Source organism: Pseudonaja textilis, chromosome 17 (genome assembly GCF_049901715.1).
Source record: "Pseudonaja textilis isolate UNSWEBS1 chromosome 17, rPseTex1.2, whole genome shotgun sequence".
Lineage (NCBI taxonomy): Eukaryota > Metazoa > Chordata > Lepidosauria > Squamata > Elapidae > Pseudonaja > Pseudonaja textilis.
The window spans coordinates 5,771,202-5,903,371 of NC_142006.1; the positions used below are offsets into that span (position 1 = coordinate 5,771,202).

The window sequence follows — 132,170 nt, forward strand, 5'->3', positions numbered from 1 at the left end:
TTATTTCTTCTTCTTCTTCTTCTTCTTCTTCTTCTTCTTCTTCTTCTTCTTCTTCTTCTTCTTCTTCTTCTTCTTCTTCTTTCTCCTCCTCCTCCTCCTCCTCCTCCTCCTCCTCCTCCTCCTCCTCCTCCTCCTCCTCCTCCTCCTCCTCTTCCTCCTCCTCCTCCTCTTCTCCTTCTCCTTCTCCTTCTCCTTCTCCTTCTCCTTCTCCTTCTCCTTCTCCTTCTTCTCTGCCAGTCTTATCAATCACATGTTTTCACACAACTCTCCACCTATAACATTTCAAACACAAGCTTTTGTTTTTATAACGCCCGTGAAAACAAGATCTCCCTGTTTTTAAACAACGGGAGAAGGAACGTCTGAATCGGATCCAAGTTTCAGCCTTAAAGCTGCTGCCCGGTTAGACAGGGGGGTCTCATTTCAAGCTGCCTTCTCTATCGCTCTCTTGACCATGAAAACTCTCTGGCTGCCATTGCTGTGGTCTCAGTCGTGCCTGAGCTGCCTGGAGGGCATTTGGATGTTCCCTTGGCGTTGGGTGCCTCAGTCTTGCTGCGAAAGGGGAGGAGGGACAAACAGGGAGCACAGGGCAGCTGTCTTTGGCCAACCTTCACCTTGAGGGCAGCGGGAGAAAGCAGCCAGGCTGGCTTTCCTGACTGGACGCCATCCAAAAGCCTCCAGGCTCCTAGGTCGGGCACAGCAATGACCCTTTGTGCCAGTTGACACAATCGCCCTTTGTGCTGGCCGCGATGACCTTTTCCGGCGCCACCGCAGTTCAGAGACGATGCCGGCCATCGGGAGGGGAAGGGATGTCCGAGTGCTATAAAAGCCACTGACCTCCAGGGACAGCTTCTCCAAGGCTTAGCAGGGACCAAGCACCTGGGCAGGATGAAGCTGTTTTGGCTGGCTGCCTTGGGGGTCGCCTTTCTCTGTCTTCCGGCTTTGGCCTCTGAGGAGGTCAAGCAATGCGCCCAAGGGGAGGTAAGTGAGCCAGGCTGCCTCTCCCTGCAAAAGAGCCCCCCGATAAGCTGGGCAGGAGGCAGGACATCTAGATGGGCTGCCCCGATCCCACTTCCCTGGCAACGGCCGCCAACCAAGCTGACCAAGCTTTGTCCCCCCCAGCTCCTAGGGCCGTGGTACGTTCACGGCATAGCCTCCAATTGTGAATGGATGGTGCAGTTTGTGGTTAAGGAGATGATGACCTCCAACATAACCAGCCAGGAGGAAGGAAGCTTCGCAGTCTCTCTCCGCTTCACGACGTAAGTGCCCACTGTGCTGGGCCAAACCTGGACCCATGGGCCCTGCCTTCTGCCCCCTGGCTGGTTGGCTGGGAGGGTGGGCCCTCGTGCCTTGGAGAGGGAGTGCTGGATTCCAGCCGCACCCAGGCCCGCCTGTCCTGGAACGCCTGCCGTGGCCCCAGGAGATCTCAGTGGGGATTTAAAAAGAACCGACCTTTTTTAAGCAGGAGAACAAGGCTGTTCCAAGAAGCAGAGCCCCCTGTCCCCCAGCAGCTCTTGAAGGACTGAAGTGGGGGGAGGGGGGGGGCTGAGTGAGGCCAACCTCTCTTGGGCACAGGGAGGATGCTGTGCCGCCCAGCACTGCTGCCCAGCAGTGCCTGGAGTCTGGTTCTGCAGCACCTAACGGCTCGTTCCGTGGCTTAATTCTACAGGGAGGAATACGGACCCATGGACACAGAGATGATCTACACAAAACAGGACGATGGGAAATACGTGTACAAAAGTGGTTGGTATAAGTCGGAGGGGCTCCTCTGTCGCCGGAGGGGCATCTAGCCTGGTCACTTCCTCTGGAGACCCGTGGTGATCTCCCAACGTGGGTCCTGCTCAGCAGAGCCCAGGACCTGCAGCCCAGCTCCCTTTTAGGGCTTAGAGAATCAGGGAGGGGCCGGGAAAAGCACCCTGGACCATCCTGGGTATCTCTGCTCCAAATGAGCAGAGCTATTCCTCCACCTCCTGGCTTCAGGAGATGATTTCAGGGCCCTTTGTCATGCCTTTGCAAAAGACGTTGAAACTGAGGAACTCCCTTCCACTTGAAACATCTGGGCCTCAGTCTACCCATGCTGAGAGGAGTTAACCTTTCAAGCTGCCCATTGAGGATTGAATCAGCCCAAATGAAACCTTTTTTTTTTTCTTGTTTTGGTACTTGATTTCACATTGAGGTATTGTTTACATGTGTGGCTCCTGTGCTAAATGGAGGTTAATAATAGAACAAACTATCAGAATGTACCCAGGAGGATTTCAGGACAGGACAAACCTGCTTTGGCCAGTGCATTCACTCGGGGGGTGGCCTTCTTCTTTCTCTTTCTGCCAGAATGGGGGGACAAGATCTTAGAAAAGAGGAAGACGGATTGCAAGACCTACATCATGACCAATGTCAAAGATGTGAATGAGACCTTTGACAAATTTTGCAGTTTTGCATCGCTCTACGGTGGGTATCCAGAGCGCCAAGGGTGGGACGGGAGGGTGGGAGAGAAGGAAAATGGCTCAAGACTTATTCCTCCGTTTGCACATCCCTCTTCTGACCAGCGGTGATTCTGGATTGCAAAAGGAGGCGGTCTCTCTGTGAGGCCCCTTGCCCCAAACGAAAAGGACAGGAGGGAAGCCCCACACGTGGTCCTCTTCCATCTCTCCCTTTTGGGTAGCCAGGTGGCCTCCCTAAGATGGACCCGCAAAGGATGCTCACCCTGAACAGTCCAAGGGTTTGAGATCAGTGCAACCAAGGCATAATAAGCCTCTGGAGAGGGGCAGTCCTGCCGGGCGGAGGCTACCCTCCCCTCTGATGGGGAGACAGGGGTGGCCACGGGGTTAGCCACGTCAGCAGCATGGTGATGTCCCCACTTCTGGCTTTGTGTTTCTGGCTCCACCTGCTGCAAGGAATCAACAACCGGCTTCTCTTTCCAGCCTGACCCAACTTTTCCCTGGGCTCAGCTGAACCCCTGGCCCATCACGGGGCCTGCGTCGATCAGGTGTCACTCTGGCACCGCGAAGATCAGGGTGGATTCCATCTTCAGGGCTTTCTTTGGGATGGAAAAGGTGTCCCCGTCTTCATGCCTTTTGGTGTCCATCCTAAATGAAGGGCCTTCTCCCCACGGACATCTGGGAGAGAGATCCAAAAAAACCCGTTCAGGACCGCCTCTTCTTTCCTTTCCGCAGGCAGGACGATGTCTATATCCGACGCCCTGAAGCAGTCCTTCATAGACTTTGCTACGGACTTACAGATAGACAGAGAACAGATATTCCTTTTGCCCAAGAAAGGTAAGATGCCAAGAGGGGCCTCGGTCAAAGGGCTTCTCTCTCTCTCTGAGAAGCCAAGAAAGAAGGACGCCTTCACTCCACGGGGGGCCGGGAAGCTTCTCCGGATCGTCTATAAAATCGCCCACCTGGCAAGCGTCTTTGGCCAGGATCTTTTATGGCCTTCCTTGCTCGGATGTTCCTTGAATTCACTTATTTATTTATTTTTATTTATTTGGTTTGTCAATCGCTTACAAGATAATAGGTATAAGAATAAACATGAGTAAGAATACAGGAAATAGGTACGAATACATGGGGACAATAGGACCAGGGACGGGAGGCACAATGGTGCACTTATGCACGCCCCTTATAGACCTCTTAGGAATGGGTATTCTCTCCCTTCCTTTCTCTCCTCCAACCATTCTTTTCTTTTCTCTCCTTCCTTCCTTCCTTCCTTCCTTCCTTCCTTCCTTCCTTCCTTCCTTCCTTCCTTCCTTCCTTTATTTTTTATTTTATTTATTTATTTGATTTGTCAATCGCTTACAAGATAATAAGTATAAGAATAAACATGAGTAAGAATACAGGAAATAGGTACAAATACATGGGGACAATAAGACAGGGACGGGAGGCACGATGGTGCACTTATGCACGCCCCCTTACATTCCTGTTAGGAATGGAGTGAGGTCAATAGTGGATAGTTTGAGATTAAAGGAGTGGTGGGGTTGCAGGATGTAACAACGGAGTCAGGTAGGACATTCCAGGCATTGACCACTCTGTTGCCGAAGTCGTACTTTCTGCAATCAAGTTTGGAGCGGTTTACCTTGAGTTTGCATCGGTTGTGTGTGCTCTTGTATTGTTGCGGTTGAAGCCGACGTACAGTAGTCATTGCGAGGCGGTTGCTGGGAATGAAAAGCAGGCAATAACTGAGCGATAACTTGGTGTCCACAGATGCCGCTACAAAATCTGACTAGCCAAGTCTCACGGGGAAGACCTTAACGGACCATTTTTCAGGGCAAGCACCCCCGGGCTGGGGACCCCACTCTCCTCGCTCCAGGTCTGGATCCCTCTGTCAGTACGTGGCAATGACAGAGGGGGTGGGGGCGGTCTGGGACACCCAGAAGACCCCTCCAGGGGGATTCCCTTTTGGCTCCTGTGCTACTTTCCCTGGAACGATGAGAGCAGAAACGTCGGAAACTCCACCAGCCGCTCTGTGCAATTTTGCCTTCACTAAAACATAAACATCCCTGATTAAATGCATAATAAAATAAATAAATAAATGCGTCTCTTTTGTGGCATTTTTTTAAAATAAATTTTTAATCAAACAAAAAACAATGAATGTGGTGCATACATCCTGACACACCTACTTCTCTTACAACATTAAGTAATAAATATAAACAATCATACAAATTTACATATATACATAAACTTCAGTCATCTTTGGTACACTTATTCGTTCCTTTTTTCAACCAGTGATAAAACTTCTCCCAAATTTTATAATAATCAGATTTGGTCTTATTTTTTAATTCTTGAGTTAATTTATCTATTTCAGCGCACATTCAAATTTTTCTGAGTACATCCATCTCATCTGGCATTTCATTGCCTTTCCATCTTTGGGCGAAGGCTAACCTTGCAGCAGTGGTGACATGGACTATTTAAGTATGTTACATCTTTATTACAGCCTCCCACATTAATTCCCAGTAAAAAGATTTCAGGTCTAAATTCTATTTTAATTTTACACATCTTTTCTATCCAATTCTTAATTTTCCACTGATATATTTGGGCTTTTTTTTGCAATTCCACCACAAGTGATAATATGTTCCAATTTCTTTATCACACTTCCAACGTTTGGGAGATAGTTTCGGATACATTTTTGTTTTCTGGCATGTTTGTGTGTACATTTAAAAAAAACAACAACCATTGTTGGAAGTTAAAACCCACCCTCTCCTAGAAAAATGAAATATCCTAGGAAATACTTAAAAGGCAGAATATTTACCCTAAAAAGAGAAGTAGAAACTCAGAAGCAGAAGCTCACCCCCTCCTTTGGTCATCGGTGGGCCATTAAGGCCTGGGACAGAATATTTTACATAACAGAGATCTCCAGGTACCGCTATAGGAATTGCCCAAAGGCCTTTTCATTACATCATCATCCAGCAAGGCTCAACTAAGCCTGGAACTCAGGACAACCTACAGAGTTGCCTTTGCATGGCCCCATGGGAGTCTGACAACCAATCAGAATACAAGCTATCTGAAGATTTGGGAAAATGGGATAAATTAAGACTATATAATATATAATAGACTATAAAAGACTATATAATAAGACTATAAATTAAGATAAATTAAAAAATAAATATCCTTCATGGGAAGGATAGCAGCAATAAGGATGAACGTATTACCTAAATTACTATTCGTTTTTCAAAATGCTCCCCCATAAAATTGGGGGGGGGAAGTTTTTTGATAATTTGAATAAAATAACATCAAATTTTATATGGCAAAAGAAAAAACCAAGAGTCAAACTAAAGTTGTGCAAGATAGATGAGAGAGAGAGAGAGAGAGAGAGAGAGAGTGTAGGAGAATGGTATAACTGATGTCACGCATAACTGCAAAAAACATATATAGAACTTGTTTGTTTTTAAGGTGAAATTTAATAAACTTAAAAAAAAGAGAGAAGGGGGAGGACAGGCTTCATTAGGCCTGCCCCATTGGGCTGCTCAAACACCCCCCATCACCAGTGGGACAGAGTTGGCATTAAAACTGAAGGGAGCAAAATTTTCCATTTCTGACCACTCAGCAGGTCAGAAAGAAATGCCAACATCAACATCTCAGATCACGAGCCCAGCTTCGCTTGCTGTCAAGAGCAGGGAACATTGTGCATCCAGTCCACTGCACTCATATTCAGGTGCCAACTCTCACAGGGTGATCTTTTTTAAAAAATATTAAATTGCTTTATTAAATAAATTTATAGGCATGCATTAAAATCAAAACATCCCATTTATTGCAACACAAGCAAACATGGTGTTCACTCTGATTGACAACTCTCTCATTGTATCAAATATTCATTCACTTATTTAGATGTCATGCTAAATTTCATTCAAATTATTTATCACAAGTAAATTTACATATAATTTTATGAATTTCCATCATACCCTTTTATTTGACTTTTTATTCCTTTCTTGTCTATCTTCCAGCCAACTATACCATAAGTTCCAAATTTCATGGTATTCTGACTCCTCTTTGTTTCTGAGTTCCATTGATAACCTGTCCATTTCTGCATATTCCAAGATTTTCTTTATGATCATAAATTTTGGGGTTGTGGAGGTGTTTTTGCATTTCCAATTTTGGGCAAAGGTGAGCCTTGCTGCCATTAATATATGGAGTATTATAATAGCTTTTTTTTAATTAGTTTTTTGATTGGGATTCCTAATAAAAATATCTCTGGTTTCAACTCAATTTTAACTTTTGTGATTTCTTCCAACTAATTTTAAATTTTCCTCCAATAGCTTTTTGCTTTTGGGCAGGTCCACCACATATGACAGTAGCTTCCCTGCTTATAGTCACACTTCCAACAGCTCACCAAATGGTTGAGAAACATTTTTGCAACAGCGAGAATACATTTTGTACAAATTCTCCTTGTACGTTGCTGATAAAAGTTAATTTATAATTTATTGCCCATAGGTTTTCCCAATCTTCCAAATTAATGTTGTATCCAAGGTGATCTTTTGAGCGGCCATCCAGGAAGCGAGCTGGAAGTTGATCATCCTTTTAGATGAGCAGGATCTTTGCCAGGGCAAACAGCTCTTCTGACCTGCGGGGTCGCCAGAGATTATCCTGCAGGGTGCATTTCGGTTGCAACCCTCAAATATGTCAACATGCCTGTTTGTTGCGGTGCCTTCTGGGGAAGCCCAGGTGACAGGGTCCTTCTGAAGTCCTCACTTCATCCTTTTTTTAAAAAAAACAAAATCTTTTGCCTTGGTAATGGGGACACTCCTCCAGCCAGAAAAATAGGGAATTGTGCAAACAACGACTGAAGAGAGACTTGGAGTTGCTTTCAAAGCCTCGACGACTCTGGAGGAGTTCAAAGGCTGCAGAGGCTGCCCTCGATTTATTTATTTGATTTGTCAATCACTTACAAGATAACAGGTATAAGTATAAACATAGTTATGAATACATGAAATGAATACATATAAGGAAAATAAAAAAGAAGCAATAGGACAGGGACGGTAGGCACATTTGTGCGCTTATGCACAAGACCTCTTAGGAAAGGGGTGAGGTCAATAGGAGACAGTCTAAGGTTAAAGTTTTGGGGGTTTGGGGAAGAAACCACAGAGTCAGGTAGAGTATTCCAGACATCGACCACTCTGTTGCTGAAGTCGTATTTCCTGCAATCAGGTTTGGTTCGGTTTTTTACCTTGAGTTTGTATCTATTGTGTGCTCTTGTGTTGTTATAGTTGAAGCTGAAGTATTCATTGACAGGTAGGACATTGCAATGTATGATTTTATATACTATGCTGAGATCGGATCGAAGGCGGCGTAGTTCTAGGTTTTCTAGGTCTAGAATTTCAAGTCTGGTGGCATAAGGTCTTCGGCAACGAGTAGAGGAGTGGAGAACTCTTCTTGTAAAATATTTCTGGACTTTCTCAACTGTGTTAATATCAGATACGTAATGTGGGTTCCAGACTGATGAGCTGTATTCAAGTATTGGTCTAGCAAACGTTTTGTATGCTCTAGTTAGTAGTGTGATATTACCAGAGAAGAAGCTATGTAGGATTAGATTAACGACTCTTAATGCCTTTTTGGCTATGTAGTTATAGTGGGCTCTAGCACTTAGATCATTAGAGATGAGTACTCCAAGAATTTGGGACCAACCAGGCGGGAGCAGAAGGAGGCTTAGGAGATGCTGGACAACCCCTTGGGATTTCCTGCTGTGTCGAAGCCTTTTTCATCCGCAGAAAGGGAGGAAGCAAAGAAAAGTCAAGCCCCTCCCCCCAGGAACATCCCCCACCTCCCACATCCAATATGGCAGCCAAGCCCCTGTCGCTATTCTGGCAGTGCTGACTTTACGTTCAGCCATGGAGGTTGTTAAGGAGACATCGTAGAGTTATTTGTCCGGAATGGTATATGTCCTTTGCCATGGAGTGGCAGAGAGAAAGAGGGCACCATTTGGGCGCCTCCTCCATTTAAGGAGAAACTATGCCCCTTCTTGCCAACACAGCGGAGGCCACCTGGCATGGTTCAGCTGCCCAGTGAAGGAGTGACTAGTTCTGCTCACTCCCCTGAGATCTGCTTGTAAGAAGGGATCCGCCACCTCGTATGGGCTGTAAAATCAGGGGGCTTTTAAGCCAAAGGATCCACGGAGTCCCTCCGGAGAGGTTCAGAGGGGTAAAACAGGGGCCACGGAAAGCTTGCTCACTTGTGTGGGAAGGGTGGCCCTGAGGCCCTGAAGGTGACACTGCCTGTGCCTACCGCCTCCTTGGGGAACCGCCATTCCCTGGAGCGGGTGAGGGGTGACTCTTGGAACAGAACGAAGCAGGGAAGGAGCTTGTCTCCACTCTCCTCTCCCCACAAAGTTTGCTTTGTGCCATGCCACATCGTCCCTTGAGCACCTGAGGACACCATGGCCTCCTGACTCCATCTTCTCCTCTCCACCTGCTTGTTAGTTTTGCATTTTAGCCAAGCCTCCGACCTTTCTCGCCCAGCTCCAAACAAAGAGGGAGCCCTTTCCCGGTGGGCTGCAGGCCAAATGACCACCCGGTCCGGAGCCAATGCAAACGTCCCCTGTTTGGAGAACGTCAATGGGTAAGGTCAGCCTGCCAGCCGGGGCCCTCGTGGCATCGGGGCCCAGCCAAGAAAAACCCCCATTATCTTGATGGTTGAAGAACGTCAGCCTGGCACCAGGGGCCCTCGTGGCATCGGGGTCCAGCCAAGAATAACCCTGTTATCTCAGTGGTTGCACGCCTGGATGGAGGCGATGCAAGCCTCTGTGAGGTTGGAGGGCACGGGGAGCCCTATAAGAGCAGGAACCCCTGCAAACGCCAACCACCTGCCTCTGAGTCTCAGAATATTCTTCGGCTGAGTTGGAGAAAGGACTGAACAAGATGAAATCCTTGCTGTTCGCTTTGGGCCTCGCCCTCTTCTGCGCCGTGCAGGCTGAACGATTTGAGAATGTTGATCATAGTAAGGTGAGTCCGTGTGGCTGGGGGCCCCTCCCTGCCCCCTCCCATCAGGGGAACCCAAGCGTCAGAAGCTGCCCCTCTTCGGGCACGAGGGGAGAGCTGGGGTCTCTGCCTTCTCCCTGCAGTGGAGCCGCCTGGGCTCTTCCTCACTTGGGAGGAGACAGCAATTGAAGAAAACTGGGATATCTTTTTTACGCGCTGTGCAAAAATTCACCCCTAAATATGCACTTGGAGGGAATTTCTCCTAAAGCCGACTCTTTCCAAATGCATCTTTCCAGACAGCACGTTTTATCTGAAATGAAATCCTCAGAGAAGTCATTTGGGGGGCGGTGGGTGTCCCTGAAGGGTCTGCGAGGCTGCTTCCCGGTCAGGTGGATTGCCTCTCTCTCCTGCAGACGGGCAGCCTCCCTGGCACAAACGCTTCCGGGGAGTTGCTCCTTCTGCAAATGCCAGCCGGGTCCCTAACGCTGCCTTTGACCCCCCAGATCAATAGAAACCAGTACGTTACAGCCATGGCAACCAATTGCAAGAAGATGAAAGAAATGCTTCCTCACATGAAGGCCACCCCTGTCACTTTTGAGCCAAAGTCGGCGGACGAAATTAAAACGACCATTGACATGGTCACGTAAGTGCCCCAATTTGCAGCTTGCTCCCGTGATGCCCAAGTGGCCAGGGGTCCAGCGGTGCTGCTCTTGGGAGCCAGACAGGCACCCCAAAGGCCTGGAACTGCCCTGGGGCCATTTTCCTCAGCCCTTCTGAAGTCCAGGGAGATCCCCAAGGGAGGAGGACAGAGGCCCCTTAAGGGCACCTTCTCCTGACCTCTCAGCCTCTGGGAGAATGACCGAGGTTGGACAATGGGTGAGCACCCTCAACCAGAGCCCAGGTGGCCCCTGATGGACTTTTGGCAGGCCAGGGTGGAGCCCCCTCATCCAGAGGTGTGTTGGAGGACTAAAAGAAGGGCCTCCGAGACAAGGCCCCCTTCGATAGACCCCCCCCGGGGTCTTAGGCCATGGGTGAGATCAGCTGGAGACCCTGGGGTGGCCCCCTTATTTGGGACAGAAGGACCATCCGGAAGGGCTGGGGCTTTGCTTATGTGGCCGAGGGGTCTGAGAAGCTTTGGCCTCATTTTGCAGGCAAATGGGATGCAAGACAATTCACCCGGTGCTCAAGAGAGAAAATGGCGTCTTCACCACTACATGCGGTACGTATGGAAGGAGGTGGGCTGGCTTTTAACAACAGGGGTCCTGGTCGGGGGTTGGGATAGGAACGAGGCGGGGGCTGGAACGTCCGCTCTGCCCACCTCAGGCCCAGGATCCAGCCTGCTTGCCCAGAGGAGCTAAGAGAGACGAACCCCTTAAGACCCAAAGGGCCCTGGGCCAGAGAGGGACCGAAGGAAGGGATGTTGGGGGCAACCTCTCATTTCTGGGGTGCAAAGAGTTTAGCCCCATCTCAAGAGAGGTGCATCTTCACCTTCTGAGCCAGCTTCATTGGCACGAGGGGCTTTCTTGAGGTGGGGGGAGGCAGGCAGGTGCCCGTCCGATGCCCTCAATGCTGTCTTCCATCCCAAAGACATCAGGGATGACAAGGAGAGGAGAGCCCCCACATCTCCCACCTGAATCTCAAAGGCTTCCAGCTGGGGATCACCTGCCCCCCGTCTTTCTGCTAAAAAAACCACAAACCATCCACCTGATTTACCGTTGCTTCATGTCCTCCTACAGCGAAAGGCGGCAAGAAGACCATGAACGAAATAGAAATGACTGAGACGTCAGTGTACACCAGCATAACTATTTCCCACCGGGGAGGAGAGTGCAAAATGGTATCACTTTCAGGTGCGTATCTCTCCTGGGGAGGAAAGGAAAGACGGCCCAGACCGAGTTTCCATGTCCCATTAATCCACCTTTTGGTTTGAACCCTTTGGAACAGCTGGAAGTATTGAGGGAAATGGCCCCTAAACCTGGGTTTGCTTTGCAAAACCAACCATCGTCCTGCGCGAGGCTCCATCTGCTGGGCGGTTGGGAAGCCTGCAAGGGAGGACAGAGGGAGGAGCACAACATTAGAGCCCTCCCCCCCCCCCCCCAGTTTCTTCTTCAGCTTCAAAAGCAGGGGAAAGACTCGGACGTGGGGGCTACATTTGAGGGGGGGTCTGGTTTCTGTGGGGACGTCCGTTCCCTTGAGTTGAGCTGTGTCCATAAACTTCCCCCTCCCCTCCCCTTCTGGCGCCACTGCGGTGCCCCTGGCTGGGGCTTGTAAGGAAAGGGAAAACAGTGCATTCCTTAGGTGCCTAAATAATCGCCCTGGCAGCCCAAAGTTGTCGGAGCGCAAGGATATTACCGGAGAGCATGATTGTTGACTCTTGGCTATGGATGTGTCCCATTGGAGAATACACGTCCAGGGAAGACCAGGGTCCAGGGGGAAGTGAATGTTGTATTTTAGTATTGGCTGCATCCAGCTAACGCCAACATGGGCACTTCTAGTAAATCAATTTTCTTTTCCCTGAGAGACGCGGCTAGAGACTTATGATTTGAATGGGGTGGATTGGTTGGAGTCCTGGCAGCCAGCCGATACTAAAATACATCATTCTTTTCCCCCTTGACCCCAGTCCTGACACTGAGCTCAGACTCACGTCTGTGTGTCCTCTGGTTGTCACCCAAAAGCTGACGTTCATCCGGGGCCCCCCGACTCTCAACTCTTGAGGACACCCCTTGGTTCCATTCAATCAAGGGTGGCACTTACAAGCAGGGCTGTGCCCCTCAAGAGGAGCCCCTCCCTTTGGGGGTCCTCTCAGAAGCCTTCTGTGCCTCCCCCAACCCCACCCCCACGGGTGGAAAGAGCCCAGGGGCCCACTGAGCTCTCTCTCTCTGCAGTCAACAATCTGGAGGACACTCCAGGGGCCCTGGATGGTTTCAGAGTCTTTGTTGATAAAGCCGGCCTGGAAAACGAAAATATCCAAGTCCTGTCCACAGAAGGTAGGCATTTGGGAGTGGCTGTGGGGACCCCGGGCCCCTCTTCCACCCGAGAGGGCCATTGGCAGGGCAGGGGCACCCCGACACCTTGGCTTTCCCCGTCATGCCAGGCCAGGAGTAGAGAAGGGGGCTTTGCTTCCCTGCCTTTTTGGGCAGCTGGAGTCCCTGGAGGGGGAGGGGGCAGTGCCCGCTGGGGGCTCCCTTCTCTGCAGAGGCCCAGCTGCGTGGCCAGGGGCCCTGCCCACATTCAACTTGCTCTTTTCCATTTTCCACAGGGATGTGCCCACGTTCCGCATAGGTAGGTTGATTCCGGTTCTTGGAGCTCGTGGTCCTCTTCGGACACTCCCTCCGTTCCACCGACTGCAGGACGCTTTTCCAGAGTGCTGGACCCTGCAAAGGGGGTCCATCTGGAGCAGGATTGGGGTGGGGGCTCCTGGCAGTGTCCAGCAGGTTGCCCGGCTGACCATCGGTGGGTCACTGCCTGTCAGCATGAAAACTGGGGCTGGGGGCGAGCTCGCATAGCTGTCCCCAGATGCCCAGGAGGGTCAGGAGCAACTCCAAGTGTCCAAGCAGATTGGGGAGGGGGGCGCTGGAGGTTGGGAGACGCAGCACCCCCCCGATTCCGCTCAGCCGGCTCCGTTCCTTGCAGGTGACCAGAGTGGAGGCCTCGAAACGGCCGGGAGAAGCGGCTTTTGGGCTTGACTCAAATTCTACATTTCAATAAATAGATTCAGTTCATGCACTTCGGTTTCAATGGGACTTTTTTTCTCCATTGCGCGTGTGCACAGAGCTGCTAGAAGGCGAGAGCAGCTGAAACAAAAGGGGTGACTCAGGAGTAAGGCTGGGCAGTTGCCCCTCCCACAAGGGATGAAAGTCAGACCTCAATGACGAAAAGCTTTGCAGGAAGCAAGTCCTCTTTGAAGCTCTTTGTACTCTGGTTAGTTTTTTTTTCCTCGGGTACTTTGGTTGGGTTCTGTTATACTTCTGTTTTTGGCAACATTCCACAACACTGAAAGGAGTGTGCTTATCTTGGGGAACTGTTTATAATTAGTTCTGGCTGGGAACGCACCTAATTCCCAGCGTTGCAATGAAATAAGGTTTTGCTTTTAAAACAAGTTTGGTATTAATTCTGTTTGACGAAGCCTGGGTCAGAATACCACCATCCCCCCCCCAAGGGAATCTACGGGCTGCAAGGTCCGCCCTGGGAGCCCACCCTGGCCCTCCCTCCCTTTCCAAGAAGGTCGGCAAAGTAAAACCATCTCCAACCCTGGTTTGAAATCAGGCCGTTTCCTTCATGGGGTTCAGAAGGACCTGATCAAACCTTCTCCCTCCCCCTGTTGCTTTTAATCCTTCAGCCATGTTGCTCACATTTCTACAAAACCAGGAATCGGGGATATCACCGTGTGGTTGTTTACTTGGTGCACGTGTGAGCCCAGATTGAAGTGTGGCACAATTTTGGCCATTGGACTCTTGGTTGCAAACTCCGAATTGGAAGTCCGATTCTGCTTACAACCAACCAGCCGAGAAAGAGCGCCACTAGGAAGAGATTCCCTATTCTAGATAGTTGTGTTGATCCAGCTCTCTCTTCCTCCTCTGCCTAATGGCCACAACCTGCAGAGAGGCAGAGAAGTCCACCTGCCCAGGTGAACAGCAGGCAGGTGGACTCTGAGGAGCACAGACAACATCGTCACCCCTTTGGAGACAGGAAATTAAGCTTCAATAAGAGGAAAAAAAAAACCCTGGTTATTCGTTCCAAACCTTCTACCTTTCCAGAAACAAAACTCGTTGTCTAAGGAAGCAATGAATAGAGGCTCATAGGCAGAGACACTGGGGGCTCCTGGATCTGACCTCTTCCAAATCTAGCCCCCTCCCCCTTATCATAAGCATGATGTGAATGAAGAATGCTAGAACTGGCACAAGGTAGCAAGGGGCCCCCTTTCTCCCTGGCACCCCAGCTGTGGAAATTCCCCCTCCCTTGAATGTAGCCATCCGCCCTGGTTTAAGCCTGCCCTGAAGAGGGGGGCTTGTGGGGGGAGGGAAAGCTCACTTGGCCCCCTCTTAATGGGGGAGAGTGACCGCTCGACCCACAGGAGAGGAATGAGGAAACACGCAGAGAACGGTTTAGCTTGCTGAGTTTTATTGATGCTTTATTTGACAAGCAAGGCTTGGCGTTTGCTGTCGTGCTGGCAGGGAGGCATCCACCCACAGAGGCGCCTTTCGGCAGAGGTGGGGTCTTCCTCCTTTCCCAATTGGGGTGGGGGTGGGGGTTAGCTAGTGAGGACCCCTCTCTGCCCTGAATCTTCACCACCTTGAGTCTTGAGCCCTTAGCACATTACTATGGAGGAGAGAAGAGAGAAGAGTTGGTAATTGGAGGAGGAGGAGGAGGAGGAGGAGGAGGAGGAGGAGGAGACTTTCCCTGATGCCCCGGTGATCCCAGAAGTGGTGGTGCCAAGGACTAAAGGGTTACCTCTCTGGGCCACGGGTCTAATCTGTCCTGTGACCCCCACAGAGGCGGCATAATCTCTGAATTTTGTCCTCAGATCTGTTGTCAGGCTGTTCCGTTTGCCTAGAGGCAAGGGTGAAGATTGAGGGGCTCCAGCTTTGCCCCGCCCCCCCAAATCCCCTGGTTAAACTGCAGCGGAGGGATGGAGACAATCGGAGGGGAGAGGCCTAGGAGGGAGGGGCTTCCCTTAGGGCAGAGGTGCTGTGGGAGAGGTAGGAGAGGGGAGGGCACATGCCTCACCAGGAGGCCCCAGCTGGCACCCCAAAGATGGTGGTGGAGGGGGTGAGAAGCAAAGGGAGAGGGTCCCCCCCTTGGAGGCCAGCAACATCGGGAAGGGCGAGACAAGGGGGTCTCCCGACCAACCAACCCCCCCAAAAAACATCCAGGCCTCTTACCAGCAAGCGTGAGGAAGGCATCCATCCCTCGCTCGATGTAAGAGATGCAGTAGGTGCTATAGTCCGTACTTAGTATTTGAACGAAAACGGGGCCTTCCGCGCAAAAGAGAGCTTGTTTAAAATCACCTCCTGGCCTCGGGCAGGAGCCCTGCGAGCGCTGCCCGCTGTCCCTGGAGAAGCTGAGGTGCCCTCCTGATGGGGTAGGTGGGTGGCGGCCCTGATCCTCCAAGGAGGGAGGGGAGGGCAGGGATGGGATCTGAGCGGTATAACTACCGGTTCTGTTGCTCGGGCGTCGTGCACGCCTGAGTCGTGCAAATGCAATTTACGACCCGCTGAGCTGCCCAGGCCACTGAGCAGCACTGCATGCAAGTGCGCAGTGGTTGGAAAAGCCCCCCCCTTTCCCCCCCTGCTTTTTCAACGGCCGCTGTGCCGCGCAAAGCAGCTGCGGTTGAAAAAGCAGGAAACGAAGGACAGGTAAGAGCCCAGGTAGGCCAAAACAGCAGCAGACGTTGGTTCTGTGCCTGCTGCTCTTCAGAGCTACCAGTAGAATCCCACCACCCCCGGGGGAGGGCCGTGAAAACTCGCCACTCAGCAAGTCGGATGAAGGAAGGAGGGAGTTCGCCACTTACTTAAGGTCTTGAATTCGCCTGCTGTTATCTGTTCAACGAACTTGAGCTCTTTTGGAATGCATCTGCCATTACTGAAAAGGGAAGCACACCAACCTTTAGGGAGGGTTGTATTTTTGGAGGGGGAGGAGGGAGCCAGCTTTCAGCTGAAGTGCTGCAGCTGTGAACTGGACCCCAGACCCCTGTGCCGATATGGGATTTCAAAGCATGGAAGGGTTCCCAGTCATAAGCCCTTTTCCTTCCGCCTTTCCCCCACCTGCCCTCAGGGGGGAAGGGAGGCCAGGCCAGCGAGGGTGTTAAGCCCCCCAAAACTTACAGACGGAACTGATAGCTGTATGCCAGACTTCTCCCCGGTACGACCTTTAATGTATATGGTGGGGCCTGATACTCAATCACAATGTTTGCCAGAGGATACCATGTCCCAGCAAGCTAGGAAGAGGAACCGGGAGAGTTTGTTAGGGTTGAAAGTGAGGCGGCTCCAAAGTCCAAATCCTTCCAGGAGCACCAGAAGCGGAGTCAATTAACCAACAAGGCCCTTTGCGGAAGCATTCGTGACCCTGGTCCAAAAGTTTCCCGCTTTCCTCCACAAGAGGGTTCTGAATCCCGGAGAAACAGCAAAGACCCGGGCCAAAAGGAATGGGGTGAAAATCTGGCAGTGGGAAAGACCAGGAGAGAGACAGCAATGGAGGCTTCTCCTCCCAAATGTAGGGCGGTACCCTGAGCCCAGAACCCCATAATCTCCCCAATACCATTTATAACAAGAGCCAACCCTTGCAGGACAGATGATGTTCCCTACTTGGGTTGAGAAATGTCTGCCAGCCAGCCCAGAGAACACCAGGGACTTAAGAGCCCGTCCCTCCCCACCTGGGGCCCTCTTCCACCTAGAGTTGGGAGGAAAAGAACTCCCTTCCAGGATTCCCAGCTCTGACCCTTTCCATATTGAAGTTTGGCATAGCGCGGAAGGTCGTTGCGGTTCCCAGCCAGCAGACCACAACCAAGAGAAGGCTGCCCAGCAGAAGCTTCATGGCTGCAATCCTTATGCCCCTCTGGCTGCTCAGCCTCGCCCCTTGCCCCTTTTATCCTCTGGAGGTTCCTCCATGTGAATCCACCCTTGTCCAGGAAGCTTTCGAAGGAGGACGGCACGGACTGTTGATAGCCGTGAATGGGCCCCAGGTGGCTGCCTTTAAGAACACATCCGCATGGGACATTCCCTGCAGAGAACGCTTGGGAGCTTTGCCTTTCCTCCCAAGCAGCCTGGGTGGGGGTCACAGTCACGCCCGGAAGATTTCCCTTGTGAGACCACCCAGAACCAGAGACGGTCACAGGCTCCAATGCAAAGGTTTGGTCCAGAGGGCACTGTACGGTTTGCCAATTGCACAGGGGCAGATAGGATGGCGCTCATGTCATTGCCCAGAGGATCCTTGGTTGCCCTCTCCCCTCTTTGGAAGAGCTTTATAACTCCCGCTGCCTCAAGAACATTTAAAACATCCTCAAAGATCCATCTCGTCCTGGGCACACCTTTTTTTGAACTATTACCATCTGGCAGACGGTACAGGAGAATAATAAAAACAAGCACAAATAGGCTGAAAAACAGCTTCTATCACAGGGCAGGAGCTCTGTTGAATTCTGCTGTGTAGTGCAGTGTTGGTGTGATGTCAGGGGTTTTCCATTCAATGCGGTGTGAAGGATGTGTGTTTGTCTTTATATTCATGGTCCTGATGTGCCCTGAAGATGGTGTTTGATTTCGTTGTACGAGGTGTGATTACAATAAACTAAACTAAACTAACTAACTAACACAAGAGGTCATGGTTGCAAGGATCCCCTTTGCACTGAGTCTTGTGATTCCCCCGAAGAAGTGCACAGATGATGTTGCTTACTTTGGTAACGAAACGTCTGCGAGGAAACAAGGAAGCTCAGAGAGCACTAAGGGCCTCACAATCTTCTCTCCTGAGCCCCAAAACTGGGAGGAAAGACGGACCTCGGGTGGGGGGAGGATGCATTGCCGTTCCCCTCCCCTTTTCTGCCTCATCCTTGTTTGGCCAGAGAGATCTGAACCTGAACTTGCCTGGCATCTCATCCTTCCCCGCATCCCCTTTGGGGGTCAAAGAATTGAGGTGCTTTTCCAGAGGAAGCAGTCCTGCCCTGCCCCCACGGAGAGGGTAAAAGTCCCGCAGGAACAGCCTGGGGTGGCCCAGTGGGCCAGCTATTCTACTGCCCACCCTCCCATATTTTGCATACCTAACCCCTTTTTAAATTCAGGTCTGCCCCTCATTCCCCGCACGGGATCCTCTCCCACGCTCAGGCCACAAACCAAGATCGCCCCACAGGGCCAAAAGGCAGGAAATAAAAGTCACGCCGGAGAAAGGAGTCGCATTTCCTGGATCTTGTTTATTAAGATTCCTCCCTGGAATTTGAGCCAAGCCCGAAACACCCCCAAGTGCTGCCCCTGGCCGTTTCCAGGCCTCTGCTCTGGTCACCTGCAAGGGAAAGGGGGGCAGTGAGTGAAGTCCCCCCTTTTTTTACCTCCCCCCCTTTTCATGCAAATCGGTAGGATTTAGCGTTGTAAGTGGGGTGACCCATCTTAGAAAACTCACCTATTCTTATTCGCACCTCACTGTGGGGGAGAAAAGGGGGCCATTAATGACGAACAGGATGAAAGAATACAAGATGCGATGCAAGGAATGGTCAATTCTTAGGTCATCTGCCCACCAATATGACTTCCCCCTCCCCTCCTTGCATGTAGACCACCCAACTGCACCCAATTTTTTACAGAAAATATATTCAGAAGAGATTTCAAGAAGTCCGTTCCCATGGATGGACTCTATTTAAATCTATCTATCTATCTGTCTGCCTGCCTGTCCGTCCGTCCAGGTTTGCCAGGAGGGATAGATGGAGACCGGCCCAAAGTCAACCCAATGACTTCTATACTTAAAGCAGGACTAGAACTCAGGCCTCCCACTTTCTAGCCTGGAGGCTTTAACCAAACCTGCTCTCATCTATTTGTTATTTTTCTCCTCTGAATTGCATTACCGGTTGGGTTTAAAACCACAATCTCATCGTCTTTGTAGCCGAGCTTGATGCATTCTTCTTTAAATTTCTGGATTGTCTCTGGATCCCGAACTACAGTCCGACCTGTGGAGACAGAGAGAGAGAAGTGGGGTGTCTGCTGAATGGGGAAGACGGGGAGACTCAAAGGGGGAAGGGGATATTTTTTTCTGAAGGGGAATGGCGGTGGAAGGCTTAATTGGGGGTTTCCCACTGTGTCAGGATTTTCCAGGAGAAATAAATGCCGGGCAGACTCTTAACCCCGAGTCTTAACTTGTAGAGAAATGCACAAGAAGGGTGAGATGATGACTGGGGGGATCCAAAGCCCATGCTCCCCCCCACTCCTTGCAGGGATGATGGACCTTGGGGAACCTACTGTGAAGGGTTGTGGTTTTGAATTCGTTGTTGACCTTGATGGTGGACATGATGAACTCGCCCGAGACTTTCACTGACTCCACAGTCACCTTATCATCACCTGCCAGAAAAGGTGGGGTACATGAGTGCAGGAGGCTCAGGCAGACCCAAATCTAGCCAAGCTGGTGACCTTTTGGAAGCCTGGGCTCATTAGGCAAAACAGTTTATCTGATAAGTGTCCAGGCTGTTTCAGGTATATTGCAGGTAATAGCAATGCGTATCTATCAGGAAAGGATGTTGAATTAATATAAAACCAAACTGCAGAGCTTGCAATTTAAATAGAGGCTAACGGTAATATATCCTTTAGCTTTTATACTGCAGTGACACTAAACTAAACAGGGGATGGATGGACTGGCCCTGCAGTGGCCCTGGGCGCCCGATGCCTTGATGCAAAGTGCGTCCCCCCAAAACAAACGTGCCTGAAGAGAGATGGTCCCAAGAGAGCCGGAAAAACACGCTTAGACTGTGTGTTCCCCCACCGTTCCCCACTTGGAAGAGATGCTATGGGGTTGCCCGCCGGTTCCTTCCCTGCGGGAGCTGAGGGCAAAGCGAGAAGGCCTCCCTGGGGCCCAGTTTTGATAGGGGACTGAATCAAGCAGCTACACATGGCAGCCTTTCACCAGTACAGACCAGAGATAGTGTAATATTTTCCATCTTCTCCTCTTCTGAACTGGTATACTACTTTCTTGCACCCGTCCGGCCTGCAAAAGAAAAGGAGGAGAGAGATCTTCCATTTGGAGTGAAAGGGGTGGGGGGTGCCTGCCCTATAGAACAGTGGCCACCAACCAGTGGGCCAGGGACCACTGGTGGTCCATGAAAAAAATGTGGTGGTCCAAAGAAAAATGTCCCCCCCGCCCCCAAAGCAATGAGTCCAGGCTGTGCAGGAACACAAAGCTGTGCCGCCCACGTGGCCTGCGGGAACACAAGGATTGCGTCGCTTGCATTGAGAACAACACAAGGTAGAGAGGGGAGGGGCGAAAGGACGGAGGGGGGAGGACTTGCCCCACTTGCCCTACGCGCCTGGCTTGGCCACCAGGCTTCTTCCTTCCGCATCTTTCTTCTTCTGCTTTTGGCTGCACGCAAGGAAAGCAGCAGAAGTCTTTCTTTCTCTCCCCCAAACTCCTCCAGAAATGAGTCTTTGGGACCCTGCAAGGCCGCCTGCCCCAAGAGGCAGTGCCAGCAAAGACTCATTTCTGGCGGAGTTTGGGGGAGAGAAAGAAAGACTTCTGCTGCTTCTGCTGCTTTCCTTGCATAAAGCCAAAAGTCTCTCTTTGTCTCTCCCTGAGAACAGAGCTGGAGACAGTATCCTGCGATCCCAAATAAAGAATGATTGATTGGTCAGAAAACGGGGTGGGGGATTGTCATGCAGACTTTTGGGGGGATATTCCCAGGATGTCTGCTGCTTTCTACAGAGACCCTGGGAAAACATCAGCAAGCCACCGCCTGTCAAAATTCATATTAGTGGTCCGTGGGATTTAAAATTATGAGTTTGGTGGTCCCTGAGGTCCAAAAGGTTGGTGACTCCTGCTATAGACAGTCAAAAGTCCCACCGCTGAACATTGACCTGAACTGGTACCTAGTGAGGAAGGTTTTCTACGTTGTCCAACAGATGGGAAGTATGACTAAGCAACGGCCATCTCACTTTCACTCTCCCTGGCTGAGACTTCTTTCCCTAGCAACAAGCCTTTGGGTTAAACAAGGCTTGTTGCTAAGGAAGCCATGTTGGTGAACGTTTCCATCTGCTCCAGGTGAGTCTAGCTGCACAGCCCCAGCCTCTCTTTCTGACATGTTAGCCTTTGGGGGCATCCGCCCACCTGGTGTCCTGCTAATTGGAGGCATTTCAGAGTCACAACTGGATCAAAGTATTCGCGTCAGTGGCTGAAGGAGCTCAACAGATGCCTTCACTTCACTGCTCCTTCAAAGCTAGTCGGGCTTTCTCCGGCACCGCCATGGGGCTCTCCCTTACTTCAAGTTAGCCTCGAGTTCATAGGAAAAGCCCTGTGTGCTCCTCCTTCAAATCTGCCTCAGAAAACCACCCTTCCGGACTGCTGGGCTCTCAGGATGGCCTTGTTGAATGCCCTAGAGTGAGTCCTGAGGGGCTTGGCTTGTGCTAGGGAACTTACATGGGGATGAGGGCTGAAATGATAAACACGTCTTCCTGTGGGCTTGACAGGTCAGCGACAAATGCCGTCATTTCACTTATTTGCCCCAGGTGCTCTGGTGAATCGCACGCAATGACAGAGCTCACCCAGCGACCCATATCCTGAAGCAGAAAGAGGGAAAAGGAACCACATTAAAGTCTTTGGAAGGGAATAGCCTGCTCCGTTTAAGTCTCTCCATTTAAGCTACTCCTGCAGCTTTGCAATTCCAGTTCCGGTCAAGCTGGTCCTGCCAAGTGAAATGCACTTGCTGCTCTCAAAAAATAGAATGGGGGCAACCTACTCAACGAAGCACCCGAAGGAAGGACCAGAAGCAGATGGAAAGTAATCAAGGGGCGAAGTAACCTAGAAGTAAGGAGGAATTTCCTGACAGTGACCACGGCTTCTCTCCAGAAGTTGTAGGTGCCTCATCACTGGCGGTTTTTAACAAGAGACTGGGCCCCCATTTGTCTGAAATGGGGATGGACTAGAATTTAGATGCAGCTTTCTTTGTCTTGTCCCACCAACCAAGGAGAGAACGTGAACACCGCTTCGGTTTGATTCACTGCAGAAAGAGCGTTTACAGGCCCCCACGCAGACCCAAACTAAAGTGTTCTCAGTCACAGGCTGAGGGAGAGATGAACGATGCAACCACTTTCTTCCCCAGTCTGGAGGGTCCTCCTTGAGCTAGGACAGCCCCCCTGGCTGGTCCTTTGGCCTACAGAGAGAAGGTGGAGACCCGTTGCAATTTACCTTCCGTTCTCTGCATCGGTGAATCGCTGTGTTTCACGTCAACTTCCACACTTGTGATTACAGTATTGGGGTCCCCTGATCAATCCACCCCAAGGCAAGCCAGCCCTGCTCCAACCACCTCGGTTTACCTCTTTCCTGCATGTGGTCATTTCTTCCCATTCAGCCTGGACGACACAGCAGAGGGCGAGGCCCAACGCAAACAGCAAGGACTTCATCTCAATCAGTCCTTTCTCCAACTCAGCCGAAGAATATTCTGAGACTTCGGTGCAGGTGACTGGCATTTGCAGGGGCCCCTAATCTTATAGAGTCCCCATGCCCCCCACAAACTCACAGAGGCTTGCATCATCTCCATCCAGGCATGCAACCACCAAGATAATTCAGTTTTTCTTGGCTGGGCCCCGATGCCACGAGGGCCCCGGCTGGCAGGCTGACCTTACCCATTGACGTTCTCCAAACAGGGGATGTTTGCTTTGGCTCCGGACCCGGTGGGCATTTGGCCTGCAGCCCACCAGGAAAGGCCTCCCTCTTTGTTTGGAGCTGGGCGAGAAAGGTCGGAGGCTTGGCCAAAATGCAAAACTAACACGCAGGTGGAGAGAACAGAGGAGAAGATGGAGTCAGGAGGCCGTGGTGTCCTCAGGTGCTCAAGGGGTGATAAGACATCCTGGTCAGGCTCAAATAATGGCAACTTTTGGAAAAATCAAGATTGAAAGGGTATTGATGTTTCCAATTTGTTTTGCTTTTCCACAAGTCCACCATGTGTAGTAAACTGCTCCTCCGTGTTTGCCATATTTCCAACATTAACAAGAAATACCTTGATACGCTTCTGATAATTTCTCTGGTGTCCTACCAAAGGTTCATCTTTTGGTGAAAATTCTCTCTTAAATTAAAACAGGTGTGAATTCAGTCCCTTTTTCCACATTGTCTCCCACTGATCCGTCTTTATGTTATAGCCAAAATTCGCATCCCATTTTATCAGGCAATCTTTACGTCTGTGGAGATTCTCAGCCGTGATTGTCCCAGAAGTGCTTTTTTCAAAAGGCAACTGGACTCTCTTGTTTTCTCTTCGAAGATGTTTTGTTTTTCCTCCAAGAAACTTCTTCACTTTTGACTGAATATAAATCCATCCCTCCCCACCCTTCGGTCAGAACTGAAAAAGTTTCTTGGATGAGAAAGAAAAACGAGGAAAATCTACCTGCCTTTTGAAAAAGTACCTCTGGGACATGCAACCTTTAAACCTTTCTCTTCATTGTGCCTATGAAAACCTTTGAAAACTAAATCCCTCAGTGGTTCATTATTCTCTTGACTTCACCTTGAGCTGTCCATGTGTTCTTGGGGACACAAAATGCCAAAAGCATCAATACCCTTTCGATCTTGATTCTTCCAAAAGTTGCCGTTATTTGAGTCTAACCGCGATGTCTTATCACCCCTTGAGCACCCGAGGACACCACGGCCTCCTGACTCCATCTTCTCCTCTGTTCTCTCCACCTGCTTGTTAGTTTTGCATTTTGGCCAAGCCTCCGACCTTTCTCGCCCAGCTCCAAACAAAGAGGGAGGCCTATCCCAGTGGGCTGCAGGCCAAATGCCCACCGGGTCCGGAGCCAAGGCAAACATCCCCTGTTTGGAGAACGTCAATGGGTAAGGTCAGCCTGCCAGTCGGGGCCCTCGTGGCATCGGGGCCCGGCCAAGAAAAACCCCCATTATCTTGGTGGTTGCATGCCTGGACGAAGATGATGTAAGCCTCTGTGAGGTTGGGGGGGGCATGGGGACTTTATAAGATTAGGGGCCCCTGCAGATGCCAGTCACCTGCACCGAAGTCTCAGAATATTCTTCGGCTGAGTTGGAGAAAGGACTGATTGAGATGAAGTCCTTGCTGTTTGCGTTGGGCCTCGCCCTCTGTTGTGCCATCCAGGCTGAATGGGAAGAAGTCAGCACCTCCAGGAAACAGGTAAACCGAGGTGGTTGGAGCAGGGCTGGCTTGCCTTGGGGTGGATTGATCAGGGGACCCCGATACTGTAATCTCAAGTGTGGAAGTTGACGTGAAACACAGCGATTCACCGATGCAGAGAAGGGAAGGTGAATTGCAACGGGTCTCCACCTTCTCTCTGTAGGCCAAAGGACCAGCCAGGGGGGCTGTCCTAGCTCGAGGGGGACCCTCCAGACTGGGGAAGAAAGTGGTTGCATCGTTCATCTCTCCCTCAACCTGTGACTGAGAACACTTTAGTTTGGGTCTGCGTGGGGGCCTGTAAACGCTCTTTCTGCAGTGAATCAAACCGAAGCGGTGTTCACGTTCTCTCCTTGGTTGGTGGGACAAGACAAAGAAAGCTGCATCTAAATTCTAGTCCATCCCCATTTCAGACAAATGGGGGCCCAGACTCTTGTTAAAAACCGCCAGTGATGAGGCATCTACAGCTTCTGGAGAGAAGCCGTGGTCACTGTCAGGAAATTCCTCCTTACTTCTAGGTTACTTCTCCCCTTGATTACTTTCCACCTGTTGCTTCTGGTCCTTCCTTCGGGTGCTTCGTTGCCCCCATTCTATTTCTTGAGAGCAGCAAGTGCCTTTCACTTGGCAGGACCAGATTGACCGGAACTGGAATTGCAAAGCTGCAGGAGTAGCTTAAATGGAGCGACTTAAATGGAGCAGGCAGTTCCTTTCCAAAGACTTTAATGTGGTTCCTTTTCCCTCTTTCTGCTTCAGGATATGGGTCGCTGGGTGATCTCTGCTGCTGCGATCAATTCATCAGAGCACGTGGAGAGGCTACGTAAATTGTCAGCAATTGTCACTGATGTGTCAAGATCAGAGGAAGGCGTGATTAGCATTACAGCCCACTTCCCCACGTAAGTTCCCTAGCACAAGCCAAGCCCCTGAGGACTCACTCTAGGGCATTCAACAAGGCCATCCCGAGAGCCCAACAGTCCGGAAGGCTGGGTTTCTGAGGCAGATTTGAAGGAGGAGCACACAGGGCTTTTCCTATGAACTCAAGGCTAACTTGAAGTAAGGGAGAGCCCCACGGTGGTGCCGGAGAAAGCTTCCTTAGCAACAAGCCTTGTTTAACCCAAAGGCTTGTTGCTAGGGAAAGAAGTCTCAGCCAGGGAGAGTGAAAGCGAGATGGCCGTTGCTCGGTCATACTTCCCATCTGTTGGACAACGTAGAAAGCCTTCCTCACTAGGTACCAGTTCAGGTCAATGTTCAGCGGTGGGACTTTTGACTGTCTATAGCAGGCATCACCAACATTTTGGACCTCAGGGACCACCAAACTCATAATTTTAAATCCCACGGACCACTAATATGAATTTTGACAGACGGTGGCTTGCTGATGTTTTCCCAGGGTCTCTGTAGAAAGCAGCAGACACACTGGAAATATCCCCCAAAAAGTCTGCACGACAATCCCCCACCCTGTTTTCCGACCAATCAATCATTCTTTATTTGGGATCGCAGGATACCGTCTCCAGCTCTGTTCTCAGGGAGAGACAAAGAGAGACTTTTGGCTCCATGCAAGGAAAGCAGCAGAAGCAGCAGAAGTCTTTCTTTCTCTCCCCCAAACTCTGCCAGAAATGAGTCTTTGCCGGCACAGCCTCTTGGGGCAGGCGGCCTTGCAGGGTCCCAAAGACTCATTTCTGGTGGAGTTTGGGGGAGAGAAAGAAAGACTTTGGCTGCTTTCCTTGCGTGCAGCCAAAAGCAGAAGAAGAAAGAAGCGGAAAGAAGCAGCCTGGTGGCCAAGCCAGGCGTGTAGGGCAAGTGGGCAAGTCCTCCCCACTCCGTCTTTTTCCCCCTCCCCTCTCTACCTCGTGTTATTCGCAGTGCAAGCGACGCAAGCCTTGTGTTCCCGCAGGCCATGTGGGCAGCACAGCTTTGTGTTCCTGCACAGCCTGGACTAATTGCTTTTGTGGGGGGGACATTTCTCTGCAGACCACCACATTTTTTTCATGGACCACCAGTGGTCCCTGGCCCACTGGTTGGTGGCCACTGTTCTATAGGGCAGGCACTCCCCACCCCTTTCACTCCAAATGGAAGATCTCTCTCCTCCTTTTCTTTTGCAGGCCGGAGGGGTGCAAGAACATAACACACCAGCTCAGAAAAGGAGAAGATGGAAAATATCACACTTCCGCTGGTCTGTACTGGTGAAAGGCTGCCGTGTGTAGCTCCTTGATTCAGTCCCCTATCAAAACTGGGCCCCAGGGAGGCCTTCTTGCTTTGCCCTCAGCTCCCGCAGGGAAGGAACCGGCGGGCAACCCCATAGCATCTCTTCCAAGTGGGGAACGGTGGGGGAACACAGAGTCTAAACGTGTTTTTCCGGCTCTCTTGGGACCATCTCTCTTCAGGCACGTTTGTTTTGGGGGGACGCACTTTGCATCAAGGCATCGGGGGCCCAGGGCCACTGCAGGGCCAGTCCATCCATCCCCTGTTTAGTTTAGTGTCACTGCACTTTGTACAACAAAATTAAATGAGGGATTGAGATTAAGATGGTCTCCAGAGGCCGTGGGTGCTCGTCGCTGGAGGTTTTCGAGATTGTACAGGCATTGGTCTAAAATGATGAAGGGTTGGACTAGAAGACCTCCATGGTCCCTTTCCAACTGTGTTATTCTGTCATTCTGAGAGGCTGACCTTCCAAGAACTGCAGCTGTTCCTTCTTAAATATCTTAAAGTATATTCTAAACCTTTTAAAGCCACGTATTATTTCAAAATATAAACCTTTCCTGCCTATCTATCTTTTCCGGGGAAGACACGGACTCCCCTGATTCCTGGAGGGTCCCAGTGCGAGAGAGACACTGAGTGGGGGGTGGGGTGGAGGGAGGAGGAAGAGGTGAAATAACAGCTCAGATTGTTGCCTGTACATGAAATGCAGAGATCCTATTCACCTCCATTCTTGGAGAAGACAAGGAGCCCGAAGGCTGGAAATAAAGGGGGTGTCTTCCCACCAGATCCCAGTTGCAAGTTGCTATTTCTGGGGTTCAGAGGAAAGGTCCAGGGGGGAAAGTTACACTGGGGGGCATTGTCCCTGCTTCCTAGGAGCCCCGCAGAAAATCCACCCTTCATTTCATCAACCGTCTAAAATTACTACAGTATAAAAGCTGAAGGATATATTACTGTTAGCCTCTATTTAAATTGCAAGTTCTGCAGTTTGGTTTTACATTAATTCAACATCCTTTTCTGATAGGTACGCATTGCTATTACCTGTAATATACCTGAAACAGCCTGGAAACATATCAGATAAACTGTTTTGCCAACTGTTTTGCCAACGTTTCCAAAAGGTCACCAGCTTGGCTAGATTTGGGTCTGCCTGAGCTTCCTGCACTCATGTACCCCACCTTTTCTGGCAGATCGTACAGATGTGACTGTGGAGTCAGTGAAAGTCTGGGGCGAGTTCGTCATGTCCACCATCAAGTTCAAAGATTTGAAAGCCACAACCCTTCACGGTAGGTGCCCCAAGGTCCATCATCCCTGCAAGGAGGGGTGGGGGGAGCATGGGCTTTGAATCCCCTTTGTCATCGTCTCAACCCTTCTTGTGCATTTCTCTAAAAGTTAAGACTCGGGGTTAAGAGTCTGCCCAGCATTTATTTCTCTGGCAAAATCCTGACACAGTGGGAAACTCCCAATTAAGCCTGCCACCGCCATTCCCCTTCTGAAAAAAATCTCCCCTTCCCCCTTTGAGTCTCCCCCTCTTCCCCATTCAGCAGACACCCCACCTCTCTCTCTCTGTCTCCACAGGTCGGACTGTAGCTCTGGATCCAGAGATGCTCGAGAAATTTAAAGAAGAATGCATCAAGCTCGGCTACAAAGACGATGAGATTGTGGTTTTAAACCCAAACGGTAATGCAATTCAGAGGAGAAAAGTAACAAATAGATGAGAGCAGGTTTGGTTAAAGCCTCCAGGCTAGAAAGTGGGAGGCCTGAGTTCTAGTCCTGCTTTAAGTATAGAAGTCATTGGGTTGACTTTGGGCCGGTCTCCATCTATCCCTCCCGGCAAACCACAATGAAAAATGTGGCCACAAACACAGCAGGGACTTGTCCAAGAAGTTGATTCAAAGGCAGAAATAAAGAGGGATGGACGGACGGACAGGCAGGCAGACAGACAGATAGATAGATTTAAATAGAATCCATTCATGGGAACAGACTTCCTGAAACCTCTTCTGAATATATCTTATGTAAAAAAAAATGGGTGCAGTTGGGTGGTCTACATGCAAGGAGGGGGGGGAGTCATATTGGTGGACAGATGACCTAAGAATTGACCATTCCTTGCATCGCATCTTATATTCCTTCATCCTGTTCGTCATTAATGGCCCCCTTTTCTCCCCCACAGTGTTGTGCGAATAAGAATAGGTGAGTTTTCTAAGATGGGTCACCCCACTTACAATGCTAAATCCTACCCATTTGCATGAAAAAGGGGGGGGGGGTAAAAAAAGAGGGACTTCACTCACTGCCCCCCTTTCCCTTGCAGGTGACCAGAGCAGAGGCCTGGAAACGGCCAGGGGCAGCAGTTGGGGGTGTTTCGGGCTTGGCTCAAATTCCAGGGAGGAATCTTAATAAAGAAGATTCAGGAAATGCGACTCCTTTCTCCGGCGTGACTTTTATTTCCTGCCTTTTGGCCCTGTGGGGCGATCTTGGTTTGTGGCCTGAGCGTGGGAGAGGATCCCGTGCAGGGAATGAGGGGCAGACCTGAATTTAAAAAGGGGTTAGGTATGCAAAATATGGGAGGGTGGCAGTAGAATAGCTGGCCCACTGGGCCACCCCAGGCTGTTCCTGCGGGACTTTTACCCTCTCCGTGGGGGCAGGGCAGGACTGCTTCCTCTGGAAAATCACCTCAATTCTTTGACCCCAAAGGGGATGCGGGGAAGGATGAGGTGCCAGGCACGGACAGGTTCAGATCTCTCTGGCCAAGGAGCTCTCCGGAGGCTCCAGAACAGACCCCAACCCCAAAGCCCCCTCCCTCCGACAGCTAGTGGCTGTTTCTGCTTGTCCTGGGAAACTGCCCGCAGGCCCTGCCCTGACGGAGGGGACGAGGTGGGCAGTGGATGAGGGTGGCTGGTGAAAAGAGGGGTGAACTGGGAGCCTCTTCTGAGGGGTGGGATCCCAGTCCCCTGAAGGGGAAAAGTTCATGGGATCCAGCCCTTCTCGGGGTCACTCTGCCTGCTGACCCACTCCTCTACTTGGTGCCGAAGACCTTATGCCACCAGACCTGAAATTCTAGACCTAGAAAAGCTAGAACGACGACGCCTTCGGTCCGATCAAAGTATGGTATATAAAATCATACATTGCAATGTCCTACCTGTCAATGAATACTTCAGCTTCAATCACAACAATACAAGAGCACACAATAGATACAAACTCAAGGTAAACCACACCAAACTTGATTGCAGGAAATACGACTTCAGCAACAGAGCGGTCAATGTCTGGAATACTCTACCTGACTCTGGGGTTTCTTCCCCAAACCCCAAAAACTTTAACCTTACACTGTCTACTGTTGACCTCACCCCTTTCCTAAGAGGTCTGTAGGGGGCATGCATAAATGCACCAACGTGCCTACCGTCCCTGTCCTATTGTTCCTTTTTATTTTTCTTATATGTATCCATGTATTCCTAACTATGTCTTTACTTATACCTATTATCTTGTAAGCAATTGACAAACCAAATAAATAAAAACAAAGAGTACAGAATGCTCTCCAACCTGCCCTCGCAAATGAGGAGGAAGGACGTGGAGTTCTCTGAGTCACAGAGCAATTTGGGGCAGCGGGAGGGCGGGAAAACGCCGCCAGAAAATGCCCTCCTGCAAACAAACCTGGGAACTTGGGGCTTCAAAAACCATGCCTGGCCCGGCCCAGGGAGCGTGCTTGGCTCAGTTGGGCAGCACCCCAAACAAGGATGAGGCAGAAAAGGGGAGGGGAACGGCAATGCATCCTCCCCCCACCCGAGGTCCATCTTTCCTCCCAGTGTTGGGGCTCAGGAGAGAAGATTGCGAGGCCTTCGTGCCCTCTGAGCTTCCTTGTTTCCTCGCAGACGTTTCGTTACCAAAGTAAGCAACATCATCTGTGCACTTCTTCGGGGGAATCACAAGACTCAGTGCAAAGGGGATCTTTGCAATCATGACCTCTTGTGTTAGTTAGTTAGTTTAGTTTACTTTATTGTCATCACGCCTCGTACAACGAAATCAAACACCATCTTCAGGGCACATCAGGACCATGATTATAAACACAAACACACATCCTTCACACCGCATTGAATGGAAAAACCCCGACACCACACCAACACTGCACTACACAGCAGAATTCAACAGAGCTATTGCCCTAGGATAGAAGCTGTTTTTCAGCCTGTTTGTCCTTGTTTTTATTATTCTCCTGTACCGTCTGCCAGATGATAATAGTTCAAAAAAGGTGTGCCCAGGATGAGATGGATCTTTGAGGATGTTTTAAATGTTCTTGAGGCAGCGGGAGTTATAAAGCTCTTCCAAAGAGGGGAGAGGGCAACCAAGGATCCTCTGGGCAATGACATGAGCGCCATCCTATCTGCCCCTGCGCAATTGGCAAACCCTACGGTGCCCTCTGGACCAAACCTTTGCATTGGAGCCTGTGACCGTCTCTGGTTCTGGGTGGTCTCACAAGGGAAATCTTCCGGGCGTGACTGTGACCCCCCCACCCAGGCTTCTTGGGAGGGAAGGCGAAGCTCCCAAGCGTTCTCTGCAGGGAACGTCCCATGCGGATGTGTTCTTAAAGGCAGCCACCTGGGGCCCATTCACGGCTATCAACAGTCCGTGCCGTCCTCCTTCGAAAGCTTCCTGGACAAGGGTGGATTCACATGGAGGAACCTCCAGAGGATAAAAGGGGCAAGGGGCGAGGCTGAGCAGCCAGGGGGGCATAAGTGTTGCAGCCATGAAGCTTCTGCTGGGCAGCCTTCTCTTGGCTGGGATCTCCTGGCTGGGAGCCGCATTGGTTATTCCCATCATGCAAAACTTCAGTCCCCGAAGGGTCAGAGCTGGGAATCCTGGAAGGAAATTCTTCTCCTCCCAACTCTAAGTGGACAATCAGCCTGGGTGGGGGCACTCTAGGTCCCTGGTGCTGCCTGGAGCGGCTGGCAGTCATTTCATGACCCAACTAGGGAATATCATCAGTATTTCAAGGGTTGGCTCTCATTACAAACGGTTTAGCCAGGTCTGGCAGGCAGGATTCGGGTCAGAGCCTTCAGCGCTAACGAATTCTCCCGTTCTCTCCTTTTCCTAGATTGCCAAGCTCTGGTATCCTCTTCTCCACCTTCCGACTGGACAGGTGGTTTCTACCCATTTCCATCCATTCAGATTGGAGGCCCAATCAAATGGAGGTCTGAAGTACAGAATTAGATTTCCTGTGTGAGTTTTGGGAGCTAACCCTAAGGACCAGCCTGGCTGCCTTGGCCGAGGGTTCCCTTCCCCCAAAGAGGGTGAGCGGTGGATCCCTCCGAGACCCTCCGACCCAAAAGGTGTATGCGGTTCCCTTTTCTTTCCAGGAATGGTCAGTGCAGGATTGAACAGGCGGCACTGAATGAACGGGGCCAGCCTGGCTACTACGCCAACAGAGGTGAGTGGGGAATTCCCTCCTGCCTCCATCTGGATTTTCTGACTGGGGAGTTTTCACGAGGGGCTGGCGAAGTAGGGACAGTTTCCTGCCTAACTGGCCATCCCAAGTTCCCCCCAGGGCAACCGCTCCACTGGTCACAGCCGGAGCCTGCATCCGCCTGCCCAAGGGAAGCACCCTTCCTCTCCCCGAGGCAGGGAAAGAAGGACCAGTGCTGAGGTCCCCCAGGGTGGACAGCGGCTTCTCCTGGGACAGGCGGTGGGAGGGGGCTTGCAGGGTTCCTGCCCCAAAGAGGACTAACCAGCCTCTCCCCGCTATCTGCAGAGATCCCCTTCACCGTTCAATTTGTTGAAGTCGATTATTGTAGCTACATGATTGCTTACCTTACGCGGGGGTCCAACAACGAAGAGACGTTCCTGGCACTTGCTGGTAAGAAGTGATCCTTGTCCTCGGTCTTCCCAACGTTGCTGGCAGGAAAGCAACCCCCCCACTCCTTTTGCTTCTTGCCCCAAAGAGCCACCTCCACCACCACCCTTGGGGTGTCAGCTGGGACCTCCTTGGCGATCCTCCCTCCCCCTCCTGCCCCCCCAGCATTTCTGCCCCAGGGGAAGCCCCTCCCTCCCGTGCATCTAGTTCCCCGCCTTCCCTCCATCCATCCTAGCAGTTCAACCAGGGAATTTGGGGGTGGGGGAGCCAGAGCAGCCTCCCTTCATCCCTGAGGTCTCCAACCAACCCCCCACCCATCTCCTCCCTGCATGCCTCATCTAGGCGTTCAACCCATCCTAACGCCGGATTTGGAGACGAGGTTCAGGCAAGTTGCCAACTCACTGGGGATAACTGGAGAGTTTGTGCGCCCCATCCTGAAAGGTAACCCTTTGGTCCTTCGCAATCACCCCTTCTGGGTCAGTGGAAGCTCTCCTGGGAAGACCTGGGCAGAAGTTTCTTTCATTTCATGTTTCCATGCTAAGCCCAGATTAAGGGCTCACTGGGACATCAGAGATGGATTCCTCCTTTCCCTCTTCCTCTTCTTCGCTCTCTTCCTCCTCCCGGGATGACCAATTCTTCCCTCTTCTCTCCTCCACAGAAACCTGCTAAGGCCTCAAACTCAAGACGGAAGAGTGAAGACTCTGGGCAGAGACGGGCCCTCACCAGCTAACCCCCCCCACAAGTTGGGAAAGGAGGAAGACCCCATCTCTGCCAATGGGGCCTCTGTGGGTGGCTGCCTTCCTGCCAGCCAGAGGGCAAACGCCAAGCCTTGTTTGTCAAATAAAGTGTAAATAAAACCAGCAAGCTAAACAGTTCTCTGTGCTTTTTGTCATTTCACTCCTGAAGGAGCTGTCCCCGATCCCCAGCTGTGCTGGCCATCTTGCTCTTCCTGGGTTGAGTGGTCCTCCCTCCCTCACAGGTGCTCAGCCTAACACTCCTGGGGGGCACTGTTGGCTCTCTGGGCACCAACCCACCACCCCTCTGGGTGTATCATAATTCACATTCTCCAATGAAACACATCCGTAGCCAAGAGTCATCAATCATGTTCTCCAATCAGATTTTTGCACGGCAGAAACTTCAGTCGCCTGGTTACAATCCCTGAAGAAAATATGAATGGAATGCACTCTCGATTCCAAACAGCTGCACTGCTCTTTCAGATTCCTTTCTGGGCCCCTTCTTTCCGTTGGCAATTATAAAACGGGCGTAGAAAATTTATGTGTTGACGCAGGACCTCTTCAGTCCTCTCTGCCTTTCTAGCAGTAAACCAAAGGGGCTCACAGGCATCTCTCTGCCCACCATTGATCTCAGAATAAATAAAATGTTCTCACAAAGAACATTCACTCCATCCCTGGAAGGGGCTAAATCCAGAAAGACTGATTGAGAAGTAGTGACGTTGCCCGATTGGTTCGTTTAAGGATTAATGAGTGAAATTAGTATAACTGGAACAGATGCACACAGAAACAAATGCACACATAAAAATATGGCGAATCTTGCAATCGGCGTCGCCCTGGTTCCCCCCTTACCTTTGGGTGCAGGGGGTCCAATTTCCCCAGGAATTCCCTGCAAGCCTCACTCACCTGTTGGGCAAAGGCCAAATGAGTTTCCAGGTGGGGGGGGCAGCCCCTCCAGCCCCTCCCTTCAGGGTAGGATTAAGCCAGGGCAGAGGATAAGCTCTGCTAGCTTGCAATAACTTATCCAGGCTTTTTTCTTCTGCCAAATACATTTCACTATTTTTTTCGTTTAAATCCTCCAAAAATTTCCTTCCTAGCTTGACTGCCACTGCTTGAAACAAGTATAATAATTTTGGTAAAACATTTGTTTTTACGGTCACTATCCTCCCCACCAATGAATATGGTATTTTAGCCCAATTGTCTATGTTGGGTATATGGATACTCCAACTGGATTTGGGTGAATAAATATATGAACCTAGGATTAAGTGCTATATAGCTTTAAGCACAAGAAACTGCAATGTCATTGTGGGTGCGGTTGCAGGCAGCCATATAGTTAGGAGGGGAAACGTAATAGCCCCGGCTTCTGGATGCAACTGTCTGAGTCCTGCTTCTGCATGCACCTGGTTACTGTTCCAGGTCTGCTGCCTGCTGTGTTGGTCTATCTGCTTACTTTGGAGGCTACTGTGCCAGATACCAAGCTCAACTGAACACAAGGACTGTTTACTGGTGAGCTGTGGATTCAGCGTTAGTACTTGAGAGAAAGGTAACTTAAGAAGAAGATATACAAGCAGATAAAGACATTGTATTTACTGTTAAAGGACCTGATAACTGGATTGATAAACTGGATTCTGACATATGGACTGAATGACTATTCTTAATCTCTGTATGAATTAAATACCTATTTAAACCACAAACAGTGTATTTGTCTCGAGTGTGTGTATACTCTAGGGCCCAGCCTCACTCTCATTTGGCTGCCTGGCTTGACTGCTGCTGTACACTCTGCTAGGGGGTTTATCCCCAAACACTAACAGTCTAAATCTTTTTGAATTTGGAGTATCGATTTGTCATAATTATCTTCTTTAATTGAAGAACATTTTGCCATGAGCCAAATCCCAAGATATTTCACTTTTTTATCTGCATTCCTAATTCTCTTGAATAAAAAGTTGCCATTATTTGAGCCTAACCGCGATGTCTTATCACCCCTTGAGCACCCGAGGACACCACGGCCTCCTGACTCCATCTTCTCCTCTGTTCTCTCCACCTGCTTGTTAGTTTTGCATTTTAGCCAAGCCTCCGACCTTTCTCGCCCAGCTCCAAACAAAGAGGGAGCCCTTTCCCGGTGGGCTGCAGGCCAAATGACCACCAGGTCTGGAGCCAAGGCAAACGTCCCCTGTTTGGAGAACGTCAATGGGTAAGGTCAGCCTGCCAGTCGGGGCCCTCGTGGCATCGGGGCCCAGCCAAGAAAAACTGCATTATCTTGGTGGTTGAAGAACATCAGCCTGCCAGCCCAGGGCCCTTGTAGCATCGGGGTCCAGCCAAAAAAAAAAAACCCATTATCTTGGTGGTTGCATGCCTGGATGGAGATGATGTAAGCCTCTGTGAGGTTGGGGGGGGGGGGAATGGGGACTCTATAAGATTAGGGGCCCCTGCAAATGCCAGTCACCTGCACCTAAGTCTCAGAATATTCTTCGGCTGAGTTGGAGAAAGGACTGATTGAGATGAAGTCCTTGCTGTTTGCGTTGGGCCTCGCCCTCTGCTGTGTCATCCAGGCTGAATGGGAAGAAGTCAGCACCTCCAGGAAACAGGTAAACCGAGGTGGTTGGAGCAGGGCTGGCTTGCCTTGGGGTGGATTGATCAGGGGACCCCAATACTGTAATCACAAGTGTGGAAGTTGACGTGAAACACAGCGATTCACCGATGCAGAGAACGGAAGGTGAATTGCAACGGGTCTCCACCTTCTCTCTGTAGGCCAAAGGACCAGCCAGGGGGGCTGTCCTAGCTCGAGGAGGACCCTCCAGACTGGGGAAGAAAGTGGTTGCATCGTTCATCTCTCCCTCAGCCTGTGACTGAGAACACTTTAGTTTGGGTCTGCGTGGGGGCCTGTAAACGCTCTTTCTGCAGTGAATCAAACCGAAGCGGTGTTCACGTTCTCTCCTTGGTTGGTGGGACAAGACAAAGAAAGCTGCATCTAAATTCTAGTCCATCCCCATTTCAGACAAATGGGGGCCCAGACTCTTGTTAAAAACCGCCAGTGATGAGGCACCTACAACTTCTGGAGAGAAGCCGTGGTCACTGTCAGGAAATTCCTCCTTACTTCTAGGTTACTTCTCCCCTTGATTACTTTCCATCTGTTGCTTCTGGTCCTTCCTTCGGGTGCTTCGTTGAGTAGGTTGCCCCCATTCTATTTCTTGAGAGCAGCAAGTGCCTTTCACTTGGCAGGACCAGCTTGACCGGAACTGGAATTGCAAAACTGCAGGAGTAGCTTAAATGGAGAGACTTAAATGGAGCAGGCAGTTCCTTTCCAAAGACTTTAATGTGGTTCCTTTTCCCTCTTTCTGCTTCAGGATATGGGTCGCTGGGTGATCTCTGCTGCTGCGATCAATTCATCAGAGCACGTGGAGAAACTACATGAATTGTCAGCAATTGTCGCTGATGTGTCAAGCCCACAGGAAGGCGTGATTAGCATTACAGCCTACTTCCCCACGTAAGTTCCCTAGCACAAGCCAAGCCCCTGAGGACTCACTCTAGGGCATTCAACAAGGCCATCCCAAGAGCCCAGCAGTCCGGAAGGGTGGGTTTCTGAGGCAGATTTGAAGGAGGAGCACACAGGGCTTTTCCTATGAACTCGAGGCTAACTTGAAGTAAGGGAGAGCCCCATGGCAGTGCCGGAGAAAGCCCGACTAGCTTTGAAGGAGCAGTGAAGTGAAGGCATCTGTTGAGCTCCTTCAGCCACTGACGCGGATACGTTGATCCAGTTGTGGCTCTGAAATGCCTCCAATTAGCAGGACACCAGGTGGGCGGATGCCCCCAAAGGCTAACATGTCAGAAAGAGAGGCTGGGGCTGTGCAGCTAGACTCACCTCGAGCAGATGGAAACGTTCACCAACATGGCTTCCTTAGCAACAAGCCTTGTTTAACCCAAAGGCTTGTTGCTAGGGAAAGAAGTCTCAACCAGGGAGAGTGAAAGTGAGATGGCCGTTGCTTAGTCATACTTCCCATCTGTTGGACAACGTAGAAAACCTTCCTCACTAGGTACCAGTTCAGGTCAATGTTCAGCGGTGGGACTTTTGACTGTCTATAGCAGGCGTCACCAACCTTTTGGACCTCAGGGACCACCAAACTCATAATTTTAAATCCCACGGACCACTAGTATGAATTTTGACCGACGGTGGCTTGCTGATGTTTTCCCAGGGTCTCTGTAGAAAGCAGCAGACATCCTGGGAATATCCCCCAAAAAGTCTGCATGACAATCCCCCACCCTGTTTTCCGACCAATCAATCATTCTTTATTTGGGATCGCAGGATACTGTCTCCAGCTCTGTTCTCAGGGAGAGACAAAGAGAGACTTTTGGCTCCAAGCAAGGAAAGCAGAAGCAGGAGAAGCAGCAGAAGTCTTTCTTTCTCTCCCCCAAACTCTGCCAGAAATGAGTCTTTGCCGGCACAGCCTCTTGGGGCAGGAGGCCTTGCAGGATCCCAAAGACTCATTTCTGGTGGAGTTTGGGGGAGAGAAAGAAAGACTTCTGCTGCTTTCCTTGCGTGCAGCCAAAAGCAGAAGAAGAAAGATGCGGAAGGAAGCAGCCTGGTGGCCAAGCCAGGCGCGTAGGGCAAGTGGGGCAAGTCCTCCCCCCTCCGTCCTTTTCCCCCTCCCCTCTCTACCTCGTGTTGTTCGCAATGCAAGCGACGCAATCCTTGTGTTCCCGCAGGCCACGTAGGCAGCACAGCTTTGTGTTCCTGCACAGCCTGGACTCATTGCTTTTGTGGGGGGGGGGGGACATTTCTCTTTGGACCACCACATTTTGGCCCACTGGCCCACTGGTTGGTGGCCACTGTTCTATAGGGCAGGCACCCCCCACCCCTTTCACTCCAAATGGAAGATCTCTCTCCTCCTTTTCTTTTGCAGGCCGGAGGGATGCAAGAACGAAACACACCAGCTCAGAAAAGAAGAAGATGGGAAATATCACACTTCCTCTGGTCTGTACTGGTGAAAGGCTGCCGTGTGTAGCTTCTTGATTCAGTCCCCTATCAAAACTGGGCCCCAGGGAGGCCTTCTCGCTTTGCCCTCAGCTCCCGCAGGGAAGGAACCGGCGGGCAACCCCATAGCATCTCTTCCAAGTGGGGAACGGTGGGGGAACACACAGTCTAAGCGTGTTTTTCCGGCTCTCTTGGGACCATCTCTCTTCAGGCACGTTTGTTTTGAGGGGACGCACTTTGCATCAAGGCATCGGGGGCCCAGGGCCACTGCAGGGCCAGTCCATCCACCCCCTGTTTAGTTTAGTGTCACTGCGTATAAAAGCTAAAGGATATATTACTGTTAGCCTTTATTTAAATTGCAAGCTCTGCAGTTTGGTTTTACATTAATTCAACATCCTTTCCTGATAGGTACACATTGCTTTTACCTGTAATATACCTGAAACAGCCTGGAAACTTATCAGATAAACTGTTTCGCCTAATGAGCCAAGGCTTCCAAAAGGTCACCAGCTTGGCTAGATTTGGGTCTGCCTGAGCCTCCTGCACTCATGTACCCCACCTTTTCTGGCAGGTGATGATAAGGCGACTGTGGAGTCAGTGAAAGTCTCGGGCGAGTTCATCATGTTCACCATCAGGGTCGAAGATTTGAAAGCCACAACCCTTCACGGTAGGTGCCCCAAGGTCCATCATCCCTGAAAGGAGGTGGGGGGGGGAGCATGGGCTTTGGATCCCCCTTGTCATCATCTCACCCTTCTTGTGCATTTCTCTAAAAGTTAAGACTCAGGGTTAAGAGTCTGCCCGGCATTTATTTCTCCGGGAAAATCCTGACACAGTGGGAAACCCCCAATTAAGCCTTCCACCGCCATTCCCCTTCTGAAAAAAATCTCCCCTTCCCCCTTTGAATCTCCCCCTCTTCCCCATTCAGCAGACACCCCACTTCTCTCTCTCTGTCTCCACAGGTCGGACTGTAGCTCTGGATCCAGAGACGCTCGAGAAATTTAAAGAAGAATGCATCAAGCTCGGCTACAAAGACGATGAGATTGTGGTTTTAAAGCCAACCGGTAATGCAATTCAGAGGAGAAAAATAACAAATAGATGAGAGCAGGTTTGGTTAAAGCCTCCAGGCTAGAAAGTGGGAGTCCTGAGTTCTAGTCCTGCTTTAAGTATAGAAGTCATTGGGTTGACTTTGGGCCAGGTCTCCATCTATCCCTCCCGGCAAACCACAATGAAAAATGTGGCCACAAACACAGCAGGGACAGGTCCAAGAAGTTGATTCAAAGGCAGAAATAAAGAGAGATGGACGGATGGACGGATGGACAGGCAGGCAGGCAGGCAGACAGACAGATAGATTTAAATAGAGTCCATTCATGGGAACGGACTTCTTGAAATCTCTTCTGAATATGTCTTATGTTAAAAAAAAGTGGGTGCAGTTGGGTGATCTACATGCAAGGAGGGGGGGTGGCAAGTCGTATTGGTGGACAGATGACCTAAGAATTGACCATTCTTTGCAACGCATCTTGTATTCCTTCATCCTGTTCGTCATTAATGGCCCCCTTTTCTCCCCCACAGTGTTGTGCGAATAAGAATAGGTGAGTTTTCTAAGATGGGTCACCCCACTTACAATGCTAAATCCTACCCATTTGCATGAAAAAAGGGGGGGAGGTAAAAAAAGGGGGGACTTCACTCACTGCCCCCCTTTCCCTTGCAGGTGACCAGAGCAGAGGCCTGGAAACGGCCAGGGGCAGCAGTTGGGGGTGTTTCGGGCTTGGCTCAAATTCCAGGGAGGAATCTTAATAAAGAAGATTCAGGAAATGCGACTCCTTTCTCCGGCGTGACTTTTATTTCCTGCCTTTTGGCCCTGTGGGGCGATCTTGGTTTGTGGCCTGAGCGTGGGAGAGGATCCCGTGCAGGGAATGAGGGGCAGACCTGAATTTAAAAAGGGGTTAGGTATGCAAAATATGGGAGGGTGGCAGTAGAATAGCTGGCCCACTGGGCCACCCCAGGCTGTTCCTGCGGGACTTTTACCCTCTCCGTGGGGGCAGGGCAGGACTGCTTCCTCTGGAAAATCACCTCAATTCTTTGACCCCCAAAGGGGATGCGGGGAAGGATGAGGTGCCAGGCACGGACAGGTTCAGATCTCTCTGGCCAAGGAGCTCTCCAGGGGCTCCGGAACAGACCCCAGCCCCAAAGCCCCCTCCCTCCGACAGCTAGTGGCTGTTTCTGCTTGTCCTGGGAAACTGCCCGCAGGCCCTGCCCTGATGGAGGGGACTAGGTGGGCAGTGGATGAGGGTGGCTGGTGAAAAGAGGGGTGAACTGGGAGCCTCTTCTGAGGGGTGGGATCCCGGTCCCCTGAAGGGGAAAAGTTCATGGGATCCAGCCCTTCTCGGGGTCACTCTGCCTGCTGACCCACTCCTCTACTCGGTGCCGAATACCTTAGGCCACCAGACCTGAAATTCTAGACCTAGAAAATCTAGAACGACGACGCCTTCGGTCCGATCAAAGTATGGCATATAAAATCATACATTGCAATGTCCTACCTGTCAATGAATACTTCAGCTTCAATCACAACAATACAAGAGCACACAATAGATACAAACTCAAGGTAAACCACACCAAACGATTGCAGGAGATACGACTTCAGCAACAGAGCGGTCAGTGTCTGGAATACTCTACCTGACTCTGGGGTTTCTTCCCCAAACCCCCAAAACTTTAACCTTAGACTGTCTACTATTGACCTCACCCCTTTCCTAAGAGGTCTGTAGGGGGCGTGCATAAGCGCACCAACGTGCCCACCGTCCCTATCCTATTGTTCCTTTCTATTTTTCTTACGTGTATCCATGTATTCCTAACTATGTCTTTACTTATACCTATTATCTTGTAAGCAATTGACAAACCAAATAAATAAAAACGAAGAGTACAGAATACTCTCCAACCTGCCCTCGCAAATGAGGAGGAAGGACGTGGAGTTCTCTGAGTCACAGAGCAATTTGGGGCAGCTGGAGGGCGGGAAAACGCCGCCGGAAAATGCCCTCCTGCAAACAAAACTGGGAACTTGGGGGTTCAAAAACCATGCCTGGCCCGGCCCAGGGAGCGTGCTTGGCTCAGTTGGGCAGCATCCCAAACAAGGATGAGGCAGAAAAGGGGAGGGGAACGGCAATGCATCCTCCCCCCAACCGAGGTCCGTCTTTCCTCCCAGTGTTGGGGCTCAGGAGAGAAGATTGTGAGGCCCTTCGTGCTCTCTGAGCTTCCTTGTTTCCTCGCAGACGTTTCGTTACCAAAGTAAGCAACATCATCTGTGCACTTCTTCGGGGGAATCACAAGACTCAGTGCAAAGGGGATCCTTGCAACCATGACCTCTTGTGTTAGTTAGTTAGTTTAGTTTAGTTTATTGTAATCACACCTCGTACAACGAAATCAAACACCATCTTCAGGGCACATCAGGACCATGAATATAAACACAAACACACATCCTTCACACCGCATTGAATGGAAAAACCCCGACACCACACCAACACTGCAACTACACAGCAGAATTCAACAGAGCTCCTGCCCTGGGCTAGAAGCTGTTTTTCAGCCTATTTGTGCTTGTTTTTATTATTCTCCTGTACCGTCTGCCAGATGGTAATAGTTCAAAAACGGTGTGCCCAGGATGAGATGGATCTTTGAGGATGTTTTAAATGTTCTTGAGGCAGCGGGAGTTATAAAGCTCTTCCAAAGAGGGGAGAGGGCAACCAAGGATCCTCTGGGCAATGACATGAGCGCCATCCTATCTGCCCCTGCGCAATTGGCAAACCCTACGGTGCCCTCTGGACCAAACCTTTGCATTGGAGCCTGTGACCGTCTCTGGTTCTGGGTGGTCTCACAAGGGAAATCTTCCGGGCGTGACTGTGACCCCCCCACCCAGGCTGCTTGGGAGGGAAGGCGAAGCTCCCAAGCGTTCTCTGCAGGGAACGTCCCATGCGGATGTGTTCTTAAAGGCAGCCACCTGGGGCCCATTCACGGCTATCAACAGTCCGTGCCGTCCTCCTTCGAAAGCTTCCTGGACAAGGGTGGATTCACATGGAGGAACCTCCAGAGGATAAAAGGGACAAGGGGCGAGGCTGAGCAGCCAGAGGGGCATAAGTGTTGCAGCCATGAAGCTTCTGCTGGGCAGCCTTCTCTTGGTTGGGGTCTCCTGGCTGGGAGCCGCATTGGTTATTCCCATCATGCAAAACTTCAGTCCCCGAAGGGTCAGAGCTGGGAATCCTGGAAGGAAATTCTTCTCCTTCCAACTCTAAGTGGACGATAAACCTGTGTGGGGGGACTCTGGGGTCCCTGGTGCTGCCTGGAGTGGCTGGCAGTCATTTCATGACCCAACTAGGGAATATCATCAGTATTTCAAGGGTTGGCTCTCATTACAAATGGTTTAGCCAGGTCTGGCAGGCAGGATTCGGGTCAGAGCCTTCAGCGCTAACGAATGCTCCCGTTTTCTCCTTTTCCTAGATTTCCAAGCTCTGGTATCCTCTTCTCCACCTTCCGACTGGACAGGTGGTTTCTACCCATTTCCATCCATTCAGATTGGAGGCCCAATCAAATGGAGGTCTGAAGTACAGAATTAGATTTCCTGTGTGAGTTTTGGGAGCTAACCCTAAGGACCAGCCTGGCTGCCTTGGCCGAGGGTTCCCTTCCCCCAAAGAGGGTGAGCGGTGGATCCCTCCGAGACCCTCCGACCCAAAAGGTTTATGCGGTTCCCTTTTCTTTCCAGGAATGGTCAGTGCAGGATTGAACAGGCGGCACTGAATGAACGGGGCCAGCCTGGCTACTACGCCAACAGAGGTGAGTGGGGAATTCCCTCCTGCCTCCATCTGGATTTTCTGACTGGGGAGTTTTCACGAGGGGCTGGCGAAGTAGGGACAGTTTCCTGCCTAACTGGCCATCCCAAGTTCCCCCCAGGGCAACCGCTCCACTGGTCACAGCCGGAGCCTGCATCCGCCTGCCCAAGGGAAGCACCCTTCCTCTCCCCGAGGCAGGGAAAGAAGGACCAGTGCTGAGGTCCCCCAGGGTGGACAGCGGCTTCTCCTGGGACAGGCGGTGGGAGGGGCTTGCAGGGTTCCTGCCCCAAAGAGGACTAACCAGCCTCTCCCCGCTATCTGCAGAGATCCCCTTCACCGTTCAATTTGTTGAAGTCGATTATTGTAGCTACATGATTGCTTACCCTACGCGGGGTCCAACAACGAAGAGACGTTCCTGGCACTTGCTGGTAAGAAGTGATCCTTGTCCTCGGTCTTCCCAACGTTGCTGGCAGGAAAGCAACCCCCCACTCCTTTTGCTTCTTGCCCCAAAGAGCCACCTCCACCACCACCCTTGGGGTGTCAGCTGGGACCTCCTTGGCGATCCTCCCTCCCCCCTCCTGCCCCCAGCATTTCTGCCCCAGGGAAGCCCCTCCCTCCCGTGCATCTAGTTCCCCGCCTTCCCTCCATCCATCCTAGCAGTTCAACCAGGGAATTTGGGGGTGGGGGAGCCAGAGCAGCCTCCCTTCATCCCTGAGGTCTCCAACCAACCCCCACCCATCTCCTCCCTGCATGCCTCATCTAGGCGTTCAACCCATCCTAACGCCGGATTTGGAGACGAGGTTCAGGCAAGTTGCCAACTCACTGGGGATAACTGGAGAGTTTGTGCGCCCCATCCTGAAAGGTAACCCTTTGGTCCTTCGCAATCACCCCTTCTGGGTCAGTGGAAGCTCTCCTGGGAAGACCTGGGCAGAAGTTTCTTTCATTTCATGTTTCCATGCTAAGCCCAGATTAAGGGCTCACTGGGACATCAGAGATGGATTCCTCCTTTCCCTCTTCCTCTTCTTCGCTCTCCTCCTCCTCCCGGGATGACCAATTCTTCCCTCTTCTCTCCTCCACAGAAACCTGCTAAGGCCTCAAACTCAAGACGGAAGAGTGAAGACTCCGGGCAGAGACGGGCCCTCACCAGCTAACCCCCCCCACAAGTTGGGAAAGGAGGAAGACCCCATCTCTGCCAATGGGGCCTCTGTGGGTGGCTGCCTTCCTGCCAGCCAGAGGGCAAACGCCAAGCCTTGTTTGTCAAATAAAGTGTAAATAAAACCAGCAAGCTAAACAGTTCTCTGTGCTTTTTGTCATTTCACTCCTGAAGGAGCTGTCCCCGATCCCCAGCTGTGCTGGCCATCTTGCTCTTCCTGGGTTGAGTGGTCCTCCCTCCCTCACAGGTGCTCAGCCTAACACTCCTGGGGGGCACTGTTGGCTCTCTGGGCACCAACCCACCACCCCTCTGGGTGTATCATAATTCACATTCTCCAATGAAACACATCCGTAGCCAAGAGTCATCAATCATGTTCTCCAATCAGATTTTTGCACGGCAGAAACTTCAGTCGCCTGGTTACAATCCCTGAAGAAAATATGAATGGAATGCACTCTCGATTCCAAACGGCTGCACTGCTTTTTCAAATTCCTTTCTGGGCCCCTTCTTTCCGTTGGCAATTATAAAACGGGCGTAGAAAATGTATGAGTTGACGCAGGACCTCTTCAGTCCTCTCCGCCTTTCTAGCAGTGAACCAAAGGGGCTCACAGGCATCTCTCTGCCCACCATTAATCTCAGAATAAATAAAATGTTCTCACAAAGAACATTCACTCCATCCCTGGAAGGGGCTGAATCCAGAAAGACTGATTGAGAAGTAGTGACGTTGCCCGATTGGTTCGTTTAAGGATTAGTGAGTGAAATTAGTATAACTGGAACAGCGGCACACAGAAACAAATGCACACATAAAAATACGGTGAATCTTGCAATCGGCGTCGCCCTGGTTCCCCCCTTACCTTTGGGTGCAGGGGGTCCAATTTCCCCAGGAATTCCCTGCAAGCCTCACTCACCTGTTGGGCAAAGGCCAAATGAGTTTTCAGGTGGGGGGGCAGCCCCTCCAGCCCCTCTCTTCAAGGCAGGCTTAAGCCAGGGCAGAGGATAAGCTCTGCTAGCTTGCAATAACTTATCCAGGCTTTTTTTCTTCTGCCAAATAAAGTTCACTATTTTTTTCGTTTAAATCCTCCAAAAATTTCCTTCCTAGCTTGACTGCCACTGCTTGAAACAAGTATAATAATTTTGGTAAAACATTTGTTTTTACGGTCACTATCCTCCCCACCAATGAATATGGTATTTTAGCCCAATTGTCTAAATCTTTTTGAATTTGGAGTATTGATTTGTCATAATTATCTTCTTTACTCGAAGAACATTTTGCCGTGAGCCAAATCCCAAGATATTTCACTTTTTTATCTGCATTCCTAATTCTCTTGAGAATTCTTCATTCTGCCTTTTCGTACAGTTTTGGTGTATTATTTTAGTCTTTTTTAAATTAATTTTGAGCCCCGCCAACCTTTCCAAAGTCTTCTATTTCTTGTATTAATATGTTACTTGTCTCTTTTGGGTCTTCTATAATAAATACCATATCATCGGTGAAGACTCGAAGTTAGTGCTCCTCTTTCTTAATAGCCAGTCCTTTAATATCCTTATTTTGCCTTATCTGAATCAACAGCACATCTGCAGATAGTATTTATAGCAACAGGCCTAATGGGCACCTCTGCTTTACTCCTTTATTTATTTTTAGACCGTCTGTGTTTTTATCTTCTTTTATGCTTTCCGCTGACTGGAGGGTTCTTTTACTACCGGTTCGGGTAAACCGGTCCAAACCGGTAGCATACCTCCACGGGAGTGGGTGCAAAGGACCAAGGGTTACTTTGAGGGACACAAGGCTCAATCTGGCCTGTGACCCCCCCCCCCCGAGGCTGCAATCTCCTTGGCCCCCAAATCCCTGGGGATGGTGGGAGAGAACTGAAGGGGAGAAAGCAAGACAAAGAGAGGGAAGGGCTTCCTTCCTTTGGGACCGATGGGCTGAGGGAAGAGAGGAGACTGAAACAGGGCCCTCCCTCTCTTAGCCTTGCTCCTCCCCCTTTGGTTCTCACCCCACCCATCCTCAAAGAGGGATGTTGGGGAGCAAAGGATACAGGTCGGGCAGGGTGCAGTTGGGTTCTTCCAGGCGTGACTGTGACCCCCACCCAGGCTGCTTGGGAAGGAAGGCGATGCTCCCAAGCGTTCTCTGCAGGGAACGTCCCGTCCAGATGTGTTCTGAAGGGCAGCCACCCGGGGCCCATTCGGGACTGTCAACGGTCCGTGCCGTCCTCCTTCGAAAGCTTCCTGGACAAGGGTGGATTCATGTGGAGGAACCTCCAGAGGATAAAAGGGGCAAGGGGCGAGGCTGGGCAGCCAGAGGGGGCCAAAGGGTTGAAGCCATGAAGCTTCTGCTGGGCAGCCTTCTCTTGGCTGGGATCTCCCGGCTGGGAGCCACAGTGGTTGTTCCCATCATGCGAAACTTCAATAGCCAAAAGGTCAGAGCTGGGAATCCTGGAAGGAAATTCTTCTCCACACAACTCTAAGTGGAGGAGGACCCCAGGCAGGCAATCTGGAGTCCCTGGTGCTCTCTGGAGTGGCTGGCAGTCATTTCACGACCCAACTGGGGAACATCATCAGTACTTCAAGGGTTGGCTCTCATTACAAACGGTTTAGCCAGGTCTGGCAGGCAGGATTTGGATCAGTGCCTTCAGCGCTAACGAATTCTCCCGTTTTCCCCTTTTCCTAGATTGCCAAGGCTTGGTATCCTCTTCTCACCATTCCTACTGGAGAGGTGGTTTCTACCCATTTCTATCCATTCAGATTCCTTGCTCAGCCAAATGGAAGTCTGAAGTACAGAATTAGAATCCCTGTGTAAGTTTTGGGAGCGACCATAAGGACCAGCCTGGCTGCCTTGGCTGAGGGTTCCCATCCCCCAAAGAGGGCCAGGATTGGGTCCCTCTGAGACCCTCCCACCTTATGCGGTTCCCTTTTCTTTTCAGGCAAGGCGGATGCGCTACTAAAGATAAGGTACTGACCATACAGGACCAGCCTGGGGACTATGCAAACACCGGTGAGTGGGAAATTCCCTCCTGCCTCCATCCAGACTTCCTGACTCGGGAGTTTTCACGAGAGGATGGTGAAGTAGGGACCGTTTCCTGCCTAACTGGCCACCCCAAGTTCCCCCAGGGGAACCACTCCATTAGGCAGGTCAGGGACGGAGTTTGCCCAAGAGAAGCCCCCTTCCTCTCCCCGAGGCAGGCAAAGAAGCAGGACAAGGGCCGAGGCCTCCCAGGGTGGATGGTGGCTTCTTCTGGGAGAGGCCTGGGGGAGGGGGCTTGTGGGGCTCCTGCTCCAAAGGGGACTAAACAGCCCCTCCCTGCTTTTTGCAGAGGTTCCCTTCACCGTTCGCTTCGTGGAAACAGATTATTGGAGATACTTCATCGCTTACATCACGTGGGGCGCCGACAAGAAGGACAGCTTCCTGGTTTTTGCTGGTGAGAGATCGGGGTGTGGGGCTGATCGGGGTTCATCCTTGTCCTCGCCCTTCCTAATGTTGCTGGCAGCAAAGCAAGGCCCCTCCCTTTGCTTCTTGCCCCAAAGAGCCACCACCTCCATCACCATCCTTAGGGTGCCAGCTGGGACCTCCTTGGTGACCCCTCTCCCCCTCCCGTCCCCCAGAATCTCTGCCCCAGGGGAAGCCCCTCCCTCCTGTGCCTCTAGATCTCCCCCCCTCCTCTTCACCTATCCCAGAAGTTCAACCAGGGAATTTGGGGGGAGCAGGAGCAGCCTCCCTCCATCCCTGAGGTCTCCGGTCAACCCCCCGCCAACCTTCTCCCTGCTTGGCTCATCTAGGCAGAAAATCCGTCTTGAGCGTTTGGGGACAACGTAAAGGAAAGGCTTTGGAGGCGAAGTTCAGGAGAGTTTCCAACTCACTGGGGATAACTGGAGAGATCTTGCCCGCCGTCCTGAAAGGTAACCCTTTGGTCCTTCACAATCACTGGGTCAGTGGAAGCTCTCCTCGGAAGACCTCGACCGAAGTTTCTTTCATTTCAAGTCATGTTTCCGTTGTAAACCCAGACCAAGGGCTCACTGGGACATCAGAGGAGGACTCCTCCTCCTCCTCCTCCTCCTCCTCCTCCTCCTCCTCCTCCTCCTCCTCCTCCCTCTCATGGGATGACTGATTTTCCTCTCTTCTCTCCTCCACAGAAACCTGCTAAGGTCTTAAGACTCAAGGCGGAGGAGTGAAGACTCGAGGCAGAGAGGGGTCCTTGCCCCACCCCAGTTGGGAAAGGAGGAAGACCCCGCTCTCTGCCAACGGGGCCTCGGTGGGTGGCTGCCTCCCTGCCAGCACGACAGCAAACGCCAAGCCTTGTTTGTCAAATAAAGCGTAAATATAACCCAGCAAGCTAAACAGTTCTATGTGTGTTTCCTCATTCCTCTCCTGAAAAAGCTGCCGCCCCCGCCCATTTTGCTCTTCCTGGGTCGAGTGGTCCTTCCTCCCTCACAGGTACTCGGCCTGGCACTCATGGGGGTGTTGGCTCTTTGGGCCCCGGCCCAGCAGAACCTCTTAAGTCCCTCTGCCTTTCTAGCAGTAAACCAAAGGGGCTCACAAGCCCCTCTTAATTTCAAAATAAATAAAACGCTCTCACTCAAGAAATTCAAGAAAACGCACCCTGTTTCATCTCCTTCCCTGGAAGAGGCACCATCTGGAAATACTAGCTGAGAAGTTATTAAATTGTCCGACTGATGACTTGAAGGGTCGACGAGCAAAATCACTTTAATTGCACAAGATCCTGGAGGTCTGAAGGTCAAGCGTCACTTTCCCACTCTGGGTTGTGGTAAAACCGGGGGCCTGACTGGATCCAGGGCCCATAAAGGTGCCAGCCCATCTCAGCCACCGACTGTTGCTCTCCGGCTGCCTGAAGGAAGGTGGAGCGCCTGTCTTTTGAGGAGAATAGAGCCGGAAAAGGGAGCCGCTCCGGAAACGCTGCTTGGAGGGCACCTGATGGCAGGTGAGCTGTTGGGTGTGAAGAGTCAGGCCTTGTGTCCTGCCCGGTTGGGATTTGCAATATGGCTTTGAACGGCTCCAACCTTGCACCGCTCTCACTTTTGGGCTACTTTTGGGGAGGGGGCGGTCTGGAAGTCCCACAAGTCGGCACAGTTCTTCAGCTGCCTCCGGGTCATTGCATAGGTGGGTAAGCCAACCAGAGCTGCAGGAGCCCAAGAAGTGGAAAAGCCGTGCTTGAAATCGCTTTTATTCCCAATTCCCAAGGGGTCAGAGTTGGGGTTGCAAACGCCGGAAGGGGGACTCTTGTGTCTGACGGGACCCCCAGGCTGGCTCAGGGGGCCTCCTGGGGAGTTTTTCATGCTAGATTAACCGAAGGCCAATAAAGCATAGCCCCCTCCTCAATCCCACCCACCCCCAAGGGCGGTGCGGGGGAGAGAGGGGGGGGAATCAGCGTGTTATACCAACCCAGGGAGACGAGCGCGCTCCAGGGGAGGGGAAGGGGCTTCTTGAGGACCGCAAAGGCCACTCCCGTACCTGCAGGGGGAACAAGCAAGAGGCCCAGGCCGGCACCTTCAAGGCAGCGCGGATTAGCCTCCCCGCCCGCTTGCCCTTCTCTGTTTATCCAGGGGCGGCCCAAGGACACCCCCTCCCCCGGGACCCCCAGGGCAGTGAGGGCTTACCCACGGCGAGCACGGCCAGTCCCTTCAGGCGCACGTAAGCCCGGCACAAGGCGTACTCCTGCAGCGGGGAAGAGACGCCGCGCGGGTTAGGATCGCGGCCCACCAGCGGCGCCCCCCACCCCCCCCCTCGCTCGCTCCAGACTTCTGGAGTTGCAGCGTCTCTTGCTCCGTCGCCCTCCCGTCCCACGGCCGAGCCACTCACTCACCGGGTTGGCTTGCGCGTCGGGCGGCATGGCTTCTTCCCTTCGCGGGCGCCCGGCGGCGGCCAGAGCTCCCTCTGCAGGGCCGGCGGAAGCGGCCGGAGCAGCCGCTTCGGCCGGCAGGCGCCGCTGCCAAGCCGGGACTTAGCGGGAGCCCACCCACCGCCCCGCCACAAGCCCTTGGCGCGGGGATCGGGAGCGGCCGCGATGGCGCCGCTGCGCGTGGTGAGCCACGGAGGGCGGCGGTTCCTCTGCTTCTGCGGGGACGGCGGCGCCTCTCCGCGGCTGCAGTAAGTGAGAAAACGGGGGTGTGGGGGGGGAGCTTTGGCGTCGGGACCCCCCTTGCGCTCGGGATCCTCCCGGGGCAACCCCTTCCTCGGCCCTGAGCCTGCCCGCTCCCCGTTCTCAGGCGCTCCCCCTTCTCTGCCACAGTTAGTCTCGGATCTGGATGCTGGCATCTCCTCCCCTGGGAGCGGGAAGAGTCCAGCCTGGGAGCCCCCCCACCCGCCGCCCTCCTCCCCTCCTGTTTCCCTCCGCCGGGGGTCCTGCCACCGAGAAGCCAACCGCCTCCCTCCATCCCTTCCTTCCCTGCCCGCAGGCTGACCGACGCTTGCGACTTCTGGAGCTGCAGCGTCCCTTTGGAGAAGCTGAACGGACAGGTGGGGAGGATCCCCTGTGCTACCTTTATGGGTCTGGGGTCCCCTGCCTTCCCTCCCTGCGCCCGCGCCCGACCGCCAGCCCCAGAGTTGACTGCCGTTTCCCCTTCGCGCAGGAGGAGCCCGGCTCTGCCGCCGACAGCCTCTCCAGACTGCGGTGAGTTGCGTTGCTGGCCATGGTTCTGCTCCCTCCCTCGCTTCCCAGGACGGATCCCGCAAGGCAAGGAGGCCTTGCTCGCCCGCTTTCTCCTTCCCTCCTGGCTAGTTCAGCCGTTGGTGGCTCCCCCACTCGAGGCCGTTGAGCGGGAAGGCAGCTGGAAGGAAGGCAGCTGCAGAGAACTGCCAGGCCTGGCGGAGAGGTGGCGCCCTTTGTTTGTATGCAGGCCGAGTGGCCAGATCTGGAAGAGGATCCACTTCCTTGGCCTCCTCTTTTGGAATCGTTGCAATCCCCTCCCAGTTCTGCCTCCTGGCACTTGCCGGGCACTTCACGGCAGACGCCGGTTCACGCTTCCATTCTTTGCAGGGAAATCTTGCAGGGCCAGACGCCCATCCTCACCTTCCAGGACGGCAGGGCTACGCTTCGGGTCCAGAACGGTGACCAGAGTGTGACCTTCGACCTGGACAAAGCCTCGGTCCCCGAAGCCAAGAGGCAGCTGCAGGACCTCACCTTCGGCCTGGTGGAGCAGCTGCAGGCGCTGGAGAAACGCCTGGAAGGTGCAGCCCGGGGGTCTTGGAGAGGGCCTGGGCAGGGGGCAATGTGCCCATCAGGGAAGCAAAGCCTCTCCACCCCCGCCAAACTATTAAATAAAAACTAGGGAGCCGCAGCCATCAACGCAGAAAGAACTGGGGTTTTTCTTAGGAAAAGGGGCCTGGAGAAGTGCGGGGCTCAGTGGCCGTAAACTGAAGCGCCTGTTTAAATTCTGTAGAAATTGCTGCCCAAGGCAGCTCATCTGAAGGAACATTTTGCCCAGCCCAAAGATGGCCCAGGAGGTTGGGCTTGACCCAAAGGGAAAGGCCCCTTCTGGCCTGGAGGGTTCCTGGGCTCAGGGGGCCACCGGGGCCTCACTGCTTCTCCTCATCTTCCTCCTTCCCCAGAGGTCACAGCCACTGCCACCCCCGTGGCCCTCAGGAGCCCCGAGAAGGCCTCAGCGAGACAGAGACTCTTGGGAGCAGGTAAGATGCGGCATCCAGTCAGGAGAGTGCGCTTCCACCCCTCCCAGTCAAACCAGTCTGGAAGAGAGAGACGAAAAAGATGACGCAAGCTGCCCCCAGCCCCTCCCTTTCAAAAGATCTGGTTTCCCAGGTCAGAAAAACCAGTTGGCAGGAACCCAGTTGCACTCATGCCTGAACCTTCCAAGGGCAAAGGTGGTTTTTCTCAGGGAGAAATGGTCCCTGGGTCAGGTCTTGGCCAGTGTTGGGGGCCACCCTAAGGGGCCTCTCTTCTCCCTCTTTAGATGCCCCAAATGGCTGGAAAAGTAGCAATTCCCCCTGAATAGCCCCCCTAAATCTGGGTTATCCGAGGAAGATGCTACTGTGATTTCTCTGCGCCCCACAGACTTCAGTCCACGGAAGCCCAGAGGAGAGGCTAGTCCAAGCAAGCGGCGCCTGCCTGGCGAATCCCTCATTAACCCTGGATTCAGAAGGTAACGCAGGGGATGGAGTTGACCCATCGTGCACATCTCTGGGAACCTCTCCAGCGAGGGGCACATCTGCCTTCCGTGGTCCATGCCAATTCCGGAAACCACGCTGGCTGTTGTGGTTATCCGATAGCAGGGTGGACGGCTGAGGAGAGCGAGGACTCAGATGAGGGGCCAGGACCATTAGGGAGTGGATTGCTGCTTTCAGAGATTGTAGGGGCTGGCAGCAGCGATGAGGAGGTTCCCGAGGAGCCTGTGCCAAGTGCACGTGCGCGCAGGATTGCTCACAGGGAAGAGCAGCTGCAACAGCACGGGTGACTCGGGAGTAAGGCTGCAAGGTAATGGCCTCTCCTTCAAGAAGATAAAAGCCAGCTGTGGATCGGACGTTTTTTGCAGGAAGCAAAGACGTTTTGAAACTCAGCCTCGTGGACATTGCAGTATCTTAGTTGGTATTTGGAGACTCTTGTGTTGTCAAATATTTCTTATCTGTGATTCTTGGCAGCCCCGCACAGTTTTGGCGAAGCTCGTGCTTATCAAAGTTAATTAGTTTGCAGCAGCCTTTTAACCGGGGATTCGTAAGAATCATTCAAAGCAAAGGTCTCATTCTCGCGGCCTGCGGGCCAATTGCAGACCGCAGGACGATATCCTGTGGCCCCCACCGTGATATGAAAGTATAATATTAGTGTATAATATAAAATATAATATAAAGTATATTATGTGGCCCAGCCTCACCCAGACTCTGCCTCCAGCAGCCCCCAGGTAAATTGTGTTTGAGACCCCTGATTCAAAGGTTTCTGTTCCCCTTTGGTTTGTGGTTGTTTTATTGGGAAAGGGTTTGGGTCAGAACAGGGGCGTTTGAAGGCGGGAAGGATGCTCATACGGGGCTTCTCTTTCGCTCTAGCAAGAAGACCCCGACGGGAGTCGACTTTGAGGATGCCTGAACCGCTTTCTTAATCAAATGGGAAAGAACTGCTTCGTCACGGATGTTTTAAAAAAAAATTATTTAAGCCTTAGAACTATACCCAGTATATATTTTTTATATGTATTATATAGAATGAAGGGCTCTTGTTGACAATAAATGCTTGATTTTACTCACTTTCCGGTTTGTTCTTTCTGGGCCAAATTCTTTGCTCTCTCTCTCTCTCTCTCTCTCTCTCTCTCTCTGTGTGTGTGTGTGTGTGTGTGTGTGTAGAAGAGAAGTTGAGACTGGTGGGAGTAAATTCTACTGGTGTGTAGGGAGTTTAGACAAGAAGGAGAGAATATTTCAATTCTAACCGATTCTCCAGGGAAAGAAATCTGGGGTACAAAAATCGACGGATTTTAAATTCTCTGTTGATATATTAGCGTCTATTTAATTCTGGGGAAAAGACATTTAAAGCGTTGGACATTTGGGGGAGGAGGGTATTGCACTTAAAAAGAGCCATGGATGAAGAGAGGAGGTGGAAATGCAGACATGCTCTGACACACCTACACCCGAGAGCCAGCCAGGGTTTCTCACCGCTTCAGGTGAGCTCAGAAGCCCCCGGACTCACTTCAAGGCCATCATCGCAGGCGTGAAGGGAGCTGACTGTCCTCGCTCAAATCTTCTGGGCTGAGGAAGTGAGTGGAGCCCTCCAGAGAAGAAGAAAGGCAGGTTTGCTAGCCTGGGACCACCACGGCACATTGGCACTGCCAGTGCCGCCCAAGGGTTGGGCCAGGGCCCGGCTCCATTGCGTAGCACCCACTGCTTTGGCGGGAGGGAAGTTATGGTGATGCTGGACCCGCCTAAAGACCGTGCCCATGGGGGTCCCACAGATCTGGACCTGCCCCTGCTTGCTTCCACCTTGAGTGGCTCTGAGAGAGAAAGAAGAGGTGCCCACGGGGATGCCAGGCAGAGCTAGCCAGCCCCTAACTTTAACCCCCAGGGGGCTATTAGGGCTGCCTGACCACGCCGTGGTAGGCCTGGATGACCTCTTGGGGGTTTGGACAGGTGTACTGGTACTCCTTGGTCTCCGTAGCGCACTCCAGGTAGCGCCCGATGCCCCGCAGCTCCCTGGGGATGCCCGCCTGGCGGTAGTGCTGGCATACAACCTGCAGGAGAAATGGGGGGTGGGTGGGACGGACACACACACAGACACAAAATCAGCACCTCCCGGAGCCGAGGGTGGCAATGCCATCCGTCCCTTAATTCCGCTGACTTTTGTTTTCAAGATGAACCCAAACCGGAAGGTCGAGATTCCTGGGATAACAAATTTTGTTTGTGCTGCCGCTTTGGGATAATTATGGCTCCGTGGAGGGTGGGGTGGCGGAAAAGCCTGCCCTTCCTTGAATACGTTAGGTGCTCCCAGAAGAGATGCGGGCGGGGAATTCGGCCCCGGGAAATGCCCCGGGGGTGCCCAGAGTAGCCGCTGGGGAGGGGGGGGGAGGAAGGGGGCTCTCCCGGTCGACTCACATTGACAATGTTGAGTTTAGGGAGCAGGTTGCAGTCGGCCAGGGTCATCTGGTCCCCATCCAGGAACCGCCGGCGGGAGATAACCAGCTCCGGGTCTCGCACCTGCTCATAGGGCAGAGGGTTGTTCAAGTACTGGTCCAGCTTACGCAAGGCCTTGAGGAGGGCATGGAGCAAAGCTGTGGGGGGAAACACCCGAGGGGTTAGCCTCTGGGGCAGACAGATAGACTGCTTCTAAGGTCGGGGCTTGACCTGCTACAGGCCTGAGCTTCTGAAGGTGCCCCCATTCTAACGGGTGGGTCTGTCGCTTGACCCCTGGCTGACATCCTTCTTTGGGGCTCTTTTGCTGGTGGACCCCTCCCTCACCGACCCACCCACCCTCCATTGCCCATCTGGGCTGCCACTCAACTCTCTGACCAAGGGAAGATTTTTGGCCTGGCTCCCCTGCAGGGAAGGGACTTTGTCTTGCCTTGCACTGCCCTCCCCCACTTTGTCCCAAGGTGCAAATTTAAGGGAAGGTAGCGCCCAGCGTCCAGGCCTCAAATGGAACCTCAGTGGCTCCACCAGGGTCCCCCCAAAAGGACTGGGACTCAGCGAAGGGCCTTGGCACGGGCTAGCTAGGGAGGGTGGGGGGTGGGGGGTTGTAGCCCAAAGCCCCTTCCCTCTCACTTTCGTCCTGAGCTGGTATCGGGTTCTTGATGTAGGCGGAGAACCTGTGGAAGATGTCATTCCCGGCTAAGGTGGACTCCTCGTACTTGGGTGCCAAGCTGGGGTACCTGTGGGGGTAAAGTAGAGGAATGCAGACTGCAGCGGCTCCTTGCCTCGGTCTCCCCATCCACACAAGGGGCAGAATCCTGCCTTGCCTTTGAAAAGACCCAAAAGAGAGCAGGCGGGATGCTCTTACTTCTCTTCCCTCCCAAGCCATCCCCAGAAAGACTTGGCTCCAGCCCCTCACCGGTGGGGTGGGGCAAGGGGGGGGCACTGCTTACTCAGGTGGGTTCAGGGTCTCCTCCAGGAACTCTTCGATCTTGATGGTGTCTGTTTTGGGCTCCCCGTCATAGAGCAGGACAGGCAGCTGGGCTCCCGGGGCAAAATCTTTCAGGACATCCGGGGACCTGCCAGGGAGGGGGAATCAAAAAAAGGGGGCTGAGCCTGGGAAATGGAGGCCCCCCCACATCCCTTTCTGTACCCCCACAAGGGACAATCCCAGGAGCTTTCTTTTTTCAGATGCAGCTGCTTAGCAGCCCCCAAACCCAAACACACACACCATGCAGTTTTTCTAGCCCCACAGCCCCAAGGTGGGTGAGGCAACAATCCCCATCACCCACCAGGGGTATATTTTGGGGGGTGGGGGGGAGGAGATCAAAGGGGAACTGCCAGAGGCAGATTCAACAATTGCCCACTCTCAGCAAGCAAGAGGCCGGCCCGTCCTTTGGCCCTTACCTCTTGGTGTCCACGGTGGTCAGCGTGAAGGGGACCCCCTTCAGCAGCAGGACCATGAAAACGCGTTGGCAGAAGGGGCAGTGGCCTATGGTCTCTCCATCAACGCTGGCCTGAGTCAAAGAGGGGGGTCAAGAGTAAGGCAGTTTTGGGAGGAGTAATGAGCTCCTGGGAACCCCAATGCTCTTTCGGGCAGACCAGGGTTAAACCGACATGCCTGGGTTTCCTTACACAGCATCCGCTGAACGTACGGGACTACCAATCCCATCCTCCCAGCCAGGACCGTGCCGGTGAAATAGATCAGCCAGCAGAAAGACGCTTTTGAGCCTTTCGCTCTGCTGTCAAAACTCTCGTTTCAGTCCAGTTTCAACACCGAGCGATTCCCTCTTCGTAGGCCAGTTCTTCTGGGGTCAGGCATTGATGGGATGGGAGGGTGGTTCGGCCGAGAGCCCCCCACCCCCCACCCCCCACCCCACCCGGCCTGGCTCTCGGCTGTGATCGGATCCAAAACCGAGGGGGCAGCGTTTCAGGTTGGCCGAGAGAGGCTCCCTCCGCCAGGGCGCCTGCCTCGGGGCAGGGATTTGCCAGTTTCATTTTGCGAAATGGGATTTGGGCAAAGCCTCCCTCTGAGCACAACTGCACAGCTGTGCGCAGAAAGATCCCTTCGGTCCCAAGTGGGGGGGAAAGGACCGTTGCAGCCTCCCCCACCCCCCGTCTGTGGAAAGAGAAGGTGCGCTCGGGACTGTCCAGCCCCTCCCTGCCAGGTGCACACACACCCCCGCTGGAGGGATTGCAGGTCCCCTCCGGCCAGATGTTGAAGGAAAAACGTAGCCAGGAATGTCCGGATGGCAGCTGGACCCAGAGGAAGCAGGGGCGATAGGCACATGGGAGACCCCATCCAGACACAACCTGCTCCAGGGCCAGAGGCTTCCCTTCAGCTTATGGGCTCTCTGGCAACTCGCTTAGCGACGAGATCGTGTGGGGGCTCTTCCTTTGGGGTCTCCAATTGGGGACGTTGGCCACACCACGGAGCATCCCAACCCAGACAGCAGAGGGAAGGAAAGGTGAGCCTTACCTTGACGAAGAGCTGGATCCTGGAACCCTCCGCCATCCTCTCTCTCGGCCCCAGCAGGTAAAGCTGCCCAGCAGCCGTTCGGATCTGCGTTATAAATCCGACACACCCTCTCGTCAGCTTCACCAGCCACATTCTTTCTCTCTCGCCTCCCAACGCCCTGTTTCCACAGCCACCCAATCCCGGGCACTCCCTAGTTCCTTGGGTGGCAGCATCAGAAGGGCAGAAGTGGAGCCAAGGGTCCCTGGGGAAGGCCCCCCACCCCCCACCTCCCCCATCACGGGGCATCACAGGCCGTGGTCCGCTGAGGTCCTCTGGGTTGAAAGCCGGCCGAAGAATCTGGGCACAACTAGCACTGGCATCAGGAGGGAGGAAGACGCCACCCTGCCTCGTTGGTTTGGTAGATATCGGAGTGGTAGGAAAGGCCGAGTTTTGCAAAGAGTAATTTTTTTAAAAAGGGGGGTGGTAGAAAAGAGATTTTTTTCCCCCCGCTACCACATTGATCCCCAAGGTCCATACTGTATATACTCTTCCCATCCTTCCCAGGGTGGGGTTGAATTTACAGCGAGATCCTGTGTGTGTGTGTGTCCAGGGCAATGGAGGAAGCCTTGCAAACGGCTGGCATGGGTCATTGGGTGGAGACCAGCAGGGACCCCATGTTTCAGTCCCCCCCACCCTTGGCCCAGCCACACCCCTCCCAGTGACATCTCCTAATCCCATCTCCTGGAAACCCCAGGCCTGGGGCAGCCAGAACAAGGCGTGTCTCCTTCTGAAAACAACAACAATGATGACGACCCGAATCCCTTGGCACAGCGCTCGCTGGTTTTTGGATCCTCAGAAGGCAGAAAGAGTGAGGTCCAGTGAGGTTCCGGGAATATAACAATAGCAACTGTTATTTCTGCACAGGAAGACAATTCCCCCGTGAGATTTAGGAGGTATTTCCCAGCGTGGGCGTAATTAAACCCTCGGCTGGATGGCTCTCTTGCAAATGCCAGCCTGCCACGCCCAAGACTGAGGGACGGGGTTCAAACCAACCCACCCATGCTTCCCAGCCAGTCTTGATTAGGGGGGTGGGTGGCTTAAGAAACAAAACACAGCTGAGTGAAAATTGTGGATATTCCAATAAAAGCATACAGCAACACAATGGGCCGAACCAAGACCTCCACCACTTGACAGGAGCGATGCTGGTGTCGCCCAACTCCTGCCAAGGCAAAACTCGTGGCATCCCTTTCCAGGATGGCTTTTGGGGTGGGCTTCGCTCTTTGCTCACCCTTCCAAAGCAAATCCCCCCCGCAAAAAATATATATATATCTGCCGAACAACAATCAGTTATGATCACTTTTTTATTAAAACAATAATTATTTTTCACATTGGGCTTTTCCGATCCTAGCAACATACAGGCTCTTTTGCAAAAAGAGAGCAAGCTGCCCCCAGAAGGGGTGGGTGGGGGGGCTGAGCATCCCCCAGTCAGGGCCGGAGGGGCCTTGCAGACCTCGGCCAAGGGGGCCCCCGGCTCGCCAGAGTCCTCCCCAGCTGGCTCCTCTTTGCAGGCGGCCTGATGTGTCCCTTCGGGCTGGATGTCCGGGGCCCGTTTACAGCCCCATCCTGGGGGGAGCCGGAGAGGCCAAGACCCACAGCTATTGGGGGCAGGGGGGAAAGAGAGAGCCCAGCACCGTCCAATCACACCGCCTAGGCTCACTCTCTCGTCCAGCCCCCTCCCCAGTGCTCCAATAAATTAAAAACAAAACAAAACATTGTGCTTGCTAAGCCGAAAATAAACCGATGCACTCTTTGTCTAAAACCTTCCTCTTTCTCAAAATACAATTTACACTCGTTCTGTGCTAAGAAGCTGCCGAGTTGAGAAGGGAGCCATCCTTGCTCTGGGCCCAAAGGTTCCCCCCCTCCTTCCTTTCGGGCCCCCCCTTCCTCTTCATTTGAGGGAGCCCTACTGGCCTCTTGGCTTTTCTGGAGGCCGGAGCAAACAGGACAACCGGGAGAGGAGGACGAGAGCAAAAGGGGTGCCGTTCCCCACCAGGAAAAGACGGGGTGCACCATGGACCGGGCGTCTGCAGCCCCCGCCTTAGATTTCAGACTACAGCTCCCATCTTCCCAAGCCACCCTCTTGGGGCATCAGGAGGTAGAGTCCCAAACATCTGGGGCCATTCCAGATGCTGCTGGAGAAGACCCTCACGATGCCACCGGATGCTTCCGATTCATGCCATGCCATGTTAGGATGCAAGCGGAGGAGTGGGAAGATCCTGCCCCACAGCCGAAAAGGAGTGGCGGGGCAGGGAGGCTCCTGGGAGCTTTTCAGCCTTTCAGTCCTGTTCCTCGATGCTTTAAAAAGGAGATCTGGTAGCAAAAAGATCCAAGCCTGGTTAGAGGAAGCAGACGCTCTCCTTGGGCTGCTTTTTTTGGGGTGAGGGGATGAGGGGGACACGGATGGACGGGGCTGGCCGCCTTCTGAGCAGGACGCCCAGATGACCAGCCCTGTCCAAGTCTTCATGCAGCTGGCAGGGGGGCTTTGGTCCCTGGGCTGAGTGAGGGAGGGGAAAGAGGAGGGAGGTACGTCCCGCAAGGGATTGACAAAGCCGCCCGACTTGTTCCAGGAGGACCCACTGCCCTTCCTGCTTCCCTTTGGCTGGAGAGGCTGAGGGCGCCCAGTCATCCACCCAGCAAGGCCAGCTGCCCTCCGCAGTCAGATCCAGCACAGCCTGGCAGAAGAGGCCGTGCGGTACGAAACAGCGCAGTCCCTCCGAGGACGAAGGCCCAAAACTCTGGAGGGAGGGGGGCGGGTCAAGCTGCTCTGCTGTATAAGCGCCCTTCCTCGAGTCTTTTCACGCAACCGGACTGCGGCACGCCCGGTCGTTGGCCATCTGCAAGACGCCCCAAGGCCAGCTCCATCCTGCGGGGTGGGGGGGCCCGCCCAGGGCAAGGCCTCTTCTCGCCACCTCTGGGACGTCCCTCGCTGGGCAGAGAGGATGGCAGCCACCAAGCGGGAAGGGGCGAGGGGCTGCCCAGCCAAGGGAGGGGGCTGCCTCCCCTCCGTTTTCAGCAGAGGGTGTCCGTGTTGAAGGAGAGCTGAGCCTGAGGGGGGGAAGCGGGAGAGAAGGAGAAAAAAGCAAAGGTAACGAACGTTGCTTCCCGCCAACCCTCAGGCCTCGGTGCCCCCTGCATGGCCAGCCCCCTCTTCTGCCCTGCCCGGCTCACCCTCTCCTCCTCAAAGCTGATCAGCCCCTCGTCATCCGTTTCCAAGTCCTCGGGCTCCTCAGCCACCATGGCGCGCAGCTCCGTCGGGGTCCCCCGGGGCCGCAGGAGGCTGAGGAGGCGCTGCAGAGGGGACTCGGCGGAGCAAGGCAGGAAGCTCTCCTGTTGCTCCAGGTTGTCGCTCTGCTTCTTGGCAAAATTCACAAACACCTGCAAAGGAGGCCGCAACTAAGGCTGGAGCCCAAGAGTCGCCTCCCTCCCGCCCCCGGCTTGGGATTAGGACAGGAAGGGGAGATCTGGGGCCTTCCAAGATAGACGGACGTTTCCCCACTATCCCCAACTGGCCGATGACGCCAGAGTCCACTCGTCGGACGGAAGAGGGCGGCCAAAGGGAAAGCGGGGACCCCGGTGGCCCCTCACGTTGTCCAGCGTGGTCTGGCTGACCGAGTAGTCCTCAATGCCCAGGACATCCACCACCTGTTCCATCTTGCTGAAGACCTGGGCCAGCGAGATGTGCTCTGACTTCAGCTGGTACTGGACCTTGGTGTGGTGCCTTTCCTGGGGGAGGGGAGGGGAAGGCAGAGAAGGTCAGTGCCTCCTCCTCCTCCTCCTCCTCCAAGATGACACCCCCACCCCACCCCCAACAGTGGTCCAAACCTTGAGGACGGCCTCCGGGAAGTTGCGGCTGAAGAACTGAGCCACCTCCTTCACGTTCAGGCTGGACTTGGTCCTGACGGTGATCATATAGCCATCCCCAAACCTGTCCAGAACAAAGTGGGGGGGAGGGGAGAGAGGGGGAGCCTGCAAGAGCCGCTCTCCTGACCAGCGATGGGGAGGGGAAGTTACAACTGCCATCCGGGATGGGGGGCAGCTAAGCGGGGTGAGAGGCCCCTGCCTCTAAAGGGGCCGGGAGAGCTTTTCCTCCAGGACTGGGACACTCAGGGGGGTCTGCTCCGCATCAGGCCAGGACCGAGAGCTCCGTCAGGCTTGGCCAGTGGGGGAAGCCGCGTGCTCTGCCGCCCACCCGGCGCCCTGGGCTCACCGGTTCTTCAGATGCTGGATGCTGCCCAGACACTTGAGGCGCCCGTTGACCATGATGGCCAGCCGCGTGCAGAGGGCCTCGCACTCTTCCATGCTGGGGGAAAAGATGAGCACAGCTGAAAGGAAGGGCAGCCCCCTCCCCAAATGGCAGAGGTGGGGGTGGGGTGGGGACACAGCTCGCCCATCGGCTTTTAGCCGCCCATCAGCCGCCGCCACCTTACTCACCCACACCCCTGGAGTTCCAACCTCCGGCCCACCTCTCTGTGTCCAGCCTACCTGTGTGACGTCAGAACCACGGAGCGGCCCGTCTTGATGATGTCCAAAATGAGGTTCCAGAGGAAGCGTCGAGCCTTTGGGTCCATGCCGGTGGTGGGCTCATCCTGTTGCAACAGAGGGGAACCGGGGTGAGGATTAGCCCCAGGCTGGCATCAAAGCACCAGGGCGGAAGAAGGACGCGCCACCCGTCACCCTCCAGCCCCACCTTCGCTCCTCACCAGGAAAATGAAGGACGGGTAGCCGATCAGTGCGATGGCGGTGGACAGCTTCCTCTTGTTGCCGCCACTGAAGGTGCTGGCGGGCTTGTTGGCACATTTAGCCAGCTCCAGTTTCTTCAGCGCCCACTTGACCACCTGGGTTGGGAAGGAAGAGGGGTCTCACACCCACAAAGAACAGCCCAGCAGCAGCCACGGGCGGGACCACAGAAGGCCCACCTGACGCAGTCTCTGTCACCGGCCAGGGAGTCCCTGCAGAGGCCATTGCCCTTAGCCCTTTCTGCCTTATCGGGGTGAGTTCCACCGACTCGTGGTCTACACGGAGGCGGTAGCAGTGGCCTTCTCCTCCTTAAGGAAAAGTGCCTGTCCTTCTGCCTCTGCCTCACCCGTTCCTCATCCTTCCACGGGATGCCACGCAGCCGGGTGTAGAGCTCCAGGTGCTCTTGGGCCGTCAGCTCGTCGAAAAGGGCGTCGAACTGTGGACAGTATCCCAGACTCTGCTGGACCTGCAGAAGCTCCTTCAGGATGCTGTGGAAAGCGAGAGCTGGGCTCAGCACAAGGCGAGGCCCCTGGAACCAGAGGTAGAATTCAGACGGTTCTGAGCGGTTTTGGAGAACCGGTTGCGGAAACTGTGAGTAGTTTGGAGAACCGGCCAATCCCGCCTCCGACTGGCCCCGCCAATCCCATCTGTTCTCTGCCTCCTGAGTCCCAGCTGATTGGCTGGGTCTTCTTTGGTTGCCCTGCCCAGGAGAATGGAGCTGCAAAGCAGGTTAGTGGAGTGGGGAGGGAAGGGGGATTTTGCAGTATCCTTCCTCTGCCACGCCCACCATGCCACATCCACAGAACTGGTAGTAAAAACATTTGAATCCCACCACTGCCTGGAACCCACTCCAGAAAGGCTGAGTAAATCAGAACAACACTGCCTGCCCATGGAGGCTCTGTAGGCCTTCATACGTCTTGGGTCTTGCTCCCATTTTAACTCTGGGATGCCAAGTTCCCAAGATATTCCAGGGGAAAAGAAGGGAATAATAATAAAAAACAAACTCAGCTCCGGGTGCAGGAATTGAGGGACCCTCCAGTGCTCACCTCTGGATGCCCAACCCACCTGTGCCCATTAATGAAGGCCTCGCCGTTGGTGGTGGTCTCGTCCCCCGTCAGCATCTTGAAGGTGGTGGTCTTCCCTGCCCCGTTGACGCCCAACAAGCCGAAGCATTCCCCTGGCCGGACGCCCACGCACAGCCGGTCCACGGCCAGGATGCGCCCAATCCTGCGCGATTTGTACACCTGGTGCCCGGGGAGGACAGGAAAACATCCGTCTCAGCCTCCGTGACAAAAAGGGGCACCTGCTCCACCTCGGGGCATTCCCACCTGCACGAGGCACACACATACCCTCCCCCTCAAACTCTCTCCTGTCTCCAAATCTCAGCTGGTTCAGGGTTCAGACCTCGCTCCCTTTAAGCCCCAGCCAAACCTGCCTTGGATAGACCTCTTCCTCCCCCTCTCTCCCTTCTCCCTCCTTCTCTCCCTCCCTCTTTCTCCCCCTCCCTCTCTTTCTCTCCCTCCCCTCTCCCTCTTTCCCTTCTCTCTCTCCCTCCGCTCCCTCTCTCTCTCCCTTCTCCCTCTCTCTCCCTCCTCTTCCTCCCTTCTCTCTTCCTCTGCTCCCTCTCTCCCACCCTCCCTCTCCCCCTCCCTCCCTCCCTCTCTCCCTCCATCCTTCTCCCTCCCTCCCTCCCTCTCCCTCCCTCTCCCTCCCTTCCTCCCTCTCCTTCTCCCTCTCACACGCACACACCTTGGTGAGGTTCTCAATCTTGAGCATGTCGTTGTCGGCGTCCCCACGCAGAACTCGCTGCCGCTCGGCGGCCACGTCCACGTCATCTTCAATGGGTTTAGTGGACATGGGGAAGCGCCTGGATGGGGGGGCGGGGGCAGGATGGTGCAAATAAGTCATTTTTCCAATAGGAGGCTCAGCCCGGTGTCGTCGTGTCCATCTTTCCGTCCCCGGGCACGGGTTTGCAGGACTGCAATTCCCACCTGCCCAGCCAGGAAAATTCTTGCCCTCCCCCCGCCGCAAAAAAAATCTCCCTTCTGGGCACACTTGTTGGCACACTCACTGTGGTTTTCGGAGAAAGTTGTACTGGCACATGATGGTGATGAAGAAACCGACAAAGCCTTCCACCGTCATGGCGACTAAAGCTCGCGTCACGATGTCCCACTCAAAGGGAGACTTAATCTTGTCAAATTGCCCTACAGGAACAGAGGCACAAATGGGGTGAGTGGGCCCAAACCTCCCACCTGTGGGGGCTTCCTTGGTGGCAGGTGGAGTGAGGTGGGGGGAAGAATTCTGCTCGGGCCTTTCTGGGGTCACCAGAGGCTGGTTTCCTGCTTCCCAGAGCTTATTTGTCTAGTCAAACACCGTTCAGAGTTTTGCAGCCTTAATTCAGCGCCAGAAAAAAATAAACACAGATGGCTGATGCTTCATTTAACATCTTCATAAACATAATAAGTAGATTTTACAAACCAGTTTGTAGATTTCTCCAACATGGAGCAATCTCAGACAGAAACATGTTGCAAGTTCAGAGCAGAGCTTCAGTCTTCAGCAACCAAGCAAGTTAGTTTCTCTTTTACTTTAGTTCAGCAGGCAAGCAAAAGAAGCAATTTTATTTTCAACAGACAGACTCGGAGCTCAACATAGCCGCAGAGCTTAATATAGAGCCACGCCTAGGCTACTTCTAGTTTCAGTTTCCAAACAGCCCTCATTGGCTGACAGTTGCTATCCCTATTCATTGGCTGACCTTGTTACCGTACTGTATTCCAGTTAATGAATATACTCTGACCAACACAAAAGCCCCCAACATTTTCCTGCTGAATGCAAAAGAGGCACAGAAGTGGGAATGCCAGATAATTTCCCCTCCTCTCCTCTTGCATCCCTCAGGAAATCTAAGGCGAGCCGTCACTAAGCAAGCCGGGATTGAGAAAACCGCTCGGCACATGTTCTAAAGTTTGCAACAGTACAGGAATAAAATTGCGGCACGGAGAATGGGGAGGAGGAGGCTAAAATCCAGAGGCGAAAACAAAGAGCAAAATTTACTGCCGCTTTGGATAGTGAGGTGGGTATAAATTTAATTCTTAATATTAAAATTTAATTAAAGTAAGATGTTTTTTAAAACAAACAAACCGTATAAATTTAATAACCCAATAAAAAAAACTCTTTACCGATCTTTGCATAGTATTCGTTGATGTACTCGTTGTAAGCCATTTCCATGAGTCCATGGCCCAGGTTGTAGTTGGGGAAAATCAAGAAACAGCTTTTTAAGTAGCTGTTTACCATCTTCAGGTCCTACGGAGAAAGAGGCACTAAGAAAAGGCTCTGCAGCACCATCCCCTTCACCCTGGGTTGAAGGTCCCAGATTTGCGGGCTGCACCGTCTCCGTGGGTGGAACAATTCCAGCACGTTGGTCCAGGTCCATCCGAAGGCAGGGACCACCAGTCACCGGTTGTTGTTGTTGTTTTTAAAAAAAACAACAACCTTATTTTAGCTTCCCGCTCGGGTGACACCCACCTTGTCGTGCTCAAACAGCTGGAGGAGGAAAGTGGCCACGGTGGCTGTGATGCCAATGAAGAGGTTGATGACGATGAGGAAGACGTAGGCTGAGCTGGGCACCTCGAACCAGAAGGAGGCTGGGTACATGATGGGCGTCATGGACCACCTAGGGGAAAGGGGGCAACAGGCTCCAGATTAGAAGCTCTCAAAAGACCTGCCTAAGAAATTTCCCACCCAGCTCCTGGGTTCCTTTATTCTGAACCCAGGAAACATATTAAATATAGTTGTATATACTGAATATACTGAATATATAAAATAATGGTTTCAAGATCCTCCTCTAATACGTAAACATTATGAAGGTTCTAATGATTAAATAATACAGTTATAATCCAATAGCAATAGTAACGTGTTTTACTTATTTATTAATATGTTATCTATAAGAGACAAGGAATACTTGCCAATTATTAGTCATTATTGTTTATGTTGAGGTAATTCCCCGTTAGGAGAATGAGCGCATACAGGGAGACGTGTTTGAGAGTAGTGTTTGAATAATACACACACAGCACAGATACACTGTACAGTAAATGTAGGTTTTTACTTCCAGAAAGGTTTAAGCATAGTTCAAAACAGGCAGTCCTCAAGAAATTCAGAGGTAGACTGCTTCTAAACACAGAGGTTCCATTCCTAGCCCTTACGGTGGCCTCCAGGGCAGATTCCCCATCCACGAGACTCACCAACAGATCATGGAGAGGAAACTGAGCATGCCTCGAGTTGAGACACACGCACACATACCCAGGCCAGGCATGGGAGACTCCCCCCTGTCAAGGGTCCCGATGGCTCCTCTCCCAACCACCACTCACCCGTAGAGTAGGAAGAGGGCGAGTACGGCGGGGAAGTTGGTGGGAGAAGTGTAAGCCGGCAGGTCGAACACGAAGAGAATAATGATGCAGCAAGTGGCTGGCACCAGGTAGTTGAGCTGGAGAGGAGGAGGGGCAAGGGGTAGGTGGGCGAAGGAGAGATTCATCCTGGCATCCCTCTCCCCTGCCCCCAAAGCCACCCGCCCCTCCAACGCCTCCTCCCCGCAGCCAGCCCAGGCCTACCATGTCCCAGACGTAGTTGGCCAGCCAGTAGATGACGGGGTCGCAGCCGCTGACGAATTGAAGGTGCTTGGCTTTGGTGGACTTCTCGGCCACCAGGAAGACGACGAAGCTGGCCGGCACGAAGGACATGGCCACGATAATGAAGATGGCGATGACCACGTCAGTGCCTTGCAGGCTGAGGGGTAGAGGAAGAGGTTGGCCGGAGGGAAAAGTGGGATACACAGGGAACTTTACACACACACACACAAACAACACACACCCGCCACCCCCAAGTCATACAACCATTCTGAAAAGCAGTGCAGAAATAAGTCAACTTCTGTGGAGGAGAAAGGGATTAAGAGGGGAAGGGAGGGAGGGAAAGGAGACCTACAGGTAATCCAGAGAAAGGCTGGCGCTGGTCTTGTTCATGGGATGGTTGGTCAAGGTGATGCCTGGGGGCGCAGAGAGAGAGACAGAGAGTCTGGCATGAGTGCCTGAGATTTTGCCTCCTGCAAATTCCCCCCTAGCCACATGGCCTCTTCCTCTCTCGCCGCATCCTATCTGGCTGCCAACACGCAAGGGCAGAGCCTCTCCATGCCACCCGCAGTGGTGGGATTCCAATAACTGAACAACCACTTCTCTGCCCTAATCATTTCTTCCAATAACCAGTTCACCAAACTGCTCAGAACGCTAACAACCGGTTCTAGTGAACCGGTGCGAACCGGCTGACTCCAACCATTGGCCATCCGGTCGAGTGCTGCCGCTGCCCCAATTCCGCCCAGCATCCTTCCCACCCTCCCTGCTCACCATAGGCTGCAGGGTTTCCCCTGCTGCTGGGCAGGTTGGCACGGAGGATGGCATTGTTGAGGGCGTTGAGGTAGGTGGGCATGCTGTGGTATCCTTTGTTGTTGTAGTACACCTGGGAAGGCAGTGTAGGGAGGGGAGCGTTGGCCCAGGCTGCTCCCCCACAGACAGGGGGCTTGAGGAGGGCAGTGGGCACAGAGGACCCTGGGAGGGACAGGAACTCCCATTCAAACTCATCCAGCTGCTGCTTCTGGGCTGCCCGCCACAGATTGGCAGAGCTATAACTGAGCCCCTACCTGGGCGGTGCTGCGGACGGCAATTTTCCGGAGCATCGGGGGCGCGTTGTCCCCAAAAGAAGCCGGGATGGATCTCTGGATGTTGCCAAAGGTCACCGCTCCATACCTGGGATAGGAAAGCAGCAGCCACATTCACTAACAGGCACCTGCCAGAGCCCCTCCTGGGGGTGAGGGGGTGCCCCCACCCCACCATGCACGCCCACACACACACACACACCTGTGCAGCCGAAAGCGGTCCGAAGTGTACAGCAGATACTCGGAGACGTTGCGCCCCGTGATGTCCACCAGTATGTCTCCCGTCACCACCTTCGTCTGGGAAGGGTGGCCCCCCACTCCGCTGGGGCAGGAGAAGCCCGTGCCCTGCATGGAGCAGGTGCACCTGATGGATTCGTGGACGATGCTGGGCTGGGCCGGGGTGGAGGTGACCGTCTCTGGCAGGGAGAAAAACCGAGAGCGGTTTCAACACCGAGGGAACCCAGCATGGCAGGGAAGCCACCCAGAAAAGCAGTCGAAGGGATGAAAGTGAGCCAGATGTTCAGTCCAGGGGGCTCCCAACCTCCCACAGAGCCCCTCCTAGGCGCCCCTCCCAGCCAGCCAGAGAAGCACCGTTTTCAGATTCTGCCTCTGCGCCTCAAAGGCCGAGGGCCGTCCTTACCTTTAACGGTGGGCGGGAAGGTGGTGAAGTTCCAGGTCCGCAGCAAGTCCTCGTCCAGAGAGAAGGGGTAGTCGGAGGGAGCCGGGGACGGAGGGGGCGGCACGAAGTTGGAGAGGGGCAGGCCCTGGGTGAAGGAGTCCAGGCACATGGCGTCGAAGTACTTGGCCGCCAACATCTTGGATTCGTTGCTGTTGAGGTTCAGGGACTGGACCTGCTGGTCCAGCGTGCTGTTGAAGGTTGACTTGAGCACACAGGTGGCCCCGATGCCGGAGGGCAGGTAGAAGGTGCTGACCAGCTGCTGGGCGCTGGCGTCTGGCGAAGACTGGCTAAAAGGAGGGAGGAGGAAGGGGGATTTTTGCAGCCCAAGGACTCCAGCTTCCCAGTCCCATAGTGGGTGAAGGAGAAATGCAGACATTGGTTCCAACCAAACCCTGGAAGGTGATTCTCAAAGGAACAATCCCCAAGGCAGGTTTTGCCACATCTCTCTCTCTCAAATGCCCTGGGGGTGGGGGTGGGGAAGAGTGAGAAGGGGTGGGGGAATGTCTTACTGGTTGCCACGTTCCTCGTTGGCGTAGGGGATGAAGTTGCCTCTGGGCTGGGTGTAATTGTGGTACTGAGAAGGCGAAAGGATGAGGGGAGGCAGGTCTCCTGAAAAACAAGAGGGAGCCGTAATAACCGGCCGTATAGGAGAACACCCCCATTTCGGCAGCAGAAAAGAAGGGCAAGAAAAAGGTTGAAACGCAGCCCCCCTCCATGGCTCGCTCAAAGCAAAAGTGCCCAATGAGGTTCCAAAACAGAGAAGCCTTCCCAATCCCTCCCCTGCGGAGGGCCAGCCATGGACCCAGGTGGGTGGGCAGGGCAGGGATGACCCCTACCTATTTCTGGGACAGAGAGCGCCACCGTCATGGCCACGCAAACGAAGAAGGCGGGCAGCAGGATCTGGGAGAAGATGGCCTTGCTGTTGCGCTTGGCACAATGGAAGCGCTTGACCAGCAGCCCGTGAAACTGGCGCAGCTTCAGCCAGGAGCCCTCCAGCTTGAAGCTGCCTTGTCCGGCCAGGGATACCTCTTCCAGGTCAGTCTCCGGCTCTGCAGGAAGGGCAGACACGAGGGATGCAGGGAGGGAGGGCAAGGGTCCCTGCCTCTGTTTCTCTTTCTGCTTCTTTCTTCTCCCAAATGCCCGAGCAACAAGACGCAGCAGCCTTCTGCCCTCAACCCGTTGCATACCCAGGGTTTCTGCCGATGGGAAGCTTAGAAGCAGAACTAAACGGCTTCTGAGGACCGGGGGGCGGGGTGGTGTCCCTCACACTCTCTTCCCCTGCCCCCATCAGACTTTTGCCGCGCTACAAACCTTGCAAGCTGGCATTATCGGGGTCTTGTGTGTTGTCAAACAAGGGGGAGTAATCCCCGTAGAACTCCGAATAAGCCCCATTGTCTTCGCCCCGCACGGAGCCGGCTGAGGAGGAGGAGGAGGAGGAATGCAAGGATGCCTGGGACTCAGTCAAGTCCGAGCAGGTCAGGAGGTTCCCCAGGTCCACTTCGGGCTTGGTCGGCTTTGCCATCTTCGGGAGGGGGTGGCCGTTGGCCTGGGGCCTGGGGCCAAGGCGGGGACTGGGCAGCGGGAAAGCATCTTTCTTGGACTCCTTGATATCTGCAAGGGTGGGCAGAGGTGAGAATGGCTGCCGAGGGCCACAGACACACACACACACACCCAGGAGAGGGAGGCTTGACCCCCTGCAGCATACCCGCATCGCTGTTCTCAAGAGACTGGTCTTCTTCGGAGACCTTTAGGAAGACCTCTTCCAGGGTGGTGTCCATCAGGCCAAAGCTGGTCAGGTCCAGCTCTTCCAAACTGTGCTCCAGGTGCTGCAGGAGGGAGCAGGGGGAAGTTAGGGGAAGTCCCACTGCAGCTCCTCCACTTGGGGGTGGGGAGTCAGGCTCCGAGATGGTCTGGCAATTCTCCTCTCTGGAATATCTCTATGCAAATCGTGTCTCGGTCAAGCGACGGCCCTTCCAGGGTGGACCAAAGGCATTTCTTTCCTCCACTCCGGAAGGTGCCTCCAAATGGCGTGGCTTTAAATCAAGTTTTCACAATTCCCGGAGGAGGGGGAGGAGGAGGAGGAAGAAGAGGAAGCTATTGGTGGATATCAACCCTGAACTTCCAAGCTCAGGGGTAGTCTACCTCTGCAACCACACAGGGACGCAGTTATCAGCTCAGCCTGTGCCAATGATGGCACCCTCCAACGTTTCTTCAGGGACTCCTCTGTGAGACCTGAGATGCGTGCCTCGAAGTGAGTGATGTTGAGTTGGCCACGCCCAGCCAATAACATGACCACCAAGCCACGCCCACCACCTAAGCCACGCCCACAAAACCGGTTGTTAAAAAAAATTAGAATCCCACCCCTGGCCTGCGCCCACCTGGAAGAGCCGTTCGAAGCAGCCCTTCTTGGCGGCCTCACTGGGCAGGATGTACGAGAGCTCCGTGTTGGTGTTGGAGATGAGGAGGCAGGAGGCAACGTGCTTCTTGATGAACTGGCTGACTCGCTCTTCGGAGCAGGGGCTGGTGGCGGAGGGGCAGGGCGGGCTGCGGGGGAGCCCCGTCTCTGGGGAGGGAGGAGGGGAAAGTCAGCCAGGCCAAAGGAAAAGAGGGGACTTTTTTTTCCCCCCACGTCGCTCAGAATTTAAAGCAGGGCCACCAGGCAGAGACAAGGGAAAGAGACTGGGCTGCAAAGGGTCGGAACCTCCCTGTTCTGAGGAAGTCTACCTAAGTACAAAAGGCCAAGGGGGACCCGAGGCAGAGCCCCCCCCCCCAAAGGCCTGAGGATTCCTCCCTGCCCTGGACCCAGGAGGGCCGGTGGGAGCCACTGACCGGCGTCGGCCCGGGCGTCCGACTGCTTCTTCACCACCGTCAGCTTGTAGCCGTCCCCGTAGGTGCTTTTCAGGAAGAGGGGTGACCCACAGCACTTCAGCTTCCCATGGGAGATGATGGCGATGCGGTCGCCCAGCAGGTCTGCTTCGTCCATGTGGTGGGTGGAGAGGAGGATGGTCCTTCCTGGGGGTGGGGGCAGAAAAAGGGGGATATGGGCCATGTGGGGGTCATAAGAACCCCCCGAGGTCCAAGGTGGGAAAGGACCAGGAACCTGCCAGGGGCCACGACTGCACTCCCCAAACAGGGCCCCAGCAGACCCACCTTGCTTGTACTTGAGGATGAGGTCCCAGATGGCTCGCCGCGCGTAGGGGTCCACACCGGCCGTGGGCTCATCCAGGATGACGGCCCGCGATCCCCCCACAAAGGCGATGGCGACCGAGAGTTTCCTCTTCATCCCTCCGGACAGCGTCTGTACCAGGAAGTGGCACTTGTGGGTCAGCTCCAGGTCCTCGATCATCCTGTGGGGAAGCGAAGCAAGCGATCTCACTTTGGGATCTCCCCTCTAGGGAGACCTGGGTTCCTTTCCTCCAGCAGATCTGGGTGAGCCTCCGCAGAGAGGCTCACAAAGTGAGACAGAGCAGGAGGAAAGGATACAGTAGGATTGCTCCTGCTGGTTGGGGAGCATGGGAGCTGGGATCCGAGGCTGCTGGGGGAGGGTCAGGGGACACTTACTTGGCCATCTCCTTGCAGATCTCCTCCTTGCCCATGCCCTTCAGCTGCGAGTAGAACCAGAGATGTTCCTCCACCGTCAGCTTGTCAAAGAGGATGTTGTGCTGCGGGCACATGCCCAGGTTCTTCCGGATCTGGTCCATCTCCGTCCGGATGTCATAGCCGTAAATGGTGGCCGAGCCGGAGGTCGGAGGGAAGAGACCGGTCAGGATGGACCTGCCAGGGAGGAAGCAGCCCAGGGATGGGGTCAGACACCCCACTATCACTCCCTGCCTGCCCCCCTACAATCGGCCAGGGGGCACACTCTGCAACACTCACATGGTGGTCGTCTTGCCAGCGCCATTGTGACCCAGGAAGGAGACCACCTGGTTCTCATAGAGGTTGAGGCTCAGCTTGTTCAGGGCCAGCTTTTGGTCGGTCTTGTAGATCTTGGTCAGTTTGTCTACGCAGACCACCAGAGGCAGGTGGGTGGGCTCCTCCTCGATGCCCCGGCTCTCCTCTGCAGGGATCAATGAAGGGTGGGGAGGGGGTTGTCTGTGAGAGGAAAAAGCAGGGCCTCTCCAGACCCTTTCTGACCATTGAGAGTCTTCAAAAGCCATGCGGACAACAGGGAGCCCTTTCTGCGATGCCCCGCAGTGGCTCTGCCCCACCTGCCGCCTTACCCATCCTCCTGTTCTCCATGGCACACGCTTGGTCCTCCTCTGTGATGCTCAGGTGGGTCTTCTTTGACCAAGGCCATGACCAGTCCCAGGCCTCAGTGCGCCCGTTTTCCAACCAGTAGGACTTCTGCAACGGAAAGTACCAAGGCCGAGGGAGCCCGTACATCCCTGGGGAAGAAGCACTGGTTGGCATGGCAGGAACCCCTCCCTGGAGGATCTCAGCCCGGGGGGGCGGCTGCAGCGACCAAGACCCCACCCCAAGCTCCCCCAAATCCCCGTACCTGGGTGCACAGCTTCAATATACCACGTCAGCACCCCATAGACCACGGCGTCCACAATCAACATCATCATGGAAAGCAGGAGGTTGAAGTCATCCCCTTCCACAGGGGACTGGCTGAAAGTGTGCCACTGGATGCCCACGCCAGACATTTCGTAGAGGGCAAAGTACTTTGAGCCCAGCCCAAAGGCCGTGGTGGACATCAGGGACTGGGGAGAAAGGAGAGGGGTGAGGGTGAAAAATGCCTCGAGGGCTGAGAAAAATACAGACTGTGCCAACCGAGAGTAGCCCAGGGCCCACAGCTGCAAGCGGAGCCGTTGCCCCACAGGGACAGATCTTCCCAAGCCTCCTGCTGCCACCTCAACTGCGTTTCTCCCGGGGTACTCACAGCAATGCACTTCTCGAAGGCAGTGATCTTGTCGTGGGCCACTTCCTCCCGGATGGCCACATACATGTAGGGGACGTAGCTGAGGAAGTAGATGATCCCACCGCAGGCCGAGGCCAGCTTGGCCTTCGAATATAGCACGGAGACCAGGAAGCTGCGGGGAAAGAGGGCGAGAGGTCAGGAACAGGCCGCAGTCCTGTGGACAGGGGAAATGAGCTCAGCTAAGCAGGCTGCCCAAGCCCATCACCCTCAAGCTGGTGTTCTGACCCACGCCGTTTTCCAACAAATCAAACACAATCCAAAAGGAACAGAAACCTTGCAATATTTTTACAAAATAATTAGCTGTGATAAGCACAAGCCTTGCCAAACTGTGCGAGACTTGCCAAAAGATAACAGACGAGAAATAATTTGCAATACAAGAATCTTCAAATCCAAACTCAGGATACTGGAATGTCCAGGAGGCTGGAGTTTCAAAACGTCTTTGCTTCCTGCAAAGAACGTTCGCTTCACAGCTGGCTTTTATCTTCTTGAAGGAAGGGCCATTACCTTGCAGCCTTACTCCCGAGTTGCCCATGCTGTTGTAACTGCTCTTTCCTGTGAGCAATCCTGTGCACATGTGCACTGGGCACAGGCTCCTCGGGAACCTCCTCATCACTGCTGCCAGCCCCTACAATCTCTGAAGGCAGCAGTCTACTTCCTAATGGTCCTCACTCTCGTTAGCCATCCGCACCTGCTGCTGGCTAACCACAACAGCCGGGGACTACGTTGAGGGAGCCCCGTGTTCTGCTCGGCAGGGCATCTCCATGGGAGGCAAGAGACCAAACCGCCAACTTTTGCAGAGCACCACAGTGTAGAGGCCCCAGTGCAAGGGCCAACATTCCAGCAGGCCACCTTCCCTCCCTTGGCCCTCACCAGAACATGATGGTAGCCACGGCGTAGACGGCCAGGAAGAGCCAGATGATGAGAACGTCGCTGTGCATGAGGACCTTCCCGTACTTGAGAATGGCGGTCAGGGCAGTGACCGAGATGGACAGCTGGGTGAAGCCTGTGATGAACCAGGCCACCCAGTGGACGGCATTATTCAGCCCCATCATCTTCATCACCTGCAAGGCAAGGCATCGGAGCCGGGATAAGGGCCTCTCTGCCGTTTTGCTGCACAAAAACTCTCATAAACGGCTCCGGTTCTGAAATTCTGAGTCTTCAACCATCAGGAATTGCTGCGGGCAGGAGAGCTTCCCAAGCCAGCATCCTCTCCCTGTCCGCCCGCCTGGACGGAATCTCTCCCTGCAGCTGGCACCTCTGCCAACTCTCCTCTCCCTTGGCAGAGATGTAGCCACCCGCCCAAAGGCAGACCAGCCGGCTGGCTCTCTGCCCGGGCACATCATCATGATCTCATTAAGCAGGAACACGGACACGCCAGCAGCAACGGGAAGGCCCTCCTGGCACAGAGGCAAGGAAGGACCTCTGCAGGGAAGTGCCACGGAAGGGAGGACGCCGGCTTGGGAAGCGCCACGGCTGAAAAGACGGAGACGGGACAGCTGGAGGAGCCCCCCGTCTGGGAACACTTCCAGCCCCGGTTCTAAAAGGTTGTTTTGCCCCTTCGCAGCACCCGTTTCGTTATTCTGCCACCTGCACCCAGAGAGGCCTGCAGGGCCCTGCTTGCAGCCTCCCATTCTGGCTGAGGGTGTGACGTCTACCCAGTGACTGCCCCCCAAATCCCAAACAGCCCCCCATTTCCTCTCATGGTCCCAGCTGCAGCACCCAGCTCAGCCCTGGCTTCCCAGCAAAGCCTCCCTTGGTCAGTTTCCCTGTTCTCCTTCCTTTCCTGCCTCACTGGCCTTGGGACGCTACCTCCGCCTTCCACCCCTCCCGTCCCACAGCCTCACCTCCTTCAAGTGATGCTCCTTCTCCGCGACGATGTGCTGGATCATCATGGCCACCGAGTAAACCCAGGAGATGACCATGCACAGGGGCATCATGTGCTCAATCACAAAGAGGAAGCTGGAGGACGGGAAAGCGGGAGCCTCGTCCACAGCCCAGGAAACCCCCAGCCATCCCCAGGAGGAGGGGACCAGGAGTGAGTCAGGGGCCAGGCCCCCAGCAGCTCCACAACGCAACCCTTCTCCTTGGCCTCCGGCCTGCTAGAGAAGAGCTGTTCTCCCAGGGAGCACCTACTTCCAAGGCAAGAGAAGGGACTCACTCATCACGGGTGTAACATGGGTAGGGAAACATCTGCACGTAATTTCCAGGCTCCACCACATCGCGGCCGACGAAGGTGTTGACAATGGCGCGCTCCATCATGTCTTTGGAAAGAGAGAAGTGCTTAAGTTTATGCTGATGGTTCTCCGGGCATTGATTGTGCCCAAACTGGCCTCCAGAAGCAACCTGCCTTTTTTTGGCAAGCGAAGGGTCAGGAACTGCGACGGAAGCGTGCGCTTCATTAACCTACTGTCAAAGATGAACCACTTTGGCGACATTGGGGCAGGGAAAGGGAGCATCTACCCAGGCTCTGAAGAAGCCAGCTGAGCTCTCACCTTGGATCCAGACAAAGCCATACAGGAAGTAGAAACGGCCCCCGTTGTTTGGCCCGGGTCTCCAATATGCCCGCCGGATCTCATTGGTCTTTTCCGTGAAGCTGGAATTTTGGCGGATCTTGTACATGACGTGGGGAGGGAGGCTGCCATCCTTGTCGGTTTGGAAGATCACACCTTTTCGGAGAAGAGAAGAAATAGTCCACAAGGGAGCGGGGAAAAGTGCCAGCACACCTCTGGCTCGGCCCCAACGTAGGCCAGGTGTTGACCTGTGAGGTTGCATTGAACCAACAACAAATCATCTAGAATAATAGGTGGCCTCTAAGGTAAACATACTCATAAATCCGTATTTCTGTCTCTCTATAGGACCCATTAGCCTTACACAGAGAAAAAGCTCTGGCATGCATAGCTGTGCAACCAGGAAGTCCACCCACCAGTGTTTCCCAACCTTATTATCTTTAAGATGTGTGCACTTCAGTTCCCAGAATTCCCAGCCAGCAGACTCATCCTCCCAGGATTCTGGGAGTTGACACCTGGCCACCTCATACTTGACCAGGTTGACAAACGGCAAATTACAGAATAATTCAGTTTGGAGCTGTCCGCAGTGCTGAAGCCACTAGCACCACTCCTTCCACCAGGAGAAAACATCCCGGGGGAAAAATGGGAGCTGTAGTCCGAAGGCCCCCCTCAAAAAGTCTTCCCCCTTGGCTACACTGAGTGCCAGTCCTGCCCCCAAAGTGCGCCAGCTGGTGGCTCTGCTACTCGGGCGGAAGAGCTGCGAGGGAGGGCAAGGAGAGGGAAGGCAGGCCCGTACTGGCAAAGACCGTGACGTTGTCTTGGTAGGCCTGGTTCAGGGTGTAGTTGACGATGCTCTCCTCGTCTGGAAAGCCCTTGAAGATGTCCACGCTGACCTGGGCGAAAGGAGAACCCCCTTGAGGTGCAAGGGAGACGCTTTGACACCCCAAAATTAAGCTTCCCCTCAGACAGTGTGTAAGAGCTCCAGCAACGCCAACTCAAAGACGGAGGAAACCAACCCCTGCTGGCCCCCCAAGCTCAGCTTCTATAGCTAGCATTTAATCTAGAAGTTTGTGTTTTTAAGCTGTTTAAATCTCAAATCCTTTCTTGCTGTTTTAAATCATGACTTTTTACTGAACGGCACCAAGCCAAAATATATTATATTTTAAAAGCGTATTTTTTAAAGGCCTTGCCGTGCCCTCTCCGGGGGCTCCTTTCTTGACTTCCCAACCCTGAGATCTCCCTGTTTTCTCTGCTCCCAGGAGGATCCCAGCTTGGCTCTTTGCTTTCTGGCCTGAGAAGAGGTCCAGCAAGGCCCACCTTGGACATGAACTGGATCCAGCCACAGGCAGCGTTGTCAATCGTGTCCAGCTGCTGCAGAAGCGTGCTGGTGTTGGAGAGGGACAAATTGCTCTCCATGAAGGTATGGAAGAGGGTGCTGTCAGAGACATTCAGGATCTCGGGGTGCCTGTGAAGATCAGCCGCCATCTGGGGCCCCCAAAAAGAAGTAGGGAGTGAGAGCGGGCAGCGGGAGGAATTCAGGCAGGAGTGGGATTGAAACTTTTTAACAACCGGTTCTGTGGGCGTGGCTTAATTGGTGGGCGTGGCTTGGTGGTCATGTTATTGGCTGGGCATGGCCAACTCAATACCACTCTGAGGCGCGCATCTCCTCACCTGGCCTCTCATGACTGTGGGGATGCTGCAACAATCATAAGTGTGAAAAATGGCCATAAGTCACTTTTTTCAGTGCCATTGTAACTTTGAATGGTCACTTCACACTAGCAAAGTACCAGCAAAGGAGGGGGAAAAAACTCCAGAGAAGTTCCAGAGACAGGAAGTCTAGTCCCACCAAGAGTGTAATAAGGGTTAATGGAGAGGCAGTTTCTGTAAGCAACCCCAGAATGTTTCCTTCCTGCCTTCCTTACAGGATTAGCCTTGTAATTTCTTCTAACAACCAGTTCTCCAAACTGCTTAGAATGTTAACAATTGGTTCTAGCGAATAGGTGCAAACTGGTAGAATCCCACCCTTGAATTCAGGTTCTCTTCCCCACTGCCCTGGGTGGGGGGGCAGGGGTGGGGGGCTCAAGCCAATCCCCCCTCCCCCACAATACCTGCTGGAGCCAGGCAATCCGCTGCTCCAACTTGCCCTCCTCCAGGAAGCTACGAATCTCAGCAGAGATGTTCAACCAGACCTGGGCGTAGCGTGTCACGTTCCCAACGAAGGCAAAGGTCTCGTTGGCCTGTCGTGCGGGGAGGAGGATTAAGGAGGACACCCCAAGGACTGCAGGCAGGGCATTCAAGGGGAATCTGGGGACATTTTCCTTTGGGTGCCGAGAATTGTCCCCCAGGATAAAAATAAACCTCTTGGCAACTCAAGGAAAGGCAGGGCAGCGGCTGGCATCTGAAGCAGACTCCGCTAACGATGATCCTTTTGGTGTTGCTCCTTTTTGGAGTTGGCAGCTGAGCAGCTGCTGCCTCTCCAAAGGCCAACCACCCGACCTGCCGAGGGAGGGAGGCACCCCTGGACACATTGCCCCAGCAAAGCCTCGAGGCCGAAGCCACCTATCTCTGCGCTCTGCCCACCTTCAGGATGACTTTATCCACGTCAGTGCCAACGGGGGAATACAGGATCTTGGGGTTGCTGGTCATGAGGTGCACCAGAAGGCCCAGGTTGCGTTGCTCTTTGCTGGTGAAGCCCAAAGAACTCATGTTCCCTTGCCGGAGTGCCTCGGGTTCAATCGTCCTAAAGGGGACAGATTCTGAAGGTCAGCAGCATACGCCTGCCCTTCAAGGCCGCTCTGGACACGGACCCCAAAGCAAAGCCCAGGCACAGCCGCCCTGGGACCCTCACCGGTTGTTCCCGCAGAGGATGGGCTGCAGGCCGGCCCAGAGCTGCACGAATGCCGAGCACTGCCCTTGCGGGTCCTCGGATGGCGGCTCACTCTTGGCCCTGCCCTCCTCCGAGCTGGAATTGGTCCCAGAGCTGAAATTCCCAGCTGAGCCGGTGCTGTTGGGGGCGGCGGGAGGCGCTTTTGCGGCACAGGCCCCCTTGGGGAGGAGCTTGGCCAGAGCGGAGAGGATGTCCAGGTCCTTCAGCACCTTCTCCATTTCCATCAGGTCCTCCAGCAGGGTGTGGAGGCGGCTTTGGGCCGCCGTGTGGTTCACCTCGTCCAGCTTCAGCTGCAGGATCAGAAATTTGGTTGCAACCAAGGAAATTCTGCTCCTCGGAAGGGTCCAGCGGGGTACGATCGCACTCGGTGCCCGTCCCGGCCAAGGTGAGGCCTGCAGGGCAGGAGGAAGACACCCGAGGGCTGGGGAGGCCACAGAAGAGCCTGCCCCGCCCACCTCACCTGTTCAGCCACCTTCCGAGCTTCCAGCTGGTCCTTCATCTCCACGGCTAGCTGCCTGAAGTAGTCGGACTGCAGGCTGGCGCTCCGGTTGCAGACCGAAGCACGATAGGCCTGCAGGAGCGGCTGCTGGCTCTCCGGGATGACCAGGATGCGCCTCAGCTCGTCCTGGCTCTGGCGGCACGTCAGGCTCTCCAGCACAGAGGGGGTGAAAAGGATGTTCTGGGGGAAGGAGGAAGCAGTTGTGGTCACTGAAGGAAGGGCCAAAGGGCTCGACCACAACGGCAGAGTTATTGGGGCTGGCGGGGGGGAGGTCTGGGATGGGGATGCCCCGTCACTGACTTCCCTTCGCGCGCCCTTCCTGAAGCCCCCTCCCAGTGAGAGAGTTGGCTTCCCCCTGGCCTCCTCACCTCCACATCCCTCACAAAGGTCTGGGGGCTGTCGGAGCCGGGGGGCTCTGCCATGGGGCTGGCCAGGCCCAAAGCGTGGGAGAAGAGCCGGAGGATTGCCTTCCGCTGGGCGCCTTTGGGAGGGCCGCGCAGAGCTTGCCGGACCAGCCCACCTTCCATCATCTTCCCCAGGAAGTTCTTCTTCTTGTTTTTTTTTTAATAATAAATTTTATTAAGTTTCCAAATTTGAAAAACACAAAACTTTATACACGGTTATCAACATCAAGACCTCCTTTGCACCTCCTTAACATTTTTCAATATATGTATTTACTTATCCCTTTACCGTTACATCTTACTCTCGCTATAAATCAATATCTTTTATCCTTACACATCAATCTTCTTCTCTATGGTGTATTTACCTATTTACACATTCCCTCATTCTTTTCCTAATTGCCATTTTATTTTATTTTTCTATTTCTAAACCACTCATACCAGGCCCTGTAGCAAACTGAATCTTCCCAGTCTTATATTTTCGTTAGCCTGTCCGTCTCTATACAATCTATTATATTTTTTTGTAACCATGCCTTGTGGTGGACCCTTTTTTGCTTTCCAGAGTTGCGAATCAGAAAACTGAACTTAATCCGGAAACTTTTTTGTTAGGTAGAATAACACAAAAATACAATAAAACGGATATATCACGTTTCACATATTAACCGCTGCAAGGATTTTGTACGCACTGCCCAGGAGGGAGGGAGAAGAGCGGAGAAGAAGGGATTTCGGGGGAGGGGGAAGAGCGGAGAAGAGACCAGTCCATCCATCAATCCCAGCCATCCCTTTGTCTATTCTCTCTCCTCCCCCCTACCTGCCCTGACCAGCAACATGAGGGTCCAGGAAGCCTCACCTCCGGGTGACGCCACTTGTCCGCTGGGCCGAAGCCATCGGCAGAGCCGGGAGACACGTCAAAGATAAGGCGGTAGACCTGCGGGAAGAACAGTCTTTGACCCTGGTAACTCCCCCCGCTCCCCGTCACCCCTGAACCTGCAGCCGGCTCCCCCCTGCGACACGCCCCACCCCCCCGCCCACCTCTCTCAGGTTGATGCTGGAGCCCGTGAGCAGCTCCACCGACTCGTTGGACAAGGAGAGGTTCTGCACGAGGAAGCGGTGGAGCTCCGTCTTGTCCTTGGCGATGGAGTCCAGGGAGAAGCCGGGGGCTGCCAAGGAAGGAGAGATGGGGAGGGGGAGGTAGGGCGGTGGGCGCCAAGCAGGGAGAGAGCCCCCCACCCCACCCCCTCAGGCGGGCAGCAGCAACAACCTTCCGCAACCCCAGACGAGCCGAGCCGCTGCCTCCTGGCCTGGCCCTTCCCCACAGGGGAGGACCCCCACCCACCTGCGTGGGTGGTGAAATGGGTCTCCACAGGGCTGGGCCTGGTGCTGCTGCCCAGAGACTCCAGGTGGCGCCGGAGAGACTCCAACTCCTCTTCCGGCCCGGCGTGATCCGGGTCAAACAGGTTGCTCTTCTCCACCACCTCGTTCAGCCGTTCCAGCAGCTGCGTCACCCTGCAGGAAAGATTCCCCCCCCAATCCCCACCCCCGGGTGTGTGTGTGAGGCAGGTGTGAATGGGGAGGCCACGCCCTTCTGGCTCCCTTCATCCCTTTTGCACTTGCCAGGGCCGGTGGAGGAAAGAGCCTGAACAGGTCTGCCCACTGTTGGCTCTCTGGAAAGAACAAAAGATCCTCCCAGCTCAGACAGGAGGATACCTTTCACCCTACTTAATTTTATTGGTTTGTCAAAAGCTTACAATAGAACAGAAACAAGAAGAAACCTAAGTTTAAATACAAGAAATAGGAACTTGGAATTGGGGACAATAGGACAGGGACGGTAGGCATGATGGCGCGCTTATGCACGCCCCTTACAGACCTCTTAGGAATGGGGATTCTCTCCCTTCCTTTCCTTCTTTCCTTCCTTCCTCCAGCTCCCTCCCTTCTTTTCTCTCCTTCCTCCCTTTTCTCTCCTTCCTTTCCTTCCTTCCTTCCTTCCTTCCTTCCTTCCTTCCTTCCCCTTCCCTGTTCTCCTTCCTCCCCCCTTCCTTCCTTCCTTCCTTCCTTCCTTCCCCTTCCCTGTTCTCCTTCCTCCCCCCTTCCTTCCTTCCTTTTCTTCCTTCCTTCCTCCCTTCCTTTCTTCCTTCCTTCCTTTCCCTTCCCTGTTCTCCTTCCTCCCTCCTTCCTTCCTTCCTTCCTTCCTTCCCCTTCCCTGTTCTCTTTCCCCCCCTTCCTTCCTTCCTTCTTTCCTTCCTTCCTTCCTTCCTCCCCCCCCCCCCTTCCTTCCTTCCTTCCTTCCTTCTTTCCTTCCTTCCTTTATTTTTTAATTTATTTATTTGATTTGTCAATCGCTTACAAGATAATAGGTATAAGTGTGAATACAGGAAACAGGTACGAATAAACGGGGGACGAGAGGACAGGGACGGTGGGCACAATGGTGCACTTATGCACACCCCCTTACAGGCCTCTTAGGAACGGGGTGAGGTCAATAGTGGATAGTTTGATTCGATGCCAAGGTGTCAGTTCCCCGGGCAGCTCTTCCTGCTCCCCCACCCACCTGGGCCCCCACCTAGTAATAAATGGCTGCAGCCAAAACTTTCTGCTTGCAACTGGAAGGGTGACCGGCGCTTCCTTGAAGGGATCGGGTGGGCTAGGCTGGCCACGGAGGCCCCTTTCCCCTCAGCAGGCTCCTCTTGCCGGTGCCATACCCTCTTTTTCAACAAAATACCAGAAACCGGGCATTTGGGGTGCCGAACCCACCTGGAATTGGAGTACTGCAAGAAGCCGAACTCATCCCGCTGCCCGTCAGGACACAAGGACTGCATGACGGGCAAGATGCCGGCCGAGGTGAGGGGCGCCGCCGTGTAGTAGGCTAGAGAAGGAAGAGCGTGAGAAAAGGGGTGGGTGGAAACCTCACAGGGTATGTAAGAAGACGCACAACACCAGTTCAGAGAGCAGTGTGAAAGTCAGATCAGTTTGCTGTGGTCTCTTCCGATTAGCCAGAGGGACGGTTCAGAGGGTTAAAGGTCAGCGGCCCTTCCATCGAATCCCCCCCTCCAAATTGGCCTTCTCCAAGCTTCAGATGCGCTGGATCATAGGCCCCATGACCCTTGGCAAGGGGTATGGGTACTGTAGTCCAGCACCTCAGGAGCATGGAGAAATCTTTGCCCACAGCCAACCTGGTATCTCGTCCGTTCCCAGGCAGAACTCCAAGCCGCTTGCAGCCTCTTACCAAGTGGAATTTGGAGCCAAAACAAAACTTCTCCCAACGGTACAAGGTTTAACACCCAAACCATCGAGATGAATTTGCTGTAACCCCAATTTTTTAAAAATAAAGAAATATAATTTTGCTTCAAAGCTACGATAACAGCTGCCTTGCGGCAGACATTGAAAAGTTGGGCTTTCGATGCCCGAATTCCCAAAGGTACAGCCTGATCCAATCATTTCCCTCCATGAAAGAACGACTGTTTCCCCAAACAAACACGCACTGAATTATTCTTCTAGGCTTCCGAGGCATTGGAGATTCTGCAAGCGGCTGAGTTGATGACCTGTCCAGAACCTCAGAAGCCAGGGAAACAGTGACCTTTGACTCCCCCAAGGCCAAAGGGCAGATGGCCTTGGCCAACCGGTTAGTCACATCCTAGAGGGCAAGTTAAAAAGAGGAGGAGGAATGGCCTAGGGGCAGGAGAGAATTAAGCCAGGATCCAACCCTGATCAACTGCAGGAAAAAAAAAAAAGCAGGATGGGGGGAAATAACGAGTAAGCTAGATATAAACTCGGGGAAAGGACTGCAATGGTGGCAAATAACCCTCTCTTTATGGCCTTTTCGTTGGTTTGTTTGTTTGGATCGCCCTGGATTTTTCGAGGCTTTTGAAGATTCCCAAAGCTGCGAAGGTTTGCTTTTCGGGAACGGGCCTCAGCTTCTGAATTTGCACAGGACTTTATACCCCTTCACCAACCCCCAGTGGTTACCTGCCACCATAACCGGGAGGGCTACGAATGCGAGGGGAGGCGGGAAAAAGCCGGGATGGAAACATTAGTCAACTGGGGAGGGGAAAAGCCTCGAGACGAGGCCTCAGCCCAAAGGAAACCAACTTACAGACTAGAGGAAACACGGGCGCAAAAGAAGAGAGGAAGAAGTCAGGTCAGGGAAAAGAAAAGAAAAATAAAAGAGTGAAGGAGGAGGGAGAGGGAAGAGAAAAAGAAAAAAACAAACATTTCAGAAACAAACGAAAAACAAGCCTCCAAAGCAAACGGGGAGGATCGTGGCGATGCCTCCGATGGCAGAACTGGCAGCCTGGGCAGCTTCCCATGGGGCCGGGGGAAGCGGGAGATGGGGGTACCAAAGAAAGGGGGGTGGGCCAGGGGGGGCATTGCCATTGCCCCCCCAGCCAGACCCCTTGCCAGCTGCTCTGGGAAGAGGCTGCCCATCTGCACCGGGGGGTGGCGGGGTGGGAATACCTTCCAGGTAGCCCCCGCTCCGAGCTGAGGATGCTTTCTGTACTGAAGCTCAGGATGTCAGCAGGGGTGTTTTGCTAACTGCAGGGCATCCTTCGGCTCTGCCTTCCCGGGGAGGGCTTGGGTCCACTGGGGAACAGGGTTCACCCTGCGGACTTTGTGCCCGTGGCCATCGGGGGAAGGACTCACCGGTTGTCCCCGATTCCTCCTGGCGGCCAGGCGCTTACCTTCCTTCACTGCGATGGTGGGCTTTTTCTGCCTCAGCCCCAGCAGGATAAAGAAGAGCACCAGCGGGATAAAGATTTCGAAGGACAGCACCCACTGCAGAGAGGAGGGGGAGGGGAAGCTCGGATGAGTCCAAGGACCCCTAGGCAAAGCCCGTCGTTCCCCGAGAGCCTGGCTGGGAGGCCAACCGGGGCTCAGACACCCCTGTGCCGAAGGAGCAGGCTGGTGAAAACCCCCGAATGTCAGGGTGGCTTATAGGATCCCCCAAGTCGCGCTCCTCCTCTTGGCTAGCAAGGATCAGGAGACAACCTGGGAATGCCAACCAGACCTCCCGGCTCACTGACCTAGATTGGAAGCACAGGAAGCTCTTCAGGAGGCAACAAACCATGTTTGTTCTGCTCGAATGAGGCCCGGCTAGTGCAAACCCAGAATGTCGGGCAATTGAGCGTTCAAAAGGGAGGGAGCGCTGCTGTGCAAGATCCCCACTAAGATCCTCCCGCCTCGCCAGCATCCCTGCCCACCCCATCTGCCCACCAGGGTGTCCATTTTGCCCTTCCGCCTCCCCTCCGGACCCAACAGAAGTGACCCCTTCCTTCAGAAGGGTCCACCTGCAAAGGTGCCCCACACGCCCCGTGGCCACGATTGACCTGCTGACCCTTCCTCGAAGTTAAGGAAGGCCGAAAGAGGCCTTCCTTAAAATGGGGAGCCGAGGGGGCTTCGGCACCGCAGCCGTGGGTCTTCCTGGGCGGCTGCCTTGGATAGCGGAGGCCACAACTGGGCCACCGAGTCCCAGATTCCCACATTAAAGGAAGCTCCCTGGAAGGATGTGCAAAAAACACCAACGGGGGTAGAGAGAAGATCTCGACATCTTCCCTGGAAGTTACTGAAATTGTCTCTTGAAAATGAAAAGGGGAAAATGCAGGGAAGCGCTCCGGCCAAGCGCCAGTAGAAACCCCGCTCTGCTTGGAGGGGAACTTGGGAAAGCTGGGGGCAGAGACGCATTCGGGCCTCGGATCCAGCAGCTTCTCCTGCCCCAACCCAAGTCAAGCCACCCAGGGCGACTCCTTTGTTTACTCACGGGAAGCTCACAATTGTCACTTTGTCACCAGAAACACCCGCCCCGTTTCACGAGCTGGTTTCTACCAGGCAGCACCAAGCATTTTGGCGTCAGAATGGCTGCCTCGCCTTCCGCCATTAACGTCTTGGAAGGAAGCGGCAGCGCCTGGTGTTTGCCTCGGACGGGGCAGAAGGGCATTGTCGTCCCCCCAAGGGGGCTCAGGGCCATGGGCAACCCACAATGCCCCCAAGGACCGGTCAGGGAGTGCTGAAGCAGACCGAAGAGGGGAACGTCCTGCTTGGCACCGGACAGCTCTTTGCCCAAGGTGGCCAACTTGAAAAGGGCAGGGAAAGAGGTTGGGCGCACAGCCCCCAAGTCGGATGAAACGACTCTCGGGGCCAAACCCCTGCAAGACGAGCCAAACAGCCCAAGGCAGAATATTTATTTCACACACATTATTTCCTTCTTTGCGACTGGAAATTAAGCAAGTCCTCGCCTGTATATTTCCACAGAGATTTCCTTGAGCAAACTTGCAGCAATAACCCTTGCCTCTACAGTTAAAAATGTTAACAGAGAATTTTCCAGTTAACGTGCAACAATCGAACGGGGGGTGGGGGGGATACACAACCCCAGGGCAGAGTGCCCTGCCCAGTCTTCAGAGAGCTGGCTACCTGGGCAGGTGAGGCTCCCAGCTAGCCTTTTATGGGAGCAGGCAGCAAGTGGATCAGGTCAGGTCTTGTCTCTGGGATCCCTCTCCAATTTTTATTTTTTTTTTAAAATAGCCTTATGAAGAAGATCCTCTTTTGCTATGTTTCCATAGCAACCAAATCCGGGTTTGCATTGCAAGCAGGCACACCGTTCTGCCCCCGAGACACCACGCTGGAGTGAATCACCCCCTCGACAGAAACTGGGTTCAGAACCCCGCAAAGAGACTGCTGGCACTCACACACACACACACAGCCAAGTCCACCCCTGTCCACCCACCCCACCCACCCCCAAAATGGGAAGAGAGATGCGCGATGGGGAAGGACTCTCCGCTCATCCACACCCCACACCTGTTCTGGGGTCTCCCAGAAAGAAATTTCTCCTCTCTCCTTGGAAGAGGAGCAGGGTGTCCCCCCCACCCCCGTGAGAAACGGAAAGTGGCACTGAGCAGAGTGGAGGGAAGTATTCCTGCCCAGCTGGGTTACGAGGGAGCGTCTTTTTCTTCCCTTTACACAGCAGCATCGAAAACTTCCTACAACATCCTGTATCCTTTGGCCGGCTACAGGACAGGCCGGTTGGCAGCTGCCTTTTTAATTTTTCTTTTTTTTTTCTTTTGCAGTGATAAAATGGGACAAAGGTCCACCACGCACTCCTCAGCTCAGTGCTTGCTGGCTGAAACTGCCGCCTAGGTGCTCCCAGGAGTGTTTACCAGATTCACTTTTGACCTAAAAGGAAAGGTGCGCGTGTGGCTGTTTAGCAGGAGAAGATCAAACTCACAACACAGCTTGTGATGCAAGTAGAGCTTGTGATCCAGGGCTTGGAGGAAGGAACTAGGGGGAAAAATTGCAGGCATTTCCTCATTTCCTCTTCGGGCTAAACTCACAACTATAACCATGGGCTGAAAACCACCAGCTGGTTAGAGAAATCCACCGACAGATTACTAATCTTGATGCCCAGGGGCAGTCTATCTTAGTGCTTCTCAACTTTGACAAACTTTAAGAGGTGTAGACTCCCAGAATTCCCCAAGCAGATTGCTGGGACGAATGTAAACGCTTCAGACAATTGACTAAACTCTAGAGCCGTGTTTCCCGACCATGAGAAAATCAAGTTGCAGGGAGTTTCTCTCCCAGAATTCCCCAGCCAGCTTGCTGCCTGGGGAATTCTGGGTGTTGAAGTCCACTCATCTTAAAGTCTAGCTGGGAAGGGACTGGAGGCATCCGGTTTATCCTTTGGACCAAAGGCAAAAAGTTCTCACGCTTTCTCCATAAAGAATTGGCACATGGGTGCAAATGGGTTTTTAATGCTCTTTCCTGTTAAGTGTTCTTGCTGGGCGTGAAATGCCATTTATTTGGCCCTTCTCGCACCTCTTGCACTTCCGGACTGATAAATCAAAGAGTTTGAGGTAAATCATGACCTCGCCCAAGGCGAGCAATGCTCAGCAGCGCCCTGGTTTTGCTGCACCTGCAGACAGGTACACAGGCAGAGGCAGGGAGGGGGGCTGGCACTCACTTGGCAAACACACTGGCACTGTGTTTCCCCCGTGGGAATCTGGCCATGCCATCAAGTGCCACCTGCTTTCGCAAGACACGGCAGGTGTGCCTCCCCTCAGAAGGAAAGAGATGTTCTGTTTGGCACTGCCAGGGAAGAAACAATCGGCCAGACGAGAAGACCTGACGAACCAGAACAAAAGGACCGGTTCAAAGTCCACCTAGAATAGGAGTTGTGCTCAGCATAGAGGTTGCTGGGTGCCTCTTATTGTGTCAAAAGCCACCGTGACAAAGGGAAGCAGCCTCGTGGCCTTCAGCTGTGCGAAAGGTCAGGGGCCTGGCCACAAGGGTCCCTGCCTAGAGACCCCACACTGCTTGGGGGAAAGGCAGCCCTTCCCTGTATCGGATCCGAAGCCAGCCCGGCTGCTTCCTCACCAAATCCCGAGGGTTGTATCTGAAAAGATTTCATCCTCGCAGAAGGTCCAGCCACAGAGTTAATTACAAACTTTCTCCAAGTTTTTTTTTCCTTTAAACTTTCAAAGCACATCCTGTAACCAATCCTGTTTCTAAATATATGAATTTTGCATCTCTTCCCTGGGGTTCAAAAGGCATTAAGTGCGATTAAACGGCAGCATTTTTCCCGTTCGCCCCCTCTCCTCTACCTTCAAAGAGAAACAGAAAAGCAGATAAAAAGTGTGCGGAATAACAGGAGGAGGGGAGGAAATTAACCTGTACAGCTCAAGTTATGCGCCTGGTGGAATAACCGCCCTAAGCATGGGTGGGTGGTTGCCTAGCACGACACCCAGTTGCGTGCCTAAAATTAGCAACCTGCCAGAGAGCAAGAAGATAAAGAATATTATAATTTGTGGTTTATTTTATCAATGGCTAGATAAGAAAATAGAGAAGTAAACTATGTTATGGAAAGGAATAGTATAATATGTAAGATAATAGGAGGCAATGATGTTATATAATTGAACCTAAGAAAACGAATTGTATGATCCCAGGTTTGTCAAAATAGAGATTGGCTCGGTGAGAAATATATAAATTTATAGTTGGGTCTACTAACAACACAATAATAACACAATATAACGTAATATAATATATATAGTTGACCTATGTAACATGAATGTATGTTTGGAAGGGAAGACCACTGATATTGTGGCATTGCATGAAAGAAATGTACCAACCGACACGTTGTATTTTGGAAGATGGTTTTATGTTGATGTGTTATGCTTGTGTTGGTTAGTTAATAAAAAATTAATAAAAAAAAAGGCAACCTGCCCCTTTATTCATGCCCTCCAAAAAACAACAACAGCCCTTCCACTCAGAGATTTTTATATGGGCCTTTGCTCTGTCTCCGTCTTCAGCACGTTGTCAAAAGCTGCCAGAGAGTCACCTCTCTTCTCCCGCCCCAAATTTTCATCCCCTAAAGATGAGCAGAGCTGCCCACCCGGTTCCTAGCTTTAGAGCAGGTGAGTGGGTGGGTGGGTGGGAGGGAAGACGGCGGGCAAACACAGGAGATGCTTCCAGCAGCCCTCAAAGGCTTCCCAGAAAGTCGCAGCCGAGGTGGCGTTGACGTCCCAGCGGACAAACCTCCCTTTGTCCAAGCGGGGGAGGTCAGCTCGAGCAAAATCTCTCCATTTGAAACAGGAAGAACAATGGAAAGACCCACAACCGAGCGGAGGCTTGTGTGAAAGCTGCTTACTGAAGGGCTGCCTTCCCCCTCCAGATGTCCCTTCATAGAGGTTCAGCTCTACAAAGTCTCTGTAAACAAACCAGCATATTCAAAAGGCCCATCGGGGTGGATGTGCACCATGGGGTTCGGGCCGCCAGATGGGACCAGACCCGGGAACCCAGGAGAGGAGCCTCACCACGCAGAGGAGACCCAGTCCTGAAACAGGGCAGCCTGTCTACCCTCGTGTGGATCCAAAGCAAGATCCCCGGAGGCCCTTCTGTGTGAGCACACCCCTTCTTTGCTCCTCTGGCCAGACCAGGAGTATAATGGCAGATTCCCTCTTTTGAGGCTGCACCAGCCTCCTGTGGACGCTTCAACCCACCCAGCCTGATTTCCCAAGAGGCGGTGGGCAAAGAAGGGGCTTCAATGCGACCCCCTCCCTTTAGAACAGCGGGTCTCCATCTTGGCAACTCTGAGGATGGATAGGTTTCCCACTCCCAGAATTCTCCAGCCAGCTTTGGGAATCAGGTTCTCTCTCCAAACACAAACTTTGCTCTGCTCTTAATAAATTCAGGGTCGGTCTCTATTTTGCTATGCAAGAGAGGAGGGAGGGAGCACAGGGTTTTTATCTAGCCAGGGCTAAAGAAGGAGCTCTCTGTTGAGACAGGCCCAGCTCAGCTCTGGGGGTCAAGATGGACACATCCCTGCAGGTGTGGTCAGCGTCCAGGCAAAAGCCTCCCCTGCCTTTGGGGGAATGGTTTGGTCTCTGCAAGAGGACCGGCAGCCGGAGATTTCGGAAGGTCCCCCATGCGAGCCCTGGCCAGGGTGCGGCGAGCTTTCCTACCCGGGAAGCCCGAAATCCAGCCTCTCCGCTGGGAAAGAGACCCAAGGCTGCTCTAGGCAGAAGAAGCTCCTGCGGAATTTATGCCCCCTGAAGCTGCCTTGGTGCTGCAGAGGGCTTAGCCAGATCCTCCACGGCTCCTTCATTACAATGGACATAAATTAGCGGTGGGCGGGGGGAGGAACCAAGAGTCCTGGAAGACGCTCTTCTGCAGAGACAAGGAGCCACGGCTGCAAATGAAATTACAATTCCTAGAACGGGCAGATTGTTGGGTTATTCGGAAGGAGGGAAAGCCAGCAGAGGGTCCTGCCGGGACGGAGGAGGAGAAAGAGGAGAGCCCAGGGCAAGGGAAGGAGACACACCGGCTTCCAAGAGAGCTGAGATACAACAGGGCATCTCTTCAATGGCCCTGCCCTGGTGCAGCATAACGGGCCCAGAAAGGCCCCTGGGAAGGCAGAGGGGGTATGGGAAGACCCTCCAGCCCTGGGTGGCAGATGAATGCCTGCACACCCCCTGCTATTCTAGGTAGCCCCAAACCACCTCCGTACGATCGGAGCCCTGGTCCTGAGCTGGGAGGAGGTAAAAAAAAACGAGGCGGCTGCTGATTTCCACAGGTGGAAGAGTCCTCCTCTCCTGGATTATGAACCACAATTCTGGTTTTTCAAGCTCTTGGCTGCATCCCAAGGCAGCCGCGGATGAAGCTGCCCCTTCAAAAGACTGCAGATGATTAATTCTGCAGAGCTCACGTAATAACATCACGGCCTTTGGATAACTTTGGGGAGCTTCTCTGGCACTTCGCCCCCTAAGTCTCTTGGCGAGCTGCCTGCAGGCTTCGGCCTCTTTTCCCCACCGGGAAAAGGGCAGTAGATAAAATGCCGATGGTATAAGGCAGTGGTAGCTAACCTTTTTTGGGCTCCTGTGCCAAAAAAACTAGCCCCCTTTCATCACTTCCTGTTTTTCCAAAAATACCAGAAGCGACGAAACGGGGCTAGTTTTCGGCCTGCAGAAGCCTGCAGAAGCCTTCCTCAAGCTGTTAGGAGGCCGAAAAAGGCCTCAAACCTGCCAAAGATCAGCTGTGAGGGATGCGCATGCCCAGAGAGGTAAGTTTGCCCGCAGCTTGCATGCTGGCACAAATGGCTCTGCGTGCCACCTGTGGCATGCATGCCATAGGTTCACCATCACGGGTTTAAGCCAGATCAGATGAGTTCCCCCAGCAACCATAAAGGGAATTCCCACTCCTCACTGCCCCCTAGACCCCCACCCCTTATAAGGAGGTGAGATGACCCGAGGCGTGGCCCAAACGCAACCCAGTCAAATAAGCAAGAAAAGGCCCTTTATTATCTCCAACTTTGCCCCCAATGTCCAGGTTATCTTCGGCTTGAGAAAAACTCTCCCAGGAACAGCCTTTAAGTGGAGGAAATTCAGTCCAAAACAAGGTGCATACAGACTAACTAAAAATCCACACAAACTATGTTGCAGTAATTAACTTGACAGGGCAGGAGAAGGACTTTCAGACTTGAAAACACCGCAAAACTCACACAGTTGGGAAGACACCAGGAACACAGATAAGCCATGACAATTCACGATTTCCTCCCAACAATTTGCTGCATGCAGCCTCCCTTTTTAAACACTGTGTTCCCAGCTGCAGCTAAGGAAGGGAATCAGGGCCCTTTCCTCCCCTGTAAGCCATGCAACTCACATTGCTCCCTTCTCGCTTCCTCCCTGCATGCCCTAGGATGAAGATGGGGTGGGCCTTGGTCTTCCTCTGAACCCCTTCTCCCTTGTTCTACCTCTCCCCTGCTCTGCCCAGCCAGACTGTGCCCTTCCCCAGTTTCTTCCACAACCAACGGAGCCACACTCCCACTCCCTGTCAGCTGTTCTGCCTCCCCCCTCCAAAATAGATTCTGACAGGGGGCATGACAGGACAATACCCATTGTGTCATAATGGCACAATTCGCTACTGCAGGAAGGACTGTTTTCTCCACAATTAGCACAATTCACACCAGTGCAGGACCTGTGGCCGTGAGTTCCACAGGCCAGGGAGCGCATAGAGCTCCCGAAAGGCAGGGCAAGCAACTGGGAACACAACGCAGGTGGCTTCTTTTCACAACGTGAGAGCCAAACCTTCCCCGGTGTGGCTGGTGTTAACAAAGGATAAATGCCAAGTTTATTTTTAAATAGGGGACCGGAGATAAAACTGTGTCAACAACGAGGGGCGTGCAATAGAGTTTAACTGCTCTTGGCTCGGTTTAGCACAATTTGGGAACTCAGCTGTCTCTGGCTTTGCCTTCCAGGGGAGGCCAGACACCCACCAGGGTACCATTCCAACAACCCTGGCTCAAGGAAAACCTCCCATATGGTCTTGAAACAACACAGAAATTGGGCAGCCGGGGATGGAGGGGCACAGAAGGGACATCCACCTCCTGCTCTCTAGATACGAGGGACTACAACGCCCATGATGCCCAAACACGTTGGCTGTCTCCAAGCGGAGGAAGGCTCAAGATACCCAATCCCGCCCTTGACCTGGAAACCAGAGGGAAGAGCCGCCACAGGCAGGGACAGCTCCCCTTTGGCAGACCGGTGGAGGCAACCTTCACCCGGCCTCTCTGCAGCCACCCCCGCGGGAGAATCAAAGCGGGGGGGGGGTGTGTCTTCTGGGCCCCAGGTTGGCCCTCTCTGCAGGACAGCTGCCCTTCCAGCCAGCGGACGAGGGTCTTCCAAGCAGATTCCCTCCCCCACAGCCAGGTCGGGGTTGGGGGGGAACGCAGAGATTGGCTGCAGATCGGCCTGGGGATGGGTGGGTGGGAGGCCTCGGACTCCCATCCCAGCTGTTCGGGGGGAGCCTTTCCTAAGCCCCCGCCCTTGCAAAAAAATAGTGCAAGAAAACCTCGGCCATCCCCAAGTCCGCCCGGCCTCTGGGAAGCCCCGCCGCCCGAGGAGAAGGGAGGAGCGGGGTGGGGGCGCAAGCCCCCGTCCCCTCCCTTCCCACAAATTCCTCGGACCCTCCACCCGCCCCCCAACCCCGCCGACCGCTACTGACCGGGCTGCGACGCTTCAGCGTCACGTTCTTCCATAGCAGGAGATAAAGTTGGTGCAGGAAACCCATCGCGTCGCCCTTCCCCTGGGCATCAGCTGCAGGGCGGGACGGGGCCGGGGGGAGGAAGGGGCGCAGCGGCAGCGTCCAAGGCCGGAGACCCCCCGCGCCTTCCTCGCCGAAACGGAGCAACAGCCGGTCCTTTCTCCCTGCTGCAGGCGGGCGGAGGGTGGAAGAGGGGGGTGGAGGCGGGCAGAGCCTCGCACACACCCGCCCGGCAGGCAGGGAGGGAGGGAGGGAGGGAGGCAGGGAGGGGCGGCGGGCCTTGGCCCAGCTCCCGCACAGCACCTACTCCCGAAGAGGCGCCGCGGAGCCCCCGGCCGGCCGAGACGCTCCGCTCTCCGCCGCAACGCCGGCGAGCCCAGCGCCGCCTCCAACCTCGGCGGGGCTCGGGCCCGGTTCTTAAAGCGGCAGCCCTCCTTCTTTCTTTCGTTCTTTCCTTCTTTCTTTCCTTCTTTCCTTTTTTCCTTCCTTCTTTCCTTTCTTCTCTTTCCTTCCTTTCCTTCTTTCCTTTCTTCTTCTTTTCCTTCTTCCTTCTTTCCTTTCTTCTTCCCTTCCTTCTTTCCTTCCTTTCCTTTCCTTCCTTTCCTTCTTTCCTTTCTTCTTTCCTTTCTTCTTTCCTTCATTCCCTTTCCTTCCTTCCCTTTCCTTCCTTTCCTTCTTCCTTCTTTCCTTTCTTCTTTCCTTCCTTCCCTTTCCTTCCTGCTTTCCTTCCTGCCTTCTTTCCTTCCTTCCTTCCTTCGCTTCTGCACCCTCAAGTATTTATTTATTTATTGATTTGATTTGTCAATTGTTTACAAGATAATAAGTATAAGTGTATACATAGTTATGAATACATGAAATGGATACATATAAGAGAAATAAAAAGAAATAGGATAGGGACAGTAGGCACATTTGATGTGCTTATGCACGCCCCCTACAGACCTCTTAGGAAAGGGGTGAGGTCAATAGTAGACAGTCTAAGGTTAAAGTTTTTGGGGTTTGGGGAAGAAACCACAGAGTCAGGTAGAGGATTCCAGACATTGACCGCTCTGTTGCTGAAGTTGTATTTCCTGCAATCAAGTTTGGTGCGGTTAACCTTGAGTTTGTATCTATTGTTTGCTCTTGTGTTGTTATGGTTGAAGCTGAAGTATTCATTGACAGGTAGGACATTGCAATGTATGATTTTATATACCATTCTTAAATCAGACCGAAGACGGCGTAATTCAAGGTTTTTATCTTGTTTGTATCTTGTTAAAGGACAAGTTGGCGGATTTGCAGGTGACGGACAGCAACAGGGTGCGTGATCCCGAGGAACTGGGGCCTATTCCACCCAGGACGGTCAAACCAGGGCTCGGTGGTAGGCGCAGAGGCGATCTGCAGAAGGCCGGCACCGCTCATCCCTCCGAAAGCTTCCTGCAAGCTGGAAGCATCTGGCTGCTGCCCGCAGAGCCCCAGGGCGATGCAGGATGAGCGGCCCAGTGCAAAGCAGCTCAGCCACCAGTACAAAATGGTGCCTCCACGTACAGGACACAGGAGACACCCCCATCACTCCCCTATATGGTGCCCAGAGGTTTTCGGTGGGTTGCTGCTGGACTCCAGCTTCCAGATGTTGCAGGGGGTCTATTTTTTTCCCCTGGAAGAAGCCAAAGGGTCTCCTGGCACATTTTCCCCTCCCTCGGGGAGGAGGCCGACGGAGGAGAAGCAGGGGGTGGCGGGCACACGCCCTTCCCGGGGGTTGGGCAGGCTGAGGAGGGAAGATTCGCCAAGGACTTCAGTTCCCACAATTCCGTCTGCCTCCCGTGGGCTGCTGGGAAATGTAGGACAGTCCTCGCCTTTCCCTTCCCCTGCATTTAAAGGGACCTCCTAGCAGCTGAGGGGATTTGGCTAAAGGGGCCGGCTTCAAATCCGAGAGATGGCTTCTCCTTTTCCAAGAGCCGCGGAGGACTCCGTGGCTCCGGTTGTCATTGCCTCCTTCTGCATGCAACAAAAGGGGGCCCTCTGGGACACTGGAGCCGCCTTGCCTGGGCCTTGGCATTGTGGGTTAGCCCGTCACACAAACACACGGAAGAGGCTGGGATACTGAGAGAGCCCAGGAAAGGGGCAAGAGCTCCACCTGGAGAGAAACGTCAGCATTGCAGATGTTGATGATGATTATTGTGGTTTTTATTTTTATCTTTAAAAAAACAAAACTTCTCTTCAATGCTGGCTGGGTTAAAATAAATACTCTGCCGATTCCACACTGTTTCTTTCAGCCCAGAATTTGGCCTCATTGAGATATTTAAAATTTAATAGCTAGACGAGAAGTAAAAAGACAACGGCGGTAGCCAATTGGTGGAGGAGAGCTGGCCGCTGCATGAGCTCTGGTTGGTTGCTGAGTGACAAGGGGGCGTTTCCTTGTTTCCCGCCTTTTTTGCCTCATGGTCTCTGTGACTTACCTCATGAGGTCACTGGTCTGTCGATTCACCTGTTGGCCTCACTTAAATTATTCAATCTTATATAAAAGTGGTTTTGTGTTGGCGTCTCTGAAACAGGCTGTCCAGTTCCCTGACAGGTGTTTTCCTGGGGTTGTGAACCCCAAAGGAGCCCCCCCAGGGGGGATGCAGCTGCTGAGACCATCTGCTGTGCTACACCTGTACCTTAAACCAAGGGTCACCAACCTTTTGGACTTCAGGGACCACCAAACTTATAATTTTAAATCCCGCGGACCAGAGACCCTGGGAAAATCCCCCCCAAAAGTCTGCAGGAAAATTCCCCACCCCGTTTTCCTACCGATCAATCATTCTTTATTTGGGATCGCAAGATACCATCTCCAGCTCCGTTCTCAGGGGAAGAGAGAGAGGGAGAGACTTTTGGCTTCATGCAAGGAAAGCAGCAGAAGCAGCAGAAGTCTTTCTTTCTCTCCCCCAAACTCCGCCAGAAATGAATCTTTGTGAAACTTGTCACACTGGAGCAGGAGGCCTTGTAAGGTCCCAAAGACTCATTTCAGGTGGAGTTTGGGGGAGGGAAAGAAAGACTTTTGCTGCTTTCCTTGCTTGCAGCCAAAAGCAGAAGAAAGAAAGAAGTGGAAAGAAGCAGCCCAGTGCCCGGGCCAGGCACATGGGGTGAGTGGGGCAAGTTCCCCCCCTCCGCCCTTCTCCCCCTCCCCTCACTACCTCATGTTGTTCACAATGCAAGCGACGCAAGCCTTGTGTTCCTGCACAGCCTGGATTAATTACTTTGGGGGTGACATTTCTCTGCGGACCACCAAAATTTTCTCACAGACCATCAGCGGTCCCCGGCCCACTGGTTGGCGACCACTGCCTTAAACCCTTCAGCCGGATTACACCTTCCATTATCCCCACCCAGCATGACAAAAGTTACCCAAATGCGAGATAAAGGCCATTTCAGGCTCTGGTACAGCCCAGCTGAAGTCAAGAAGGGCGAAAAGGGCAGTGGAAATTTAAGACTTTGGTGGAAATAAAACTCTGAGCTGTTGTGGGGGGGACAGCCGGAAAGTTGCCTCCGTGCGCCAGGTGTTGGGTGTCAAAGCCAGACCTGCAGCTGGCACTGAGCTGGGCCACCACTGCCCAGTTCTCCTTTGGCTTTCATGCCCCCGGTCTCTTTCCAGAGGCAAACTAAGTGGCTCCTCATGCCAGGTCTGGTGGCAGGGAGTTGCACGGGAAAACGGGCCCTTTTGAAGAGGAGCTCCGCGGGAGTGTCTGCGTTCACCCAACAGGAGGAGGCCAGGAAACTCAGCTGCATCCTCCCCTCCGGCAGAGTCAGGGGAGGGCACCGCTCAGCCGTTTAGGCAGCTGTCCCAGATGTGGTTTGGGGGAGAGAGAGAGAGAGAGAGAGAGAGAGAGAAACTTCCCGCAATACAGCTGAGTCTGACCAAGGTGTGAAAAGCTTCAGGGACAGCTTTCTTTCAAAAAGTAGCATAGACCACAAGTGCCTCTTTTGCCTTCCGCCTCCGCTCAGATCGATCTTCCAGAGGAAGAGCAGGGCAGAACCAGGGCGGCACCGGTAAGCTCATTTATGCCATGTATGGCCAGGTTGTGCATCTATGCCATTTATGGCGGGCATTGCCAGGGGGGGACCTGAGCAAAGGTGGAACAGAACGAACAGTACTTTAGACAATTATTGGTTGTTGTTTAGAGCAAGGAAAGCATTTCTGTCTTTCTCTCTGTCCTAAGTTCGTGCTAGTTTTCACTCAATTAATAAATCCGTATCACTTGGAATGGAGTTTTAAATGCTCTGATTTATGATAAATAAAATATAGTTACTAAATTTTCATTCATCAGCGATTTCTGATGAAGATAAGTATTGAACCGAAACAAAATGAACGCCTTTTTTTAAAAAGAACTTCCATTGTGTTTCCTCTACCTGTCGTCCTTCCTGCTAACCATTCTGACAAAAATTTTGCTCCTACGCCTCTTCGCCACTTGCTGCTACCACCCGTCCCCAAAACAGACCTTATAAGACTAGATTTCAAATTCAATATTTTTCCAGATGTTTTAGCTGAAGTAGCAACAGTTTCATTTTTTAAATTTTGGAAGGGCTATATAAATATTTTAAAATCCTAATTAGTATTTTAAAAATCTAAAGTTTAACTCTCTGGGCACAGACACGGGTAAATTTCTCTCAATCCAATCCCTTTTATGGTTTAAAATTAAGATTAAAATTAAATTCGTTTTCACTATTTCAAGGATTAACCCCATTTTGCAGTTTTTAGTCTGCATTTCAAAAAGGATGTTCTCTTTGTTGCCCACCATTGATGCAAACTCTTGTCATTTTCTCTTTTTGATTTATTTCCTGAAATACGTTTGATGAAAATAGTTCGTTTGAAGTGCTAGTTAGAAGAGCACTGATTTTAGTTGCTGGAAGGATATGAAAGATCAGCTTCCTTAAACTCAGGGCACTTTCAGAATTACTAGAAGCGGCTACATCGCCTGGTGCCCATAAAATATCTCAAGTGAATCAACCAATCAACCAGCTGGAGGAAGTTAACGAAATGTTCTTATATTAGGAATAAATGAACCATGGTCATTGGGCAGTTGTACCAACTCACCAATTTACTAAAGTTTACTCAGAAGATTCTTTCTGGCTGCCTTGTTCCTGCCACGGTTCGTATCATCTGCTTGCTTCATATTTTCTTCTTATTAATCATGAATTCCTGCCATCATTTCCTGTTTGGGTTTAATCTGACTTTGGAGGTCCACAGCTTTTGTCGGGGGTGGGTGGGGGTGAAGAACCTGTCGGCATCTGAATTCAGGAACGCAGAGACACCATTTTCTTCTCATAACCGCCCATATTTCAACATGCACAGCCCTAGTTCTGGAGCAGCCCTCTCCCTCTCTGTGCCCTCCAGAAAAGGGTCTGCCCCAGAGGACATAGAGGAAGGCCCCTCGAAGGGGGTTGTGATCCTTATGAGCTTTATTCCTGAGGAGGTGGCTTTTTATTGCATTTCGTGTTTTAAGGCACAGAGCCGCTTTGTGTCTGGAGGAGTCGGTGGCATACGCAAATGTGGGTTGGCAACAGCAGCAGAGGAAAAAAACAAACACATTTAGAGATGTTCAGTAGATAGTTCTGCAAGACTTCAAGCAACTGTCTTGAACACCCCCGTGGGAAGTCCCAGTCCAGATGGCTAAAATCTGATTCCTAATCATAGCTGGGTTGGATTGGCACCAGCTTGCCAACTCACTTGCAAAGCTCACCGTTTGTCAGCCTTCAAGATTTCTCTCCCTTTGCTTTGCTTCTTTCGGCTGTCATAAGTAACGGGGGGCTGGGGGAATGATTATGGGAAGTGAGCTGGAGGTGTTACAAACCAGAACTGTATAAACTGAGTGTGTGTGTACATTCTTGCTTAGGCTTCTATCCTATGCTATGCGCAGCTGCCACCCTTTATCAAACTATGTCAAGGTCAACGGACAGAAGCCTCATCACCACCTGGAGATGCCCACATGATGGTATACACAACTTTTAATTGGATGAGCCAATTGAACTATTGGGGGTGGGAACGTTGCCATCACTTTGTATATGTGATTTATATGCGCCCATTTTCTCAGATTCAGAATTCTTTTGCTGCTACCGCTTGATTTCCAGGAAAAGATATCTTTTCTCTGATTAATGGAGTCTAAGTATTTCTTTCTTGGATTTTGAATGGAGCACCAGCTGACGCCGTTGGCTCTCCTCTCCCTCACCGTCCCAGTTTGAAGGAACTGGCCCCTTCCTGTCCCCACCACATTAGGGGAAACCACTGAAAGGCAAGCATTGAGAAGCGACCCATCTGCTCCTGAGTGCCTGCTGCACATTCCAACCAAACCATGAAAGCATTTTTTTTAAACCGGCAAGTCCTTCAAACTGGATTGGAATCACTTTGGCATCCCTGGAAAGAGCCCTTCCCTTCCTCTTCTTCAATCCTTGCTGGGCAAGGGAGCCAGCCTCTGCCACTTTGGGCAGAAACCTCCATTCCTTGCACAGCGATTCATCTTCTTTTGCGCAATCAGTGTTGTTGTTGGGATTAGAAGGACCACCGCGGACTTCAAACATTTCTCATCTGGCTTCAGTATTGGCTCCCCGCAACTTTTCCTCGGAGACTGATATTTTAAGGTTTTTAAAGGTCCTTAAAACATTTATTCTATTTTATTTTTCTCCACAGGACCTTTGTGAATCTTAAGGTTTCTCTTGACTGTAGAGGTTTGGATGCCAGTCAAATTAAGGCAGACTGTCCTGAACTGATCATGACATTGTTCAAGTTTGCTCATTGTTTATACCGCACCACGCATTGGCTTTCGTTGTACTGCATTTAGATAGAAGTGCACAGCATGCAAAAATATGTTTAAGCCAAAAACAGAATAGGTAGGGAGAGGAACGCAAATGCAAAAAGAAAAACTTATCAACTAAAGAAGCCAGAATCTGCTTAATTAGTATGACTGTCAGATGTCTTGTTCATAAGGAGTTCTGCTCAGATACCTCTCCACAAATTCCTTTTCCAGAATAGAAAACTTTAAAGCTGCCCTGCCCCATTTCATGGACAGCCATCTTTCGGGTATTGTGATTTTCTCTCTATTTAACCTCCAGAACAAAATCTGGCTGAGTGAGAAGTGAAAGCAATTCAGATCAAAACATCCTCAAAATACCAGAGTTTACATCCCGCTGAACCTTAAAAAAACCCACTCCATTTTCTAACCCTCTTCCAAATAATAGATTTTAATGTTGGTTGGATGATAACGGGAAGGTTGTAAGAGAGAGAAACTGAGGTTTTCTCTAGAGTTGGGGGGGTTCTCTTCCTTGTTCTCCCTGCTTGGACCCATCCTCTGTTTTTATGTCCCTCAGACGCACCTCTTTTTTCAACAGTACCCAGAGATCATCTTTTATCTCCTCTTCGAGTCTTCGCTTAAGAGATATGAGGCAGCTGGGGGGCGGGCAGAGGGAGATTCTATTTGTTTGTAGCCAAAGTGAGACAGAAATATAGTTTATGAAATATTACTTGCATTACAATGCTCCATGTTTTCCAAAGGCATAGCAGTTGGTGTCACCGCGGCGTCACTGCAGGTGGTGGTAACGCTGCTAAAGCTGAAAAGTTTTGCAGTCTCTTCCCTCCCTTCCAACTTTAACAACTCCCAAGACTCCGATCTCACTTTGTGTCAGGATAAGGTTTCACAAACCCCCAGCCTCCTTGGGGTCAAGGAAGGGCCGGAACAAGAGACTTCCGTGCTGCTCCCTACTTCCTTTAATGCAACAGGGGATATTTTGCAATCCTTCGAGAACCCTAACCTCTTCTGTCTCTCTTGCAGAACTGTTGGGACAAAGGAAGGAAGAGGGCAGAGCAACCGCAGTTCCTCAAGCCAGCTGCTAACATAAAAGCAATAGTTGTGTTGCTAGTCACTTTCCCACTTGATGGCCCCCATGGCAAAGATCTGGGCAAGCGCATCTCTCCTTGGCATCGTCCTGTTCTGGAATGCCCCACTTCTCTTCAAGTTGTCCGATAACCCTCCAAGATTTTCAAGGCAGAACAGCAACTTGACCCTCCTGATCTGGAGTTGGCCCTTCAGGGCAGCCCCAAACCTGACCGGTGATGTCTGCTCCAGGCTCTACGGCATCACGGGCTGCCAACTGACCACAAACCGCCACCTGTTCAGCCAAGCAGACGTTGTGGTGTTCCATCACTGGGAACTCCAGTACCAAAGACAGGGCCTTCCACTGTCCAAGGCCCACCCTTGGCAAAAGTGGGTTTGGGTCTCCCTGGAGTCTCCAAGCAACACCAAAGCCCTGGAGGGCTGGACGGGGAAGGAATGGAACTGGGTCCTCTCGTACAGGCGAGACGCTGACCTCTTCATCCCCTATGGGGAACTGGTGCCTCACTCGCCGGATGTGGTGGAGATCCCCGAGAAAACCGGCTTAGTGTCCTGGGTGATCAGCAACTATCAGCACTCCCAAGCCAGGGCAGCGATGTTCCAGAACTTGTCCAGGCACCTCAGAATCGATGTGTTCGGAAAGGCCAACAGGAAGCCGCTGTGCCCAGACTGTTTGCTGCCAACCATCTCCAAGTACAGGTTCTACCTGGCTTTCGAGAACTCCATCCACCGGGACTACATCACGGAGAAGCTGTGGAGGAACGCCTTCCTCGCCGGCTCTGTGCCCATCGTCCTGGGCCCCTCCCGCGCCAACTACCAGCAGTTCATCCCGGCCAATGCCTTTATCCACGTGGATGACTTCAGCTCAGCCAAGGACCTGGCCACTTTCTTAACCACCATGAACGAAAGCCACTACCGGAGCTTCTTTGCCTGGAAGTGGAACTACACGGTCAGACTCCACCAGGACTGGCAGGAACGATTCTGTTCCATCTGCCGGGAATACCCTCGCTTGCCCTTGGAGAAACTATACCCGGACCTGAAGCGCTGGTTTTGGGATTACTAGCGGCCTCAGCCTCTGAAGCCAGGGTTGTCTCTGGGGCAGCCGGACTGTCTGTGGCTCCTCTCCTGCCCCGGAGCTGCCCGCCTTTGGCACTGACCAGTTAAGAGCCCCTCTCCATTTGCACCAGGGCCCACCCACAGCACCTCGCCTTTCCCCAATTATCCTCCCTTCTTATTCTTTTGTTCTCTTTCCTTCAACTTCCTTTCCTCCCTCCCTCCCTTCTTTGCTCAAGCTTCATTTCTTCTCTGTTACCCCAGCAAGCTCCGTCTCCCTCTACCACCCATTCTGGGATGGAAGATGAGATTTGTAGTTGAACCCACACCGAATGCCACACGGGAGGCAGCGGCAGAGGGGGAAGCCCTTCCAGCAGCAGAGAAAGGCGCGAAACAGAAGATCAGCCTGGCCGTAAACGCTTTCCTGTTTACCCAAGTGAAGCTGGCAGGAAAGGAAGCTAGAAACCTCAGTGCCCCTCCTTGTCTTAAGCAAGGGGCCAGTGGGTGCAGTGGTTACAGCGCCTGGTTTGGCAGTGGGGAGACACCCATCCTCTGGGCACCCTCAGGGAGAGAGTCCCTTGACTTCAGACTCATCTTTCGCCCGGAGGTGGGTGAGCAGCGGCCGAGCAGGTTGGCTGAGCTAGATAGCCAGTTTGCCTGGCCTAACAGGGGAGGGGAGGCAGAGGGGCCCCTGGCCGCAGTGCCGGCTGCTCCAGACTGGATCTCGGTCCTCCCTCAGCCCCCCAAGTCACACGTGCTCCCCACATCCTGTGAACATCATCGCTTCACATCCTTTTCATTCCGCCTCTGGTGAAATCTGGCCCTTTCTTGGCACAGAGCCAATCCGGTGCCAGCCTCGTGTGGCCGTCAGCTCCCTCTAGCGGTCCCGCTGGGTCCCTACGGAGTGGATGCCCATTCCTTCTCCCAAAACCACTGGACTGAACCCGGTGCCAAGTTGGAAGCCCCCACCCCACCCCGAGAGAGACCCATTTTTAATTCCCCCAACTTTCCCTCCCCTTCCCCCTTCCTCCCCAGTCTAAAAGGGATCCGCTAATCCTAATCTTACGCTGACCTACTTTGCAGGGCTGGGATGGAGGGGAGAGAAAATCCCCGTGCAATATGTTACCTTGGAGGAATTTAAATGACAATCTAAACTGCCAGCATCCAGAAAGGAAGATTTAACAGGGCGATCGCTGGGAAGGTTTTAAAAAAGGGATCTTTAAGAGCAGGATCAGAGCTTTCAGGATTTGAAACTGGGGTCCAGAAAGGCCTGTGAGCCCCCCTGGTGGACAACTTGACACACAAGGGTACTGCTGCTATAAATCTCCTTCCTTCCTCTTGGATCTTTCTACCTCTACGGAGTCAAAACAATTCTTTCTTTCATCACCACCGAGCACCGCGCACCGCTCCAATCCTAACTTGAATTGCCTGAATGTTTAATCGGATTACTTGAATATTCTTTTCCTATTTAAGAAAATAACCCCCCTTAATAGTAAATTATCTTCCTCAAGATACGTGCAGAGTGCGATTGACTTGCATAAAACTCTTTTAACATTTTGTTTGTTGCGGGACAGATCACCACAGCAGCCTTGCCACAGAAAAACTCACTGAGGACAAGAGTTACACTAATATCAAAGAAATGGTGCGATAGAAACCCTAAAGAAAGGATGCAAAAGGAGAGGGGGACCGAATGAAATGGGAATGGCAAAAATTAAAAATTGTCTTTATTTATTTTAAATAAGGAAATAGAATTGGCAAACTGTCCTGTAGCGAGTTGGCCTGTGGCAAGCTGGCCGTGAGAAGCTGTCCAGCGGTGAGTTGGTTGCAGTGAGTTGGCTGTGGCGAGTTTGCCACAGCGAGTTGGCTATATCGCAAGTTGTCCCATTCCAAAGCAGGAAGGCTGAGCTAAGCAGCTGGTTTGCCTGTCCTAATTGGGGGGGGACAGAGTGACCACTGGCCATAATGCTGGCCACCACCCCGCAGGCTTGGATGGTCTCCGAGCCATCTTGGAGAATCAGCCCCAAAAATCTTTAGATGAGACCTTTGGTCCTATTCACACCCTGCAAAAGAATATTAAAGGCACCGCATGAGGAGGCTGAGAACCCTTATCTGCATTTCTCCAAATACTTCCCAGATATTCCCAGACACAGAATAATTTGGGGCTCAAACCAACATGGCCGCAGGTCCCCCAAGGATAGACGCCGTGAGGACAGACATATGTTTCTTTTAAGGTAGCCCTAAATTCAGGAGGAAAACAGTTCCTTTAAAACCACAGGGCACCAAAGAAGCATCAGAGATCTAGCTTGAGAATTGGTCGTTTAATAAAATTTATTAAACACAGTCCATACAGGTCTGGAAACAAAAATAACGAAACAAGAAAAGAAAAAATAAACGATCCCTGTGTGGCATTCTCTCCTCCCCGCCCCGGCCCAGCCCGCTATCGCTTCTGGGCTCTAAGAGCTGGCAGCTCTGGGGCCACCGTTAGAGCCCCCCCCCACTTGGAGCAAGGCTGGAGGATAAACTGTTCGCTCCCTCCCTCCTTCCCTCCGTATTAGCAACGGACACAGTCCAAGCAGTAGAGGAGGAGGCAACTCGGAACTTGTAGCTCCGAGTTCAGGTCTCCGTCCCTTGTGTGCAGCTTCTTCTTTGGAAATACAAAAGGAGTAAACTACTCAGCGGGATAAGTGCAAAAGTGCTGTGCAAACTCAAAAAAACAGAGGGGTCTCCCCCATCCCCCCCACCCCAAAACTGCTTTGGAAACAGCCCTGATAGCTCTTCGTCGTGCAGCACAGGACTCTTCTTCTCGGCTTACAAAGATGGCTGCTCTGGCTGATATCTGGCTACCCCCTCCCCCCAAAAAGCCCCTCTTCTGATTCAGATAGGGGGGGGCAGCCGAGGGTCCCAGCAGATGGAGGCTTGGGGGGCCCCTCTGGTTGCAGTTTCCAGCCCTTCCATTCAGGCCCAAGAAAACCCTCTTTGAGACACTGATGGGAAGGTGGGGGCATCTTGGCAAAAAACTTATAGAGGTGCAGGTAGGGTAGGGAAATCTCCTCATGCAACTCTAAAGCACCCCAAACACGATTTCTTGAGCCTGTTGGCAAATCTCCAAAATAAAATAAAATATCCACCCTCTGCCCTGCCAACTCACCCTACTTTGCACGGTGCCAACTTCCAAGAAGCTGCTTGCGAGTTGCACCACGATCCATTAGTCCAATTGCATGAACAGATGCCCCTTTGCAAACTTCACTTATGCATCCGAGCAGGAAACCTTGTTTTCCTTTTATTGTTTTCCATCAAGTTTCTAGACCTCACAGCAGGGGCAAGGAGAAATAGGTTACAGCTACCCAGGTGGTTTATGAATATCTTTGGATTTGCGAAGATGGGGGGGTAGGAATCAGCCTTGATGGTTGCCTTTGACACAACTCATCCCCTCCTCACAATTCTTGAGGGGTGGGGAGATCAAGTGCTTGGAATATCGCGTCTTCCGAAAGCAGACAACACAGGTGACCAAGAATCTCATTCTTCCCCCTTCAACACCCATCCCATTTAATGGTGGAATTTCTGAAATACCTTGGAAACTTTCTGAATTTGGTATGAAATAAAACAAGTCAACCTTCTGGATCTGGTTGTAATGAAAAAGAAAAGATAACTTGGCTCAATGGCATCCCAGCTCTTGGTCAGCCAGTCTTGGCAGACAGCTATAAAATCCTCGGAAAAGCCCAAGGAGGCAGAATAGAAGTCGCCTCCCTTCACGTTGGGCCAGGGCGAGGAGGGGGCACCACACTGGCAAAACAGTGGGCGCACCCAGAGAGAATTGAGGGGTGAAGTCTGCCTGCCCCAATGGAAGAAGCTCTGGGCCTCCCCATCTTTGGACAGGTCACTCTGCAGACCTTAACGCTGTTTTGTAACATTCCTTCCATTCCTTGACATTTTGAGAACTAAAATTTTGCCCACCAAGCCTGCAAATGAACCCCCAGCCACCTCAAAATGCAGTTCTTTTGGGAAAGTCCTGAAAACGGTATAAAATGGACCTGGACTTACTACACGGGGAGATGCACCTTATCCAGCCTCAGGTTCCCACCTGTTCAACGGGCACACGGACCTCTTTCCCAAGTCATCTCAACTGGCCGGGCGGGGAAGGGCCTGTCCGAACACTTCCTCTCCTTTGAAGCTGCAGCTCCCTCCCAAAGAGAGAAGCCTCGAGCATCAAGGTCTCCCCCAGCCCCGGGGTTTTAACCTGGGGGGTGGGGGGGCTGCAAAACAAGGAAAGAGAAAAGAGAAGCCCACCCCATTCTGAATTCTGCTTTTTGCATGGCAAGTCTTGCCCTGCCCAAGGTTGGCAGGAATTGTGGGGGCAGGAGGTGGGCAGGCCCCCGCTTCCCTCTGGAGTCCAGAAAGTCCACAAAGCCGCTTCACCGACATCCGACATCTGGGAGCCAGGCGGGAGAAGGGCCGGTGCAGGGGAGAAGGCGAAGCCGAGCGCAAGCAGCAGCGAGTTGTCAAAACGGCAGGTTTATTTCAGCCAAGAATTTGCGGAGGAGGAGGAGGAGGGCAGAGGAGAGCCATTGGTCAGGCAGCCCTCGGGCCGGTCTTGTGCACAGTCCACAGTTCCCGGTCAGGGGTGCTGCTTTGGGGGCAGAGTGGAGTCATCGAAAAGCGGGTTTTTCACTTCCATCTCTCCAGTCTGCAGCGGCCAGCAAGGGAGGAAGAGAGAGAGAGAGGGAAAGGGAGAGAGAGGGAGAGAAAGAGAGAGACAACTGTCACACATTCACTGCCTGGAGGAGTGGAATAGCACTGCCCGGCAAGGACGGTGCTCCGGGCACGGAAGTCCCCGCTTGGATTCACGCCAGGCAGGGCAGCCTCACAACCCGTGAGAACCGGACTCCCCACGGCAGGGATAGGAGATCCCTGGAAGCCGTTTCCTTTCCCGTCTCTCCGACCTGCTCCAAGGATGCGCCAACCCCAGCGGTCTGCCCTGCTTCCTCCTTCAGAAACAGGGCAAGGCAGTGGAGGGGTGGGGGTGAGGCCTGTGCCCCCTCCCCACCTAGAGAGAGAGAGAGAGAGAGACACCTACCGGGGCCAGGCCGGGGCACTCGTAGACCGTGAAGTCTCCGTCTTCATTCTCTTCGTCCGAGGAGACGGGTTCCGGAGCTTTGGTTTCCTCCTTATGCCTACAGATTTCCAGGGGGGAAAAGGGGGCAAATGGAGTGAGGTGCCCTGCCTCACCTGCTCCCTTTGGAGCCCACCTCGTGCCAAGCTAACTGCCCCACCAGCTGAGATTTTGGCTTCAAAACCTCCGGCCAAAGCTGAGGCACAACTGCGAGCATCTCAACCCGAAGCCTTTTCTGTGGAGCTTCTGGGCCAGAGCTTGTTTGGGGGTGCCCCAAGAAATAAAAGGGGGTGAATGGGCAGAGGCCCTGATACTGCTTGGCTGTCAAATCCCTACGCCTCACCTCCTCCACCCCTGACTGCCAGAGGTTTATTTCCTCCAGGGGTTCCTCGCTTACCTGACGCTTTTCAAGGCTGCCAACCTGTTTAGAAAGCCCCCGGCTGACAATCAGCTTTGTGTCCCCCAGCTAAGCAGAGACAGAAGCGGGCAGAGGTGCCAGCTCTTTTCAGCCTCGCCCAAAGGAGCCCCTGGCCTCTTCCCCACCCAGCTTCTGGACCCTATTCACAGGTGGGTCAAAGGAGAAACCAGGACGAGGGCAGAGAAACCCGACCCTCTTGAAGTGCTTTGCAACCCATCACCGCAATGAAAGACGCACTTTTCCATAGAGAGCATCTGCTGCTTCTGGTGCTGATAGTGGTACATCTGGGCACTCTGTGCCAGCTTCTGATCGCCAGGCTAGAAGGAAAGAGGAAGAAGGGAGGACGCCCACACTTCAGAGCATGTCCTACTAGCAAAACAGGCACCACCAACATGGCGTCCCCGGAGCAGGTGGCACTTTGCGCACCCGGAGGGGGACAGAAGGCCCTTCCCTGGCCTTGGTGCCAACGCGCCAGGCCCAGATGGGGCCCAGAGAGCTCCCTGCCACCAGCAGAGCCAGGCTCACAGAGAAGCTGGGCACAAGGCCACCCCAAAGAGCCAGGGCTGGCCGAAGAACTGGGCACCACCCACCCGGCACACCATGCCAAGGGGCGCACTTACAGAGAGCTTGTCATAGGGAGGGAGTTGGGGCAGCTTATTGGCTGGATAATCTGCTTTCTGGGCAAGCTGGATCTCCTTCTGCAGCCTGCGGGGAGAGGAGGACGTCCGTGAAGGAAGCAACACAACCGCTGGCAGGGGTGCCCCAAAGCATCCTCCTCTGATAGACTGCTGATGCCAGGGAGGTTCCATTTGGAGGAAGCGCAGAAGGGCTCTGGGGCGGATCTCAAGTCTGTGACTTGAAGGAAGTCAGTTGCCCCCCCCTCTGCCCGCTGCTGTGCCCCGGTGCCCAAGGGCATCCCACGGAGGACTTGCCTGCACCAGCAGATCGTAGCCACTACCAGAGCCGCCACTCCTGCAGCCGTGCAGCTGACGATCAACCCTGCAAGGGAGGACAGAGGCTTGGAAGAGGGAAGGGCAGTCGGATACCCCACCCGCCCCAGGCCCTCTTACAGCTGAACCCTCTCCCCCAAAGATAGGTGGCCACTGAAGATGGGATAGCCTTCCCAAGACATCCTACAGCTGAGGACTAGCATCTTGAGGTCTTGCTCCCCACCAATTATTTTCTCAGGTTGGGCGGAGGCTCACCGAGGACAAGGGCATCGTTGGTAGAGATGTGGGTCGACTCTACTGGGGGGTTGTGGACCAGCTCGGTGCGGGGTGGGTGGGACGATGTATCTGGCCATCCCCGCCGGCCGCTCTGCGAAGACTCTGCCTTTGATGCCCCATTCTTGGAGTGGGGACCAGCGGGGAGCGGGGTCCCTGGGCGAGGAAGAAGAGCCAATTGGCACAGAGAGAAGGAGGAAGAGGAAGGAGAGACACACACCCCCCTTGCAAAATTAACAATGGTCTCCCTGCTCTATGCCAGGCAAGGGGGGAGCCACCTGGGCCTGGGGCAGCCGTACCTTCCTGGCCGTGGGGCAGAGGCCCCTTCTCCTGCTTGGAGAGCGCATCGGACACCAAGTCAATCTCTTCTTCTAGGTTGGGTACCAGAGAGCTTCGCCCTGGAGAGGGAGGGGCCCACAGGAAGGACACTCAGCGAAAGAAGCAAAAAAAAATTCCCCAAACTTACAATTTCAAACTAACCAATTTGCAACCATTTCAGCAAGCAGGTTGAGAAACGGAGGCAACTGCCTGGCACAGGGGGCAGAGAAGCCTCAGGCCTCCCCTGTTTTAAGGGAGCGGGGGGTGTCTTCCATCGAGGGGCCGAGAAAAACAACCCCTTCGCGAGGGAGCTGTTGTATAACCCACCATCTGGAGCCGCTTGGCACCAAGTCACGGCAGAAGCGGCTCCTCCCCCCGTGTGCCAGCTGCCTGTTCCGCCCTCCCTTCCCACACCACGCCTCGCCTTCTAAGGGGGAGCAGGCAGAACACAAGCGCCCCGTGGTCTGCCGAGCCACAGCATCGGGAAGGGGCCTTAGAGGTCCTCTAGTCCAGCCCTCTGCTCACTGCAGTTGGTGCCGTTCAGATAAAGCCCCACGCCCACCATGCAACAAGGGGGACGCACCCCGGAGACCACTCCCCCGCCAGGCAGGCCAAAGCGCAGAGGGGGCCTCGGGGATACCCCTCCCCTTCCCTTTACCTTCGGGTGCTGCTTTCCTGGCTACGCATCTCCCCTCTCTGTCTTCTACAAACTGGGGCAGGCAGGAGCCGCAGGCGTGGGACCCCAGGGGACACTCCTTCCGCCGCTGAAGGGTGCAGTCCAGGTGCCGGGGACACAGCTCTGCAGTTCAAAAGGCAGGACAGTTGCTCCCTCCGAGACGGGCAGCGTCTGGCTGCCCAACCCGGCCGAGAGACCTAGATGGGTGCCCTTCCTTAGCAGATTCTCCCTGGCCCCGCTCCCTGCAAACCAGTTAGCTTCCTCTGGGCCACAAAAAGAAAAGAAAAAGAGTGGAAGTTGCTTCTTTCTCACGAGGAGGCCTCCCAGCGCCTGCTTGGACATGGGCCATCCGCAACCACAGGCCTGGTAGGAGGGAGGGCGTTGCGGAGAGGTGTGTACAAATCAGGCTCACACAGCCTGGCCTCTTCCAGTCACCTCGGTCTGCAGTTTGGAAACTCAGCCGCCAGGTGGCCCGATTCAAACCTCTCTCTCCATGCAGAAGGGAGGGGGAGTGTGCAGATTAATCTTCCCCCACCCAGAAAGTAAGCTAGAGTGAAGCAATAACCCAGGAGCAGAGAAGCAAAATGACTCGAGGCACCGAGCGATCCAGCCTGTTCTGACCCAAACCTTGTTCCCTGTAAACAAACACCAAGCAGGGGATAAAAGTGAAACTCTTTAATGCTTCTCTGCGAATTCCGCTATGAAAACTACTTGTCTCTGATAAGAACAAGCCTTGCCGAGGTTGCTCAAGGATGCCAAAAGCACGAGATTAAGTTGCCAGGAAATATTGCAAACCAAAAGTCTCCAAGCACAAACCAGGATAGCCCAAACTTCTGCAAGACTTGAAGTGCAAAAGCTTTGTTGCTTCCTGCAAAGAATCCCCACCTCCGAGGGCTGGCTTTTATCCTGAGTCGCCTGTGCTGCTGCAGCTGCTCTTTTCTTCGAGCAGACCTGCACGCGCATGCACTTGGCACAGGCTCCTCGGGGGCCTCTTCATCAGTGCTGCCAGCCTCCACGATCTCCAAAGACAGCACCCCTGATGGTCCTGGCCCCCTCCCTGACCCTCATCCGAGTCCTCGCTCTCCGAGACCTCAGCCGTCCGCACCTGCTCGTGGTGAACCACAACACGGCCCTCCAAGGAGCTTGATGCCAGGGAACACATTGGCTGCCCATCAGATGCCAAGCGAGATGCCAAAGATTTCCCTGGAAGAGTCTGGTGATGGGGCCAACTCACCTGGGCCTCCCTCCCTCCCCATGGCCCCAGAGAAGCTGCCCAAAGCCTGCCCTCCATGGCTTTGGCAAAACCAAACAGAAACCATAGGCGACGGGATGCCAAGGTTTGGGCTTTGGAGGAGAAGCAGGAAAGGAAGGCCGGGAGGACCAGATGCTCCTGCTTGCCCTGCCACATCACATCTCAGGTCACCTGTTTCTGCTCAAGGAAACAGTGGCAAAGTTGGCCAACAGAGTCACCCAAGAAGTTTGTTTTTCTCCTTGCTCCGTTGGCCCTTGGAGGAAAGGCGGGTCCTGCCCAGCCAGGATAGGGAAGCCAAACTGTTTGCAAGCAGCAAAGCAGCAGCCAAAGACAGAAACCCTGGAGCCCCCCACCCCACCCCAGCCGCTGGCCGGACTTTCTGCCCTGGCTGTCCGAAGCAGCTGTGAAGAGGCCGAGGGCACCAAAACTCTCAGCTCCAAAAAGAAGCAGCCGCGCAGGGAACCATGCCACCTCTTATCTGCCCAGGCACTGCCAGGGAGTGACCGAGCCGTGCAAAGAAGGAAATAAAGCAACTGATTTTAGAAAAGGGAGGAGGAGGAGGAGGAGGAGGAGGAGGAGGAGGAGGAGGAGGAGGAGGAGGAGGAGGAGGAGGAGGAGAAGAAGAAGAAGAAGAAGAAGAAGAAGAAGAAGAAGAAGAAGAAGAAGAAGAAGAAGAAGAAGAAGAAGAAGAAGAAGAAGAAGAAGAAGAAGAAGAAGAAGACAATTTCTGAACCAACCTTGAAATTTGCACTCACCAAGGTGACCCCAAAGGAAGGACCCACAAAAGACATTTCACGGACTGAAAGAGGGGACTTGACTCTAAAAGGGATCCAACCAATTTGGGGAGCTGTCCATCGGGAGCCAGTGCTGCCTTGGGTCCGGCTGAGGCCTTGAAAGAGGCAGGGACCTGGTCAGGCAGAGCTGGTTGGCCAGGGTTTGTCCCAAACTGACCAGGGACTCCTCAGCCAACTGCTCTCTGCACCCCCCTGCTTCAAACATAAGGGACCCCAGAGAGGGAAGCAACCAAGGAAGGATCCCCCAAACTTGGCAGGTCTCTAGAAGGCTTCCTGGACAGAAGTCATCCCAGAAGGGAAAGGGGGGGGCATTTGTGGGGAGGAAAGAGATCCAAAATGAAACCCCTTCCCCCACTAAGACAGGGACAATCCTCTGCTCTGCACAAACATGGCCAGCCCTTAAAAATTGAGCCTTTGAAGTTGAGGAGCTATTTTGAGGTGGCCCCATCTACCCCGTATCCTCCCTCCCCCCGCGTGACGGGCGTCCCAGGCTGAGCCAACGATCGCCCAGGGCAGCTCTCCCCTCCCCCGCCACGCCTCACAAAGGAGCCCAGAGAAACTCCCTTTGGTCACCTCGACCTGGCGATCAAAGGAGGGAGCGAAAAGGGAGGCCCTTCAACGCTCATGCATTCACCCAGGACATTTCTCGGGGTGGGGGGCCCAATGACTGCTTGCCATGTTTGCACAAGCCGCCTTTGCGCCTCCTGACAGCCACCTCAAAGGGGCCGCTGGTTACCTCCCAAAGATAAGACGGCTCAGGTCACCTCAGAGAAGGCCGAGCTGCCCTGGATCATTTCTGATGCTTTGTGATTTTGCCAGCCGGAGGCTCCCTGACCGGTGTTGGACCGCCTGCTCTCCCCTCTCCCCCAGCAAAGATACGCCCCCCACCCCAGAGAGAGTTTTCTTATTGGCCAAAAAACGTGGGTCCCATCATCTCAAAAAGACAAACTGAAACAACTGCCTACACATCAAGCTAAATCCCTTTGCACCCTTTCTCTCCCTGCCCTGCCCCGTTATGATTTTTTGGGTGTTTTTAATTAGGAGATAAAAACACCTAAAAAAATAAAATAAAGCATGAAATATCTGACCCCGGATGGAACACCTTCCTCTTCCAGGAGCTGCCTCTCCTCCTGGGTCATTCGTCCCTGCTGTTCTCTGGGTTGGGCCACCAGAAAAGGTTTCCTGCTTTCAGGCTGGCTGCCAACGTGGCAAAATGTCTTCCTGGAACATTGAGAGCTCTGAATTATTGATGGCCTCTCTGCCAGGCAGAGAGGGGGAAGGAAGGAAGGAAGGAAGGAAGGAAGGAAGGAAAGGAAAGGAAAGGAAAGGAAAGGAAAGGAAAGGAAAGGAAAGGAAAGGAAAGGAAAGGAAAGAAGGGAAGGGAAAGGGAGGGAGGGAGGGAGGGAGGGAGGAAGGAAGGAAGGAAGGAAGGAAGGAAGGAAAGGGAAGGGAAGTAAGGAAGGAAAGGAAAGGAAAGGAAAGGAGGGAGGGAGGGAGGGAGGAAGGAAGGAAGGAAGGAAGGAAGGAAGGAAGGAAGGAAGGAAGGAAAGGGAAGGGAAGTAAGGGAAGGAAAGGAAAGGAAAGGAAAGGAGGGAGGAAGGAAGGAAGGAAGGAAGGAAGGAAGGAAGGAAGGAAGGAAGGAAGGAAAGGGAAGGAAGGAAGGAAGGAAGGAAGGAAGGAAGGAAGGAAGGAAGGAAGGAAGGAAGGACAAGCTAACCTTCAGTGATCCCAGCAGGTCTGGCTGCAGTTTTAAGGGTTTAGAGACACACACCGTTCCTGGAATCTCTGCTGCGTGTATTCAGACGTTCTCTACCATTTGCACAAAACGTTCCACAGCCTAAGAAGCTAATATCTTTCAGCAGAGATATAGACAACCTCACGTGACCTCTGCCTTCTTGGACAAGCTGGGAGGTCATCCACGCCAGTCATTCCCACTGGATGTCCCCAGGCAAGGGAAGTGCCTGGCCCTCTGCTGCTGGTGGGAGTCACGGGGACGACGGACCAAGACAGGTTTCGCCCTCCGTCACTTGGCCTCTCCCCATCGGAGTCTCCAGCCACCCGCTCCCCTCTGCCTCGGCTGGGTCTGTCTCCCTTAGCAAATTAAGCCCCTCCTGGGGCTGCGAGGGGACGGAAAGAGGCAGCCAACAGGCCTGGGAGAGGACTGTCTGGTGAGCTCCAGGAGTGCCAGGCCTCAGAAGGAAAAATTGACTTGTGTCGAAGCACAACATCAACAACTACAACGAAGTCATGTCAGAGGTGGGGGGAAGCAGCAGGGGTTCCGGTACCACCGGCCAGGAGCCGAGTTCAAAACTGCCGAACAAGAACCCAACTCTGCAAGCGCACCAAAATTCACAGGAATTGAAGTTGGGGGTATAAACAAGAGCAGAAACGCACCGGCGTGCGCATAAGGATTTTCTAGCAAAAATCAAACCTCTTTTGCGCATGCGGAAATGCCGAACATTTTGCTACACCGTTTCCCGAAACCGGTTGTCTGACGCCTCACGAGCCCTAAAAAGAGTCCCCGGGCTGGGCCCCTATTCCTGGCTTTGTCCTTGAAACCAAGATAGGCACAGCTAAGAGGATGGCTGATGGATACGAGCCAAATTTCCACTCTAGATTAGAACTGGTTTCTGAAGTAGGGACAGGAACTTTGCAGCGGGTGGGGAGGGGTAGAAGGGAGGGGAATTGTTTAGTCTGCTTAAAGGATTATTCCAGAAGATCCGGTAACTACAGAGGGGGCAAGAAAGGCCTCCGTGGTGCCTGGTCCTCAGCATCGCAGTGCAAAGGAATAAAGTCAGTAAAAACTTTGGTAAGAAACGTCTCTGCGTATTTTTGATTCCTTTGCACGGGGAGCTCCAGAGAGCCCTAAATCCTTGCCAACAAACCTTGGGAGAGCCAAATGTACTTTTTAAAATAAATGAACTCCCTGGCATTTGGGACCGAGCCTCGTTGCTCTCTTTTATGCCCAACCAGCAAACTGGGATGCGATGAAGAGAGCAAGGCCCCCACGCCCGATGCCTCATCCCAGCTCAGGCCCCCCAAAAAAACAACAACAACCCTCTGTCTAGGAAGATGATGGGGAACACCTGGATCACCCATAGTTCCCAAAAGGCAGAGAGTTATCGGGGTTTAGTTCTTCCTGCAACACACCTGAGGATCCCAACCGTCCCTTTATTTTAGCATCTGGCATTTGAATAAATGTGCCCCAAAATTACCGGGATGGACAGAACGAGAAAAACAAAGCGAGAAAAACACCACCAGTTCCCGCACAGGATGCATCCCAAGGTGGACTTCCCCCTTCGCTGACTTTGGCTCCGTCTGCAGCGCATTGGTGGTCCCTTCCTTCCCCACACCCACTTCAGCCAGCCTTGTTTTGGGGGGAAAGAGTCTCGCCCAAGGGAGACTTTAGCCCAACAAAAGGCAGAATGCCAACCGCTGGCACGGGGCCCCTGAAAAACAACAACACACCTCCCTAGCGTGCAAATCCTGTCAGTCATCGGCAAGTCATTGGAATGTTTCCCAGCCTGCGGACCTCTGACCACTGGAGAAAAGATTTCCAGAAAAGCAGGTTTATCGGCAAACACGGAACGGCCACGAGACAGAAGGAAACATCTGCCTCCTGTTTCTGCCTGCCGGAAAACTTCTCCCTTCTCACGGGTCACATACGGACCGAGAGGTTTCTGCACAGCCCTAAACGGCATGTGGGATGGACCCCTTTGGATATGGCTCAGGCAGGTCGGCCTGGTGACTGATGGGGAGAGCCATCGGGCTACGGGGATTATGGTGACCCATAACTGGGGGGCTTTGGGGTGGAGGAGGAGGAGGAGGAGGAGGAGGCTGTCTAACGGATGCTCTCGGCATCTTCACAAGCATCCAACACGTAGCTCAGAGCCTTTACTCCTCCTCCCCACACAGGTCAGAGGGGGGGGGAAAGAAGGCCACTCAACCCGGACAGCTGAAAAGCGCTGCGTGCAGGTGCACAGCGTTTGAAAACCCCTCTTTTTTCCTGCTTTTTCAACCTCAGCTGTGCCGCAAAAAGCAGCTGAGGTTGAAAAAGCAGGAAATAAAGGACAGGTAAGAGCCCGGGCGGGCAGGCAGGCCAAACAGCAGCAAACACAGAACCGGTTCTGTGTCTGCTACTCTTCAGAGCTACCGGTTCTATAGAGCTGGGCAGAACCGGTAGAATCCCACCCCTGGCTCTTACCCAAAGTGGACACCCCAAAGATCCTCCTTCCTAAGGAACTCAATGACACATCATGTCAGGTGGGCTCCGTCCTCTCCTGGGTCTCTCTTCTTTTCTCTCCGACGGCCTTCCTAAACACAAGGAGGCCTTTTATACGTGAGAGAACTCAGGTGCAACCTGGATGCTCAGCCCAGAAGGGTCTATTTCGATTCGCCACCTGCATGAAAACATCCTTCCGGACTTGGAATGGACAACTTGCCAAGCCAATTGACCTGTGGCCAACTCGCCACAGGATAACTCCCTGCGGGACAAGAGTTACACTAAAATCAAAGAAATGGTGGAAGAGGATAATTGAAGAAAGGGTGAAAAAGGAGGGAAAGAGTGAAATAGGAATGGCAAAAGTTTTAAAATTGGTTTTAAATAACTAAATAGCACTGTTAAATTGTTCTTCAGCAAGTTCTCCCAGGGTGAGTTGTCCAGCAATGAGCTGGCCATGGGAAGTTGGCCACAGCAAACTGGCTTGACAAGTTGTCCTGTTTTTTGAGTCCGGAAGGATGTTTTCATGCACGTCTGCAAATCGGCCGTAGGATTATTCCAGGACAGCCGCGCTGATTCTGGCCCTTACACCATCTGCTCAGAATGAGACCTCACCAAGGCCAAACCTGGCCTCTCTTGGCACCAACAGTGGAAGAGAGAAGAAGAGAAGCAAAAAAAAAAAGGATGGGGGAAGAGAAAACAGGCCCCAAGGTCTGCTTAGCAAAGGCCAGCCAGCAGGTGCCCTGGGGGTGGGGGTGGAGAGGAGTTCAGGCCTGCTGCCTGCAGAAAGGAAAAACAACCCACTCTTCATTCAAAGCCAGCCTGTCATTTCTGAGACTCGCTGGGGAAAATATCGACGTTCGCCGTGGGAAGCTGCCACCCAGATCTGCACCTGTCCTGCGTGGATTTTCACGCTGGGTGGCGAAAAGAGAGGCGGTGCCTTGGAAACCTGGCTCCCTTCCTCCCGAAAGAGCGTGATGTGGGGCCAAGCCCCCAGTGCCAAAGACCGCCCCCCCCATTTTTACACGACATCTTCAGATCGATCCATTCACACTATTTGATACTGCTTGCAAAGGTCCTGTGAAATAACACAGGCCGTGCCAGGGGTGACTTTGCTCTAGCACTCAGCCAAAGCCCCACCCCCACCCCCCAAACCATCTGAAGACCCCCTTAAGAGAACCCCTTTAGGGATCCTAGGAAAGCGGCCTGGCTCCTGCAGCCCCCCCAGATGGCTGGAGGAGGCTAAGAGTCAAGAACCAGTCAGAGAAGGAGCCAAACAGGGAAGAGATTGGATTTTTCCACCCAGGGAAAGCACCGTGTTTGGGAGGGTCCCAAAACAGCCCCTCGCGGAGGGGAAGGAAGCGCTCGCTCACACTGAAACCAGCCAGAGGCGGGGAACGCTTCCTGTCCAAAAAGGAAAGCCACTTCAGACAATGGACTCTGCACAGGACAGAAGGGGCGGAATTGGCAGAATTGCCTCCAGCTTCCTCCGGGGCCAAACTCAAAGCAGCTCTGCCCAATGACACCCCCCCCCGCCAACTTCACCCACGCCAGGGAGACCCTGAGAGGGCAGTGATCTCAAAACTCTCAGAGGAAGGGGTTCACCTTTAACCACCGCCACCCCAAGTTTGCTCCGCTCTTGCTCTCAGCTTTTCCCAACTCCGCCACCCCCAAACTGGCAGCCCCCAAACAGCCTTGTCGGGGGAGGGGGGGGAAGGGGCGACGGCTGAGTCAGAGAAGCGTCACCCGCCAGCCACTCAAAGTGTCTCCAGAGGATCCCCTCCCCCACGTCACCCATCTCATCCTTTACAAGACCCCCCCCTCCCCAAACACAACCAGCTAGACCGCGTTTTTCAGCCCTGGGGGCAGCGGGCGGAGAGAGAGGAAGGCCAAGCAAGGCTGCAGCAGCTGCCTGGGTTGAGCAGCCCCCCCCAAACCTCCAGGGGGTCCAGGGGGGCCCTTCCGCTCCCTGGATTACCTTCTAGCACAAACTCTCCAGAGATTGGAAAGGGGGGAGGATGAAAGTTGGCAAGAGCTTTGAGAAATGATGTCATGGGAAGAGGGGGGCAGCTCTCTGGCCACTGGCTGGCTGACCACCTCTGAAGAGAATATCAAGGCAGGGCTGCTGGGGGGGCAGGAAAAGGTGGGCCGGAGGGGGCCAGCGAACCCCCAAAGCGTTTCAAGGGGCAACAGTTGACACGGAAGGAGCCCTTGGAGGAAAAAGGGGGAAGCAGGACCCCAACAGCTGGGGCGCCCCGTTTCAAGGCAAGCAGAACGGGGGGTTGATTAAAGGCGGCGGAGGAAGGGGGGCGCCTTTGGAAAGGACAGCCTGCATAGGGTCTCCCGCATGCTTCGGACTAGAGTTCCCATCATCCCCGGGAGGAGAGCCAGGAAACGGGCAGGACAGAGGAAGGGGGAGGCCGGAGCCAGATGGCGGGGAAAAGGGGAGAGGCTGAGAGAGGCTTGCCCGCCCTCCCCCTCCCCCGCGTCGGTTGGCTGGAGGCGATGGGAACCGAAATCCTCGCCCGCAGGGAAGGCGCGGGAGCGGGGGGGACACCTCCTGGCCCATGCTCCGCAGCCCGGGGAAGGGCCGGGGCGCGCTTACCGCCGGGGTTGGCCAGCAGTCCCCAGGCGCCGGGCGGCGGCAGGAGCAACAGCAGCAGCAGCAGCAGCGGCGGCGGCAGCAGCACCGTCGGGGTCGGAGGGACTCGGGGCAGGCAGGGCCGGCGGCGGGCAGCGGCGCTCATCCTTCAGCGGCTGCTTCCTCGCGGGAGCATCGCAGCAGCAGCAGCAGCAGCGGCGCCGCGCAAGAGGGCTGCGGCACCGGAGGCGAGCGGGGCGCTGGCGGAGCCGGGGCGGGGCAGGCAGGAGGCCGGCCCATGACGCCGCCCGCCCCGAGGCCTCCTCCCCCGCCCGCGCCGCCCCCACCTGCCAACACCGGCAGCAGGTGCGCAGGCGGGGGCGGCTGCGCGCGGAGCCACCGCCTGGCCGGGGTCGCCTTGAGCGCGCGCCCCCTCCTCAAACCACGGCTGCCTCCGCCTCGAACCACGCTTTACGTCCTTGCTCTGCCGGCCGCTTTATCGTTTGCTGTGCTCCGTGTTGCGTTCACGGCTGCTGCAAACCACGATTCCCGTTTAGCATCCCCAAGAAGGGCTAATTCAGCACCATGGACTCTCTGCCCCAGGGCCAGCCCGGCTCCCCTGGGCGCGCAAGAGGAAAGCGGCGGGGAAGATTAGCCCGCAAGAAGCGCCGCCCGCCTTGGGACGGCGGGGGGGGGGGGGAGCCAAGGGAAACCACGGGAGGGCTTAAGGTGCTGCCCGCTCCCCAAGGACGAGCGCCTACAGCCCCCCCGATTCTCCCGGAGGGAGCTACCTCCAGACGCCCGGCCGATGGTTCACTGCTCGCCCTCGGAAAGCCAGCCCTTGCGTAGGATAGCAAGGCAGGTGCTGGGCACAAGAGGGCACAGCTGCGATTGCAGAACAAACCAGGATCATACAGCTCAGCCACCCGGGCAAAAGAGGGCACAGCTGCAATTGCAGAACAAACCAGGATCATACAGCTCAGCCACCCAGGCAAAAGAGGGCGCAGCTGCAATTGCAGAACAAACCAGGATCATACAGCTCAGCCACCCAGGGCACAAGACCAAACCAGGATCATACAGCTCAGCCACCCGTGCGAAAGAGGGCACAGCTGCAATTGCAGAACAAGCCAGGATCATACAGCTCAGCCACCCAGGGCACGAGAACAAACCAGGATCATACAACTCAGCCACCCCGGGCACTGGAGCAGGACACCATCAAGCACTGCGGGATGTTTCCACCAAGAGGTCAAAACCTTCCCAATAAAGTGGACCAACCGGGTCAGTCGCTATGCGAGTTTTTATTATGATTTCTTTAAGGCAAGCATCACTTTGTTTTCTTTACATGGAAAACAGACAGAGTACAATCTGGAACCAGACTTGCAAAGGCACCAAAGAAAAGCACAAAGAAATACACGCTGGTGGAATTGGAGGATCCAAACAGGAGGCAGGGAGCCCCCTTCCCATTACACCCGCCCTCTTTCCCACCTCCCCAGTTTGCAGTTCTGGAAGTGTTTTTCTGCCCACCCCAAAAATATTTTTATTTTATTTTTTGCAGAAGCCAACTGTGGGAGACTTTAATATTGTTGCACTATCAAGGTAAAAATACCAAAAAAAAACCAAAACAACAACCCAACCCTTCCCCAAATCCTGGATAGTTGGTGTTTTTTGTTTTGTTTTAATATTATACAACAGTGCGCCATTAAAATAAAAACAGTTATCCTGACTTCGTCTCAAATTCACACAATGTGGGGCAGGAAACAGCTGTCACCAGTGCAAACTTCTACTTGGAAATAAAAGCTCATTACTTTCTGTGTGAATTATTCCTAGGGAAAATAATGGAAAATTGCAATTTTGCAGCTTCTATTCCTCAATCCCTTGGGCAGGAATTGTCTACTTTGGACATCTCTCCTTTGAATTTTAATTATTTGCGTCTGACTGTGTTTAGGTATATTTTTAAGGTTGCCAGAGGGGCGGTCCAATAGGGTTGCAACACAACTAGCAATTGTTTTGTACAATCCTGGCAAATCCAGAAGGGACAACTTTTCTATATGTGTATGGAAGAAATGGAAGGACCCAAAACAAACTCAAAAATATAAATTCAATTTTGGATTATTCTTAATTCCTGAAGGAGACCTCGTTTGAAAGGTTTAGTCTCGTGGATGAGTGTGACACCCAGGAGTGCAAATAACACAGAAACTCGGGTGTTTTTTTGTTAGGAATATAAGTCACCTAACAGGTATTTGGGTTAGAAATATATAAACCAGGATAGATAGTCTCTTTAAGGGAATGCAAGAGCATGCAATTGGGTGTGGTTTCTCAAACGGCCATAAGATGGAGCCAGAAACCTGGTTTCTTTAGTCTGAGTCTCAGAAGAGAGTACAAGTGTATCTCTGTTTCCTTCTGTTGGAAAGTATTGCCTGCTCCATTTCTTCTAATTGACTGGTATCACTTCAGTCTGATACTGCAGTGTTTTTGACACTGGAATTTGATATTTGGATTATCCCTGGATTGAAAACGGACTGATTTTACCTGTGAATGACTTTGGACTGCCTATTTTGCACTTTGCTTAAACTTTCTGGAAGTAAAAACCTACACTTACTGTACAGTGTATCTGTGTATTGTGTGTGTATTATTCCAACACTACTCTCTATACGTCTCCCTGTATGCGCTCATTCTCCTAACGGGGAATTACCTCAACAGGTTTGCCGGAAGAAAGGAAGTTGTCTCCTAACTTCCGGAAAAAGATTTGGAAAGAAAGATTCCCAGAGGTTAAAGGGCATTCAGACTCCCTCTCTGCCAAGGAAAACACCAAAGGAGGCCTTGTTCCTGCAACGTGCTTTGATTTAAGGGGGTCAGTAGAAGATGTGTGTGGGTGAGAAGAGGATCTCTCGTTGATCTACTAAGTGGAGAAGGAGAAGTTTATCTCAGCGACAGAGCTGATGGCAGCTTGCTGGATTTCCTTTCCCCTAAAAGAGAACATCTCCAAAAGCCAGACCTGGTTTGTACAGGAATGGAAGTCCTGCCATTGTGCATCAGTCAGAAGTCCACGAAAGACCACTCCCCAAAGTCTGAGGCTCAACTGGGACAATTTGTCTAAGTGCTAGGACCACACATACACCACCCCCCAACCCCCAGCGAAGGAGTCCAGTAGGCACTGGGCCCCGTTAAAAGTTTCCGTAGCAAACACATTTGCTCTTTAAGGGACCCCCGTTTTTGAAGGCAGCTGGGGGAGGGCATCACACTTTCCGATGTCCATAGTTAAAAAGAAAGAGATTCATGGCAATAATTCCTACCAGGGTCCTTTGTCCTGGGGTGGGGGCAGCGTCTCGTTGGGTCAAGAGCTTTGGGTGGGCCCTTGGCTACAAATTCCTGAGTCTAACAACGAAGCAGGACAAAGGGAAGGCCGGGGGGGGCGGGGTCAACAGAAGCTTTCCCTGTCAACGGCAGCACCTTTTTCTCAAAGTGGGGGTGACACAGGGGGGAAAGGCAGGAAAGCGGGGGCGGGGCTGCATATGCCCAGGATCCATGCGAGGCACCGCCTGCTCCCTGTGCAGAATTGGCTCTTCCATATGTCTTGATTTCTTCCTTCCTGAGGTTTGGCAAAAGGCCGGAGTTCCCGGTGAAAGACCAGGGAAAGGCGGGAAAGGAGAGGTCTTTACACCGCCCCTCGGCCCTTGGAGGACTTCATCAGGCAGAAGATGCTGACCAAGCTGCCCAGGAGGACGGCGACGAAGAGGAGGATGAGGCCAACCCAGGGGCCGAAGCTGGTGCTCTTCCGGAAGCTGGGCTCTTCCGCCGGGATCATGTTGGTGAGGTTCAGCATGTAGCCCAGCGCCCAGCCGATGGTCGTGTCCCCGGCCTGCAAAAAGCGAAAAAAAAGCCGCCGTTGCATAAAGTCTCCCCCTTTCGGCTTGCGTGCCCCAATCCAGCAGCTGCTCTCAGGACCCACGGCTGACCCCCATCCACTGCAGAAGTGCCCTGCAAGCCTTACCTTCTGCTGGAAGGCTATGCTGGGAAAAGTGGTGTTGCTGAAGGAGTAGCCCCGGGTGAGCAGCAACGAGACGAAGGTGGCCATCGAGCAGTAGTTCTGCAAATAGTGCTCCAGATTTGGTTCCTTCCTGAGCAGCTGGAGTGGCAGAAAGAAATGCCCAGGATGAGTTGAGGCCTTTGAAAGAGCAGCTGCTTTCTCTCTCTCTCTCTCTCTCTCTCTCTCTCTCTCTCACACACACACACTATTTCCTCCCCTTTCTGATGGTGATAGAAAGATTATTCGCATGCACACACACACACATACACACGCCACAAATTAGGCGGAGCCGCAGTGGTGAGAGTGCAGTCCTGCCGGCTACTTCTGCTGACTGCCGGCTGCCTGCAGTTCAAATCCCACCAGGCTCCAGGTTGACTCAGCCTTCCGTCCTTCCAAGGTGGGTCAAACAAGGACCCAGATTGTTGGTGGGGCAAGAGGCTGACTCTGTAAACGGCTTAGAGAGGGCTGTAAAAGCACTGTGAAGCGGTGTATAAGTCTAAACGCCACTGCTAAGTGCTATTTATTCCACGTTCATTCCAAGGTCCCTTCTCCTCCTCCTTCTCTTTCTTCTCCTTCCCCTTCTTCTTCTTCCTCCTCCCCCTCCTCTTCATCATCATCATCATCAAATATGTAGTCATAGACCACCTTGGAGGGTTCATCTGCAATTCATTGTTAGCCAGGCCATATTTTGAGGGGTTCCTTCTCCAAATCCTCCTGGGCATCCTCCGGGTTTTCTTCCTCTCGACTTATCCTTAATAGCTGAGCCATTTTTCTCCAGTTTCATTGACGGACCTTTATCCCACCCCACGTTCCTCTGACAAAGGGCAATGGTCTTTTCGGCCCCCAGACATGTGAGTGGAAAGCAGGCTCCTTTTAGACCTGAACTGCGCTCATCTCCTCCTTTTGCAGCTGCTTCGAGGAAATCGCCATGATTCCATCTTCCCCTTTTTAATTCTCACCACAGACTTGTGAGGTAGGCCTGGTTTGGAGGTTTGGACCACATGACCCACCCCTAAAACTACCAGCCCACGAACCACTGCACTCTCCATTTCAATTCAAGGTTAAACCCATTTTTTTTTAAAAAAAAGGATTTCAGGTTTATGTTCCGGCGGGGGGTGGAGTGGAATTAGTGATGACTAGCTGAAAGAATTTGGCTTTGGTTGAAGGAAGTGAAGGAAGATCCGGGGGAACAAACCCACCTCACTCCACGGGGTGTTACAGACGGCCTCCGCGCCTTCTTTGAGGTCTTTTGGAGTGGCTACCTGTCTCTTCATCACTGACCGGAGGAAATCCACCGTGTAGAAAAATGAAGAGAAGGCCTTTAAGGGAAGAAGAAGAAGAAGAAAAAGACGGAATTAAAAATTTGCTTTAAGATCCTTAAAGTGGTATTACCAATGGGGCCAATACAACTCATTTTTAAACAGTCAAATATATAGGATAATATATCTCAAATATATATATATTTGTTATTGGATTATCCCTGGGTTAAAAACTGACTGATTTACTTGTGAATGATTTTGGACTGCTTATCTTGAACTTTGCTTAAACTGTCTGGAAGTAAAAACCTACATTTACTGTACAGTGTATCTCTGTACTGTGTGTGTATTATTCCAACACTACTCTCTCTACGTCTCCCTGTATACGCTCATTCTCCTAACGGGGAATTACCTCAACAGAGCTCCCACAACTTCATTGCTTCAGTTCCAGGAGATGACCCAGGACACACACACACCCCCCCAAGCCCAGCCGTCCGTGAGACTCACAATAAAGTTTCCCTGCACGGGGGGCTGGAAGACCCCGTCAAAGGAGCAGCTGGAATAAGGGCAGTCTGTGAACCGGAAGAGGCTCTCTGCGTGCGCCAAGCACTGGGCAGGGTCTCCAGAGCCGCTCATGTTCACCATGGCCATGGGGAAGTAGTTGGGAGGCCTCTCGGTGCGGGTGCAGGGCGACCCGTAGATGCTTTCCATGGGGAAGCTGCGCTTGAATCCCTGTGGCCAGCAGGGGTTGTCCAGTCGGAGGGCGTAGGCTCTAGCCTGCAATAGGAAAACACAGGAGAGGGGATGGTGAAGCAGAAGAGAAGGGTAACCTCCCCCACAAGCCCTCACAAAGATGGGGCACGGGCCCCTTTCCCCACATTGCAGTTGAGGGGCCCCTTTGCAGCACCCACCTTCGGGAATGTTCTGACCTGGGAGAGCCCCTCCCAGCTGAGAGGCCCCTATAAACCCCCAGCCTTGGTCCCTGCACCACAACCACCCACTGGGGGTGCACTGTCATGCCCCTGTCAGGAATCTGATTCAGAGGGGGAGGCGGAGCAGCTGACAGGGAGTGGGAGGGTGGCTCTGTTGGCTGGGGAAGAAACTGGGGAAGGGCAAAGTCCAGCTGGGCAGAGGTAGAACAAGGGAGAGGGGGTTCAGAGGAAGACCCAGACCCCTCTTCATCCTAGGGCATGAGGGAGGAATGGAGAAGGGAGCAATGTGAGTTGCATGGCTTACAGGGGAGGAAAGGGCCCTGATTCCCTTCCTTAGCTGCAGCTGGGAACACAGTTTAAAAAGGGAAGCTGCTTGTTGGGAGCAAATCATGAATTATCTGGTATCGTTGAGGCTTATCTGGGTTCCTGGCATCTTCCCCAAACTGTGTGTTTTGCCGGGTTTTCAAGTCCGCAATTCCCTCTCCTGCCCTGTCCAGTTAATTACTGCAGCGTCGTTTGTGTGGATTTTGATTTAGTTTGTATGTACTTTGTTTTCGGACTGAATTTTCTCCACTTAAAGACTGTTCCTGGGAGAGTTTTTATTCCAGCTGAAGATAACCTGGACATTGGGGGCAAAGCTGGAGGTCCTAAAGGGACTCTTCTTGCTTCTTGGACTGTGTTGCCTTTGGGCCACACCCCTTTGGGTCATCACAGGTACCTTCAGAATCTTGGAGGTCAGCCGGTTGTGGATCTCATTCATGCCGTAGCAGAGGAAGCTGTGTGTGTAGACCTTGTAGTGCTGCCCGTACAGCTTCAGCGTCACCTGGTTGGAGGGGCTCTCGATGGCCCCCGTGGTCTCGAAGGTGATCTGGGTGGAGGCCCCGCCCAGGTCCATGGCCCCCACTGTGCTCTTCTTGGGGCGGATCCAGCGCCCGATCCAGCCGTACTGGGAAGAGAAGATGAAGGATCAGGGGACGGCACGTAGGCACGTAGAGGAGGCCCTGGGGATCAGAGGAAGGGTCGTGTGTGGAGAGAGCACCCAGGAATGGATGGAATGGACGCGAGCGTGAGGAATATGAATTCTGATAATAAAAGAAACCACATTTTCTCTTGCCTTCATTTCTGTTCCTGTCCCTCTCTACAAAAGGGAAGGTGCTATCTTGAATTGCTCCACAATAGGAAAGCGGTTGGAACTGCACATTCTTAGCAAGCAAGAAGTTAGCACCTTAAACCACTAGCCAAAAACCACATAGCTGGCACATTAAACTAGGACACGTTGCAAGATACCCGTGACCTGGGGAGAACCACGGGTGATGCGACATTTAGCTATGTAGGGGACTGAGATCTAAGCAACCAATCAATGTTATCTGTTATGGGTGCATAATTAGGGGAAGGGCAAAGGTTGTATGCGACCACTCCTTGGCTATAAACAATTGCTGAAAAGATTCTCACTTAGGCCCTTATAAGGTCCTTATATCTTGGTACCAAAAATAAAAGCATAATTTTGTACCACACCTTGTGTCCAGTGACTTATCGGCTTCGACACCAAGCAAGAGACCAGTTTGGGGGACAACAAAGACAAGGCGGGCCTTCTGTGACGTCATGAAGCTGAACCAATGGCCAACCGGGCTGTGATCCTGCGCTGACGTCAGAGCAAGACCGGCCAACGGCACAAGGCTCGGAGGAAGAGCAGCGGACTTTCCGTTTTGCAAACAACCCCGAGGAAAGGAGAGGAGGTTCTACCTTGACGAAGTTCTCCAGGAGGTAGTTAGCGGTGACCCACCCGAACAAGCCTTCGTCCTCTCCGCTCAGGATCCTGGCTCCCCGGAAGTCAAAGGGGTATTTCTTCAGCGTGGAGGTCACAGCTTCCAGGACGCTGTCTGAAGCCTGCGAGTTAGAAATGCTACACAGACACACACACAAATAATGAAACGCTTTGTGACTTGAGCTAGGCCTAGGGTTGACTCTCCTTCCCTCTCTCTCTCCTTCTCCCTCTCCCTCTCTTTCCCTCCCTCTCCTTACCTCTCTCTCTCCCTCTCCTTACCTCTCCCTCCCTCTCTCCCTCTTCCTCCCTCCCTCTCTCTCCTTACCTCTCTCTCCCTCTCTTCCTCCCTCTCTCTCCTTACCTCTCTCTCTCTCTCCCTCACCTCTCTCTTTCCCTCTCTCCCCCACCCCCCTCTTTCTGGAATGGCTCTTTTAGCTACCCAGATTCTGCCCTCCAAGGTTCACACAACCCAGGGTTTCTCTCTGGGCTCTGGGCTGGCCACGATCCATGGAAAGGCTGGGCAATTCTTCCCCCTGTGACTCCGTGAGATTTAGTATGTAAACATGGGGGGGGGGGGATTGGTTCTGCCCCAAGTGAAGGATGGATGGGACGAAGAGACCACCGCTACCTTAACAAGCTGGAGAAGGGGACAGGATGGCCAAACTCCGCCCCCCCTGAGGCCAGGCAGTGGGGTCTCCCCGTTGGGTCTGGAAGTCAACCAACACTTACTTCAGCAGCCGCATGCCAGCCGTGGCGCCCAGGTAGAGGGGCGTGATGGCGTGCCTTGCCTTTGGGACATCCTCCAAGGCCTGGTCAAGGCAGGCAACCAAGCTCTGCCCAGCGGCCGGCGGGTTCGCGGCGTAGCTTGAGATGCCTCCCCCTGCAAAATCCATCCGCCCTGAGTGCCAGGCCAGCGGGATCCCCCTCCAGGGTGGGGAGAGCCTGCCCAGAATGCCCAATGGACGGCGGCTGCTCACCCGGCACGGAAGAGAAAAAGCTATTTCCGCGCCCACCAGAAACCTGGGAGGATTTGCTGTATCGGACACAGTTCGACTCATTCCAGGTTTCGTTCCCTGCAACTGTCTTCTCCTGCCCTCCAGATGTGGGGATTCGGTCCCAAACACCTGGAATGGGCCGGGCTGGGAAAGACTGCTCTGCTGCAAAGCCTCCCTCCTCAGCCCTTGCCAGCTGCCCAGAAAAAACAGGCAGGGTAGCCCTGAGTTCAGGCCTTGGCGTGACCTCCACCTCCTGTTCTCGGATGCCTTTGGAGAAGCCCCTGCCAGGCCGTGCCCGGGCACTCCCTTCTCCTCCCAGAGGAACCCACAGGTCTTTCTTTCCCACAGCTTAAACCAGGTGAGTCATGCCAGTTCTTTGTCCGATGCCCAGAAAAAGAAATGGAACAAAAGAAGAAAGAGGACGGCTGCCCAAACGCGGTTGTTCCTGCCAGCACCAATGTACAAAATGCAGGCTGGAAATCTCAGCTGGCAGCACAGCATTACCCGGGCCACCGCTCCTCAACAGAGGTGCCCAAAACTGGGCTCTTCCAGACCTGGATGTGCCCCAAATTGTGGCCTGCCAAGAAGAGACTGGATTGCGGAGAGGAAGAGAAACCCCTGGGGATGAAGCGACCCCGTACGGGGCTCTAAGCAACATTTGAGGGGCTCCAACTGCAAACTCTTGTCCCTGGGAGGACAAACAGCCCCCTCCCACAAACATCAGAGGAGGAAGAGGGAGGGGCAGAGCCCCGATTCGGCTTACCCTTCACGTGGCAGTCGCTGTGCTGGCTGACAATCCCGGTCTCGTTCTCCTTGTCGGATGGCCATTTGTAGACAAACATAGCCGTGTGGGAAGATCCCGCATCCAAAACTATCCCATACTGAGGAAAAGAAGGAGAAGAAATGGGGGTGGGTGGGTGACAGATGTCGGGGGACACAAGGTGACGTCTCTCCCACTGAGCAAATCTCCCCGCAGGGTATTGGAAGCGTCAAGTGAAATGAGCCCCCCCCTGCTTTCCTTGCATAGCTATGCGAGAACAGCCCCAAGATTAGGGTAACAAACCTCCTCATCCATGACTTCTGGGGGAACCCTGGACAACCCCACCCCCATGTTTCCCTCCCCCTCAGGCCAGAGGTGGTATCCAGCAGGTTCTGACCAGTTCTGGAGAACCAGTAGTGGAAATGTTGAGTAGTTCAAAGAACCGGCCAATGCCACCTCTGACTGGCCCTGCCACTATCTATTCTCTGCCTCCTGAGTCCCAGCTGATCAGCTGGGTCTCCTTTGGTTGCCCTGCACAGGAGAATGGAGCTGCAAAGCAGGTCAGTGGGTGGGGAGGGAAGGGGGATTTTGCAGTAACCTTCCTCCGGGAGTGGGAGGAAGATAACTGGAAGTTAATGAAGTGTTTACACTACAGTATCCTTCCCTGATATTCTGCGGCTGAGATCCTGCCCTAGGTTTTCCCCCCTTATCTCTCCCTGCCAGGTTGGGAGGCGCCTATTGCTCTTCGTGGTTGTGCAATATGTTTTTTGATGATCCTTCCCTGTCATCTGAAGCTTTCCGTCAATCTAGATCTGAAATAGGGTGGGATCTTCCCCGTGACCTGGTCTTGTGGGGGGAGGGAGGGCTTCAGCTCAACGAGGCTGTCTCTGTATCCATCAGCCTGGACTCTCCCGGGCTCCCCCAAAAGCGAAGCAGGTCCCTGGCTGTTTGGGGTGAGGGTGGCATCTCCTGCCATCTTTCCTTCTTTCCCTTGGGCTCCTTTTGATCAAGGGGGGGTGGGGGTCTCTCCTTCCCCAACCTCAGCTGGAGAATCAAGAGGCACACACACCCTGACCCCCGCCAAAGAAATCCTACACACAAAAGCTGGGCACGGCGGGGCGGATGGTACCAAAGGGCCTCTCTAACCCCAAGGCTAGCCTGCAGCTCTGCAGCCCCCCCAAGACTCCAGGAGGGTCTCTTTCCTTGGGAATTGGGTGAGGGAGAGTGCAGGCAAACAGTGCTTTTACAATTCTGGCCTTTGCTGGATGGAGCAAAACAACAATTGGCTGAACCCCCACTATCTGCAGTACACACGTACTATCCCAGCCCCACATAGGAAACCCGCCTTGCTCGGGATCTGGCAGAGCTCCAGCTAAATATTTTAACAAGCCTCCCAATGATTTACAGCTCCAGGTGGAGAAATTTGTAGGGCGGGAGACTGGGGGCTGAGCCGTTCGCTACAAGCAACAACTTGATCGGCCCTTGGAGAGGTCCATCCGTCCATCCCGCAAGCAACAAATCAAAATTAATCCCACAGCGGGGCAGCAAGTTTTCGGTTGCCGGAAAAGAGGCTTCCCAGGGTGGGTATGGTGCCTCGCTCTCCTCCGCCCCAGACTGGAAGACTTCCCCCCCCACCTGCAGACTCCATGAAGACTTCAGGACCCCCAAGTCCTGAATTCTGCAGCGTTGAGACCAATGAGCAAAGGTATCAAGCAAGAGACATTGTGCTGTCCAGAGAGTTTAGAAGAGTTAATGGGATCTGGGATAGTTAGGATTTGAGAGCTGTCCCCTTAAGGGAATGCATCCTGGGAAATGTAGTTCATATCACATTACCACATCTGTAATCCTGATTGGTCACTAAATGGACCCTTTTTGGGTTGGGGGAGGCTCCCTCACTCTTCCCTGAATCCATTACCATGCAGCTGCTCCAATCATCACGGGGATGAGACTTTATTATCTTTCCACACCACAATTCAGATATGCAAAGGATGGGACATTAAGAAGGACCTCGCCACCAATGTGAATTGATAAGGATGCCTGATGAACCAATAAAAAAAGACTTTGTGCGGATGCTTTTTTCCGTGCTTCAGACTCTCCCGCATCTAACATGTTTTAGGTCTGCCATCCTTGCTACCCTTGGAGGGCAGAGGTGGGTATTCAGCAGGTTCTGACCAGTTCTGGAGAACCGATAGCGGAAATTTCGAGTAGTTTGGAGAACCGGCAAATCCTGCCTCGGACTGGCCCTGCCCCCATCTCTTCTCTTCTTTGGAAACTTCCTTTTCTGCAGCCAGGATCCTCCTCTCCTGCCCTTGAACCCTGCGGATTTCCTCCCAGTTTCTAACTCTGCCTGATAAGTGGGGCAGCTTCTCCAAAGCCCCCTCCTTGACTGTTCTCTCTCCAATCCCACCTCCCCAATATCTTCACACTCTGCAGCTGGTCGGTCCCGTTTTTCCTGCCCGGTAACCCCCTCCGTTTAACCCCGGGGAGACTGGAATTGTCAAACTGGATTCGACAGCAACCTCCTGGCCTGGTCATTCCAGCCTCAAACCCTCGGAGAGATTCTCCACCCCCCGCCAACACCCTCCCAAGCTGCACCAATTGATCCACAATTGAGAGCCGATGCTCTCAGCCGCAAACGACTGGATTGTTGCCAACATTCCGAGGTGTTTCGAAAGAGAGGAATGGGCCGGGGCGAGGCTGGGTGGGGGATTCCTAGCTGGGACTTCTGGTATTTTGGCCTCTTCCCCCAGCAGATTAGCCCACAGTACAGAGGAGGAAGGAACGGCAGAACTGGTCTGGCCTATTCAGCCTCGTAAATCTGTGTGCCGGTTACATTCCTTGGACCCCCCCCAACTGTTATACCGATCTGCTTTTTCCCACAACCCTTGGCTGTTCCCATCCCAAAGAGATCTTTTGTGCGGGAGGTGATATGTTAAAATAGAGGAGAGGAGGGGGAGGAAGAAGAGGAGGGGAGGAGGAGGAAGAAGAAGAAGGGAGGAGGAGGAGGAAGAGGAAAAGGAGGAGGAAGAGGAAGAGGAGATGGAGGAGGAGGAAGTGGAGGTGGAGGAAGTGGAGGAGAGGTGGAGGATGAGGGGGGAGGAAGAGGAGGGGGAGGAAGAAGAAGAGGGGAGGAGGAGGAGGAAGAGGAAAAGGAGGAGGAAGGGGAAGAGGAGATGGAGGAGGAGGAAGTGGAGGAGGAGGAAGTGGAGGAGAGGTGGAGGATGAGGGGGGAGGAAGAGGAGGGGGAGGAAGAAGAGGAGGGGAGGAGGAGGAGGAAGAGGAGATGGAGGAGGAGGAAGTGGAGGAAGAGGAAGTGGAGGAGGAGGAAGAAGAAGAGGGGAGGAGGAGGAGGAAGAGGAGGAAGAATCCTGAGCTCCCCCCTTCGCAGAGGCCACTCACGTGCTGTTGAGACTGCCAGGACGCACTGCCAGAACACACGGCGGAGCGCGCATTTACGTTCTCGCCCTCTTTTGATGATGAATTCCCCTGGAGACGCTCCTCCGTTAGCAACACACAGAACCCACCTACCCTGCCAAACATTACTCAGCTGCTGCATTCGGCTGGAAGAACATGGAGGCCAAGCGTTCTTCCTTCCCTCCCCGGCCAAGATTAGCTAGATTTGGTGGTGGGGGGAGGGTGTTCCATGCAGAGGTGAGAAGACTCCGGGACCGGAGGCACCGCAGGCTTTCCAGGTGGCCTCGATTATTTGGCCGTTATTGGGTCCGAGCGATCCAGGCTCCAGGAAATAACGTGGGTGTCGTCGCCGTTTGTTATAATTGCAGAGATGGAATTCAAGCAACAGAGACGCAGGCAGGGATTGAGTCACTCCCCCTCCTCCCTCCCCCCCCAACACTTTCACTTCTCTCAGGCGCGGAAATGGCACTGAGTTGGCGGCTATCTTTCCTCCCCCTCCCTCCCCTCCCCGAGGCACACGGAGGGCTCAGCGGGCAGCCTGGTCTGAGGCCCTTCACCCTCCAGGGTGATGCTGGTGGATGGGGGAGAGATGCATGCCACACACACACACACACACACACACACACACACACGAGGAAGTCGGTTGGGGTGTGTGTGTGTGTGTCACACAGTGAGAGGCTGCTTCCTCCCCTGAGGCAGGCACCTCACCTGGGGAATATACAGGCCGTGTGTGTGTGTGTGTGTGTGTGT

General features: G+C 53.3%; 12 protein-coding genes and 2 long non-coding RNA genes across 20 annotated transcripts in view; 7 read left to right on the forward strand and 7 right to left on the reverse strand.

Moving 5' to 3' along the window:
• The first annotated feature begins 808 nt into the window (after positions 1–808).
• On the forward strand, positions 809–4,490 carry LOC148124528 (extracellular fatty acid-binding protein-like). The gene is made up of 6 exons (XM_087914522.1): positions 809–978; positions 1,120–1,256; positions 1,667–1,740; positions 2,326–2,442; positions 3,168–3,269; positions 4,194–4,490. The coding sequence occupies exons 1-6, from the start codon at positions 886–888 to the stop codon at positions 4,214–4,216; spliced, it is 546 nt and encodes a 181-aa protein (XP_087770648.1). The 5' UTR covers positions 809–885; the 3' UTR covers positions 4,217–4,490.
• Positions 4,491–9,258: 4,768 nt separating this feature from the next.
• Positions 9,259–13,120, forward strand: LOC148124529 (uncharacterized). The gene is made up of 7 exons (XM_087914529.1): positions 9,259–9,421; positions 9,901–10,040; positions 10,549–10,616; positions 11,134–11,244; positions 12,280–12,381; positions 12,654–12,676; positions 13,028–13,120. Exons 1-6 carry the CDS (start codon positions 9,338–9,340, stop codon positions 12,674–12,676), a joined length of 528 nt encoding a protein of 175 aa, XP_087770655.1. The 5' UTR covers positions 9,259–9,337; the 3' UTR covers positions 13,028–13,120.
• A 1,378-nt stretch (positions 13,121–14,498) lies between these two features.
• Positions 14,499–32,226, reverse strand: LOC113443877 (uncharacterized). 3 transcript variants are annotated; one of them, XR_015739756.1, is made up of 5 exons: positions 32,175–32,226; positions 15,906–15,976; positions 15,277–15,499; positions 14,846–14,944; positions 14,499–14,713 (listed from the first exon to the last, which is right to left on the reverse strand). It is a non-coding gene; the product is annotated as an uncharacterized LOC113443877 (long non-coding RNA). The 3 variants fall into 3 exon arrangements; XR_003375158.2 differs by lacking the exon at positions 32,175–32,226 and adding an exon at positions 16,219–16,761 and having other exon boundaries at positions 15,277–15,369; XR_015739755.1 differs by lacking the exon at positions 32,175–32,226 and adding an exon at positions 16,219–16,761.
• On the reverse strand, positions 18,271–22,543 carry LOC148124530 (extracellular fatty acid-binding protein-like). The gene is made up of 7 exons (XM_087914528.1): positions 22,381–22,543; positions 21,485–21,624; positions 19,992–20,062; positions 19,324–19,422; positions 18,933–19,034; positions 18,497–18,516; positions 18,271–18,379 (listed from the first exon to the last, which is right to left on the reverse strand). The coding sequence occupies exons 1-6, from the start codon at positions 22,531–22,533 to the stop codon at positions 18,503–18,505; spliced, it is 579 nt and encodes a 192-aa protein (XP_087770654.1). The 5' UTR covers positions 22,534–22,543; the 3' UTR covers positions 18,271–18,379; positions 18,497–18,502.
• Positions 24,039–28,798, forward strand: LOC113453250 (extracellular fatty acid-binding protein-like). The gene is made up of 7 exons (XM_026724758.2): positions 24,039–24,197; positions 24,948–25,087; positions 26,291–26,361; positions 27,572–27,667; positions 27,960–28,061; positions 28,552–28,571; positions 28,690–28,798. Exons 1-6 carry the CDS (start codon positions 24,045–24,047, stop codon positions 28,563–28,565), a joined length of 576 nt encoding a protein of 191 aa, XP_026580543.2. The 5' UTR covers positions 24,039–24,044; the 3' UTR covers positions 28,566–28,571; positions 28,690–28,798.
• Positions 32,227–35,351: 3,125 nt separating the features above from the next.
• LOC148124531 (extracellular fatty acid-binding protein-like) lies at positions 35,352–39,731 on the forward strand. The gene is made up of 7 exons (XM_087914530.1): positions 35,352–35,533; positions 36,293–36,432; positions 37,847–37,917; positions 38,486–38,581; positions 38,874–38,975; positions 39,484–39,503; positions 39,623–39,731. Exons 1-6 carry the CDS (start codon positions 35,447–35,449, stop codon positions 39,495–39,497), a joined length of 510 nt encoding a protein of 169 aa, XP_087770656.1. The 5' UTR covers positions 35,352–35,446; the 3' UTR covers positions 39,498–39,503; positions 39,623–39,731.
• Positions 39,732–46,585: 6,854 nt separating this feature from the next.
• LOC148124532 (uncharacterized) lies at positions 46,586–47,264 on the forward strand. Its single transcript, XR_015739757.1, has 3 exons — positions 46,586–46,665; positions 46,794–46,864; positions 47,184–47,264. It is a non-coding gene; the product is annotated as an uncharacterized LOC148124532 (long non-coding RNA).
• A 1,281-nt stretch (positions 47,265–48,545) lies between these two features.
• TMEM141 (transmembrane protein 141) lies at positions 48,546–49,807 on the reverse strand. The gene is made up of 4 exons (XM_087914531.1): positions 49,689–49,807; positions 49,483–49,540; positions 49,268–49,336; positions 48,546–49,004 (listed from the first exon to the last, which is right to left on the reverse strand). Exons 1-4 carry the CDS (start codon positions 49,713–49,715, stop codon positions 48,898–48,900), a joined length of 261 nt encoding a protein of 86 aa, XP_087770657.1. The 5' UTR covers positions 49,716–49,807; the 3' UTR covers positions 48,546–48,897.
• Positions 49,808–49,839: 32 nt separating this feature from the next.
• On the forward strand, positions 49,840–53,070 carry PAXX (PAXX non-homologous end joining factor). Its single transcript, XM_087914527.1, has 7 exons — positions 49,840–49,972; positions 50,281–50,341; positions 50,455–50,495; positions 50,862–51,052; positions 51,434–51,511; positions 51,894–51,981; positions 52,877–53,070. Exons 1-7 carry the CDS (start codon positions 49,890–49,892, stop codon positions 52,914–52,916), a joined length of 582 nt encoding a protein of 193 aa, XP_087770653.1. The 5' UTR covers positions 49,840–49,889; the 3' UTR covers positions 52,917–53,070.
• A 237-nt stretch (positions 53,071–53,307) lies between these two features.
• CLIC3 (CLIC family member 3) lies at positions 53,308–57,720 on the reverse strand. Its single transcript, XM_026712358.2, has 6 exons — positions 56,919–57,720; positions 55,847–55,956; positions 55,393–55,518; positions 55,073–55,179; positions 54,407–54,582; positions 53,308–54,045 (listed from the first exon to the last, which is right to left on the reverse strand). The coding sequence occupies exons 1-6, from the start codon at positions 57,201–57,203 to the stop codon at positions 53,887–53,889; spliced, it is 963 nt and encodes a 320-aa protein (XP_026568143.2). The 5' UTR covers positions 57,204–57,720; the 3' UTR covers positions 53,308–53,886.
• Positions 57,721–58,240: 520 nt separating this feature from the next.
• Positions 58,241–92,975, reverse strand: ABCA2 (ATP binding cassette subfamily A member 2). 4 transcript variants are annotated; one of them, XM_087914526.1, is made up of 49 exons: positions 92,757–92,975; positions 83,954–84,047; positions 82,029–82,140; positions 80,617–80,786; positions 80,313–80,440; positions 80,131–80,208; positions 79,251–79,427; positions 78,844–79,062; positions 78,345–78,673; positions 78,077–78,236; positions 77,605–77,733; positions 76,814–76,981; positions 76,293–76,389; positions 75,482–75,655; positions 75,148–75,250; positions 74,834–74,948; positions 73,860–74,050; positions 72,951–73,101; positions 72,567–72,771; positions 72,289–72,453; positions 71,945–72,125; positions 71,630–71,842; positions 71,219–71,415; positions 70,898–71,080; positions 70,447–70,631; positions 69,774–69,894; positions 69,380–69,679; positions 68,905–69,117; positions 68,578–68,677; positions 68,030–68,355; positions 67,592–67,805; positions 67,375–67,480; positions 67,082–67,193; positions 66,666–66,726; positions 66,296–66,470; positions 66,056–66,171; positions 65,214–65,361; positions 64,868–64,991; positions 63,766–63,898; positions 63,444–63,561; positions 62,760–62,938; positions 62,041–62,182; positions 61,658–61,792; positions 61,440–61,543; positions 61,165–61,257; positions 60,780–60,882; positions 60,543–60,680; positions 60,126–60,332; positions 58,241–60,002 (listed from the first exon to the last, which is right to left on the reverse strand). In XM_087914526.1, exons 1-49 carry the CDS (start codon positions 92,820–92,822, stop codon positions 59,967–59,969), a joined length of 7,494 nt encoding a protein of 2,497 aa, XP_087770652.1. In that variant the 5' UTR covers positions 92,823–92,975; the 3' UTR covers positions 58,241–59,966. The 4 variants fall into 4 exon arrangements, with proteins under 4 accessions (XP_087770652.1, XP_087770650.1, XP_087770651.1 ...); XM_087914524.1 differs by having other exon boundaries at positions 79,251–79,433; positions 92,757–92,971; XM_087914525.1 differs by having other exon boundaries at positions 82,029–82,135; positions 83,946–84,047; positions 92,757–92,971.
• Positions 92,976–97,812: 4,837 nt separating this feature from the next.
• FUT7 (fucosyltransferase 7) lies at positions 97,813–103,190 on the forward strand. The gene is made up of 2 exons (XM_087914433.1): positions 97,813–97,894; positions 100,568–103,190. The coding sequence occupies exon 2, from the start codon at positions 100,671–100,673 to the stop codon at positions 101,688–101,690; it is 1,020 nt and encodes a 339-aa protein (XP_087770559.1). The 5' UTR covers positions 97,813–97,894; positions 100,568–100,670; the 3' UTR covers positions 101,691–103,190.
• Positions 103,191–103,983: 793 nt separating this feature from the next.
• On the reverse strand, positions 103,984–118,537 carry NPDC1 (neural proliferation, differentiation and control 1). Of its 2 annotated transcripts, none has more exons than XM_026712357.2 (9): positions 118,296–118,537; positions 109,408–109,548; positions 108,731–108,829; positions 108,414–108,587; positions 108,141–108,207; positions 107,829–107,913; positions 107,446–107,525; positions 106,755–106,851; positions 103,984–106,364 (listed from the first exon to the last, which is right to left on the reverse strand). In XM_026712357.2, exons 1-9 carry the CDS (start codon positions 118,435–118,437, stop codon positions 106,296–106,298), a joined length of 954 nt encoding a protein of 317 aa, XP_026568142.1. In that variant the 5' UTR covers positions 118,438–118,537; the 3' UTR covers positions 103,984–106,295. The 2 variants fall into 2 exon arrangements, with proteins under 2 accessions (XP_026568142.1, XP_087770560.1); XM_087914434.1 differs by having other exon boundaries at positions 108,731–108,859; positions 118,296–118,535.
• Positions 118,538–119,550: 1,013 nt separating this feature from the next.
• Positions 119,551–132,170, reverse strand: part of ENTPD2 (ectonucleoside triphosphate diphosphohydrolase 2) — a 17,315-nt gene continuing 4,695 nt past the window's right edge. The window contains exons 2-9 of the mRNA XM_087914435.1: positions 128,010–128,127; positions 126,981–127,131; positions 126,230–126,389; positions 125,205–125,432; positions 124,062–124,331; positions 123,498–123,617; positions 122,263–122,397; positions 119,551–122,130 (exon numbers count right to left, since the gene is read on the reverse strand). Coding sequence (XP_087770561.1) covers positions 121,927–122,130; positions 122,263–122,397; positions 123,498–123,617; positions 124,062–124,331; positions 125,205–125,432; positions 126,230–126,389; positions 126,981–127,131; positions 128,010–128,127 — 1,386 coding nt within the window. The 3' untranslated portion in view covers positions 119,551–121,926. The remainder of the gene's footprint in view (positions 122,131–122,262; positions 122,398–123,497; positions 123,618–124,061; positions 124,332–125,204; positions 125,433–126,229; positions 126,390–126,980; positions 127,132–128,009; positions 128,128–132,170) is intronic.

What these genes read in the sequence shown, in the direction of transcription:
- TMEM141 (XM_087914531.1), bottom strand. Translation starts at nt 49,715, where the DNA reads ATGCCGCCCGACGCGCAAGCCAACCCG. An exon ending in ACTGGCCGTGCTCGCCGTGG is followed by an intron (nt 49,337 to 49,482) that starts GTAAGCCCTCAC and finishes TTCCCCCTGCAG; the next exon opens with GTACGGGAGTGGCCTTTGCG. An exon ending in GAGCGCGCTCGTCTCCCTGG is followed by an intron (nt 49,005 to 49,267) that starts GTTGGTATAACA and finishes GGGCTCCTGCAG; the next exon opens with CTCTGGTTGGCTTACCCACC.
- PAXX (XM_087914527.1), top strand. Translation starts at nt 49,890, where the DNA reads ATGGCGCCGCTGCGCGTGGTGAGCCACGGAGGGCGGCGGTTCCTCTGC. An exon ending in GACAGCCTCTCCAGACTGCG is followed by an intron (nt 50,496 to 50,861) that starts GTGAGTTGCGTT and finishes CATTCTTTGCAG; the next exon opens with GGAAATCTTGCAGGGCCAGA. An exon ending in ACAGAGACTCTTGGGAGCAG is followed by an intron (nt 51,512 to 51,893) that starts GTAAGATGCGGC and finishes TGCGCCCCACAG; the next exon opens with ACTTCAGTCCACGGAAGCCC.
- LOC113453250 (XM_026724758.2), top strand. Translation starts at nt 24,045, where the DNA reads ATGCCAGTCACCTGCACCGAAGTCTCAGAATATTCTTCGGCTGAGTTG. An exon ending in TCAGCACCTCCAGGAAACAG is followed by an intron (nt 24,198 to 24,947) that starts GTAAACCGAGGT and finishes TTTCTGCTTCAG; the next exon opens with GATATGGGTCGCTGGGTGAT. An exon ending in ATTACAGCCCACTTCCCCAC is followed by an intron (nt 25,088 to 26,290) that starts GTAAGTTCCCTA and finishes TTTCTTTTGCAG; the next exon opens with GCCGGAGGGGTGCAAGAACA.
- LOC148124528 (XM_087914522.1), top strand. Translation starts at nt 886, where the DNA reads ATGAAGCTGTTTTGGCTGGCTGCCTTGGGGGTCGCCTTTCTCTGTCTT. An exon ending in GTCTCTCTCCGCTTCACGAC is followed by an intron (nt 1,257 to 1,666) that starts GTAAGTGCCCAC and finishes TTAATTCTACAG; the next exon opens with GGAGGAATACGGACCCATGG. An exon ending in CAGTTTTGCATCGCTCTACG is followed by an intron (nt 2,443 to 3,167) that starts GTGGGTATCCAG and finishes TCCTTTCCGCAG; the next exon opens with GCAGGACGATGTCTATATCC.
- LOC148124529 (XM_087914529.1), top strand. Translation starts at nt 9,338, where the DNA reads ATGAAATCCTTGCTGTTCGCTTTGGGCCTCGCCCTCTTCTGCGCCGTG. An exon ending in AGAATGTTGATCATAGTAAG is followed by an intron (nt 9,422 to 9,900) that starts GTGAGTCCGTGT and finishes TTGACCCCCCAG; the next exon opens with ATCAATAGAAACCAGTACGT. An exon ending in ACGACCATTGACATGGTCAC is followed by an intron (nt 10,041 to 10,548) that starts GTAAGTGCCCCA and finishes CTCATTTTGCAG; the next exon opens with GCAAATGGGATGCAAGACAA.
- CLIC3 (XM_026712358.2), bottom strand. Translation starts at nt 57,203, where the DNA reads ATGCCCCGTGATGGGGGAGGTGGGGGGTGGGGGGCCTTCCCCAGGGAC. An exon ending in GGATCCAGCTCTTCGTCAAG is followed by an intron (nt 55,957 to 56,918) that starts GTAAGGCTCACC and finishes TCTTTGACTCAG; the next exon opens with GCCAGCGTTGATGGAGAGAC. An exon ending in GATACCAGCTCAGGACGAAA is followed by an intron (nt 54,583 to 55,072) that starts GTGAGAGGGAAG and finishes TTCCCCCCACAG; the next exon opens with CTTTGCTCCATGCCCTCCTC.
- NPDC1 (XM_087914434.1), bottom strand. Translation starts at nt 118,437, where the DNA reads ATGAGCGCCGCTGCCCGCCGCCGGCCCTGCCTGCCCCGAGTCCCTCCG. An exon ending in TCTGCCCCACGGCCAGGAAG is followed by an intron (nt 108,588 to 108,730) that starts GTACGGCTGCCC and finishes TTCCTCGCCCAG; the next exon opens with GGACCCCGCTCCCCGCTGGT. An exon ending in CAACGATGCCCTTGTCCTCG is followed by an intron (nt 108,208 to 108,413) that starts GTGAGCCTCCGC and finishes CCTCCCTTGCAG; the next exon opens with GGTTGATCGTCAGCTGCACG.
- LOC148124531 (XM_087914530.1), top strand. Translation starts at nt 35,447, where the DNA reads ATGAAGTCCTTGCTGTTTGCGTTGGGCCTCGCCCTCTGCTGTGTCATC. An exon ending in TCAGCACCTCCAGGAAACAG is followed by an intron (nt 35,534 to 36,292) that starts GTAAACCGAGGT and finishes TTTCTGCTTCAG; the next exon opens with GATATGGGTCGCTGGGTGAT. An exon ending in ATTACAGCCTACTTCCCCAC is followed by an intron (nt 36,433 to 37,846) that starts GTAAGTTCCCTA and finishes TTTCTTTTGCAG; the next exon opens with GCCGGAGGGATGCAAGAACG.
- ABCA2 (XM_087914523.1), bottom strand. Translation starts at nt 92,822, where the DNA reads ATGGGTTTCCTGCACCAACTTTATCTCCTGCTATGGAAGAACGTGACG. An exon ending in CCTTTGTGAGGGATGTGGAG is followed by an intron (nt 79,063 to 79,250) that starts GTGAGGAGGCCA and finishes TCCTTCCCCCAG; the next exon opens with AACATCCTTTTCACCCCCTC. An exon ending in CAACGTCACGGTCTTTGCCA is followed by an intron (nt 75,656 to 76,292) that starts GTACGGGCCTGC and finishes TTCTCCGAAAAG; the next exon opens with GTGTGATCTTCCAAACCGAC.
- LOC148124530 (XM_087914528.1), bottom strand. Translation starts at nt 22,533, where the DNA reads ATGCCAGTCACCTGCACCGAAGTCTCAGAATATTCTTCGGCTGAGTTG. An exon ending in TGACCACATGCAGGAAAGAG is followed by an intron (nt 21,625 to 22,380) that starts GTAAACCGAGGT and finishes TTTCTGCTTCAG; the next exon opens with GATATGGGTCGCTGGGTGAG. An exon ending in AAAATATTACACTATCTCTG is followed by an intron (nt 19,423 to 19,991) that starts GTCTGTACTGGT and finishes CTTTTCTGGCAG; the next exon opens with GTGATGATAAGGTGACTGTG.
- FUT7 (XM_087914433.1), top strand. Translation starts at nt 100,671, where the DNA reads ATGGCCCCCATGGCAAAGATCTGGGCAAGCGCATCTCTCCTTGGCATC.